Source organism: Clytia hemisphaerica, unplaced genomic scaffold (genome assembly GCF_902728285.1).
Source record: "Clytia hemisphaerica strain Z4C2 unplaced genomic scaffold, Clytia hemisphaerica genome assembly, whole genome shotgun sequence".
NCBI classification, from domain to species: domain Eukaryota; kingdom Metazoa; phylum Cnidaria; class Hydrozoa; order Leptothecata; family Clytiidae; genus Clytia; species Clytia hemisphaerica.
In genome coordinates, this window is record NW_027104297.1 from 2,450,380 (window position 1) to 2,594,558 (window position 144,179).

Consider the following 144,179-nt stretch of genomic DNA (forward strand, 5'->3'; position numbering starts at 1 on the left):
CAACAAATATTTCGGTCGTCTGTTCTTACCACAACCTATTCATCGCAAATAAAGTATCATCGAAAAAACTTACATACTTACGTCTATCTTTTATTGTCTCTTTGAAGCGAGCTTCGTTGCCGCCTGTATTTCAAAATTGGTATGAAAAATCCGACAATATTCCGTCATAATTTAATTTCTTTGAATTATTTAGGTAAAAGGATTGATTAGAGCTTGAACATTACTCCTAATGAACAAAAGATTATTTTCGAATTTTTTCACAAGTTTGCAATATATTTTATCAACTCTAAAATGCAGAATTTCAACTACTTGTATACTTTCGAATCCCTTTTTTCACTCCAATAATTTTTTGTATGACTTGAATAAAATAGCTTGCTAAAGTTGAGAGCCTGTTTCATAAGAATATCGAAATTAGAATGTGACACTCTCTAAAATTATTGGACACTTTTAAGTCAAAACTTAGAAATATTAGTCGCAGTTTTGACAAGCTGACGATGATTTTGCCTCTGTTATCTTTTTTATGATATAGATAAACGACTTGAGAAGAGTAGAACAACAGAGACTTCTGTCGAAGTTTTGGCGTTGTTAGCAAGGTATTCCCAAGTGGTATATCATCAAAATCTATCGTTTCATTTTATGCTTTTAACGAGGCGGCAATGAAGCTAGTAGCCTTTTCTAAAAAAAGACAAAGGAGATGGATGTCCAGTCGTTTATATGTTTATGGTTATCCAGACAATACAACACATGCTTAGTGCAAGAAACTGCTGGTAGCTACCCTGAGTATCAGAGGTTAAGTTTTCAAAGAAAATAGTAACCTCTGAAGACAAATAATAGAAATTTTATCGCGCATGTGTCAATCTAATCACTGTAGAAAAAATCAAAGATGAAGAGCAAATATTACCATATTAATGTCTAGCAGACTGTATCAGTATGCAGTTTACTATTTACGAATTCCCCAGAAACCTCCAAGCGTAGTTGAAATGAGTTTATTTCGAAAGAAATCTTTTACATGATCCCCAAATGTATAACAGTAATTACTAAACTTTTAATTATGGAAATGTCACTTTAATTGAATCGAAATAATAGACAGACTTTATGTTATGATTCTCTATCACTGACTCTTTTTACAAAGCATTGATGACTTTTTGTAAGTTGTGTTTTCAACGACGGGAATAAAAATATCGACTATGACGCTCATCCAAGATCTTGGATGGTCGTCATGGTTACTTTTGTCTTTGCTGATTGCGCGATGAATAGAATCTCGATTCGTCGGCACAGCGTAAATATATGATTTTGAGCTGTGCTTTTCACGGTAGCTGGTAGCCCTTTTTGTAGGGATTTTTAAAATATTGAATTCAGTAGTGTAGCGATCGTACATAATATATTTAGTGGCTCATACCTGCAATTTGATTTATACGTACAAAAATCGCACTATTCTTGATATGTATTATTCAAGATTACGTCATTTTTCATATCGGAGTCAAATTTCGGTGTTTTCGGGTGTTGCCGATGTGGGGGGAATGGACGTAATCTTAATTTATGCATATCAAGAATAGTCAGCATTCTATCCAGAAAGATAGCAAACGCGATAGCAAACTTCTATTTTTATAAATTGCACCAAAGTATTATTATGCAATTCACACTCAAGAAGGTTGCCTATTTGAAAATTGCATGATGTAAGGGTTAGGGTTGTTGAAGAAAATGTGTGGAAAAACGAAATTGATAGGATACTCGAGCAGATGACCAAAACTCATCCATAAATTAACCGGGATGAAAGATTTCAAAAGGGAACTTTTTAGTATGAGGTAGCCTCTCTGAATTGAAAACTATGGGATGTGTAGTTTGTTTTGATTAGCCCCTTTCGAAGACAAAAAGGCCTTATGTAACCCCATTTTGATTTTGGTCAAAAAAGACCTTGACTTTGATAAGTGTTCCTGGTATAACTTACTGGACACATCATCATGAATTATGGAAAAGAGATTGAATTGACGAAATTGCAGTCCACACTGCCGTTTTTTAAGCTAGAAACAACAGAATTTTTACCACCACTGGAAGTCCACCTTGAGGCAGGTGGTGTGGAATTAATGTCCGAGCAATTCTGATATTTTCAGTATAAAGTTCATTTCTCCGTAAAAGAATCTGCCAAGCTTGGTGGATCACTTTGATCTTTTTCTTCCAGGTTTGGGATGAGCTCAAACGAGTTTGATATATTAGTAGGGGGAAACGCCTTATGACCCGTAACATCATTCATGGGACTCAACTGCATGTGATTGGTTCGAAAGTATAGATAGAATTTTGAAACTTTTTTGGGAAGTTTTTATGGCCAAAAAACTGACGTTGTAGGCAAAACTCCTAACCCCCAAAATGGGATTAGATCATTGTAGAATATGATGAGAGCATAAAATCGCAATTCGGGAATAGTGTTTTGTTTTTTTCCTCTAGGTATATAATAAAACATATATTCAATAGGTTTTCGTTGGTTATTGAAATTATTTACCCTCGGTGATTTATATTAATAACCGAACTTTTACCTATTTGAATATCTGCTTGATATCTTTATGTCAGATAAAAACCGAAGAGGGAAAAGTAATTACGTAAGGCTTGAAATCTATATTTTATATCACAAATAAATATTTATAATAAATACAGGTACTTTGTATACAATGTTTAAAGAACACAAAAATTATTAACATCACATAAAAATATATAATTCTCTTTTTTAATAAAATGATCATTTTGTTAGATATGGAATGGTACGACGAATGGCTCTGCATTTTGACGGCCAGCAGAATCCGTAAAATCTCTGACCACTTCTAATTCTCTTTGAAATTTGTGCAATGTTCATTCAAAACAGAGAATTCACCTCGAGCGATGTCAACATTTTCTTTCTGCCAAGACTTTAGTACTCTTAAGAAAGATTATCTGCGTTAATTTCATGTTTTCGTCAAATTCTTTGAACATCAGAAATATTTTGAATCTTTACTGCTTGAATACAGTCCACATACAATCTTAAGTTCCATGGGAGGATCAAGTCGATAGTAAAATTGATAAATTGTGACTTGGACAACCCAATTGAAGGAAATTGTGAAAAAAGACATGTGATTCAATATCATGATTTCGTGATTGCTTTTTCCACAAACAGTGTTTCACTGTCTCGTTCAATACATCAACTTTCATTTCATTCTCTTTTTTAAGTTGTTCATTTCCAGAAATGTCCTTTAATGTTTGGACATTTATTGCAGGAGCATTCCTTCACAATCTCAATAGCACGAGGTACTCGAACCATTTTTTCAACACCATCCACCATCTTTTTACATTTTAAGAAGATAACTTTCTTGAAATGTTCATTAGGGACGCATATGCGACAAGTGTTTTGACTGTTCCCACTGTCGAACATGATCGAATGACAAAGTCCCCGGCAATAATTGTTTCGAACATACATCTTTTCACATCCTTTCTCATGAACGGGCATGTTAAAAGGAATGGTTTTACAATTATCTTGGAATGGCTTGTCCTCATTTAACGGTGCACTTATGACCAACATGATACAACTGAGAAGGAGAAGAAAAATTTCCCCTGATTTTGATCTGTTTTCCATCTTTGTTTAAAATTTATTTGTTTCTTTTCTTGCTAGAAAAGAAGATAGAAAATATGAAATGGTAGAATATTCAACAATTTCTAGAAGTATTTTTGCCAGCTTTAATGCGTCCTCCAGAAATCAGTATCATTCTTAATAAATGTAATTTTTTTCTTGTTGTCTCCAAATAGAATTTTAATTTCAAATAGACACACTCTACTTTTACTTTTACTTCCTCGGTAGTCTGCTTATGTTTAAGATTAACTTTTAGGTGTGTCCGCATTTACTGGGCCGAAGACATAACAACACTCTCCTACTCTAGATCTTTCAACCAAATATAGGCTGAAATAAAATTTCAAACATTCTAAAAAACCATGAATAAGAATAAAAACATATACGGACTTTGCACGAAGGAAAACAACAATAATGCCAAATACATCCTCGAGGCACATACCAAGTAGCCTTTTCTGCTCTTACGGTTGGCCGATCGACATACTAAAAAGCTACACTAAAATTTGTCCCAGGTGCAAGAGTTATTCAAACTCTTGGCAAGTACCGAGTCAACAATTATAGTTTTAAGCGGGGAGCAATGTACAAATCGACTTTCGCATCACCCATGCAACGAGAGTAATGATATCCAATAGCGAAAACACATCAGCCATTTGAGACAGTGTTGTAAAGTAACTTCTGTTTTTCTTTTGCTCTCAATATAATGGTCGAACCTTGTTCTAAAGGCGCGTAAAGTAGACTGCAGGAAGAATCCATTAGTGCCATGGCTTAAATACTGCAAAGTGTACATGATTAATGAAGAGAATTTCCTAATATAACTAACTTTTCTTTATTTTCCTGTGGTTAAAGTGTTTAGTGATACTTGTATACCATTAACGTAAATTAATTGCTTTTTACGATCATTTGAAACATATCTAATGTTAATTATAAAACAAATAGTTTTAGCCAGCCCCCTTTTTAGTTGGTTACGTTGGAAGTGAATCCCTAAACACTTGATAGTCGTCAATCAATTAAATGAACGTGATATCGAGAATGAGACGTCAGTTGTTCAAACTAAATGGTAGTCGGTTATTACTTTAACGTCATGCCGTGATTAAAGCCGTACTTACGACAGACGCCATGATTAGATCGATGATGAGAAAAACTTTAATCAAAGTTTGAACAGACCTGAACAAACTAATACATAATTCACCCCTGTATCACAGACCCGGCTGGTCCACGAAAATCGACCAAAAACATTTGCCATCCGTCTTAATCATAAAGAGACTTCACAAATTCTCGTCTTCTCCGTCAACGGTGTGAATGACACCAAAATTTCGAAGATATAACAAAATCCAAATACAGTTGACGCTCTCTAAGTCGATTTCCATATGTATTTTCATCGAATAAGGGATCGTATTAAATAGGAGAGCATCGTTTATGAGAGTTTCTTGTTGACGGTGACTTTCAATAATATCGAATAATGAAGCGTATCGAATAGTAGAACTTTGAATTAGAATGCTTCAACTTTAAATCAAAGATAGAGCCATTTTCCAGCAATTGAACTCAGATTTACTTGACTATAGAATAGATATCGCGTTCTCGTCTTGATGTGCCTTTTGTCCAGCTCACTCTGTTGTTCTAGACTGAATCCTCTCCATAACTAATCGATAAAGGATCGACCATACAAAATACGATTTAAAAATAACCAACTACGCGTGCCATCCAAGAGATTAAACTACGATTTAACATTCATATCACCAAATTTGATCTATGGAAATAAAAATTCCAATCCTCCCATTTTCATCTTACAAAACATAAATATTTCAACAATGTCAAAGATGGTGGGAAAAACAATGTGATTGAAAACTAGTGGAGTCAAAGCAAATGATTTATTACATCGCGTTCTGATTGATTGTGCGTTTTTAACGATACACAGACAATTCAAACTTTTGGTAAGTGACTCCGCCTCTTACAGACTGCTATAATTATAGCCTTGAAAAAAAACGACAATTCAATCACTTCGAAAAATATTTTTAATTGCTGAAAAAAAGCCAAAATGTTATTAAATTAAATATCGATAGTTTAGATCACTCCCCTTTGGGATTTCACGCGAAAAAATCTAAATCGAGTTATGAAAGTTTACATGTTAGTAAAATTTTCTGCTACTGTTGCAATCCAATGTTATCATTCATAGGCGTAGCGAGATACCCTGCGAAATTTATGGATGAGAGCGGTTTTTACGACACTGTAATTATTGTCTTTGTTTTATCAAAAGATAATAAGTATGTCATAAACGTCTGCACTCCCTCATAAATTTTGCTGGGTATCTCGCTACGCCTATGCTGGACTTTAAAACTTGATTGAGAGAACAACTTGATAAAGAAGTTGACAGGGCACCACCTCCATTGGCTACCATGTTCTCGCCATATAGGGCATATAGTTGGTTCAGTAACTCGTTTTGTACTGACCTCTATCCAATGACAAACGTCAGCTAATAACAAGTTTTTAACCACGATGTAGGTGTCAAAAACCTACCTAATGTGACAAAAAAGAGGCGGGGAAGGGTTTAATTATCGATAATTAAAAGTGTTGGCCAGTTTCCAAGTAAAATGATAATATGACAATTAGTTATTTATATGCTATCTATAAAAATGAACATGTCATTGTGATATTCTCGAAAAATGTGAGAGTGAAAATATTCTTAAGAGACGCTAGTCTGAAAATTCTTCAATCAATTTTTCATAATAATATAGTATTCAGTGTAGCTCAAATTTGCAAGTCAGTCGGAACTAGACGGTGGATGATCCTACTTTTCTTCCCGTTGGTATCTGAGCATAGTGAACACTTGTAGTCCGCTTACACCCCTGTCTCAGTGACCAAATGAGATGAATAGTATTTGGAAAATGATTGTTGAAGAACAATTTCATCTTTGGTAAACAATAGGCTCCCACTTCTTTCAATCTACTTTTCATCTTTTTCCAGGTTCAATTTTTCCTTAGGTTTACATAATCGTCCAGACGTCCCTTTCAGGAGCCTGAAAACTTTCGCATAAGAAACTGCTACTTTCGTAATGATCATGTACATTAAAAAACATCTAAGAATATAACAACACTATTATTAGAAAAACGTTCATTTTGTCCAAGCTAAGCTCTTAATGCAAGGCTATTGCATCACCAGGGAAGCGATACCGCTCACAAGGGGGGGGGGATAAAATGAACGACAAGTTACCAAAAAGTAAACTTCACCTGACAACATCACCTTTATGACTATATGTATCAGATAGTTTCAGCTCATCAACAGTTCCATAATTACAGTGTAAAGGCCAAAAGGTCAAACCAATGCACTGTCATTTATCATCAATTTGAAGAGAAACTCGATAAATCCACAACATCGTAATAAATCTTTCATTGCTGGCAATTTTTACCCACAACTCACCCACCAAAAATTGGTGAATTAAAAATTGCTTTACTTACAAAAATAACTCATCGACAACAACTGGAGATTAGGAGACAGCTTCAGGCTTTTGATGGCCTGGATGAGATGACAGAGTTCTGTGCTTGACTTGACTTTAACTTTACCTTGATTAAACCGCTCAAAATCCCAAATAACTACTTCTGGAGATTAAGATATGCACCGTCGTTAATTTTGAAGTCATTCCCCATCAGGAGAAATTTTCCTCATTTCAAAACCCATCAAATATATCATGGACATTTTATGCCATATTTTTATTTAGTTTTTTTTATTTATAAGTAATGACACGAACATAGAATACAAACACTAAAAGGTTCCAGCCCTTCCGCAAAAAAAACCGCTAGATTATACCGCCAGGAGAGAGGAACCTTATAAAAAGAAAAACGAGAAAACAAACAATAGAAAGGTAAGGAAAAATTAAACAAAAAACAAACTAATTGAGCATTGTGAACAATCAAAACAACGGACCCTCGAATCGATCGGTATCTTGGATAAATTTTACGGTTATACTTAATATATCACGATTTAAGTTTTTACTAAAATTCGAATCCCCAAAGAGAAGTATTTTGGAAAATCTTCTTGGGTTTAATGGTAGCAAGCATATGTCAAGTTGAAAAAGGCTGTCAAACATTACATGTCTATCATCGGAGAAATCAGAACAATGCATCAGAAAATGCTTTGTAGTTTCGATACAGTTATTTCGACGGTTACAAAAAGGATCAACTGTTTCTGCAAAATTGTGTTTGAATTTATGTTCCCGAAGATGACTGAAGTCGGCGCTTAAACGGTTAAGCTAGAACCACACCTCTATTGTTATCAAGTCTGAAAACCGAAATGGCATTGGGTTTTAAGAATCTGACTATCGCGGTTTTGAAAAGAGAGATTGAAGGCAGATTTCGTATGTCCTTGTCCAGGTTATTCCACTCACTAATACAAAAAGGAACAAAGGAAGCACGATATCGTTCGGTTCAACAAAAGGGTGGCACAAAAGGAGTTCTAATCCACCGTCTTCCACCAGCATCCTCATCTTCATCTCCATCAACCTCCTCCCCCTGTCATCACGCAAAAAATAGCGAAAAATAGCCCAAATCACGCATCACGCCTCAAACGTTTGCCCTATCACGCATCACGCCAAAATCTTGATCACGCCATCACGCCAAAAAAAATCTCTAATCACGCCATCACGCAAGAAGAAATTCCCAATCACGCCATCACGCAAACCGCTGGGGGGCCTCCTTATAGAAGAGAATGCCTTATCGGGGAAAACTTCGTCGGGGAAAAGTGACGAAATTTTGGCCAAATGACGAATATTTTTCCCCGACGAAAATTTTCCCCGGCCTTAATGCTTTTACCAACTACCAGCAAGTGACGAATATTTTTCCCCAACGAAAATTTTCCCGCCGACGAAAATTTTCCCCGACGAAGTTTTCCCCGATAAGGTAAGTCTGCGGCTAAGTCGCCTGTCCTCTAGACTTTCAACACCTAGCTCAAGATAAATTTTTTCTCTAGATGTCCCTCTGAAATATCCAGTAATGCCATATTGTCATTTATGCACCAGATTAACGAAAGCGTGGTATAAACACCATCAAAGACCATTCAGTACTTAGTTTGTGGTCGAGATAAACGACCTCATCAGTGACTGTAACATCAAAATTAAAGCAAAAATACCATGAGTTTTGCGGCTGCAGATGCCGTAATTTCTAAATAAAAGTCTCATTTTGTTTGTTGGTAAAAGAACATTGTAGACACCTTCGACGTATGTACTCTCTTGAAATCTTGAACTGCGCCATTATGGTTTCGAAAAAAAACGTTTCATAAACATTGCGGTAAACAAATTCCTAAATTTTCCACAATCTTATTGCAAAATTGCGTAACCATTTTTTAAATTCTCTTAAAATACATCCTCCGGGACGTCTGGTACTCTGTACGGATCTCACAAATAACGTAGAACTGTGGAATGAATTTGAAATTTCCGCAGATATTGATTTGTGTACAGATAAGACGAAGGGTAACGTAAGCATTTGTGCCTAAATAAAAAGGGAGTTGCAGAAACAAATTCCTCCTTACCAGTAGAAATGCACCACACAGACAATTTCGACAATTTAACCCCACTAAATTTCGCGACAAAACAATAACAAACTTTTCAGACAAATCAAGAGCCCTTGAAAATATGGTTACAGTAAGATAAGCCCATTCTTGTAATATATTTTGATATTGCATTTCTTCTCATTTCTCTTTCGTGACTTTTACTTAAATTTGTTTATCAAAATACGCATGCTGTATTCACGGCTTCAAGGAAAGAAAAGACTCAGACGAACTCTAGACTCTAAAACAAAATGAAAACGAATAGGAACGGAAAGTTAACAATTATATGATTTTTTATATTCCGTTGCCCTTTCTAAACGTGAAAGTTGAAGATTATGAGATTGATCACCTAAAGAGATTCCATTGAAAAATGACTATTCTGTTATCTTTGTTCTTTATACATCAAAACACAAGAAAAATTTTGACAATTATTCGTCAACGTCACATCTATCAAAATCAAGAATACTTTTTTCCACTGGGAATAAGATAAATATCGAAAAATATCGAAGAATTTCAGTGAGGATTTCTGGAGATGAAAGGTTGTCATTATATACTTCTGAACCGAATTGGGCTTTTCCAAAAAGATCCATCCCTCTGTGGCTGGAAATAATTCCAAGCAATTTCAGGTCTAAACCTCTCTGGATTTCTGAATTTCAGTAGGATTTAAAAAGCTAACCCCATGGAATTCCAATTATCTCCCTATGGAAAACCACCACATATCAAGCTTTACCCCCTTGGAACGGAAGTGGACCTCCTCAACAGGGGGTATACGGTTTTTTTCTGGAAAAGCCAATTCGTTTTTGTAGTGTTGATAAGAAGGTTGACTACAAAACATCACGTTCTTGTTGCAATCATGCTAAAATTTTCAGGAAGTCTTTAAAGTAATAATACTGAAATGAAAGAGGATATTTAAAAGCACTTACAGGTCGTATTAAGGTCGTGGTGTGGTCCCGTTAGATTTTAATTATTTCCCAATACAAAATTTAATCGGATTATCGAATGACGTGGGATTACTTGCCACTCATCACTCCATTAAAAGTCATTGCAAGATAACCGTTAATTAACAGGATTTTTGGTAAGGAAGTTGTCTAGCAAACAATGTCTAGATATTATGTCTAATTAATGAAGCCTTTCCTTTGGTAATGAGACCTTCGTTTAGGTTGCTCACTGGTAAAGACAAGCCATGTTTTTCTCCAAGGTTTATTTTGCGTATCACCTCTTGAAACCTTAAGTAAAAACCCTACAAAACCCTCACAGCACACTGCTCGATGATTATATGTCAAAACCTATAAATCATCATTAAAATAAAAGAAAGTGAGAACCTGCCGTTTTGTGCATATCTCACACTTGGATGCCAGAGAAAGAAGTAAATCTATCAACCGAGCTTGAAAAATTTACCACTCAAAATCAAAAAAGCCGCCTCCTTTTCTCAACCGTCCTGGAAGAAATTGTAAATGACCAAAATGAACCTAAATCACTCTAGACAATGAGCAATGCCCTTAAATAAAGAATTTAGGTAACGGATATGAAATGTACTTCATCCAAGATTAAAGTTGAACTGTTTTTAAACATGATTAGACCGTAATGAGAATTTTATCAAATTGTTAAAAGACCTTCAAATTCCATCTCAGTCTGAGTCATTCTACACAAATTCATGTAGAATCGCGCGTTAAACATCGAGCACGATTTTTCAGACAATTTCTACATAAGTGACCTTTTTGACAAGTTATGTCATGATTATTTAATAATCATACCACGAGTTCAGGAAACTGTTAAAACTGGTTGTCAAAGATGCTACAAAGTAACTTGATTTATGAATCTTCCGCTGTTCTCGAATGCATCTAACTACACTGGTTAAATTCATATTTTACAAAAGTCAGCATTCATTCCAAAAACTCTGCCGGATCTCTACGTCACCTACCCTGAGTATCAGAGGTTGAGTTTTTAAAGAACACCCGAAGACCAAGTAAATAAATTTTATCGTGCATTTGTCAGTCTAATCACTGTAGAAATAGTCAAAGATGAAGAGCAAGATCTTGGATTGTCGTCATGGTTACTTTTCTCTGCGTTGATTGCCCGCTCAATAGAATCTGGATTGGTCGGCACAGGTCGATATATGATTTCGGCCAATGCTTGTCTAGGTATACGTCACCATTCATAGAGGTCTAGAGACTTAAATAATTTTATCGGTCCTTAGCCTGCTACCGCCCAATTTTGCATTTGGGCGGTAGGTAGCGTAAATAATTCCCAAAATAGATTACTCAAAACTTCTTTTAAAATTGGCTCAACTGGTTTCATCAATCATAGTCAAGATTAATTGAAAATTGCAATATCTTATAACTTGGTTTTTAGTTAAATTAAAGCTAGGCCCAAAACATTATTAGAGTTTCTGTTTTATAACCAACAGCCCTTTATTAGATTAATAGTGCCTAATTTTCCTCATATGACGTTGGTTGACCCAGGCGAAGGAACTTTCACTTGTTAAGCGAATCCCAGTAACAGCCATAAAACGAACTCGAGCCTCCTAGACAGAACTTAAAACGATAATTTAACCCTCTGCAAATCCAAAAATAACACCAATAAGGGCCAGTTACGCAAGAGATGAATATTTGGTTTTGAATCACTGTTTGTCTTTAGAAATAGCAATTTATCTGTGCTGACTCACTTCAAACATTGTCATATTGATATATTGCTACACACCGAAAGTGGTCTACCCCTCCTTTTAATTTCCAACGCAATGAAGTCTACAAAAATAAGTTGATGTCCAGGAAGATGATTAAATAAGGCGTTCCTAGCTCATCACAACGTCAACATTTTCCCAAACAACAATATCACCTCCAGTTACCCTTTAACCTCTAATTATAAAGCTTCCCACAATCAATTTATGGTCAAATATGAAAAACGAATGCTAGAACTCGACGACAAAAGAAAGCTCTATTTTCAGGAACCCTCCAAAATACAGTTCGTAGTCTTTCATATAAATTGTCGTCAAGAGCACCAAGTGATGGTTCCAATTTATATTGAAAATCATGATCTTTTATGATGAAGATTTTTTATTTTTCGAACATTGATTTTCTGCGATATGAAAATACTTATTTTCTTTAAAAAGTCAGGTTTCAATATTCATGGTTTTTACACTCGTCAAGCTAAAAGTAAAAATTCTTTGTGTTTATTACGCAAAATTGGGTGATATTCCTCAATTACTTCAAAAAAGTCTGTCCTATCATTAAGGTTAAGTTGAAAAATTGGCTGGAAAACAAATCTTTCAGTTATTCCAACCCCCTTTTATTCGAAGTAAATTCTTGTCCTTCCTTAAAGCTTCGAATAACTTGGAGTCTACTGTAAGAAACTCGCTTTTGGTAACTCTTTGCAGACAAAGAGTTTTGGCGTCAATCTTTCCTGGCAACAACAAAGGCAACAAAAGCCAAAAACAGCTAAGTTTATAAACTGCTAGCTTTTAGAATCTTCCATAAAAAAACCTTAAAACCACTGTTGAACCATGTTCACCTAACTACAAGCTACAAATTACCAAACACATTCATGCATCATAAAAATCAGAATTCAAATTGAAACTAAATGAACAATAAGTGGAACATTTTGTTTGTTGACCGATCAACTGAATGAAACTTGATCCGGGATGTTTTGTTCGCAAAAAGCAAGTATTTGAGGTGAGAGGACTTCTCAAGGAGAAAGGAGGGAGTCTTTTTATCTTCTCCTCCTCCTTAAAGTTGGCGTCTTCAAAATGTTTTCAAGATCTCTTTTTGTGAGAGTTCACTTTGATTGACGCAATGTTACTTTTCTTCTGATAAACACTACACTCCATATTCAGCTTTTTTTAACCTTCAAGTAAGACCATCAGATCCTCCCCAATGACCTCCTCCGCTGACCACAAAAGAAAAACACAACCGATTTTTTGAGGACTTTTGAAGCTCTTCAAAATTCAAGTTGGCCCGATCTCTCACTTTTTAAGTCCTTTACATACGAATCCGCCCTCTTTCCGCTTTCTGTCTTCTTGTCATCGAGAATGTTATTATCCTCAGTTTGCCAGACTTGTTACAGAAAAGCGCGGGAAAAAATGACGTAAGAAATTGTTAGTTCTTTGAGAGATGCGTGTTGTGGGCGTTTTAAAAAGCTCTACATACCAAAACATATAATCTAAACTTGAATGAGCCTGCTAGTTTTATTTTCTCATGATAATATGTAGCACACGTTGTTTTGAGCATTGAGAAAAATCATTCAGTTACTTTGTTACAAAGTCTTTATACCGCTAAATATTATCCACAGGTCCGGACGCCTAATTCGGTCTTACTAATATACATTTGTGCATTAGTTCTACGAATTGGTCAAAATATATTGGACATTTTGGCTGTATATTTGTTTTTGAAATTTCCAGTTCGGATGAGAGCGACCATTTTAAGCCTTTCCATTTATTTCTTTGGGTTTTCAATTTAGGAAGGGTTTATTTGCTTCCAGTCTTTTTTCCAAGGCTTGCTGGCTGATTTTTTAACTTTTAGATTCTGAGATTCTAATGTCTAATGTTACAGACTTAAAGCTTTACTTTTTAATCCTTAAGAAGCCCTGAAAATTACTCTCAATTTTAAAAATTTGAAGGATAATTCCCCTTTTTTTTTAATATTATGGCCTTTACTATAAGTCAACACCGGCCGCTTTTACCCAGCTAATCTTCCGTTGCGCAAGTTTGAGAAAAAAAGTCAAAATCTGGGCGTTAAATATAGTACTTTGGAATGTAAACTGTTGAAATTTATTAAAAATGAATGTTTTTCGTTCATTGATTTTCTTTCATTCAATTGACTTGCGAGTTAAAGAACTCTTTCCCATTGTTTTCGCTTTTGAAAAACTTATAATCTCACTTCGCATAAAAAATTGATTACTGCAATGACTTAGAAAGATACAATAAATAAACGAATCCTATATGAAATAGGCTCATAAAACGGCGTAAAAAAGACCGATAACCAAATTTAAATATGTTTGCAAACTTTTGAATGAGCTTTCCCCTCCCAACGACTGCTTTGCGTAAACCCCCCCCCAAAAGCCACCCAGGATGGCTAGATGTTGTGCTTTGAATGAAAAGTGTGCTGATGGTAGGAAATACAATAGAATTTCAGCGCTCGACCAATCAGAAGCTTCGCGGGTTTTCGAAAGAAAAAAGCAGCAATATTTTTTGCGATATTCACTTTTTTTTTGCTTGGAAGAGCTTTAGTATCAACAACTCCACCATTGACCATATTTTTGTTGAGCTTGTCATGATGGAGGCAGATAGAAAAGACAATTGAGACTGTCAGCTTTATGCTGGAAAAACTAGTATATTCGATAGTAAAAACGTTATGCGTAGCTAATCTACCATTATGGAAAATGACATAATAACGTAAATCAAGTAGATGATGTTGAAATAAAGATCAACGAAATCAGGATCTTTTATTGCAACGCCGACACGCTAACACCCGAGAAGAAGCGACAACTGGTGCTTGATGTAGAGAAACATCATCCCCACATCATTGCGATATGTGAGGTGAAACCAAAGCACGGTGGACTGCGAGAGCTACACGAACACGAGCTTAAACATTATAAATGTGTCAGTCATACGAACATGACCACTGGCATCGGTCGCGGGATAATTATTCTTGCTCATCCATCGATCAAACATTTGGTCACCGATGTCAACCAATCAATGAACCAAGTCATTTTCAATGAAGTATCCACAATCGAAATTCGTCTATCCGGAAACGATCTCCTGGTCTTCTCCTGTATCTATCGCTCCCCTACGAACAATGACACGTCAGCTGAAAATAACAACAAGTTGAATCATCTAATCAAAGATATCGCATCAAACAACAAATACTCTCATAAATGCTTTGTCGGGGACTTTAACTTCCCAACAATCAATTGGAAAAATTGGACGACGCCACATCTCGAGGAAAGTAACGAAGAAAAATTTCTTGATGCCCTTCGTGACTCCTTTCTCCACCAAAGTGTAGAAGAACCAACCAGATGCCGTGGGACTGACGACCCATCTTTAGTCGATCTCATTCTAACAGGTGAAGCTAACCAAGCTCTATGTTTAGAGTATCTCAGTCCTTTGTGCTTAAGCGATCATAGTTGCTTGACCTTCACTATCAAATGTGATGCTGTATTGAAACCTAAATCAGAAAGATACAAGTACGAGGACGCAGACTTTGAAGCAATGAAACAAGATCTCAACTCTGATGATTGGTACAAGCAACTCCCGGAGATGGCTAATTCTAAGTCAACCGAAGAGCTTTGGCAGCTTTTCCGAAAGAAGATTTTGGATATACGAAACCGTTTTGTACCCATAAAGATCATCGGTGGTCAAAACTGGAAGAAGAAAGGTAAAATACCTATTGGAGTTCAACTTCGGAAAGAAATAGCAGAGAAGAGACGCCTCCATCGGAAATGGATGAAATCATCGCCCGAAGAAAAAGAATACAATCGAGCAAAATACACCCCTGTAAGAAACAGAGTGAGCAAATTGATGAGACAAGCTCACAGGAACTACAAACAAAGAATTTGTGATAACGCAAAGACCAAACCGAAGATCTTCTGGTCACATGTGCGTAACAAGATGAAATCTTCTAGTACAGTTTCATCACTACTTGAATCACCAAATGTCAAAACCTCGTTAAAGTATGAAGATCACGAAAAAGCTAATATACTTCAACGACAGTTCTGCAGTGTATTCACAAAAGAAGCAGTTGGTGAGCTTCCTGCATTTGAAAAGAGAACTGATTCATCCTTTGGAGATATTCATATCTCTGAGGAGATGGTACAGAATCAATTGAAAGAGCTCAACCATAATAAGTCATTCGGTCCAGACGAAATACACCCTAGGATACTAGCGGAATTATCTGACTATCTGTCTCTACTCTTGGCTGTAATCATGAACAAAACTTTATTTAAAGGCTCATTACCACAAGATTGGAAGGTGGCACATGCCACACCTATCTACAAAAACAAGGGACCTCAGAATTTGGCAGTCGATTATCGACCTGTTAGTTTGACATCGGTAGTGTGCAAATTAATGGAATCAATACTGAGGAAACACATCATGAAGCACCTTTCTGATCATAATCTTTTATCGAACAAACAATATGGCTTCATTAACAACCGTTCAACCGTGACACAGCTTTTGTACTATCTGGATAAATGTTATGAGAGCATCTCTAAAGGAAACGTTGTTGATAGTGTCTACTTCGATTTTGCGAAGGCTTTCGACACTGTACCCCACCGTCGACTATGCAAGAAACTATCAGCATATGGCATCAACGGTTCAATCTTAAAATGGATAACGTCATTTCTAACAGGTCGAACTCAATCAGTAAAAGTGAACCAGTCCTTCTCGACTACAGACCCTGTAGTGAGTGGTATTCCACAGGGTAGTGTACTGGGACCAATACTGTTCGTGCTATACATCAATTATCTTCCTGAAAAGGTCATCTCATTAATCCTACTGTTTGCTGATGATACCAAAATCTTCAAAGAAGTCAATTGCATCGAAGACTCTGTTTCCCTTCAGAATGATATAGACACACTTTGTAGAATGGTCGAAAGACTGGCTATTACTATTCCATCCTGAAAAGTGTCACGTTCTGACGCTAGGAAAGTTTGGAAACATCAAACATGCTCATCCATATTCCCTAGATGGACGCCAATTGGAACACGTCTTTGAAGAAAAAGATCTTGGAATCCTCATTGACTCAGAACTTACATTTGAAGAACACATTGCAAAACAAGTCAAAAAAGCAAACGCGATACTTGGCATAATCAATCGAGGATTTGTAAATATGAGTACAAGTACATTTAAAACATTGTATTGTGCGTTTGTTCGCCCGCATCTGGAGTACGCTCAGTCAGTATGGTCTCCGTTTCTACGTAAACACGTAAATCTGATTGAAGGAGTACAAAGACGGGCAACAAAACTTGTTCAAAAATGTCGTAATATGTCTTATGAAGAACGATTGCGTGAATTAGATCTTCCTACGCTCGAGTTTAGAAGACACTTTTGTGACATGGTCCAACTTTACAAGCACATCAACTATTACGAAAAAGATACCATCTCAAACAAGATAGCCCGTCGAACGCGACCAAACAGAAGGCACAACTTTGAGATGATTCCAAACTTTGGAAGCGATGGACTCCGTGGTGCCGGTGGTGTACAAACGAATTCCTTCTTTTATCGAACTATACCAACCTGGAATAAATTGCCAAAAGATGTCGCTGAGGTAAAGACAGTCAAAGTTTTCAAAGAAAGACTCAACACTGCATGGAGTAAACACCCGAAAAGATTCAACACAAGACAATTGTAAAATACGTATAATCACGATCAGTTCCAGAGGCCCTCGTGCGCCTAGAACTTTGTTACATTATAATAATAATAATAATAATAATAAAATACGGAACAAAAAGAAAATAACACAAATAATAGCTCATAGCTAAAAACATAATAAAATATCAACAACTTTTGCTACAAATCTTTAGAAATCCATCGAGAAATCCGACGAAAAAAGCGTTCATCGGACCAAAATGAAGCCAGCGTCAGTTTCGCAGCGTCAGCGTCAGCGTCAGCGTCAACGCGAATCAGATTCAAATCGAAAGTGGTTATAAAAAGTGTTCTAGCCAACTTGGATCGAACGGTATGGCTCCCATTTATAGATATGATGCAACCTACACCTATTAGTGACCTTTTACAAAAAAAAAATGAAGTTCATAGCTCCTTCCAATTTTTCAGTTAGTCGAGGAACGTGTCCCTAACTGACTTTAACCAAAAAGTGAAAAAGTGGAATTCGGGCTTTCTGGCCAACTTGGATCGAACGGTATGGCTCCCATTTATAGATATGATGCAACCTACACCTATTAGTGAGCTTTTACAAAAAAAATGAAGTTCATAGCTCCTTCCAATTTTTCAGTTAGTCGAGGAACGTGTCCCTAACTGACTTTAACCAAAAAGTGAAAAAGTGGAATTCGGGCTTTCTGGTCAACTTGGATCGAACGGTATGGCTCCCATTTATAGATATGATGCAACCTACACCTATTAGTGACCTTTTACAAAAAAAATGAAGTTCATAGCTCCTTCCAATTTTTCAGTTAGTCGAGGAACGTGTCCCTAACTGACTTTAACCAAAAAGTGAAAAAGTCGAACAGTAGTAAGACTTGCTCCACAAAGCAGTCCATCGAAATATCTTAGAGTAAAATTAAAAGTGAAAGTGTTTTGTCACAGCGGCAAAATCAAAAATGGCGGACATCGAAGAAGAGGTTTGTTGATTTTTGTCTCTTTATTTTTGATATTTTACATTTAAGATGCCAAAAGAATCATGAATTTTTGTGAAGGTATTATTCATGATATAAGGAGTTTGCACTGCATCATATTTTGATTGGATATAATTATAGTTTAGCTCTGAAAAGCATCTCTAGCTAGTATAAAAGCTATTAAAAAGAAAAATTAAATTTAGAGCATCTTTATTTTAAATATCCAACAACATATTTGCATTGAAAAAATCTGCTGTAGCGTAGCCATATAATTTGTACCATTATGACCCTGCCTTTACCTAAAAAGTTCAGGAAGCACTGAACTTTTTACGATCTGACATTCCAGTCCCCAAACACTGAATCAGATAGATGTTTTGGTATGGCGAACGCGACAGTCTTTTGAATAACTACACCCTTCTTTAGAGACAGGAATAATACTAAAGTTTGAATCACTGATTGAAAAAGGATTATTCATCTGTGACCAATAGACCTTTTTTCAAAGAGGACGTCCTGTTGAATAATTATGTAGTCCAGCCATAAAAACAATGATAGAGCCATGCATACTTACTTGTTATACTTGTGTAGTTGTTTGAGCATCCTGATTTAGGTAAGGTTCTTGGTGAACCACGCCTCTGTGTGATCAATCTGTCGCGAGAAAAAGAATCTCAGCAGATATTTTTCATGTCAATTATTGAATTAGAATTAGCTCTCCTGCACCCAGTATATCCCATGGATCTGGGGTTCATCTGGGATAGACTTAAGGTGTGTGTCCAGGGCTCTTTTGAATTTATCGATAGAAATGTTTTTGAGGTTTCTGATGCTCTTTGGCATAGCATTAAAAAGTTTTGCACCTTGCACTGCAAGTGTGCTGTCTCTAAATTTTGACGTTTTGTTCTTTGGAATTGACAGTGTACACATCCGGCCCAGCCGGGGGTTTTCAGTGGTTTTGATACCATTTACAGTAGGTACAATCTTTTCCATTACCTTCCAGACATTATTCTGTAGCGTTCTCTTCGCCTTTGAAGTGAGTAAATTTTTGTCTGTTTTAGACACTCCCAATAATTGTTTGGGGTGCCATTTATCTTTCGTAAGAAGGAATTTTGAATATCTTCAAGTCTCTGAATAGAACGGAGCAATATTCTAATATTGGTATCACCAATGATTTTTATAGTAGGATCATACAATTTAAAGATCGTGAAGAAAAAGTTCTCAGGATCCAAGATGTTAAATTTTTAGTCTTTTCAATTACTGCAGTAATCTCATGGTTGATTGAAATTCTATTGACATTTTTGCTTACGTTAATTTGTAATTTCCCGCGAACTTGTAATTTCACTCCTAGCTTTTGTAATTTCCCTCCTAGATTTTGTAATTTCCCGCAAAAGTGAAATTTCCATTGTTTGGAAACTCATCACTTTTTTCGAAGTTCTTACTAACTTCAAAGGGTTAAGTAAATGGAATACTATCCTATTAAAACTTGATTTGCGTTTCTATGACTTTTTTGAGACCTCTTTTTAAAGTTTCAGATTGATTTCCAGTGTTGAATTGACGTCTTTCAGAATTGTTAGAATTTCAATCCAAACCATGAGATTAACCAGGAATCCCATGCTTGTTTTTCGTGAAATTCTGGATCAATTACCCTCGGTCAAATTTTGAAATGTTTTAAATTTCCCTCGTTGCACTCAGGAAATTTCAAAAAATTTCAAAATTGACCTTGGGAAATTTATCCCAAATTTCCCTCGCAACCATGAGATTACTAGTACTAATTTGCTTCTGAAATGTGCAATTACTGTCCATCAGGATTCCAAGGTCTTTCACAACATCTTTGTTTTCAATCTCAACACCAGGCGGTGATGTATAGCTTGTTTGAGTCTTGATCTCATGGTTCTTTCCATAGCGCAAGAGTTCAAATTTTATATCATTCAGCTTCATATTGTTGTCATCCGTCCATTTATATATTCTATCAAGATCTTTTTGAAGTAGGACAGCATCTTCTAGAGTTTTGACTTCCTTTGTGGCGCGAGTGTCATCAGCGAAGGATTTGAGAAAGCTGTGCACCACTTCCTTGTCAATATCCCCAATCAATATGAGGAAAATCAAAGGTCCCAAAACACTACCTTGAGGGACACCTGAAATGACCTGTTGTGATTCAGAAGTGACACCATTCACTAGCAATGATTGTTTTCTCTCTGTTAGGAAGGACTTTAGCTACTGTAATAATTTTCCATCTATTCCTAGTTTCTTTATTTTTCGTAGGACAATTGAATGGTCTACTTTGTCAAAAGCCTTTGAAAAATCTAGGTACACAACATCCGCATTAGCATCTTCGTCCAATATATTTAGTATCAGGTCATATTGTTCCAAAAGCTGACTCAAACATGAACGCCCGCTTCTGAATCCATGTTGACTGGGATACTGTATCATGCATATTGTAATAATTATGCATGGTTTTATCATTGTTTTTCTGCTGGACTACATAATTATTCAACAGGGTGGCCTCTTTGAAAAAAGGTCTATACAGCCAAGAAAAACAGTTTCAACCTTTCTATCAATTTCAGCTAATAAAAAGGGTGTCGGAATTAGAGAAGGGACATTAGACCAACTTACGGTAATTACTCCACATACATTTACTTTCCCTCAGCCAATAAGAACATGATAAATTATCTTGTTTTTAGGTAACTTTTTTTTTCTATTTCTATTTGGTTGAGTCACAGAAGGCTTCAAAACCCATTTTCGCAACTATAGACACTTTCAATTAGCACCTCGTCAGCACCTTGAACTGACTACCCGATTCCCCTCACATGGCATGGGTTGACCCGGCCTACAAAGGCTTATAACAGCTAAATACCTATAGTGCTGGTCGACAAAGATAAACAAACATCTGTAAACTGTAAAACTGACTGTAAAAAATTGTACGAGAAGATAGCTTTTCTTTATCAAAAGAATCTGATCTACGGAAAAAATATTTTGTCCGTGCGTTAAAAAGATATGATCAATTATGTACAAAAATTGTCTGTTTTCTCCTTGAATCTTGAATTCTGTTTCTTGAGTATACTGCAATTGCTGTACATGAAAAATTTAATAGTGACGTTTATTCCGCAATTGCAGTAAGAAATTACTACCGCAATTGAGGGATTTCCCTGACTGGCTGTGAGTGGGAATTGAACCTCAGTTGCCTGTGCAGCAAGCAAGGTCAATGACCACCACAGCGCCTGTGGAGAGGACCCTGCTGACGCACCGGACTTAACCAACACCAGACACGCGGAAGTCCGGTGTAAAATGAGAATTGTCGGATGTCCAGTGTCAGAGAATAATATTTTTTCCACCGGACTATCAAAACATCCGACATGACCAGTCTGGTGCGTCCGGTGTTTCTTAATAAGGATACTTTTTGCCACCGGACAAGTACACCAGACAGTCCGGTACGTTTGCAGGGTCCTGTGGAGTAATTAGTTGTTCAAAAGATTTTTGCGTTCGCCAAAACAACTATGCCGTGAAGTTGGGTAACTTGCATCAGTGGAGAGAAACTTGCATAGCCATCAAATGACTGACCAAACAAAGCTGCAAAATTTCAAAACAAATGAACTACGCAGCGCTCTACTCTACCATTTTAGAATCTCATATTTGCTGTGCGAGTAATTTTGGCAAGTTACTCGCCGACAAAATTGCAAGTAAATAAAGCAACGTGGTTGGATAATAAAAAATCATTCGAGATCATAAATTTTAAGATGACGGGAATTCAGACGTTTTTCCATGGCTGCTTGACGTGTAACCTCGAATTTGATAATGATATTATAATTAAACACAGTTATGCATGACATCACTTATGATTAGGAGATATACATTTTAAATCACAGGTTTGTTTTGATTTAACTTTGTATTTTAATGACCAGGCCAGGTCATTCATTTGAAGGCTATGCAAGTTTCCCTCCACTGATGCAAGTTACCCGACTCCACATATAAAAAAAAGATAAGAAAAAATTAGAATGTGGTTGCAAAAAAAGGCTTTTTTCGCGCATTTGTTTGCGTAAAAATTAAACAGTGCACAAATTAGTAATCACTCTAAAGAAGTCCCCTAATTATCTCTAAGAAAGGAGTCCTCTATTTATGTTATATATGTAAACTGATATAATGTTAGGTTAGAAACACTTTTGTTTTGAAAAGCCAAAACAATCGGCCTGATGTTTACCAGTTGGTCTACACCCTTCTTTAGAGATAGAAATGATATGAAGGTCAGAATGACTGATAGAGTCATTTCCTCTCTGATTGCTAAGCAAAGGAAAATACTTTCAATCAGCGATTCCAACCTTTCTATTATCTCCAAAGAATTAATTTTTGGCACCCGGAAAAAACTCTAAACAATCTGGTGTGTCAGCACAATGATGTCATTCTAACAATTTTATTTATCCAATGTAATCGAATCCATGAAAAATGAGACTCTTGGTATTGGAGGGGTTCAATGGTCGTTTGACTGTGTTGTCAGCTTAAAAGTTAAACTATGTCCCATTATTCTGAATTAGTACCGGGTGCCTCAGAAAAAACTTTGGACGTTTGGCGAGCCACTGAGGCTGAACAAAGTCTCGTTTAGACTCAAAACCACTTTTATTAGAAAGAGGACATGCTAACTTAAATTTTGCGGTATAACTTTTTAAGTTTGGTCAAGTAGTTGTCAAGTTATAAAATGGTAAAAATGGTTTTAAGTTCAAAAAAGACTTTGCTTGGCCTCAGTGGCTCGCCAAACGTCCAAAGATTTTTCTGAGGCACCCGGTATGTCAGTCATTAAGTACAACATTACTTTGAATAAATTTTCAGCTTAAAGGCTAAATTCATTATTATGCTAGGCTGAAAGAAGGGGAATTTTGAAAATATTTATTTCAACCTTGATTCCTGATAATCAATGTATATACATGATGAAATTTTAGAATGCTGATTGCCTCATATGTCATAATGTTATTTTAGGACGGTTCAGAAGTTTTTGAAATAGATGATTTCACAGTTGCATCTGAGTGGGAGCGGTAAGTCCAAACCATCTAACTAGATATGATTACCTAGAAAGTTTAATACTATAAATATAGTGATAGAGTGACTATGGTTTGTATTAACCGAGAAAACTTTCGATTTAGATCCCCTTATGTCTGCACCAATTTTAATTTGTTACATTTTATAAGTACATTGTCAGCACCATATTTCATTCTATGTTTTTCTAAAGATAAATTTCATAAAGAATTTTCAATTTATACAAAGGTTTATAAAGCGAATCGAAGAAGTCATTGGACCAAATGGATGGAATCTCGATTCAAAGGTTTGTAAATATAATCAAATTAGGCTTTTATGAAATGAGTGTTTGACTTTTGCTTTCTTTTCTATAAAAGATTTTGTTTGATAACAGTGACAAGACTTTTATAGTCTTCATTGAATGGTTTTATTGATGATTGAAAAAGTGATAACTTATCATGAAATGCACTTTAAAACCAATAGAACTCATTTATATCAAGGGAAAAGCATGCACTTTATGACTTGACTGTTATTTCCCAAGTTTAACAATAATGCTGTTTTCACCAATTACTGCTGTTAAGACATTACAAATAATAGAAAGAATTGAAAAACTTTTGGTTTATGTTTTAAAATTTGAAATTTAGGACGATGTGGCTGATACGAAACGTCCTGCAACAGTAAGTAATGCATCTTTAATGCATTTTTATCTGATTTGTTTACAAAGAAACCAGCATAAATCTAATGAGCTCTAAGTCAATACTTACAATTGGTAACATATTGATACTCAAAAGTTACTGAATAATTTTGTGTTCAGGAATGGATATCGAACTCACAGCAATTGAAATTCCATGGTGTGGATTTCGTTATTGTTCACCACAAAAAAGCCATGGCCAAAGATAACAACCAAAAGAACCTTGTCAAACATCAACAAAAAGGTACTTCAGTTTTTAGCTTATATTTAATTTCAATGTTTATACAATTTTAAAGCAAGATTCTTAAAGCCACTACCAGAAGAAACAATTTTAGAACTAACGTTACCCTAGGTGCAAAGCCAAAAATTTGGCAAGATTTGCTAAAACAGCACAAGAATGAAATATATTTGAGTTAGAGCACAAGATCTCTGATATTAAGTTCCTAAAACATTTGAATAAGCTGTATTTACCGTAAATATCCATAACTATCCAAAAGTTCCCTCAACAATCAAATCAATCCGTCCGGTTAAATCTCAAAATGATGATGATCACCCAATCAGTGGCATAGAAAAAGATCCGATTGTCGAAGGAACTTTTGGATTTCACTTCGCTACCTTTATTCAAAAGGGGCCTAAGTCCATTTTGGTTGTTTTGAGAAAATTGCGATTAAAGTTTTTCCTTTATTCTGAAACCATTTTTGATGGTAAAGCTTTGAAGCAAATGTTTTCTGAAAGCCATAGCTATTATTGTTTTTCAATAAAAAATAATTAAACATCACTTTTATCAGAGCTTCAGTATCAGTATGAAGTTTTGAGCCTTTTAACTTTAAAAACTACTTGTTATGTACATCAAAAGAGAGCAAATGAGCCAGAGATTGAGAAAAACTAAAGATCTCAAATTTCATAAAAATGGACATAGGCCCCTTTTGAACTGGGGGGTACCTGGACTTAGGCCCCTTTTGAATTAAGGTAGTGACTTCTTCCCAGGCAAGTGGAATTATAATTTTCATTCTTTTTTTTTACAGAAAACGAAGAATTACCGAAAGCCATATTAGAAAGTGTTGAATTTGAAATGGATTTTTGTCCAAGGAGCTATCCTTTATCAAGATGGTACTTTTTTTTTCATTTAAGAAACGCTACTTTTAAAAAGCGTTGTTCCATACATATTCGTCCAAACTCGTTATTTTGCTTTTGGTTGAATTTAAATATCTTTTGTTTTGAATTAAACTGCGGGTATTTTTGGGAAGATTTTAAGTTATATAGTTTATTTTTGTTAATTTTCTTCTATCAAAGCATGAAAATATAAGTTCCTATGTAATATTGAGATAAATTTTTAATTTTTTTAGGTATGGGTTGAAGGAATTTGTGATTCTTTCATCTTTGAACGACACCACAGATACAGAATCCAAAATCAATGTTCTTCTCAGCTCAATCAGTATCGCTTTGTCCAATTGCAAATGGTATGAGCTTGATGTAAAAATTAAAATAAATTCCTTGATATTCACGAGGGTAAACATGTGGATAGAAAAATTCCCCGGTGAAAAACCGTCGTTTGTTTAAAAAGACAAGAGATCCATTTTCGACTTCTCATTCGAAAGTTAATGAATTTATGAACATTTTCTACGGATAGTCGATCATTAATTACATGTTTTTTTAATTTCTTCTTCAGTCAAATTCCGATGTTCATCCAAGTGGGAAACATTGATCGTCGACTATATTTCGGTGCCTGCTTGGGAAATGGTTACCGAACGTCATATGAGATGATCCATCTGAAATACACACCACATCAATGCAACCATGTTCAAGGAATGATCAATGTTTTCCAAGAAAAACTGGTTAGTACAATTTTCAAATTGATCCATCTGATTGCAGTTTTCATTTCATGAGACTTTGCGGGAGCTAAGAATACTATCAAAAGTACCGACTTGTATTATATCACAATTAATTAATCAAATGTTTATTAAATTTCGATCAAAAGCCAATGAAATACAGACATGCTTAGAAAGTGCCGTGTTAAACTCATGGGATGGTAATATAAAGAGAATGAGGACATCCATGATTTTTCAAAAGTTTTAGAGAGTAGCAAAACTCTATAGAGCACTTTGAACCTTCAAGGGCTATAAAAAAAGCAATGAATCTTTCCATTCTATTCCGCAGGGAGTACCGTTATCATCAAATGTCACAATCAGCATTCGATTCGCTTTCTCGATACGCGATTGGTCAGAAGACAAGTCATGTGACCTGGTGGACGAAAACGTGGATGGAGACGAACCGATCTTCGATCGAATGCCGTTCGGTGCTCTGGAAGATCCTGTCAGGTATGTATTGTGTAAACATAAGAAGATTTATTGTCGACCATCCGATATTATTATTATTATTATTTGATGTATATTTTCGTAATGATAATCGATAATGCACTATGTATAAAAGTTTTCCTTCTATTTATAATAGATAAGGTACGCTTTTTAAAAAATATGTATATATAATAATTTTTCTTAATGAGGTCAGAGCAAGCAAAAAAAAAAGAAAAACTATGCGAAATAAAAGCTTCAAATCACCCCTGCTTGCCGAAGAATTTTTCTTTCCTCGTAGGGTAGAAAAATTTGTCGCTTTTCAGGATGTTCTGGAAACGGAAGAAATTTCGGATTGTATGACCTAGGACATGATTACAGTATCGACCTTTTCGCTGCGAAGTATTTGTTTCATGCTAGATACATTTAACTCGTCACTGGTTTTCGTGATTTCGGCAAAACTTTTCTTTGAATGTGTTTTCGTTTTGTTATCTATAGGTTTCGCATTCATTGTCTCTTCGATTTTAGTTGTCAGTTTAGTTTCCAGCGCGAAAAATTGAGCTTGAATTGTATCGGCAACATGGTTCCTATCTTTAACGTATCCCTGACATCTAGCTTGTAATTCTTTAACTGCAACATTCAACTTCCTTTCATTCTCGTTTTTCACCTTGATAATATTTTCGCACGCTTCAATTTCTTTACGGCTGTGTGTGCAGCTTTTGATGTTCTCTGATTGGTCCAAGATTTTTCGGTGTAGCTCTTGATCGATGGAACAGCAATTTATACATTGGTATTTTCGATAGCCTTTATTCAGGAACATATGTATTTGGTAAGATGGTAGTCTTATGCATGCATAATGCAGTGTTCGTTGACATTTATGACATTCTAATCTCGTTTTGTCGTCATTTTATGCAGTTTTGTTCTGTACATCGATTTGCAACATTTTCGATTTCATCTCTTGTTGAAATTTTGCTAGGCGATACCGTTTTTTGTTGAAATTTGGTCGTTTTTTTCATGTTTTTGTATTTTATTAAAAATTCTCCATTTTTAAAAAAAACGAAGAACGCGACTGATCTGTTCTGACGTCCAATTTATTTGATATTTAACCCCGTTTATTGATGTCATCATGTAAAGAACATAATTCTTAAACCTACTATTCCGTTTGTACGAAAAGATTCAAACCTTTAAAGAAAAGTTTAACATATTTCACATGTCTTGTTATTTTTTAATGTTGGAAAAATGTCAGTCTTTGGCATGATATTTACACATTTTATATTTTGATACAGGGAATTACAAGTGGCAGCAATATGGCCGTGTGTTTCTTCAGAGATGCTTGTCGATGATGAAACATCCACGTAAGTCCTTTCCTTTCGGCTGAGGTAGAGCTTTGATTACACTAGAAAGCCTTGTACTGTTTTTTAGCTTAAACTATGGAAGTTTGAAAAGTTAAGTTTTTCTCTCAAAGATAGACATCTCTGAGTGGAATTCTTCTTGTCGGGAAATAAGGTTTAACATTCCAACCATGGTATTAATGGAAGCCCCTATTCCTCAGCAACAGAAAGGGTCAAGGGTTATGGTCAAAAGCTTAAGAAATTGTATAAACGTCAATTTAGGTCTCCAGTTTGTGAAAGACTTAAACACCACTATTTAGAGTTTCAAGGCGAAAAGTTTTTGTTGCCAGAAATGTCAATCAACACACGACAATGAATGACAATGATTTTAGAAAATACAGCTCTAAGGACAAAAATAATCTATTGACTCCACTTAAAGAATGAAAATACAGATTGAGATATGCATCAATTAGTGGTGTGAAATTGTCGGATATGAGTATAATTAAAAATAATAATTGTGCTAAGTGCCTTGTAATTTTACAAGACGAAGAAATCGAGTAGTAAAAGTTTTGGTTAAAATTCTTTTAATTATTTTCCAATCATACTGGGTTGCATGTTATGTCTAGCCATTCAATATGATTAATACAAATCATGTGAGCAGTTCTCGATAAATTACGTTCGGAAATGATTACTAACTAGACTAATGGTTGGTGTTAGTGAGTTGATCAAATGTTCATCATGACACAGCAAATATACCATAGACCGGTGTGATGCAAGTTGCAAACCAACAAACGATGAAACACCAGCCCCATTTCATATCACCATCTTGTGAACCTTCGTGTCCTGTGTAAATTGATAAAGCCAAAACCATAAACAAAGGACCTAAGAATAAACAGATTTTTGACTCTTTGGAACTATAAGTTTGGCGCAACATTCCAGCGATTCCGTTCGCTGCACCGAAACCTTCTAACAAGGTTGCCAAGCATGCTAAAATTCGTACAGCTTGTAACCAAGTTGGTGTCACACTCCAGTATGGATTATCAGTATCACCAATACGGTAGCACTGACCGTCCATTAAACAATATCTCCATATTCCATACGTTTTGATAGTGACCGAGGTCTGGTTGGTGAAGATTTGTGTTGTTGGAGTCACTTTTTTGACCCATACATCACCAGACATTGCAGCAATGTAAAGAATGGTGCAAAATACACACCCAACTGTCACAAGAGTTCGATTTACGTCTAGCGCCATAGTAAAAGTTTTATTCTATCTGATGTCGACTTACATGTGATTTGTACTAAAGATAGTTTAAGTGATTTTTGCGAAGCTCTTTTGCAGCTAACAAGAAGATTTTCAGGCAAAGTTAATGATTTATTGAAAAGGTTTTCAGCTTATAGATCCTTGTTTTCCAATGATTTAAGGCATTGATCCTTCAAATTTCAAGTCTTCTGCTGGTTCAGAGCACTCACTCAATCCTTGAGCGGTTGCTCATCCAAAGCTTGGAGTAAATACTTGCAACAGCTCTCTCAGTTCCAGTACAGACCTCAATAAAATATCAATTCTTAAACGGTCTGCTCATCCAAAGCTTGGAGTAAATACTTGCAACAGGATAAACCTTTTCTCGGAGACTATTAGTTGAACTCAAATTTTCTTCTTATATTACGGTCTTTGTTCGATACGCTAGACCACAATAAAAGTTTTTTAGACCTTTCTCTGTTTTTACTTTCACCACAATAAAAAGCACAGTGATAGTCTGTAATTCGTTTAAAATAATAGAGAACAATAGTTTTGATATTACTTTTTAAACCGTTTTCTTTCTATTTTTCTGATGCGACTAGAATAGGATTACGGAGATGTATTAGTGAAAAAAGAAGATGTTTCAGTTGAGACTTGTTCATTGAGTTATATTCAAAAGTGTGAACGGAAAATTCCTGGCACTTTCTCCCATCAACCCCTTGAAATGAACTTTTAAATGATCAATATTGCTCAAGGGAAATGACGTCGCAGATTGGAATATTAAGAAACTGAAAACATCATCAACAAATCAAAAAATAATACTTCCTTCTGCGTATTTTAGGGTGCGTTTACCTATCATTGATAGATAGATATATAGATAGATAGATATGCCCTCCGATGCATCGGAATGGGTCCTACCCACGATGGAGTAGGAATCACAGCGCAAGCAGACATTGCAACCCTACAGATGCGAGCTGCCGAGCCATGGTGTATACCACGACACTCGAACTACACGGGAGAACGGATGTCCTCGCAGGTGTAGAACCTCCTAAGTGTCTCAGCACACCACAATGTCTGGAATATCTACCCATACTCTTACATCAGAGTTGTGGTACCCAATTCCCCTCACATGGCATGGGTTGACCCGGGCGAAGGAGCATTCACTTGCCAAGTGAATCGTAGTACCACGGTGGGTATCGAACTCGGGCCTCCTGGACAGAAGTCAAGCACGATAACCACTACGCCCGCTTACCTATCATTGATAGCCCCTCAAATTGTTTAAAATGGAAGGATTTTTTATTGAGTTACGGTACGCAAAGTCTGTGGGTTCAATCGGGTTTTATCAATAAATTGAAAATGATATTCTCACTTCTTCATGTTCAGTGATAAGATACGAGAAGTATTAAAGGATAAATGTAGAAAAGGGAGAAAAAGTGGCCCATTACCCTCATATTTTCAGCTTTCCATTTAAGGGGATCATTTTGTGTTATGAAACTAATTTCTTTGTTGAAAGATTATGAAGATTACATTTTACTCGTTGTTTACACCTTTGAGACGTTTTCAATCATTTTTCGAGTTTTTGTTGTTGTTGTTGAAAAATCCTGTTTTGAAGAAGACTTCATTTAACTGCTTAAGTTCCCATGAAATGATACCCAAACCTGCAAGAAAAGAACTGAAATTTCGAACTGCCTTAATCGAAATTGTCTACAACTTTTAAGTAGAAATGAAATTATTCTACAATACTTACTTGTATTCAGATAGTTTATTTGAAAGAGATTTTATCCTAAATTTGGGGTGGAGGCTATTAACATTTAGGAAAATTTGAGTTACAATTTTTTACTCTTCTTCCTTAAGAAAAGAGTACATATTATGCATTTCGGAAAATTGATTTTACCAAATATTGCATCTATTACTTAAGAGATTTTGTACAAGAAAGATCCCATCGATGGATGTAAAATTCTTTTTTTGTGGGCATTACTCGCGCACCATTCATTGCCAATTGCACTTCAAAGAATCAGATGTAACCTGTTTGATGTACCCTAGATATCTTCAACACACTATAATGTAGATTTTTAAGCAAAGATTACAAATTATAAAGATTAATTTAGCTGGTCTGTCAAAGTCCATTGTCAAAAAATAGAGTTTCCTACTGTTTGTCGAAACAATTAATTTTCATTTACTGTTCAACTGTTCGGTTATGGCATCATAGGTGCTTCGATATTGATTTCACTTTCCCTTCTCCATTCTCTTTTCTTTCTCATGATGACGTAAAGAACTACCAAACCGTACATCATACTAAAAGTCACTGAACTCCATCCCAGTATAAACGTCCAACCCCATATGAAATTTTTATGCTCAGGTTTCTCGAAACCTGTAAAAATGGCGATTGCAATCAACATTAGACAAGGTCCTGCAACCATTACATATTTCGATTCTCTTAGAGTCTTTGTATTTTTAAAAATGGCGCTTATTGCGTTTAACAGTCCAAATGCTTCAATACCAGTTGCTGTACAGGCAAAAATTCGGACCGCTTGTAGCCAGTTTGGTATTTTCAGCCATTTCGTGAACCTCCAAGCTTCCACAATCTCTAAACATTTCCCATTCCGAAAGCAAAATTTCCATATGCCATAGTAATCGACTATGTAATCTTGGTCATTATTCAAGCTAACATTTTTGTTTTTGGTGTCGTCAAGGTGACCTGGTGGAGGATTGTGCTTGATCCATTGTTCGCCAGTGGTTGTTATGACAAACAAAATGGTGGAAATGCCACAGCCAATCAGAACTAAATATTTGTCTTGCATCTTTCTTTTTTCTGTAATAAACTAGAAGCAAAAGTAACTTAAAATAAAGGCAGTATGTGAAATAGATCTTCCATACTTAAAAATACTTAAATTATGATACATATCATAGAAAGAACTTCTATTTTTTAATAAGAGAATATAAGTGGATACAATTATTTACTTCCCATAAACTCTTTTACCAATAAATGCTATAGTTTACGGCTTTAAAGTACCCACTTTTATGCCTTAAAAAGCAGGTTTTACAAATAGTTATTTAAAATATGTTAGAAAAGTTAGGAATAGCCGCCTCAGTACCAGTTTCCAATTAGATGTCAGTTTATTCATAGAGCCCATATCATTAAGTCCTCGACCGACGTCAATATCTAACTTATCATATCATTTTCCTGTCTTTAGAATTTTGTCAAATAGCGGATAGTGAGTTATGCAGGAGAAAGCTTTGATACGCTGTACATGGATATCATTATATCCCATTTTTTCAAAAAGCTTCTATTGACTTCACTCCTTGTCGCACAGTATGGTGCCATAAGTCTTACATTGACTTTTGAAAGATGAAAGCTGTTTCCCATTGATTGGCTATTAATGGATTATGGGTGATTATTGTTCGAAAATAGATGCTCCTTGTAATTGATATCTACTTTTCGATAACCGATGGAGTGTTGGATTAAACGATGGACTAGCACTTCTCCCTCGTTGTTGAATTGCCAAAATTTAAACTTAGCAAAGTTTTTCACCGGCTTCATTCTTCCTAGAATAATTTCCCCAATCTTGTTCTTTTTTACCACCAACGGGTGTTCAGACTATATTATGTCATTTGCAATTTAGGGTCGAGGGAATGGTTTTTAGAAAGTCACTAGCCATGATTGTGTCTTTTTGCATCACCGTCTATCTTACTGTATCAATCCATATATTGATATGAAGCACTGGAAAACTATTCATCTTTTACTCAGTTTAGAGAATTAGGTAAAAGATTTATCTATTGATTAAAGTATTATGACACTTGACACCATTCAGATGTTTTCGGATTCCTATTGTTCATTCGGGAATCTCAGTGAAGTCGTTCTCGCTTCGTATTAAGAAAGAATTTCTAATACTTAGTTTATACGTTTTACGTGAAGATCTTCTTTTCAAAATCAATTTCACTAAACTGATAATGAGTAGAAGCGCCAAAAGAGCCACCGTTGAAAGTGCACTTATAACCAACGATCGTCCCCATTTAAAGTTTTCCCATTTGAAAAGGTGAATGCAATATAAAGAAAATAGAACCAGTGATGCCACGTAAAATATGACGTAACATGTCGTAAATACGTAAAACAAGCGTAACCCAACACCGCCAAAATTGACGATCCGACGAAAGATGACGATAATGCCGTAACCGAGAGATATACTACCCATGACTGCTAGAAATTGCGTTAAGAAAAGCCAATCGGTATTTTTATGAGTGATATCATTTAACTTGAAGTGTAAAACATTTCCAGTTTCAAGACAATAATGTTGATTCCAGCAAACCTCCCAAATACCGAATTGTTGAATAAGCTCGTGGTGTGAGGGTATCCATAGTTCGCTTAACCAACGGTCTATGACAAGACAATAGATATTCAACACCAATATTCCCAGTGTTATAATGAACAGTAATATGCTCGAATATTGCATTTTCTTTTTCGACCGGTTTCTTGAAAGAGATTTTGTGTCTTTACCGACCAATCTATATTGCCTTTTCAGATATCGTTAACCAATACAAAATCAAATTTTTCTCTCCTCTCTCTTTTCTTTTTCGCTGTATGTAGATTTTCAATAATTTTTGCTCCCGAAAAAAATATCGTTTTTTTGATGTTGCTTCTGTGCTGAAATTCTGTTTTTAGCTCTCCTCTTTACAAAGAACAGTCGCTGGTCTTTTTCTATATATCTTTCCCTTTTCCAGTTTAATTTCTAAATTATTTATACCACGTTGAATTGAAAAACCAGAAAAAGGTCTCATTTTGTCCTGTTTTTATAACCAATTTTTCAATCCTGTTTCTTTCTATCTATTTAAAATCACTTTTTTTTATTAACCCTGGGTGATTTTCATTATACAACTTAGCGAATTGCAGAATATTGGTGGACATATTAGTTATTGTCTGACAACGTCTAGTTATCCTACTTAATTTTGAAAACAATAAACTAATTCCCTGGTGGTGAAGGGCCTCAACCCTTAACGGCCAAACGTAGCCATGAGCATCCGTTGCTTCGACAATGTCTCCAATCATCTACATGCCCTTTTCGGTCTGTTCATTCGATGAAAAAACGTTTGATGCATGTTCAGCCCAACTTTATCTTCTGCATAATAGGCTAGGGCCTGTCAAGGTCAAAAAATTTTCCATTTTTAATTCCAGGCAATTAGACGCACTACACGCACCGGTATGGAAATTGAAAGCTCGTGGACGTGAATTCGCTCGGACTGCACTTTCCAAATCATTGAAATCTGCATTGACCCTTTCCCAACAACGATGCAATTCTACCAAACAAATCATCCGCAGCCTTTCTTTCACTGACTGTCAACAAGGTCGCAATCAAGGTTAGTATGAAACACCACTGTACTGGCGTTCATAAAACGGTATTACAGGACTTGATGATTAGGAAAATTTTCCACGTGGGATGGTCTGCGATATTTTTTTTTCTTGCTATAAATTACCTTGAGTTGTAAGACAAAAACTTTGTCTCGATTATTTTTTGACGAAACTAATGAGTGTGATTTTGACCTTTGTCAAAATGTTCATTAGGCTTAGCTTTCGGAATGGTAAGCTATACAAAAGTGTTAGCAGATGCCAACGAACAAGTAAAAATGGTTTGAGCGTAACCAAGATTTTCCACCGTTTCGACGGGTCGTCAAACATTTATTTTTGTTTTGAAAGTTGATAATTTAATCTTTTAGGTGGACTATCAGGTAACGTGACACACGCGTTGGATCGTCTCACGACCAACAACACTCTCAACACATCAAACCTCGTTCAACAACAACAACAACAATCTGCATCACCGACATCCACTCCAACACATCCAACATTCAACAAACCACATTCGACAAACAAACGGTTGATTGCTAAAACGAATTTTATTGATGCACCGTTGTCGTCAGAATTACTCGACCTCCTCTTAGTAGTAAGTTTAGATTTTGTTTTGAAAATAAAAGCAGGATGAAGAATTGATAACAAAATAGCCTAGGATGTTATTTAATGATTTTCCTTCAGAGGCATATCTGCCTCTCCGAAAAGATCTACAATGAAGTTGCTTAGAAAAAAGCCGTTATGTTAAGTCCTGAAGCCCGTCCATCAGCGAGGTAATGTATCTTCACTTTTGAAGGTGGTGTAGTGGCTGAAACGATTTGGAACAACTTTGCATTTCTGACCTACAAAATTGAGGACAGTAGAAGCGCTGACTTACTGTCGTCCTCATTCAGTCAGGATCTAGCGAAATTAAACCATGACCGTACGTGCCATAGAAAACTCAGCATACATACATAAACAGGATAGGGGTGCAACAAACGACCAATTTATACCATTTTTACTGAAGAAGAAGATCTTATTGGAATGATACGTTGTAAATAATAGCTGATCAGATCAGAGTTTTAAAAGATCTTCCACTATATCCATTTTCAGTACTTATTCCCAGATGCTGGATTGGCAAAAGAAGAAGCAATCGAACTTCAAGAACGACTGGATGCAGAGCAACGCTCCTTAGAACAAGAAAATATTTGCAACAAGGTTTGTTAGTTTTCCCAGGTTGCACATGTTTTGATATAGAAAATATATAAAATTTCCGTCCGAGAGTTAACCCAAACTTGAGGTAACCTGTTTTAATTTTATTAAAAGGGTTTAGAAATCCAATTATTGTATTAATCTCTAGACATTCAAATTTTAAATTTAAATACCAGAGCATAATTCCGAATTCCCAAAAGATTTAGTCCATGTAAAAAGAATTAAATAAATATAAAATAGATGTTCTAGCTTTTGATGTTTTTTAAACATTATTAAAACCAAATGAGAATCCGACAGAACAATCGAGTTCAGACAGTTTGTAAACGCTGTACATACATACAGAAATATATGTATCTAACTTTTCTGAGAAAGACTTGGTGAAGAAAGTTAGTGCCTGAAATTCAATATTTTTATATTTTAGGATCAGTTTCGACATATCAAATCGGCACCTGCCAATAGTCTTACATACAAACTTGCTCTGTGTGTTGCATGTGTCAATGATGAGTTTGAAGGTTGGAAGATTTTGCTTTTCAAATTAATTCAGAATAATCTTTACTATTTCTGAGAACCCATTCCAACGAACCCATGTAAGATCCAACGCAGTCTAGACAAAATTTGGCGTCAATCTTACTCACACTGACCGGTTTTTGAGCTTTAATAGATGTATTTCCTTGTATGTTCGAGTAATGGACATGTTTTACCAAACTTTTTGCTCAGAATCTCTTAACTCTATCCGCTGGTAACATTTTTTGAAAATCGATGATTTCTCGAGCACTTTTTTTGCAATCGGTTTTACCTCTTACGTCAGTCTGTACCACGTCATAAAAAGTTTCAGACTTGCGCATCTCCACTCAAAAGACATTCCTCTTTCGAATGAGGCCAAAAACATTCCATCCAGAAATCGTTGTCACGAGTCCTTTGGAATAGCCCCTCAATATAAGCTACTGAAAATCACTATCCTAGCAACGATTTCACAATGTTGATTTGAAACTCTGCCGAAGAGGTCTTTGAAAATTTTGACGAACATATTCAAAGAATAGCGCAATGAACTGCTTCTTATTTGATTGAATAACTGTTTTAAAGTCTGGATATTTCTTCAACCTTCGTACTTTTCTTTTACGTAGGATTGCAAGCTGTCGCCCATTTATGGCATGAGTTTGTGTTGGAGATGAGATATCGCTTTGAGAACAACATCAAGATACCTTGGTAAGGCTTTATATTCAACTCAGCCTCTTAATGCAAGGGATCGCGGTATCTGCTTTTCTTTGGATGAGAGCCATTTTTATTTTTAGTTTATTTTTTAAGGCTGATATACCTTTTAGAGGCTAAATAAGTTAATTTCGGAACAGATCATCCATTCTGCGTATGCCACGCTCTGGTGTATGGCGAATGTGATGATCCGACGTGGTTGCTCAGCCAAAACATTTGAAACCTCATTGACTTTTACTTGAAAACGAAAGCGGAAATAACTGGACTTTTTTATATTTATAATTGACGTTTGTTTTGCTTTAGAAAATCACAGTGCTCAAAAGCTCATTTAATACCGGGTGACCCACGAAAAAGTTCGGACAGTTTTCGGCGGCTCGAGGCCGAACAAATGTCTTAAAGTGCTTGAAATTTTAATATGTAGAAAGTAGATATTCTAACTTAAAGTTTGAGCTATTACTTTTTAAATTTGACCCACAAGTTCCCTACTTATGATCTTTTAAAGTCAAAATTCACTTTTCGGAAAGAGCGAAATTATGTCAAAAAAGAGGCATCAAATTGTTTTATTATCAATCAATCAAGCAAGGTCGCTAAATCGTTAGAAAAGAGCATGTTAGATATTTTAATTCAATTTTAAAACTTTTTTTAGATTCTTTACTTTCACAAAATTTATTAACAAGTTATCGTTCAGAAAAGAAAAACCACCATACACTTTCTAGCATATTCCAGGCAAACCTACACTCACTGTTCTTTCATAAAGACGCGACATTTTCATAAAGAAGGCAAGTTTTGCCTATTTGCAAAATATTTTTGATAAAAATATTTACAATAAATTTATATAAATCTACTTCGTTGTTAATTTATTATTTTACAAACTTTAATTACCTACAACACTAATTAACATCAGCACACTCGAAAAACACAATGTTAAAGATAAGGAAAACAATTATAATTTGATACATCATTTTTGACGTGTTTTTGCACTTTCCGATATTTGAATTTTGACTTTAAAAGCTCATAAATGAAGAACCACTGAACCAAATTTAAAAAGTAATAGCTCAAAGTTTAAGTTAGAGCATCCTCTATCTTTTTAAAAAAAGATTGAGTTTATATTACTTTTATTTCAGACCCTAGCCAACGGAAACCGTCCGAACTTTTTCGTGGGTCACCCGGTATTCATCCAAATTCTGCATGAAAAAGATCAAACAGGTCTACCAACCTTGGAAGATTCCCTTACGGAGCAATGCCTTTACAGTGATTACGTCTGATTGTGGAATAATCAGAATCAGATTGGAGATTGAAAATAGCTCTGTTCTTTGGTATCAATACAATCATTGATGAGCTCGGCTTAACCAGTCTGCTACACATAAATCGAATAACTACAGTGATATTTTGTTTAAAAATATATATTTGAAAATAATAAGAAAAAATTACAGTCGACTTAACACTTAACACTAAACAATAAAAAAAAACCTATTTAAAATACCTCTAAAAAATACCTAGCAATAAAAATACCTATTTGAAATACCTATAAAAAATACTCATATTTGAAAAAAATTACAAAGATAACTGCATGTCTCCCATACAATAATTCCACATTCCTTGGATGACAGAGATGAGATCGATGCTTGCAACAGGGAGATCCCAAATGCTCCTTTGGAAAGTTGAGAGGTACAAATCAAAACACAATACAAATGAAATGATGAAGAAAACGAAAAACAATTTTTTCTTGAAGCCCCATCCTTTGTCTTCGTTTTCTTCTTCATTAAATTCGAAGTCGCTTTCTTGTGCTGGTGGCTCTGTCCTAAAATGATAAATAAATGTTAATTTGGAAAGTTCACATTACGATTAGTATAACTCTATGGTCTTGGAAATTCTTCTTAAAATCCCCTTTTAGATATTTGATTTTCAGATCTTACTTTGCAATATCTCGGGGGGGGGGTTACTAGGGCAAAATGGGTTACTGGGATGCGCCGCTGGTCAGGGTACCTTTTTTAACGCCCACGAGTCCCAGGTAGGCTCGCAAAAACACCAAAGTGGAAAGATCAGTCCCTCGTAGGGTGCCTTTTTCGGAAAATTTGGCAAAAAAGTAGAAAATTTAAGAAAATTTTGGAATTTTAGTCCCATTCAGGGTCACCTTTTTCGCAAATTGCGGCAAAATTTTTAACAAAACGAGTCCCACGTAGGGTCCAATTTTCGAACTGCAGCGGAGCAACCCCGTTGGTCGGCAAGGGTAGTACCCCCCTGTATGCAGTCTAGCTGCCAGACAACTAATAAATTCAAAAATAGTGAAAATAAGCAAAGAATTATAAACAACTGCAAATATAAAATTAATACAAACATTGTCAAATTAACAACTTACGTATAATCTGTTTGTGTAACAGTCACAATGATCTCGTTGTCATTCTCCTTAGCTCTCATAACATCCTCACTGGCTTTCTGTCCGACAAAACTATGATCTGAGGATTCCTCGTTTTTATTCAACACTCGTTGCGAAGAAGGTGGTTCAAGTGAATTTTTTTCTGTTAATTGTTGTGCTTTGTTCTTCTTCTTTCTTTTCTTCTTGGATTTTGTGCTTCCAGCAATGTCATTTTCGGTTTGCTGTTGAGCTATCTCTTCTTTTAATGAAATCACGTATTTTTGTGTCGCTACAAGCTTGTTTTTAACTTTGGAGAGTTCGTCATCTTTTGTTTGAGCCTGAAAATAAGAGAGGGAGATTTTGAATAAATCGTGATCAATTTGTGTCTATATTCCACGTTGTCCGTATACTTTCCAACCAAGAAAACTGAACTGACGTTTACCTGCACAGTATTTACTATTTATTGCTTGGAATTCTGGGCCTTATTTATTATCATAATTCATTTCGTGATGGCATTGTCTTATCTCAACTCGTCCACGTCGTTTGCCAAACGAATTAGGGCCTTAATTCACCACAGCTAAATGTTCCTTACCTCTGTTTTGTTAAATTTTTGCTGATTCAGCAAAGATTTGTTTATTGCTTCCTGTCGTTTCAGCTTGTCTTTGGCTTTAATTAATTCCTCGTTCTTATTGCGAACAGACTCTTCACTTATATTCATCGCTTTGTTCAATTTGACAACTTCTTCAGTACGAGCACGAAGTTGTATTTCCCGCTGCTCAACCTTTGCTACCATTTTGCTCTCATTTTTGGCTAGTTTTTCAAACGCTTTCACTTTTTCTTTAAGCGCTTCTCGAGTATCCTGATATTCTTTCGATGTTTTTTCCAACTCATTTTTCAAAACAGTTGCTTTGGAAGAATATTTTTCTTCTAGCTCGGTGACTTTGTCCAATGCAGATACCCTCTCTGCGTTACTGCAATCGAGCTGGTCTTGTAATTTGTTGATAACTTCATCGACACTTTCTATTTGAGTTTTAAACGCATTTTCTGCGTAAAATTTCCTTTTCTCCAGCTCGCTGATTTCTATTATTCTTTTATCTAAAACCTCTTTGAGTCGAGCTGTATCATCTATTTGTTTCTCCAAGATAGATTCTGCTTTTAGCTTCTCCTTCGACAGTTCCTCGATAACCTGTAGTTTGGCTTTGATTTCTTCATGTTGAAATTCTTTTTCATTCTCAACAATTCTCTTAAGTTGTTCGTTCAAGGTTTTCAACTCTTCGAGCTCGCGTTCAAATTCTTCTATGATTTGACATTTTTCCAGGAGAATTGTGCGATGGTTATCTCGTTCCTTAGTTAAGCATGATTCAAGATCTTCAATCTTTCGCTCGGCCGAGTCTCTTTCAGCCAAAAGAGCATTTTTTTCAGTCATCAACTGCTCAATGAGCTTTTGTTGTTCGCTGAATTTGTTGGAAAGCTCTTGAACTTTTTCGTCACTGACTTTTTGAGTGTGTTTATGTTTTCCATACTCTTTCACATATTTGACTTGCATATCGATAACCTGGCTCCTGGTTTTGTCAAGACTCACACGTTCTTTGCGGCACAAAGTTCTTTGTTTTTCGACATCTTCCTTGCTACGTGTCAGTTGTTGCAAAAGCTCATCAATCTTCCTCTGACTTTCGTCTTTCTTACTATTCTCTTTCTGAGTTTCGCTTTTCACAGCGGTCTGCTCTTCATCAGATCGAGAAATAAATGGAACCTTCTTTTCTTCCTAAAAAGTCAATCAGTAAATTCTATTAGTTTTGAAAGTAGTTTTGCATACCACTACCACGCACATATACACATAATTTTGTTTCAGTTATGCATATTATTGTATGGTGGGCCTTAAGAACGTTACAACGATGCATTTTAAAATCGTCAAAAATTCATTTTTGGCAATAGTTCACGAACAAAACAAACAAAAATTAACTTCCCAAAAATGTAGCATCGATCCTATTTAAAAGAAACTTCAGAAGATTTTACAGCTGTGAAAGAGAAATATCCTTAAGTTATTTTGAATAGTCTAGTTTCAGGGGGGGGGGGGTCGGTACTAAAATCTCAGACATCATGACATTTAGTGACGTGGTGGTACTGCAAATAATACAATATAAAAGAAAGTCCGAAAATGTTCATTTTGACTGCAAAAAAGCTCCAAAATAATTTTAGTACCATGTGTACTAAAATACCAAAAAGGGTGGTCCCTTAAAGAAATTTTTGGAAAATCTTAGTATTTTGTTCTAAAATCAGCCAAAATGGAGCATTTTTTTAACAATTTTGGAAAAAATTTGATTTTTTTTTTCAGGAATTTTCGAAAAAATCTTCAGAAATCTTTCAGAATTTTTTCAATTTTTTAAATATTTTTTAAAAATATTTTTATGTACAGTTCAGCACAGTTTAGTAATAAAATTATATTATTTTGCAGATTGATGCACTAAATTCGACTAGGTTTGTAACAATGACCCCATTTTGGTAAATTTAAAGCCGTAAAAGGGCGAAAAATGGGTGGTATCTATGTTAAATTGCTCAAAATAATTTTAGTACATGTGTACTAAAATAACATTTTCGAAAAATAGGTGGGGGTATGTCAAAAATTATCGAAAATCCTTTTAGTACTCATGTATGTCTTACATTTTAGTACTGACCCCCCCTGCTAGTTTTAGTCTATAATTATCACTACTTCCAACCTGTCCTCGGCAAACCTTTGTTGCTATAAAAGCCGTGGTTGATTCCTAAACGCGCTGTATTTCAATTGGCAGTGTGATATCCGTTCCAGTTTAATTTAATATATCTATGGGATAATGTTTTTAGCCAGTCATTCAATTCTCGCTCTAGTTCGATTCTTTATAACTCGAATATTTCTTTAATTCGAATATTTCTATAATGTGAACTGAAGATCAAATTAGAGAGAGAGTCAATTTTAGTTAGGCTTCTCGCCCTCACAAAACGTTATAAAACGAAAGTATGAAAAACATTAAGCACCTTCTCCTCAATATTAGGACACTCATCCTTTTGCTCAAAAATTGCCTCTCGAATGTCGCCTTGGATGTTAACCTCGATGTCGCGACTGCACTTTGCTTTGGAAGAACTTGGTACAAAAATTGTAGAGCTAATGAATCTGTTGTGGTGAATATTTGTAGTCTCCATGTCTATCACCGTCGTCTTGTGTTTATCGTTCGTGCAGTTTTTAATAACTGGAGAAATCTCGTCTAACTTTTCACTTTGGTTATTTTGTTCGCTCCCACACAAATCTTTACCACCAGCCTTGATATTGATTTTAATATCACGGTCGTGAGAAGACTTTTTACTCCAACACGTGCTCGGTATGAAAACGGAAGCTCCAATCAAGCGCCGTGAACTCGTTTCGTTCTGCAGTAGAAACTTGGTCGCGTTTAAGTTGATTACATTTGATCGACGTTTAGGGACGTTACTTTCGATAATGTTTTTGTTGCTGATGGAAGTTTTTTGAGTCATCTTGTGACTTTCGACCTCCATTTTGCGATAATATGTGAAAATTGCAAATATGCGTCCAATCTCCTTCGATTCTGGTTCAAAATGCTTCTCAGTGTGTTTGAAAATCTTTAATAACTGAACTGAAAACTTTTGACGTCAAATATATTTTTCAAAAAAACTGAAAAACTTTTCAGTTTTGTTTCGCACTGCGCATGCGTAAAGACTACATTTTTTTCTTTTGCAGCAACCTCGTCTTTTCTCCAAATTTTTCTGATTTGGTTCGATACTATACATTTGAGAAAAGCTCCGTAAAATTAAGATTTTGATGGCTAGCAACAACTTAACTGAAAAAAAGGACTGTCAAACTTCAGTTTAATTAGTTTACATTGACCTCTTAAAATCTTTACTTTATGTTCTCTATTCCATAGTTTGGCACAATGTCCACCCCATCTGAATTACACGCTCATTCACCAAAAGCTTCAGGTTGGTTTGTCACTGTTTTGTGGTAAAAAGTTCTTAATCTTTAGCTTAAACACCAAGTACCAAATGATTTCGGTAATTTTAGGGGATAGGGGATATATATTATTTACTTTATCCCCGTAACAGTATAGTATATTTCAAACACAATTTTAGAATAGAATCTGAAGTCTTGGTCTAAAACAAATTAAACGAACAAAATGGTAGTTGCAATTATTTGATCTAGAACAAGATTTTTTCAAAGTCAGTTTCCCTTGGGCTGCCTTATACACTTAGAACTTGTTTAAAAGATTTGGTAACCTTTTCATTGGTGATGTGCTTGAAATAGCCTGGTTCATAGGTAGAATAACCATCTTTTGAGAATAGGGCCTTATTTTTTCATACATTTCTTTCTAGATGTTGAACTGCTGTATCGACAAAAGTCAGCAACGTGAACAACACATTCAAGGCGATGGGGAAGGAGGAGGAGGGGCCAGTCGTGAAAGTGAAACCTCATTTGCTTCATGCCATTCTGTCAGTTACAAAGAATTCCACCAACCAAAACAAGAAACACCACCCAAATCTAACAGTGCGTTCACATTTGACCTCTATAGAATGATAGATATAATCTTTTCTATCACCCTTTTGTCGACTAAGTGATCTTGATGCATCTTATCTTCACTTTCTCGTGACTATTTTCCCCTGTCTTCGACTGCAATTATGGTCAAAATATATTGACATTTTAGTGTATTTTAGCGTTTTTCAGAATTTAAAGTTCGGGTAAGGATTGCTATTTTAGCACTTCCACTTTCTTTCATTGAATATTTCGATTTTAGAGGGGTTCGGTGGCTTTTAGGCTATATTCCAAGCCTTATTCAAGCAAATTTGAGCTTATAAATCCTGAGATCCTGAGGTCCTCCTAAGTCTTAAGTCTCGTGTTAAAACTCAGAGTTAAAACTCTACTTTCCAACTGTAATTTAAGACGCTTAAAAATCATTTATGGTGTTTAAATTTCGCCGGGAAATCCCATTTGTCTCTAATATTTTGTCCATAATTGTGGTTGATGACGTCGTCATAATCGGTTTTACCATCATTGAACCTGGAAGTCTTCTTTACCAGTTGCTAAGGATTGTTGTAGCTATTCTCAGTCGCCAAGAAGCGAAGGAACGTAAATTTGAACTATCAAGTGTGAAAATGTCATGGTACTTTCTTTGTTCACATTTTACTGTCATTGATGATTCGATTCTAAATTTTTAGCGAAAGATTCTAGCTGGAACTCTCTCCTATCGAATCTCGAGCCAACTGCTTCTATTTCGAACAAAGACGACGCTGTTAGTTCCGATGACGTCATCGAAAACACGTCGCAAAATTTCGTCACCGATGATGAATCAGAAGATGAATTCTTCGAAGCACAAGAGGAAATGACGTCCGAATCAATGGAAGTTGAAGAGGATGCAACGCCTCAAACGCCAAAGAGCGAAGAAAATAAAACGCCCGAGGGTGTTTCGAAGGAAACAGATATGAAACTTTTGTGCTGTGGAAAACCGTTGTGTATCCCAATCACACAGGTAGGCTGATTTTAAGCGCTGCTTTCAACTTGTAATGGCGGTCAATGTGTAAAAATTGTAAAAGAGCTGTCGAATTATAATTCCCGACCGACTTTACCGTAACTCTTGGATCACATACAAGTCTAAGATAGATTGACTCGTCCCAGATTGTTCAACCTGGTAACTATGTTAACTTATTACTGTCATTCAACAAGAAATCTTCTGAATTTGTAAATTAAAACTTTCGAAGACCTACGAAGACCTTTAAAACTTTTAGTTACGGTTTTCAAACGGCCGAAAGTAACAGAAAAGTAAGAAGTTTTGAAGGTCTTTGGCCGTTAGAGTAGGTCTTTGTCCATCCATTGAAAAAATCCGCAGCGCCGCTAATGCTTTGTTTCCTTGTGCTGCCTGTGTGAGAGTGTAAAGTGTTCTTAATTTTCGTTCAAATAACGTTTAAGGAAGCACCGCCATTGACGGAGGACATGCTGCTCGAACAACAAGATATTCTAACGCAACTTGGAACTTCCGAAGAAGGAACACGCATGCGTATACAAATGCAATGCGCCTCACTCTTATCTGACATGGAATCTTTCAAGGTAATTTAAAAAATTTAGTTCAATCTGGAATGTTTAAATATTTGTGAATTTTGCCTTTTGTGTTTTGCATTTATTCGAAGTCGGTACTAGGTCATTCCATTCCAGAATTTCACTCAATCTATAGTCTTACCACTATCAATAGTAGTTTGATGAATTATCAAGGGATTTCTAAAATTTCATCAAAAATCAAGGGGGTTGACCTTCCACCTTCCAGAGTGAGGAGTGACTGTACAATCTCTTTCTGGAATAACCCACTTGAACAACGATGTCCGCGTGCCCTTGAATACTCTTTCTATCTTTATAGGCTGCGAATCCTGGTTGCATTTTGGCAGATTTTGTTCGTTGGTATTCACCCAATGACTGGTTACCAGGTCCCCAAACTGAAGATGAACGAACAGAGTTGAACAAAGTGATCAAATCCAAACAGAAATCAGGTACAGGTTGTACATTATCGTAAACGGTTACACATTTGATTTTGGAGAAAATCTAGCAATGGTATATGCTCTATCGTACTCGGGGTCCCAAATGGAGATATTTTTATGTGCTGTGATATTTAACCACCCCTCTAATATATTATGTCCCAATGTTTTCTTCATTCTTTTACACGCGCCTAAGACATATATTCTTGCTAGATGATCCAAACCAATGCACAGCAAGCTGGGCAAGAAGAGAAAGCTTTTTGTAGGTGGGTAATAGCAACCGGTTCAAATAAATAAACGCGCGGGAAAACAAACCAATCATAGGAGTTCTCTTGCTGCAACATGAGGATTTAGTGCGAAAACGGAGCGATCTGAGGAAACACGAGAATTTGTGTCATGTAGTCATGCACGAACCACTAAAAAACACTGAACTTTCAAAAAGCCATACAGGGACATATTTAGTAGATCGTGCGTAAATTTTACGAAACTTTGAAAAAGTGGGTGTGGAAATACTTCTCACTACTTGTTATTAAGAAATCTTTTCGATGTTTTATTTCACAGAAAATCAAGAGACGTCTGAAGGATGGGAATTCGAACTTGATGATGAAATGGATAATTTACTGACCAGCGAAACACAGTCGGTGAGTGTTGAATGATAAGAATATATGCACGGGGACGTACGGGATAACGTTACATCGGTATTGGCCTTTTTTAGATCGGAACATTGGTGTTAGGGAAAAAATGAATGGGTAATCGGTATTTCAAGACCATCTCGGTATCGGTAAAAGACCCTTTTTTATGTCGGTATTTCGGTATTTTCGGTCAACTATCGGTATCAAAGATCATGTGAAATCAAGAAATCATGTTTTCATCATTGAAATTTTTAAGAGATACAAGGGAAAGGGAGTCTAGATAATCTACATTCGAATGTTGATACAAAATATTGAAATATTAAATGAGAAAGGGGAGTCAATAAAGGCTGTTTTCCCTGTTTAGGGGCCGACTACTCGAATAAAGGGAAAAATCGATCGGTATCGGCATTTAAGCGGAAAATTTATCGCTAAATCAGTAATTGGGTTTAAAAGCGATCGATGTATCGGTATTACAAAGTCCAGTACGCCCCCACTGCACAATAATATGTATTCGAAATCAAGAATTGATTGGAATCATTGAATATGGATTTTAAGTTCATCGAAAATTTTCATAGAAAAAAAGTTTGCCTTACACTTTCGAAGGTTATTTTGAATAATCGAACATCATGTTTCATTTTCTTTCCTTAGTGGGCGCAAGAAGGTCGCTTAAGTTTACGCATGCGTGTACCAGGCAACACGTGGCAAGAGGTTTGGAACCAAGCGAAGATAGTTCCTGCTCGGAGACAGAAGAGACTTTTTGATGACACCAAAGAAGCAGAAAAGGTGATGAAACTTTTGATAAAAAATCACAATTTCTTGATCCTAGTATAGTAGAAGAAAGTTTACATCTAGTGCACGTAATGAACAATCTACAGTGCTACCAAATTGAAAAGGATATCTAGTTCGAAGTTCGAATGATTGAGATTATTCCTTTAACACGTTTCCTACCGTCTACGAGTATACTCGTATTAGAGGGGTCCAAATTACCGGCAGTACTTCAAAGGGCCATCACTTTTGAAACAGAAAATTGCTTGCTTTTTATTGCATTTTTGTGATATCTACGTAAATTCTGCGTCGATTGGTCAATTTGAAGCAAAACTCAGACCATTAGAGCCTCTCAAAGTTAAACTGTTGATGAAATTCCAAGAGGTCAATTTTAGATTTCTGAAAAGTGTTCGGTAGATTGTGTTTAGTAATAGACTCAAATCAGTACAGCGAAGTTTTTTTGTTACTACTGTTAGGGTTTATGTAGTTTGATTTTATTTTCTTTTACATCTTCATTTTCATTTTCTTTCGCTAGATTTTGCATTTTTTCGACAATTTAAGTCCAAGTGAAGTTATGTTACACCTAATGCCGATCATTCTTCAAGCAAGCATCGAAAGAATTCAAGAAGAAGAAGGTTTGTTTTCACTATCTTCAATATTTTCACGTTAGTACCATACTGTATGTACTGAAACTATCACGTCAGTACCATACTGTATGTATGCACTGAAACTCTCACGTTAGTACCATACTGTATGTATGCACTGAAACTCTCACGTTAGTACCATACTGTATGTATGCACTGAAACTCTCACGTTAGTACCATACTGTATGTATTCACAGAAACTCTCACTAATACAGTAACTGCTTACACTCAAAATCATAGATTATACCCTGACATTTGGATTTGTTTCATAATTCTTTCATTCAAAGTTTTGAATATTGTCTCAAAGTCGATTCTATACATGATCATCCCCTACAAACGCACAACCTATGTTTTCTTTGACTGCTCCTCTGATTTTATATGCTTTGAACAATAGCTTTTACTCTGGATGACATGATTTGATATCACCTACATTTAATTTCTTATGCCAAAAAATTCTGAACCTCTCCAAGACGCCTTGTTTTTAGACTTATTCGATCCATCAGTAACGAAGGGCTCTTTTTCCTGCTTTATTTTAAATTTGGTTAGATGCCACGAAGTAAGTGACACAGCCTTAACCATGTGTGTTGTGGTTGACAGACTCAAAGATCTGTTCTCGTCCTTATCGAGGGAGATGCTAACCTTCTCTCGGCTCATACAACACACTCAAAAAGAGGCACTTGCTTGAAAGATACTACAACATATTTGATTTTTCTTTACTTGTGGTTTATCAAAATAGACTAATTTGTGGAGCAATCTCTTCCTACTCGATTTAGCTCTAAAATCGCAACTATCGCAGTCATTACTCTTCTGCCCAAACTCATCATGGCCCTTTTTGTTTTCTGATCGTGATAAAAATAATTAGAGGAAATTAAAACTATTACGAGCTTTCAAATGTCTTTAATTTCAAATATCTTTATCTTTTATCTTCTATTTTTCTCATTATCATTGAAATGGTTACCGATTGGTTCTATAATTCAAACTTTGACGTAAACCAATCCATTCGGTGTACTTACTATACACGTTTTTTTAAGAACATTCAAAATTTTTGAAGCCATTGGATGTTCTTAACTTTTTGAGTTTTAAGCCTGAAAATGTTCTTAACATGTTCTCTTTTTACCATTTTTTTAGTTAAGTGAATTTTTTAGTATTTTTGACCTTTTTCTTAACCTTTCAAAGCCGCTAACTTTTTTGAAAAAGGCCAAAAAGTTCATCATTTTTTTCTGGAAATTTATTTTTTCAAAGGTAATTTCTAGACCAGGACAAACGATTAAGGTATCAACTTTGTTATCATTGGAAAGCTCTTTCCCTCAGCTACAAAAAATAGCAGATTTTTGTTGTCTGAATCTCAAGTGGTCAGGAGTTATGACCAAAATACTGTGTATCGGTAAAATGACCTTTTCAAAACGTATATATACGTGTTTCGCCTCCTAAGGGTTAAGAAAAGAGTGTCAAAGCCTGAAAATGTTTCTAACTTGTTCTAAACATTTTGACCATCGAAGCCTTATGTTCTTATATAGTTTGTATACAAAAAATATGTATACCACCTAAAAACCATTGAAAAACTTCTTTTTTTTTGCTCCCAGGTGATTCAAATGACCAAGTAAGTGGTCTTTTGGAAGATGCAATCAAATCCACTTCTCGGCTTCAATCAGCTTCCTTGGAAAATTTCAAAGATATTGAGGTGAGACCCTCCTTTATCCACATCGAATGTTACTTAAATCCTGTGAAACGGAAACTGTCTTTCGTAAATATCCTACATATCTCTCTGCCACTGTTTGATGTTTGATTTAACTCTACCCTACGGTATACTTATAGTTTAATTCGAATTTTCGATACGATCTTAGCTCCTCCAAGCTGTAGTCAGCTCTCTCTTGTTTTCACATGAGGTGAACCACCGGATTCTTAATTTCAGTTCGGAATATAACTTTTCGGGCTGCTTTATAACAAAACTCAAATAAATTTACCTAACTAAAACTCTTGTAATTCTAAATTGGAAAGCTCTGCTTTTTTGTTAAACACCTCATGTGAAAATGAAAGAATTTCATTTCTCATTTCTCATCAAAGAATGCGGTGAAAAAGATTTACGAAGCTGAATTGCTATTGCTACGAATGAGATCCCTACGGAAGAAATTATACAACAACAACACGACAAATCCTCAACAGCACACGAAGAACGAAGATTGGCAACCTGACGAAGAACTGGAGAGCTTCATCAACCAGTTACTGTCAAATCCTGAAGTGCCCATCAAAGGAGGACCAGTTGGTCGTATTGGGAAATCAGTCAAACATCTTCTGCATCACCAGAAGGTTTGTCTTTACCTCACACTACGTTGGTTGCCTCATCCAACCCTTGCCTCTCTCCTTAGGATGAAATGCTACAATTAGAATTTGATTCATACATTCCACTCTAAGTCAGTATAAAATTTCTCAATTTTTTTAATTTCAGGTCCGCTTTTTCCGTCTTTTACCGTTCTCTACATTTCTTTTTCTATAAGTATAACGCTTAAGCATTTGCAGGCTCCATTTTTGGTACCTAAACAATGGCCTTTTTTTAAAGAACAATAGAATGCTTAGAATAATGAGAGCCTGGTATAGAGGTAGACACTTGCTTGTAAAAAAAAGTACAAGCTTTACAAAGCGTGTTGATTGTATCTATCATTCATGATTTCAATTGATCACCGTCTTTCTTTAAGGGTGTGGACCTCGTAAATTCTCAACGAAACCAAAACCAACGCCAACAGGTAACTCATTTGGTCCTTAGCCATCGTGTCAGTGGCCTCGTTTAAATGCAAGGCTAGTTTGATTTTAGGCTATTTTCTGCGCACCAGTAAATAGGGAAACGTTTTTTGTTTTTTTTATAGAAATTACCTCAAAAATATTCCTAAAATTAGAAGGGTTAGACTAGGACAGGCGTTCATCTGCTGTGATTGGGTTTTGTTATTTTCGGAGAGTATATCAGAAAGATTTTGAAAAGATCAATTTTATATCAAGGTGTTTTATGGATTTCTAATTTCTCATTTTTTCAGGAGCAAACACTGCACCGTCTACCTCCACCGAACTCAAACCAAATCACTGGTCTACCAAAACCCATTGGTCGAGAGTATATTTTACGGACCAGTGTGGCAAGACCCAGTAAATTTTCGCGTGCCAGTCCACAAAGACTTTTTGTTGTTATCATGCCTGAGGAATTTCGAATGGCAGGAAGCTTCACTCAAGATACGACTTTTATTTGAAAAACATCACTCAGTGGATAAGGGATATCCCTCCTTCGTGTACTGTAAACGGCCGGTTAAAAAACCCGAGGCAGAACAGTGATCGAACAACCACTTGTCTTACTTTCTTGGCTTTGTTTGGACAGTTTGGACGTTTCTAGTTTGTTTTTTTTTCAATTATAATAATGGCTGCAGACAGCTGTTCAATGATGGCTAACGGTAAAATTGGATAAAAAAGATTTCCCACTTGGATGGCCAAGATGAATGGTGGATTCCACCGGATTACAGAGAAAGAGGTGTAACAAATAATTAATTTCAGTTCCTTGTTTTTCATGAACAATATGTTTTAGTTGCTGTCATGAAGTGTGGGCTTAGTTTTTCGAGATTATCACGCTTTATCCCAAGCAATTATGTTTTTCCTGTGAATTTGAATAAAGACAAGGGAACTATTATATCACTCTCAGGCAAAACTATAAATTTTGTAATTTTAGAAATGAAAAATATTTATTTTACAAAGAAAACAACAAAAATGAACAAAATGATACGTAGACATATTTTCTAATACTTATGACAGAACCCGAAACCAGTGAAGCATTTCTCATCACTATGATGTCCTGATGCATGTTATTTATTGAGTATCAACATTCCTATACTTTTACCGTTTTATGTGGGAAAGGTACTAGGTGAGGTGACGGGTATGTCAGAGCCAAAATTTGAAAATCGACCCTTTTAGAGACTAAATTTCGACGTTTTTGCAACCCTTTGAGAGACCAGTTTTCCAATTTTTGCTCAAATTACCGTATAGTTTAGGACCCTTTGAGGGAGACGATTTTTGATAGTTCGTCTTTTGGGACCCTTCCAGAGAATCTAATTACTTATCGTTTTTCCGAGGGTTTAAAAAAGGGACCCTTACGGCTCGCACATACTCGACGCCCATTTTGCCCAAGTATTCCCTTCTTCCCGGAGTTTCTCTCCCTTATTCTAATGATACTGTCATAAAGAAAACATATTGGAAATAGACATCATCACGCATATGGGAAAAAGAAAAACGTGAGTGTTAAACGTAAATATGCTACAAAGACGTTGGTACTAAGCCAGATAAATGTCTCAATTGATTGTTTTCTTATCTGATTAATTAAACATGAAAATGTCATTAGAAATAAAAACACAAAACTTAACGTCCACTTGTCAGAAGCAGCCGCCGGCGGAATTTTTCGATATATCTGTTCTTTTTTTCCAGGAGAGAAAATTTAACAAATAAATCTAGGAACCTTGTCCTTTCGGAACACCTGCTTAGAATCCAGGAGTCGGCTACAAAATATCTGTTCTCAAAATCCAGGATCATGTTCCAGAAAAACCAGCTCAAATTTTCCAGCACCCCCTTGGTCGAAAATCCAGGAGCAAGTAATCAAATAACACATCAAATTTTCCAGGAGCCTCAAAATACCGATTTTGTAAAGAATTGCCTGAAAAATTCGCCAAATTAGATAATTTTGCCATTCACCAAATTTGATTAACCTTCGGTAAAGTCTTTATTTTTCCTAAATGTGCTATGTTTTTACCCTTTTTCAGCTAAAATATTAAACAAAGTCATTCGCCCAAATTAATTCTCGCCAAATTTAGAAATATTCTTGAATCGCCAAAATAAATTCCGCTAAAATTTCTTTTCTCAAGGTAATACAGATTCAAGACTCGCGAATCTATCAAATCATGGACATATCAAATTGAAGGTTCCTGTCCTAGGCTAATTACTTTTTGCTGTATTCGGATTAAATTACGCGAGCCAAAAAAGTCGTGAAAGCTTTTGGTTTTAATTTCGCGAGTCAAGATTTTAGCGAATAAGCCTGAAACTTAAAATGGCCATTTTTTGTCACGTACGGACACTTTCATGGATTTTCTGCCGAATATTATCCAAATTTAGCGGAAGTGCGAAAAAAGGTTAACTTAAACAGTTTTTTTAAGTACGAAGAGCACTCGAAATACCGTAGAAAATATTCTTCAAATACCGTCACCGACAATATTTAGGTTTTATTTTAGGCCTATTTCGCATTATAATTCCTTTGAGAGTCCCTAGAAACCAGAATGCATTGCATTTATCTAAATCCGATATCGTCTATTGTTGATGAAATAAGGAGCAAGGAATACCCTGCTGAAAATTTCATTTTTCAACTGTTATTATTATCTCATTTTATCAGAAGAACGTTCTAATTTCGATGTGCAATTAACATAGAGGAGGTGAAGTTTAGTGACTGAGGAGGGGCAACAATGGTTTGTGCCAACGGGAGCATGGTACTCTTAGGTTCCAAATAAACGGGCCCCCCCGCTTGTTAATTTTTCGAAAATTTTCCAACCCCCCCGAACCTTATTAGGACCCCCCCCGTTTATTAATCTCTGAGAATATTTTCAGCTGTCAAAGTGAAGGCCCCTTATTTTGCTCTAAATAGCCTGATTATAGCCTATTTTTACCTTATTTTTGGGTTTCAAAAGTACAATTTCCAACCCCCCCCGCAATTAGGTCCCCCCCCGTTTATTGAAATCTAGAAAATTTTCCAACCCCCCCGTTTATTTGGAACCTAAGAGTAGAGAGATTTGACTGAACATTCAAAATTGGATAAAAACAGAGAACTGCCTTCTCAAAGGCACAACACCTAAAAACTTCAAAGAAACCGAATACTTTTTTGAGAAGACCCCACTCACAGGGGTGGAGGGAATAAAGACAGAAAAGTACACATTGAGTTTTATTTCTTTTTTCTTTTTCTTGAATTATTATTTGGGCGAGGTCGGGGTTTGGACAAACCAAGCCCACGAACCCAGCAACCCAACGACTGGTCCGAGTTGTCATTGGTCTCATGCTCCCTAACCTCATATAGGAATTCGCGATAAGTACGTTCTGTAATAAAAAAAAGAGTATGATTAATCTAAGTTTAGATCTCCAAAACCAGGCATGTTCATATTTAGACCAATTCATTTTAGCACACATTCATGCTATGTTAATACAAGTTATAAACCGTTTAGTGCAGGGGCTTATGTATCAAAAAAGCTTCTCGTGTGCACAGGTTTGTTACAAGCAAACTAACTTTTGATCTGATGCACTGACCCCTCAAGGATTAAGAAAATCTTGGGCTACAAAATTTTAACACCCCTGTTGCCATGGGAAATGACGTCATTGGTTACCTTAGCAACAAAAAATAAAAGTCGTCAAATTCAAAAAATATTTTGTTCCATTCGAAAGAACATGAAAAACTGGTAAAGAAAAAGGTCACAACCTAAATGCATATACATTTTTTTTTATAAGCATAGCGCTTAAAAGCATATGAAAGCTCAGATTTGCAGAATTCCTAAGCATAACATGAGCATATTTGTCAGCCTAAAATATTTTTCAAGTGGTCATTTCTGTTTAAAAAAGGTTTGATAGAGGTCAAGTAAAAAATAAGTCATTCCACGGCTAGCTACATTCCACTGCTCCCAAGCTCCCAAAATCTGAACAAATTTCTACAAAATTTCATCAAAAACTTGGCTCGGGGGTGAATAATAAGCATGATTCTTAAGCATATAATAAGCATAAACTATGCCTGGATACTTTGAGAACTTAAGCATACACGAGCCTGACCAAGGGGCATACACTTGCTTATAAAAAAAAACATGTATCTCGAGATGTTAAGAAAATAAGACAAAATGACGTCATAAATAATGACGTCATCGAAATATGAAAAAGGGTCCAAATTCAATTTTTTTGGCTCATTCGAGAGAAAACCTTCCAGGGAACAAAAATTATTACTACGAAAAAGCTTGAAAATCATTTGAAGAAGCCAAAATTGATATTTTTGACTTTTGCCTGTGAAAGGTTGGAGCTTAGGGGCACGCCCAGCCAGCAGATAACAGGCAAAAATTAAAAATATCAATATCAATTTTGGCTAATAGCCTCTTTTAAAATGATTTTGGAATGGTCCCTTAGCTTACGTAATTTTGAAAAACGAAATGTCCTGGAACTTCCCTATTTTCCTGTCATATTGGAGTATAAGTTTCACTTACCGATGCATTGCTCCACGGAATGGGTCCTTGTTTTCTTTGCTTTCAACTCTGAAAAATAAAAACAAATTAAATTATCCTTTCTGTAGAGATGCAAATGTTTCAAATAATATTGCAAAAAGATTTGCAGAAGAAATTGTAAAATTTAGTTGATTGCAAATCTTGCAAAAATCTTCTTTTGACTTGCACAGCCGTAAATAAAAATACTCACCGGCTAATTGAGCCTTTAGGCTTGAAATCTCTGCTTCCTGAGCCTCGATCGTCTCTTGGTCGGTGAGTTCGGCAGACATTTTTAATTTATTAGGAGATAAATCTAGACGAGAAAGATAACAATTTCAACATTGAGTGGTTTACAACAAACTTTCCCTTGATCTATCCGCCAAATATATTAACATGATTGCAATTCTCACGAAAGTTAATTCGGCGAAAAATTCTGAAAAGCTGATTCGCGAAAGTTCCTTCCCCTATAGCAATTGGATATATAAATAAACTACAGTTGACGCTCTCTAAAACTGTAAAGTGAACAGCAGGAAAGGGGAGGCCCGGAGAACCCGAGTTACAAAAACCCAAGTTACGACGAATGTGAGGTCACAAGTCTCAAATCATGACGCCATTCGTCGTAACTCGGGTTTTTGTAACTCGTGTTTTCCGGGTCTCAGGAAAAGGAATTGACAACTGTAATATCTCATTCGCTACAACAATAAAGCTCTCCAATAGACTACAATAGACTTTATAAAACATTCTTCTCTCCAATCTTCTGTGACATCTGATCTTTCTACCTGGAAAATCAGATTAAATAGTAAAACCAATATCAAATACATTAAACTTAACTTTCAATCTTTCTTACTGTATCCTTACTGGTAATGAAAACTATGTGATACGCTAAGAGTAATGAAGGTTTGACAAGATTCCAGCCATTTTCATTTGGATAATAACTTTTTACGAGCTTTACTTGTGCGCGTTCTGTTTCATGACCTTTATAACGTATCTGATAAAAATCGTCAACGATTATTCCAAATGAAAATGGACGGACTTTAAGACAAAACAGGAAGAATTCAATCAAAAAAATTACAAACCATCCCTTACATTGAAATAGGTTATGTGAAGTCTTGAATTTTCGATCCATTTGAGGTTACTTGAAGGGTAACAACAACCTGAAATTAAAAAAAAAACCAAGAAGGAAAAAGGCACACAGAACCCAACAGCGTTACACTTGAGGCTGCGAAAGTGCTGGAAACATAGAACAGACCCCCTGCTTAAAATTTTCTTCCATTTGCTGCTCTGGTTGTACCTTAAGTGGATTAATTTGCGTGAAGATTAGAGTTTTCCTCAAAATTCGCGAAATATAATCCTCGCGAAAAACTAATCATAGCTTTTGTCGAAACCCTTAGGAAAGAAAATAAAAGAAATTAGTTCAAAAAGGGGCCGATTCGCGAAATGTTATCCTCGCGTAAATATTTTCTGTGCTCGTGAAAATAGGTCCTTATTTTTGAAAGAAATTGGCTCGCGAAAATCAATACAAAATTGGTGAAAACTTACATTCAATTTTCTCCATATCCGAGCCTGGAATATGCTTAGTGTTATGCTTATAAAAGCATAAAAAGAGTCTGGTCCACCCAACCACCCTTTCACATTGTGTTAAATTTCAAATGTATAGCAAGAACATGTGAAAAATCAAGGCGTAAAAGTAGTTTATATTTAAAAAAAATTTTCCGAAAAAAGCAAACGATCGATTGACGAATTACACGTTACAAAAAATTTATTTATTTAAGATCAAACATAAAGTCTCCTTTTTGTGTGATTTTGGAGCACATTCAGAAAGCTTAAAGATTAGACAATTAATAGTAAGTAGCGTTTATTACGTTTCGAAATATTTAACACAATGTGACAACCAGACTGACGCCAATCCCAAAAGTGCACGAGCGACAAGCTCAAAATGCATCATAAAATCATGCAATGCACGAGCGACAAGCTCAAAGTGCATATATAAATCATGCAATACACGAGCGACAAGCTCAAAGTGCATATATAAATCATGCAATGCACGAGCGACAAGCTCAAAATGCATATCTAAATCATGCAATGCACGAGCGACAAGCTCAAAATGCATATATAAATCATGCAATACACGAGCGACAAGCTCAAAGTGCATATATAAATCATGCAATACACGAGCGACAAGCTCAAAGTGCATATCTAAATCATGCAATGCACGAGCGACAAGCTCAAAATGCATATCTAAATCATGCAATGCACGAGCGACAAGCTCAAAATGCATATATAAATCATGCAATGCACGAGCGACAAGCTCAAAATGCATATATAAGTCATGCAATGCACGAGCGACAAGCTCAAAGTGCATATATAAATCATGCAGTGCACGAGCGACAAGCTCAAGCGTACGAGCATCAAGCTCAAGTACACGAGCTACAACCTCAAGTGCAGGTATCAAGTTATGTTAAATTACGTTAAGCCGTTGCTGTGGAACCAAATACTGAGTAAAGTTTTGTCTTATAAGGATGTTAAAAGCGAGATTTGTATTGCACTGTTAAGGTAACGGGGTTCTCGTATTATCTGTAAAGTATTAACTTGATTGGGTTTGGACCAGGCATTACCTATTAAATGACAATCTTAAAGGCCTTAATAGAAAATTGGAATGAATAAATCAAGTTTAAACATGTCAATTAAAAAAAAAAAAAAAAAAAAGTTATGTAATTAATTACACCAAAAAAACTTAACTTTTTAATCTAGCCTTAGTTAAAACGCAACAAAAATATGTTCTGTATGTTGTTAGATTTTGGAGTAACAATAGATAAATGTTCCACTAAACTGTCACACCATACATTAATTCGATACAATTTTCATTCACAAACTTTGAAGCAACCCATGCGATACTTTCATGTTTTTAAAATCAAGCCATTGACAGTCGCAGCCATCTAGTCTTCAAAACCAAACCAAAGAATACACCAAACGAATTCAAAAACGTGAAATATGCCAAGCATTCCAAACAGGTTCTACCGTGTCGATTATATAACCAGTTCTAGCGCAACTTTTATTGTTATAATGTCTGATATATAAAGCTAAAGAGGAACCTTACAGGTCCTTTCAACATGCTAGTGTGCACTTGATTAAAATTTATCATAGTTTGCTGATTCGACCAAAATTGTTAAAGTAATTAAACTAATTAAATCCAATGTCAATACTTCAGGTCTCTTTATGTTTTACAGTGCTCATTAAGTGTTTTTTTGAGTGTTATCGCGAAAAGATCGTTTGTGTTTTACTTATGTCGGTGCGCTGTTTTTTTATCTCCATTAAATCAATGATTCAGCCAATTTTTTTTATTATTTTATACTGAAAAGAAATTGAAAAAGTAAACATTACCTTTGCGGAAATAAATATTTCTTAGACTGTATTGTATTATATGCCCTGTGGTTTGATTTTAAGTATAGGGAACGACGAAAGATTTTTGTCCAGATTGCCTCCCTGATTTACGATTTTCTTTCAAAAATGTAAAAATTGAAAAGCAAATTGCTCGATGTAGTTTTCTAAATTGTTATCCAACGAATATTTGAAAAAAACTTGCATTCCCTAAACAAATCAAATCAGAGGGAATCTATGCAGAAACTGGCATTGCTCACTCAGCTACAGAAAATACAAAAGTGGGTACTTTTAATGGCATAAAATTTTGCGGATTTTGCAGAATTAAGTTGGAAAAGCCTTATCCCCAAAATACTTTAAAACAAAACATAAAAAATGTCAAATAAACTACTTTTTAAATGTTTACTGGCATAAAAGAAGCGCTATTAATGTGTATTTCAACAGCCAACATGCATTATTTGGCTGTAAAAGGTATAAAATATCGTGAAATATTGTCTCCCAATAGTGCCATCCGTGAAATTAAAAAAACAAATTCTTTCTATAAGGGTTGGAAAATTCACAATCGTGAGGTACCTAGTACCCACATGCTTTATCATCAATTTGAACAAGTATAAGTTGCAAGTAGAAGCTGTTCGGTATAAAGTTTTAATTGGTAATAGAACTCCTACTTTTACTAAATCTGGTTTCAAAATGAAATATAGTGCTATTTATAGCACCTGGTTGAAAATAAAGTAAAAAGTACATAAATGGATAAAAAATAGATGAGGGAAAATACTGATTAAAATGCTTAACACGGTTTAAAAAATGAGGAATAAACCAACTTCACTTTAAAGGGATAAGACAGACTCTTTAAACAAGGCTCAAGGCTTAGGTATTTAGTAGATCTGACAAAAAACAAAGTTTAACACACTCAAAGTAGGTCCAAACCCTTCAAGACCCTTATTAACAAACTAAACAAAACTTTTAGACAAATTTCTTTTGGTTCTTCTTGAAACAGCAATCAAGAGCTTAACGATCTTTTACAGTTGTGACATTCAAACATTTCGTCATTGACATTAATATTATCAATATTTTTAAGGCACTCATAATGATATCTTTCATTACAAAAAAAACATTTTATCATTTTATCAGTAGCTAGGGATTGACAATCACAAAAGACAGGGATTTTCTCTTTCGATTCTGCCTTAAATACAGAGTCTACATCATCAATATTATTTCTAGGAAACCTCTGTAAGTCATATGAATCAAGACAAGATTCCATATGTTCTCTGAATTTATTTTGGATGTAACACTCGTTGTCTGGTAGTACCCCATTAGCAATATCAACTGCATAAGCTATGCAAAAATAACCACAGTCATTAGTTCCGTGTTGCTTCAAAACTTTAGGAAAATAAACATTGAGATAGCCATCTTCAACAAAAAACTTGTAAATTTGACACAACTGCTTTTGTAATTTTATATCAGCTTTTGAGTAGATGCTATCATAAACATAGACCTTCCCATTTCGACCAGTCGACAACACCCAATGGTTATTTCTGACATGGTGAATTTGAACACTTTCATCATAAATGTTGACTGGCATCAGGTTGTTCTTATCATTTTTAGAAATTTTAGCACCTTTAATAGGATCTTGAAGACCCTTAAGGGCTGGGTAACTTCTTTCTAACAATGTCATTACCTCTTTCAAGAAGTTATCATTTAGCCAATTAGTTTGACTCGAGGTGTAATTGAATTTATTCAAAATTGAAACAGCTTTAACTTTTGCTTTCTTATTTGTGACTCCCCAAGCGATTTGAAGTACACAAAAGTCCGATCGGCTAAAGCGGGTAAAAGACCGATCTCATAGCGGGCGAAGTGAAATTTCAAGCGGCCTAACATTTTAGAAGATCGGCCATGGAGCGGCCAATGGAATTTTTCCAAGAACGGCCTCAAGGCCTCTATTAGAGGCTTTTTCTTGATCGAGAGACCGGCCAAGCGGCCAGCGGCCTATTTAGCGGCCAGCGTCCTATTTAGCGGCTTTCTTTAGGGATCTTCTCAAAGATATAATCGATTTTCGTTTATGAAGTTTGACTAATGACTCGACTATTTATTCTCCTATATTCAATTATTTTCAATCTCCCATATTCGATTATTTAATCCTTGTTGTATTCGATTAATTAATCCTTTTTCACTTATCTTAGGGATCTTCTCAAAAATATAACCGAATTTCGGTAAAATGGTTTCGGTTAAATTCGGCTGTTTAACCGAATCGCTTCGGTTAAAAGTTTAACTAATTTGGTAAAAGTAATTATTGAATTTGGCTTTAGCTTGTGGAATTCGGTTAAAGTTTTACCGAATTTCGGCTATAAAGAATTTTACACCGTCTAGAATAATAATAGAGAATTCCACTGACTGAGACGGGGATATTAACAAAAGGATCGTTTGTGGTGAGACAGGGTTGTCTTGAAAATTGTTCTTTTAACTACTTACATATTCTGAATTTGTTTATCTAGTATTTTTGAATAGCGAAATTATACTTTGCTCTCTTACATTTCTTTTCAAATCATAACAACGAACGAAGCAGAGTGCAGACTTTTACTAAATGTTTGTTTACATTGAGCTCCCTCTGCGTGCTTTCCTTCCTGTTATCACGTGAACTTTTACCAAAAATAGTGATGAAATACACTCCTTCTGAGTGTGTCTCTTTCTTTTCACGTGATTTTCACTTTTTCTCTCTCGTTTCTCTTCTCTCTCTTCTAAAAGTTGCATCAAACATTCGAAACGTCACAGATCAGGAGCTTGTGACAAATCAGGAGCTTATAAGAAAGCAAAGCCTGTAAGATGCCCTTTTCGAAGCTTTCCCCCTTCTCTACTGGGGAAGCAATCATTTCATTTTATTTTACAACATTTGATGGCTTCTTAGGTCCTTCTTTATTTCGAGCGCCCTCCCTTTTATCTTTTATTTTGTTTTGCCCTTTTTGATTTCTGAAAAAATCCTTCTTTGTTCCAAATGTACTTGAAAATGTAAGTAAATTAAAAAACAAAGCTAAGGGCCGCTCATGGCCGCTAATGGCCGCTATGTCCGATAAGGGCCGCTGTTAGCGGCTTAAAACTTACTATGTGGCCGCTTTTAATAAGCGGCCTCGCATCGGCCTTCTTCAATATCCAAGCGGCCCAAAAGGTAAAAAGACCGGTCAAGTAGAGGCCAAAGAAGATCGGTCTTTTTACCGATCGGACTTTTATGTACTTCAAGTCGCTTGGGGAGTCACATTTGAAGAGCTTGCTGGGTTTTGCTTCTTCGCAGGTTTAGTCAAGTCAATGGTTTCAGTGGAGGACTTGTTGCCTGTGCTTGTTCCAATGCAAGCTTCGTCGGCCCTCTTACGTTTTTTTATTTTCAATTTTTCATTCTGGGGAGTTTTGTCCTTTTCATCTTTTATTTTAGGAATTTTTTCAGGCCTATCAAGATATGCAACAACAGAAGCTTGTCTTTTCTTAGTTGAACACTTAGATACAGAATTCTCTTTCACTTCATTATCCATTTTAGAAACATCTGCAAATAGAGGGGTTGTTAGTCCAACTCGTCTACTGTAGCGGAAAGGGCGATCAAAGCATGAATAATTCAACCAAGCTGTTTCTTCAGAGTTTTTGAATTTGACAAGATACAGGAATTCATGACTTTTCAGGTCTACTTTTCTTTCAACTATGCTTTCCACTTCTTGAAATTCTAGCGGAAGCAATGATTTGGAAACTTTTTTGACGATTTTTTTATTTTTTTCATCATTTAAGCCATTTCTACGATCAGTCAGATTTTTTTTAAAATGGGGCAAAATCGTAAAGTATGTTTTAGAATCATCTTCTGGCTTCATAGCAATCTCTTCAAGGATGCGAGATGCTTTTAATTCTTTTGTCATTGTAAGAGATTCAGGAAAAACAAAGATAAAAGTGCCCATTCCTGTTTCCTTTAAAGGAATAAGTCTGCATCGAACAGATTCATCTTCACTGGAAGCACTAGGAATGGAAGATCCATTTCGAGTGATGGATGCTACTTTGCAAACAACTATTTCATCTGCCAAATTAGCAAGCACAAAACGAAAGGCTATAATATTGTGTGTTTTATCGATAGTACCTCTGCCCGGAAGAAAATTGCTAGCAATATGACGACGAGATCGATCACGTGACACATGCTCACGAGGTGTTAGAATCTTCAGAGCAGCTCTTAAATGAATTTTTTCTATTTTATCTCCCTGCTTTCGGGTTAAGTACCACTTGGCAGAATCGGGCTGCTTACTGGTACTAGAATATTCAGAGCCTGGAGTTTTATCAAGAAGGTGAGTTTCAGTATCATTTGCCTTCTCTTTCTTTTGCTGTTCCTCTTCTAGAGTGTCGAGGAGTACAGAACCATTCTCGTCTTTTTGGGCAACAAAGAATTCTGATATTTTCTTTTCCTTTTCAGTTGTTTTGTCAGACAGATATTCTGATGGTTTCATTTCTTTCAAAACCCTAACACTGTAATGATCACTAACAAAACCCTCAAATTGATTTTCCTTTGGAACTTTTTCATCACAATAAAGGAAAGAAAACTTTTTACACTTTTCATTTGATTCTAGAAAGGCAATTCCTTTTGAACACAATTGCCTGTACATTTCAATCCCTGCTTTTTCGCCCTCTTTGTGCGCTGAGATTAAGGAATCTCGAAATTCGTCAAACGTGGCAGGATATTTGTAAGACCCCAAGACAACTTTTGACAATTTTTCTTGGAGTCTCCTACGATTAGTTGTATTTTGTTTTGAAGCTCCCGCAGCCTTTAACCTATCTTCAGTAATATGATTGCTTTGTACTTTTGAAAGCTTATCAACAAGATCTGATAACACAGGCTGGGCATCCAAGGATTGAAGTGCATTGGTTTTACCCTGTATATCACTAATCAGGCGTTCAGTTGTTTTTGTGCCAGATTTGAATGGAGACAAAACTGATGGACCTAGGTCCTTGAAATGAGCAAACATAGTAAGCATGTAGTATGTTGCTGCAGCAAAAAGAATTTCTGCGGTTTGATTACAACCATAAGTCAGAAACATCCCCCGTTTACTTGGATCAATTGCAGCAGAGCGCACTGCGTGCACCCTTTTGCCCTTCACTTGTAGAATCTTTTTCCATATTCGAAGGACTGTAATACCCTTACTTATACTGAATTGCATCTCAATTGGATTTGAGCTAGGCTCTAAGTAAGGTTGGAATAATGCAGCTACAGAACGTATATACAATTCAGTTCCTTTTGAACCAGGTACATGTTCATGTAGTTGATCAGCAACAGATAGTTTGAAAATTTTTAGTGCAGCATCGACATTTTGGTCAAAGTAAGCAGAAAACAAAAGATCATTATTGGAAAATCCTAATTTATGACCAGATCCGTCACAAATTTCTTTCAACTCTTTTAAATGGTCAATAGAAGCTCTACCTGAAGAATTGGTAGATGGAAAGAAATCTAAGTCCAATGTTGGATATTTCAAACATTTTAAAAAGAGTCTAAGACAATGATCGTAATCCAAAAACGAAATCGAAGGTAAAGGACCAAAATAGGGTGCAGCAAATCTAGTTGCCCCAATGCCAAGAGTCAAATACTTTATCTTTAAGTCCAACAACTTTGAGTTAGGAGACATAAGAGCAACTGACGCTGCAAGTTGAAAACCTGCAGAGTCAGTTGCATGACCAATCAATTGGACAGGACGATCTTTAAGATTTCCTGTGTCTTGGTCAAAAAAACAATTTGACCTAACAATGTCCCATAATTTTAACAAATGTTTTCCTTGATAACCTTTATTAGGAGTAGGCCAAACAAGGTAGACAAGAGGTTTGCTGTAAACCCCAGATAAGGCAGATAGATTATGTACGGCACAATCTTTTGCCAAACGATTAGAGGCTATTGCATTTTTAACATAAGCCTCTAAAGCTGAAAATTCATCTTGAAAAGATTCATTTGAAACAATGTTTTCAAGAAGAACTTTACTTTCACTCCATTTGGTATAATCAGGGTCAAAACCTTCCCCTACAAGTTCAATTTTGTTGTCCTTATTCAAGACTGGTGTAATGAATCTCAGAATACGAGCTTCATCTGTTGAGTCAATCACTGGACCTCCTTCATAAAGTAGTTCAGCACTATCGAAAAAATCATTAAAGCCAATTTTCAAAGCATTTTCTTTAACATGCCCCTTTGCACATGTTTTCCCAGGAAGTCCAAAAATGCTTTGAAAAAGGCTATACTGATTTTGGCCGACATGGTTTATCAAATTTGAGCCAAGATCTTTCACTATGTCAGAAAATTTGTGATTATTTTTGGATTTTAACTTCCCAATCAAATTTTTGCAAACATGATACTGAATTGAAAATTTTGCATCATGTTGTTGAAAAAGACTAACCATATCTACAGCTAATTTGGTTATATCATTATCGTCACAGGCCTGAAACAAAATATCCTCCCATGACTTTTTTTCAAAATTTGTTCTTTTGTTCATGGCTTTAATTGTTTCTTTCAATTCTTTATTTTCTGCTTTAACATCAGTTAAGTGTTCCTTCATTTCAGTTTTGGTTGCATAACCTGTTCGAAATCCTGGTCTACCAATTCTTGTCTCTGAAACCAAGAGGGCTGCCCCTTCGTTTTTTGTCTTCAACTGACCCAGGTACTGTTTATGGGATGCACAATTTCTGCAAGTGTAAGGATGCTCCCCAAAAGGATCTGAAAATTGGAGACAGGGGGGATTAAGACTTTTTAAAGATCCATCTGTCTCAATTGGGGTTGTTGTTTTCCCAGGTATAAAAACAAGTCTTGAGGATTCACTTGATTCGTCACATAGCTTTCTCCATTCATCATGGTGTTTCAGCTTCCAATTCTTGAAAACTGGACAGTTTTCATGTCCTTTTAAGTTCACACAATTTTTCCAGAACTTTTTCTCACCAAACAGTGTTAGAGTACTTTTTGTGTGAATTGTATTGTTATCCCTGTATTTGTCAACAATGTCTTTGTCCCAAATATGAAAGCAGGGTTGTTTAGAAATCTTCCCATTTAATGTTTCTTTGTAAAACTTTTTCAAAGTTGGGTCATCTTTCATAGAACTTATTTCGAGACTGGAAGTTTCATTTTGTTTAACTAACCAGTTTAAAGCAGTTTTATGATGGTTTGTAATACTATGCTCATAAATCTGACGAAAGCCAGAAAGTTTACCCATACCTTTCATTGTGACTCGTTTCCCAGAAATTTTCAAAATCTCATAATAAATTTCACAAATCTCACATTTAAATTAAGGTTTAAAGTTTTGGACTTTGGATCATTTAAATGAGTAAATTGAGGAAATCTATCACCTTCTGTTAAATATTCAAGCGTTGAGGCAGCAACATTTCCAACTGGCACAGGGACAAAAGAAGAACACAAAAATGCTTTTAGTTTTGGAAGAAAGATGTTGGATGATGTCTCTGTTGCCCTTCGGATGCATTCTTTCATTTCTCTACTTTGGTTATGAATAACTTTGAAGGTTTCTACCAATAGAGTCTCAAGCGAATCATGCTTAGTAGGTAAGTTAACAGTTGTAACAGTTTTGTAATTTTGAAAATGGCGTGAAAAAATCAAATTTTCATAAAAAGGCAACTCTTTATTTTCCTGACGAAACGGGAAAGATTTTGCAGTGTAAGAAATAACCTCCTTTGATGCATCACAAATATTTTCAGTTGCTGTAAAATAGCCAAACAAATTTTTAGAATTTGCTTTAACTGTTTGCCTTGTTTTTGGAGGAATACACCGATTAGTGGGAGAACTAGTTCTGTACTTGTCCACAGAAATGGTTTCAAAATCGCCCTCTATATCAGAAATGTCATTTTCGTTTACACCTGTGCTTTTTTCAATAATACTTTTGTCATTTTTTTGACTTGATTGTTCTTGGTTAATAAAATCAGTACTAGACAACATAACTGACTGATGGCCTATTGCACTATTTTTAGTATTGTCAGCATTAAATGACTCCAAAGATTTGGAGTGTGTAATAACTGACACACGATGTAGATCGAAAGTAGCAACACTCGGGTTGTCATCATTCAAATTTTGTTCCTCATATGAAGTTTTTAAATTGGTAGATTCCTTGTTCATTAGGCCGATGACAGCTGCCTTGTCTTTAAAGTCAAACTGGTCTAAAACAAGGCAGCGTTTACCCCTACATTTTTTCTTGACAAATCTGGGATTGAAGTTCAGGGCTTTCAATAAATCCTTTAGAGCGTCAAAGAAAAGGGATTTATCAACAAAATCTAACCTGGCATAGTCCTTATAAGAATCTATTAAATCATCTACACGAATCCCTTTGTCTTGTCTTGCAACAAGACAACTTTTAAACCAATCGCCTAAATTTTCAAACGTTGAATTCATTGCCTAAAATATAGATAAGTGAGTGGGTTAGTGAAAATTCTATTAAAATGAATTCTAGCAGTGGTGGATGTGAGGGGCTTAAAAAATTGTTGGTTTGCCGTCACCTGACCCTAGATTTCTGAAGTGGGTCGGTCGGCCGGATTTTTTTTTATTTTGGCCATCACATAGAACTTTTACCACACAGAGTTGAGTACAAAAGGCACATGGCCGCATAATGCTACCACGGAACCAATTGTATTCAACTCTGTGTGAAGTAGTATGGGATCTAAAATTATGAAGTAGTTCAGACCAGTGCGATTTGTGTTGGTTCTATTTTAGATGGGCGATCACATGGAACTTTTACCACACAGAGTTGAGTACAAAAGGCACATGGCCGCATAATGCTACCACGGAACCAATTGTATTCAACTCTGTGTGAAGTAGTATGGGATCTAAAATTATAAAGTAGTTCAGACCAGTGCAATTTGTGTTGGTTCTATTTTAGATGGGCGATCACATAGAACTTTTACCACACAGAGTTGAGTACAAAAGGCACATGGCCGCATAATGCTACCACGGAACCAATTGTATTCAACTCTGTGTGAAGTAGTATGGGATCTAAAATTATGAAGTAGTTCAGACCAGTGCGATTTGTGTTGGTTCTATTTTAGATGGGCGATCACATAGAACTTTTACCACACAGAGTTGAGTACAAAAGGCACATGGCCGCATAATGCTACCACGGAACCAATTGTATTCAACTCTGTGTGAAGTAGTATGGGATCTAAAATTATGAAGTAGTTCAGACCAGTGCGATTTGTGTTGGTTCTATTTTAGATGGGCGATCACATAGAACTTTTACCACACAGAGTTGAGTACAAAAGGCACATGGCCGCATAATGCTACCACGGAACCAATTGTATTCAACTCTGTGTGAAGTAGTATGGGATCTAAAATTATGAAGTAGTTCAGACCAGTGCGATTTGTGTTGGTTCTATTTTAGATGGGCGATCACATAGAACTTTTACCACACAGAGTTGAGTACAAAAGGCACATGGCCGCATAATGCTACCACGGAACCAATTGTATTCAACTCTGTGTGAAGTAGTATGGGATCTAAAATTATGAAGTAGTTCAGACCAGTGCAATCTGTCTTGGTTCTATTTTAGATGGGCGATCACATAGAACTTTTACCACACAGAGTTGAGTACAAAAGGCACATGGCCGCATAATGCTACCACGGAACCAATTGTATTCAACTCTGTGTGAAGTAGTATGGGATCTAAAATTATGAAGTAGTTCAGACCAGTGCGATTTGTGTTGGTTCTATTTTAGATGGGCGATCACATAGAACTTTTATCACACAGAGTTGAGTACAAAAGGCACATGGCCGCATAATGCTACCACGGAACCAATTGTATTAAACTCTGTGTGAAGTAGTATGGGATCTAAAATTATGAAGTAGTTCAGACCAGTGCAATCTGCCTTGGTTCTATTTTAGATGGGCGATCACATAGAACTTTTACCACACAGAGTTGAGTACAAAAGGCACATGGCCGCATAATGCTACCACGGAACCAATTGTATTCAACTCTGTGTGAAGTAGTATGGGATCTAAAATTATGAAGTAGTTCAGACCAGTGCGATTTGTGTTGGTTCTATTTTAGATTGGCGATCACATAGAACTTTTACCACACAGAGTTGAGTACAAAAGGCACATGGCCGCATAATGCTACCACGGAACCAATTGTATTCAACTCTGTGTGAAGTAGTATGGGATCTAAAATTATGAAGTAGTTCAGACCAGTGCAATTTGTGTTGGTTCTATTTTAGATGGGCGATCACATAGAACTTTTACCACACAGAGTTGAGTACAAAAGGCACATGGCCGCATAATGCTACCACGGAACCAATTGTATTCAACTCTGTGTGAAGTAGTATGGGATCTAAAATTATGAAGTAGTTCAGACCAGTGCGATTTGTGTTGGTTCTATTTTAGATGGGCGATCACATAGAACTTTTATCACACAGAGTTGAGTACAAAAGGCACATGGCCGCATAATGCTACCACGGAACCAATTGTATTAAACTCTGTGTGAAGTAGTATGGGATCTAAAATTATGAAGTAGTTCAGACCAGTGCAATCTGCCTTGGTTCTATTTTAGATGGGCGATCACATAGAACTTTTACCACACAGAGTTGAGTACAAAAGGCACATGGCCGCATAATGCTACCACGGAACCAATTGTATTCAACTCTGTGTGAAGTAGTATGGGATCTAAAATTATGAAGTAGTTCAGACCAGTGCGATTTGTGTTGGTTCTATTTTAGATGGGCGATCACATAGAACTTTTACCACACAGAGTTGAGTACAAAAGGCACATGGCCGCATAATGCTACCACGGAACCAATTGTATTCAACTCTGTGTGAAGTAGTATGGGATCTAAAATTATGAAGTAGTTCAGACCAGTGCGATTTGTGTTGGTTCTATTTTAGATTGGCGATCACATAGAACTTTTATCACACAGAGTTGAGTACAAAAGGCACATGGCCGCATAATGCTACCACGGAACCAATTGTATTCAACTCTGTGTGAAGTAGTATGGGATCTAAAATTATAAGTAGTTCAGACCAGTGCAATCTGCCTTGGTTCTATTTTAGATGGGCGATCACATAGAACTTTTACCAAACAGAGTTGAGTACAAAAGGCACATGGCCGCATAATGCTACCACGGAACCAAGTGTATTCAACTCTGTGTGAAGTAGTATGGGATCTAAAATTATGAAGTAGTTCAGACCAGTGCGATTTGTGTTGGTTCTATTTAGATGGGCGATCACATAGAACTTTTACCACACAGAGTTGAGTACAAAAGGCACATGGCCGCATAATGCTACCACGGAACCAATTGTATTCAACTCTGTGTGAAGTAGTATGGGATCTAAAATTATGAAGTAGTTCAGACCAGTGCGATTTGTGTTGGTTCTATTTTAGATGGGCGATCACATAGAACTTTTACCACACAGAGTTGAGTACAAAAGGCACATGGCCGCATAATGCTACCACGGAACCAATTGTATTCAACTCTGTGTGAAGTAGTATGGGATCTAAAATTATGAAGTAGTTCAGACCAGTGCAATCTGCCTTGGTTCTATTTTAGATGGGCGATCACATAGAACTTTTACCAAACAGAGTTGAGTACAAAAGGCACATGGCCGCATAATGCTACCACGGAACCAATTGTATTCAACTCTGTGTGAAGTAGTATGGGATCTAAAATTATGAAGTAGTTCAGACCAGTGCGATTTGTGTTGGTTCTATTTTAGATGGGCGATCACATAGAACTTTTACCACACAGAGTTGAGTACAAAAGGCACATGGCCGCATAATGCTACCACGGAACCAATTGTATTCAACTCTGTGTGAAGTAGTATGGGATCTAAAATTATGAAGTAGTTCAGACCAGTGCAATCTGCCTTGGTTCTATTTTAGATGGGCGATCACATAGAACTTTTACCACACAGAGTTGAGTACAAAAGGCACATGGCCGCATAATGCTACCACGGAACCAATTGTATTCAACTCTGTGTGAAGTAGTATGGGATCTAAAATTATGAAGTAGTTCAGACCAGTGCGATTTGTGTTGGTTCTATTTTAGATTGGCGATCACATAGAACTTTTATCACACAGAGTTGAGTACAAAAGGCACATGGCCGCATAATGCTACCACGGAACCAATTGTATTCAATTCTGTGTGAAGTAGTATGGGATCTAAAATTATGAAGTAGTTCAGACCGGTGCAATTTGAGTATTTTGTAATTCCTTTAATACTGGCTTACTATTGTTTTGACTGAAAGCTATATTCTGAATGCTCACAACAAAATAAAGAGTATATTAACCCTCCCAACTTGATGACAATATGAACTTGCTCAATGCTGTAAAAGAAAAGTTAATTTCTAACTAATAGTAGTTAGTTGATTGTGATTGAAACACATTGATTGATTTGATTGATCATTCAAGCAAACTATCAATGATGGAGTCAGAAGCTTTTGTCCTTTGATTTTCATCACACACTTCTTGACCATTTTGGAAGTTTTGTCTTCAAAAAAATCAAAATATTTCTCAAAAAAGTAAAAAAAAAATTTCAAATCAAAAAAATTAATATTTGAAAAAAGTCAAAATATTACAACAAACAATCGTGAGATTGGGTAAAATCAACAGTTACCACACTTAGAAATTCAGGAAAAGTTTGATTTGTATAGTTCACAAATGGTATTCGGCTTTAAAAATCTGGGATGTGTCCGTAAATATTTTTCTTCCTCAGAAGATCACACATAAATCAGGGGTCAAACTTAACTGAAAAAGTTGAAAATTAAATAGCCAATCAATAAAATCATTCAAATTTGAAGGCAATTGAATCAAGGCGTTGTCGACAAATGACTTTCCTTTTTTAAAACGGCCTGAGGCTGTTAGGGTTCAGACCCCTCCCCCCCTTGTCTTAGCAGCCAAAAAAATTCTTCAAAAGTAAAAAACTTTCACTGGTCCATGGCCGCCATGTTCTTGCAATTCGTAATCCTCAAAGTTCTTCTTTTCGCACGGAATAGACATGTGGTTTTGAGTCGTGACCTTTCAATTTTGAAACTCCAAGCCCCGCTGCAAGTCAGGTTGGGATGGGTGGAGCAAGGAGTCAACTGAGTCGGAGGAAAAAATTGATGACTTTAGTCATGTGATTAGTCATTTTTCTCGTTTCTCGTTGAAGCATTAATTGGTGATCGGGAATAAGGTGAATGTCGTGTGGTTTCTTTGGTCTTAGCCTTTCTTCACATGTTTCTACTTTTTGGACTGATGAAATTTGTAAGTGAGACTTTCCCTTTTTTTTAAACTTTTTTAACGGGATTGCAGTGACCCCCCTCCCACCCCTTACGGCCAAAAACCATTAAAAAGAAAGGAAAACCGTTTGTCGACAGCCCCCACCACCACCACAAAAATGGACAAATCGAAAAACAAGACTTAAAACAAATGCCAGGGAAAAAATCAAAGTTACAGTCTCAAGACAAGCAGTCAAGATTGTCAAGAACCCAGATAAAGTCCCATTCCTAATCAGCTGAACCAATATTTATAAACTAATCATTATTTTACACCTTACCAATAATGCTTTCTATAGCCAAACATCTTCATCTTATGTTTTAACTTTCTGAACTTTGGTAGCCTTCAAACCTATAATTTATATCTTTGAGGAGAGATTGACGAGTAGGCTAAGGCATTAGTGTCAAATCCAGGAGGGAGGGATCCAAGTTTCGAACCACTTCTCCACTTCTCCTCGTCTCTTCCCCTCATCCCCCATGGTCCATGTTCCGCTAAGGTTTGTTCATTAGATAGTCAAGTTGTCAGGCTGTGGACACCATTAAAAAAATTGAAAGTCTGTCTTAAAGTCTTAGATTACTGGGCTATCCACGTAGAATATCGACTCTATATGTTTCCTGCCTTTTCAAGACTTTTTAGCAAAGGCTAGTCATCAGAGTCATAACCTTAATACTTTTATTTTACTCCCATATCCTAGAAACAGCACGAAAGGGAAGGATCAAGTTGTAAGAAAAGATAGTACCTGATAATCTGATGTTCAATCCTTTGAAACTTTCCACATGAGCTTGTTCATTTTTAATTAATTTTTAAAACAAGAAAAAATCCACAAAGTCTTTCAGCAGCTCTTCTCTCTTCACGTGGACTTGAAAAGAAGGAAAGTTACGGCACCCGTAGAGTTTATGATGTAAAAAGGATTACGTAATGGCGAAAAATGGCGGATTATTGCTTGAAACTTTTTGTTGGCGCGCAGCCGAAAAAACCAGTCGGGTTCAACTGCCCCGTATGTTTCGAGGGTGAAAATTAATTATACTTATACCAAGGAAAGGACCATTATATAGCTATATAATGGTCCTTGCTTATACCCGACAAATTGAGAAATTTTCTCAATGTTGTTGAATGTTGTTGAAGTTTTCTGAAGTTTTTCCAGATAATTTTTTCCAGGAGACCTAAAATTAATAATTTTTTTTTTCCAGGAGACTCAATTTTTTTTTCTTTCTAGGAGACGCACAATTTTTTTTCCAGCCAGAGTATCTTAAGAACAGCTATTTTTTTCCAGGAGCAACCAATTTTTATTAAGAACAGCTATTTTTTTCCAGGAGCAACAAATTTTTATCAGAACAGATATATATTTTCCAGGAATCCAATTTTTTTTCGGAACAGCTGATTTAATCCAGGAGTACCCTTGCATAGAACAGACGGGTTTTTCCAGGAGAAACCGGCCTTTGGAACAGCTATTTTGTATTTCCTAGCCGGTGGCTGCTCTTGACTTGTGAAAGACAAGTATTTGTTTGCTTGATAAATACAAAGCCATGTGTTCGGTTGATGAGTTTGTGTGTTTATAGCTTGCCATAGTTGGAGGGATTTATTTACTACTAGCCACTTTATATTAGTAGGTTCGGTTGAGGCAGAATCAGACGTGCTATGAGCATCATACAAGGGCAGGGAAGCAACTTCCGTGAGGCACGGAGGATTCCAATTTCGAATAAGCATGTCTTCCAATTGCGGTTATGTTGTCTTGCGGAAGTGCCCTGATATATAACATGAAAACCAACTCGCTTCTTTCGATTTTTTATTCTCCAAATATTTCCAAGTATGATTTGCTAGAAAACGACCAGCTTTCGAAAGATTTACTCTGCTTAATGTTCTAGGCTTGAAATTGTCACCAAAGTGTGAAGATGTTGGCGGAAATCTCAGCAGTCGCAGTCTTCTCAAGACAACTCTTCAAACCAGGAAGTAAATTCCTCTTGCAACAGATTTTGTCAACTTCTACAAGAGCAGGTAAATATTTACTTTTCATTTTTAACAAAGGCTCAATTCAAAACTCTTGAATTTGTTGATTGCAGGTCTATCCAACAAGGTTTCCATAGCTGATTAATCTCAATTTCTTTTTTGTTTTGACTGCGTTTGGATTTTTTCTCCAGAATCATGTCCCATCATAAAATCCCTTTCGTCATGCAGGCTAGCTCTAAAGCTCTAAAACAGCATATAGTAACTTAAAGACCAGAATATTATGATTCTTCAATTCTTCGTCCCGTGCCCGCCATTAATGCATTATGCAATCGAACTTTTTACTGACCGAACTAATCAAACTGCTATTGCTTCAAAAATTGTGAGTGTTCGATTAGGTTCGATTAATTTTTTTAATCGAACTTTAATCGTTCAATGGAGTTCGATTAGTTTGATTGTTCGATTGGTTCGACAAGTTCGATTGATCGGGTCTGGATTATGATGGGAAAGATCCGAACCTGCGAACAGCGCCAAAAAAAAAACCCGACAATTTTACCGACTTTCCGAATCGGGTTTTCTTGTAAATAAACAGTTGGTCAGACGACCCGAACGCAATATATTTTTGATTGCCGCCTTTTCTATTTTTCCTTTTTTTTGCAAAAGTTCTAGGAATGAAAATAAAGGTATAATGATCATTGAATACTATCCACTGATGATCTGCGGCACTATCAGTTAGCCACACTAGCGTCCCGCCAAAATACGTACCAAAGATTAATGCTGCGAAAGCGCTATATCGTTTACTTGACTCTCAAGCAAAAAAATGCACCGCAAAACTTCTAAAGGGATTCATGAAAAAATAACCCGGCGCTTTTTAATGAAATTAACATTTTCAAAAACTTTGAGAAATTGCCTAAAATTTGAGCCATAGATGAAAAAATTTGAGCCAAGCCAACCTTGAAAACTAATTTGAAGATCAACTTACCAAGAAAAAGATCTACGGGGGAGGCGGAACCCACCTAGATCCGCGCACTACCGGATAGGCTATCTCCCGGAAATTTTGCCGGACCTCAAACAATGACCCATTTACATGTGCGTAATTGTTTTTACTTTAGCGTATAAACAAGGCCTTAAAAATCGAAGCGCTGTCTCGGGAATTGAAAGACAAATTTTGGTTGGTTGATTTTGGCTGCTGCACGTTTTATTTTGTTTCCAACTTTCAAGTTTTAATTAATATTGTCTTGCGAACTTGATTCAGGTAACTCTCATCCTTGTTGTTGAAATGTATCCTGTAGATGACTGATGTTTTTTTTCTGAAAGCTAGATTTCCTAGTGTGACTAACTGACTATCGTAGAACGAAGCTAGAATAGACCTTTTTTTAAAGAGGCAGCTATGTTGAATAATTATATACTCCAGCATAAAAACAATGATACAGCCAGGCATAATTTTTAAAATATGCATGATACAGTAATTATGCATGGCTGAATCATTGTTTTTATGCTGGAGTACATAATTATTCAACATGGCTGCCTCTTTAAAAAAAGGTCTATCGCTTTGCATACTCTTCGCTTGAGAAAAAGATGACAGATTGAAGTTTTTCACACGCGCGGGAGCTCGCAGGCGTTCTGCGAGCGTTCTCGGCTCAATCCTTGGACTGCGCTAAAAATGGTAGACCTAGCTGAGATAGATCATTTCGATGGAAGTTGTTGGAATGTTTACAAGGGGGGGTTTCAGGGGGTACCCGATTCCGCAATTCCGCCAAACCGTCTTAAATTGAACGAAAATTTCGTCACCGAAAATTCCTTTGAAATTCAATATACCAATTCTGAAATTCCGCAATTTTTTTTGCTAAATTCCGTTTTTCCTCACTAAAATTGTCTAATTTTCCGTCTCCGTCAGAGAACCCAATTTCCGTAATTCCGTCTAAATTTTTGCCAAATTCCGCCACTCCGTCCTAAAAAAGGGCCGATTCCGCTCCTCCGCCAAACGTAAACCCCCCCTTACAAGGCTCTTGACCGAAAAAACTAAGAAGCTTTTATTTTCTGATCATCGTTTTAATCTGCGATGAAGTGTTATAAAATTCTTTATAGAAAGTCTCCTATGAAGAGGCTCCAAAAAAATTTAGAAAAAAGTCATTAAAAAGTATGTCATTTTTATCTTAACAATTTCGTAAACTACGTCCACAACCAGCCACAACCACGGAGCTCTGACTTTTAGTTTTATCTTTTGTTCTCACTCATTTGGTTTCCGTAATAAAAAGAAAGTTGTTATTGTAAACTTTGAACATGCTTAAAATCGAGGTACTTCCGCCACAACTGCCTGTACCAATCAAAGCAGCAAAATTTCAAAACAAATTTGTTGTCAAAGAGATTTAACAGTTAGTGAAAATACAGGCCAGATATCAACAGTCCCATGTTTCAACCAATCGTCCCAAGTTAGAATAATTGACGGTACGCAGCTCTACTCAAAGCTCTATTTTACCATTGTAGAATCTCATATATATTTGCCGCACAAGTATTTTTGGCGAGTTACTCGCCTATAAAATTGCGGGGTGATGAAAAATTATGCGAGATCTTAAAAATTTCATGATACAGTAGCGGGAATTCAGATGTTTCTTGATGGCTGCTGGATGTGTAATCTCAAATTCAAAAAAGTTATATTAAACATAATTATCCATATGACATCATTATAATTAGGAGATATAAATTTTGTAAATTAGGTTGTTTTGATTTAAATTTGTATTTTAATGACCAGTCATGTTTGACTCCACTGATGCAAGTTACCTGGCAAGTTATTGGTTTTTTCCTATCTCTCTGAAGAAAGGAGGAATTTGATGCAAGAGTTGTTAACAATGTGGGCATAAAAATCCTTGAATAGAAGAAGAGCTTATGATCATAAATCTCTAGTAAAAAATTGGAGATTTGATATTTCACAGAAAAGTGCTACCAAGGGGTATTTCGTATTTCGGGTCCCATATCTCTGAAAGACTTTACCGATTGCCTTGAAATTTGACGACCTTCTTAACCAAAGGTTGAACTACCACTGGTGTAAAAATGAACGTTACAGCAAAAGTAGAAAAAATGGTTAATTTTTGCAATCGCAAATTTAACTGCTAAAAGTCGCAAATTTTTCAACCAAAAATATATTCAAATCGCTTTTGATGGGCATAAATCTAAGTGTACGAGTAAAGAAAACTCTTCAACAGTTTGGAAAAGATTGTTTAAAAATTCATCTTATCAACTCTCCATACACAATAGCAGCAGAGATTTTTGCTAGATCAGTTTTACCAAACTGAATTTTCTTTGAAAGCAAAAAAAGAAAAATTAAACCCGTCTGTTGACCCCATACTTTGTTAGCACATCAAAGGGAAACTACCAATGAAAACTTTCTCTGATTGTAAATTACTTTAATTGGATTAAATTTCGCAAGGTCAAATTTCACGAGCGAAAAGAATTGTGAAATTTTCTGGGTTTAATTTTGCGAGTCAGAGTTTTGAAAAATTTGGGGTGGATTTAATTTCGCCAATTAGCCTGAAAACAGTTGAAAAATTGACATTTTTGCCACAAATAGAGACTTTTGACTAGTTTCTCCACCAAAAATGTGATTTAAAAAATGTTGTGGCGGATTTAATTTCGCGAAAAATGGCAAAAATTTGCAAAATAGCGAAATTTAATCTTGCAAAAGTTAATCTGTTTTTAAATTACTTTAATCGTAGAAATTTTAGCGAGACTAATTTTAGCGTTTTAGGGAATTTTCCCTATTTTCTCTAAAATAAATCTTGCTTAAACATGCCGAATCGACAGATCGCTAAAATTTATTCGCACGACATTTCTTGTTATATTGCCTTGATACATTTTTATCAATAGGAAGGGTTTCAGTGCAAAGAAATGCTAGAAAACGAATTCAGTCAATAATGTAATACGAGTATTCGCTAAATTTTTACACGCATAATTTTTTGAAATTGTGATACGCTAAAATAAATCCAAAAAAATCAAGATTTTCCTGACTCGCTAATATACGCTAAAATTAGTCTCGCTAAAATTTCTACAATTAAAGTAGTTGACTTTACAACTTTACAACTTTTGTACACCCTAGGCTGCTGATATGCCATCGAAATCTCAAGTAAATCTCGAGGGGGCTTAAAATGATTGACCAAGAGAGCTCTCACTTGAAATAATTTGACAATAAAATATTTTCATAAATAGCAAACTCACTAAAATGATGCTAAAGAGAACAAAATAACATTTTGAATTTACACATACTTCAGCATACTTTGCAGTGTGGTTTGAACCTGAGTTATTCCCTCTGTTAATTATTTAAGTCCCACACCTATGGCTTATGTGCTATAAGAAAAGAGGCAAAGAGAAAAGATTTGTCTTTAAGTCAATTGAAATGATATGTTGGACGGTGAAAAAGAATGCGGCTATTATATTTTGATTTTTCCCAAGTCAATTGAAATGATTACTACTTAGATTATTAAAACACAAAATAGAGAAAACTCAACGTTACAGCATGATTTTAGCTCATTTGCTCATTCCTTGTGTTGAATGAATATTATTGTAACCCTGACTTTAGAAGAGTAGTGTAGTAGGAGAGGCCAAGTGTGATCCTGTTAGCAATTTTTGTCTGGGTAATAAGAAATACAAGACAGGGTAAATTTTGCTTTTGGATGGAAATCATCTATGTCATGATCTCTGCTTTAGTTAAAAGATTTTGAAATACTCGTCCATTAAAATCATGCATATATAAATGTCTTTCTACCATGTTCTTGTTTATACCAATTGATCTAATTATTTCCTAATTAACACAACATCATCTCGTAGATCACTTCCATTCTATGTAGATGTGTTTGTGTTTGATTATCTTCTTCACATCATAGTGTTAAGAATGTCTGAAGTAAAAAAGTTGTTGGGTACTCTGAAGACTGAAAAAGGTCCTCGACATGGATGAAATATTGTTTATCAGTTTGTTTGTTTTTAAGCTTAAGAAAACACTATTTGAACAGAACAATGTTTGTTTTAATAGGTTACGATGATGTAATGTTTTTAAAAAGTCAAGTCCCATCATGATTAACAGATATCTGTCTTTAGACTAACCGTTTCACAGAAACATGAGATTTCGAAATTTTATAGTTGCTAAGACAATTATTTGTTTATCAGATAGACTCACAGCCTTGTAAAAGAAGTTTTGTCACATTTTTTATTTGTAGGATTTTGGATTGAAAGTTAATCAGCCTGAAATTATTTAATAGAACATTGTTTTTGGTATTAGGCAAGTTATCTTGAACTTATAGTGAAGATGGGTGCTGGACTTTGTGGTGGCTCGAAGGTCCAAGTGGCAGGTTTGTTAAATGTTTTTATTGATAAGATCATAGAAAGATTTATCAGTGTTTCGAGATTATCTCTTTTTTTTTTTTTCTATTTATTAGTCTTCTTAGTGAGAGATTTTCATTCAATCTATTAATTATATACAATCAAAGTAATAGAAATAATTTAGAGAGAACAGCTTTGTTTAAAAGTAATCACAGTGAAATGTAATGTCACAGGTTTTATAATGTACATATTCGTCTATTATCTTTTTCTTTGACTCCAGCTTCGACAAGTATGGCAGCTGGACCAAAATTGCGACCCATCGTTTTATCAGGACCAAGTGGTTGTGGTAAATCTACCATCATTAAAAAGTTGATGGAAAATTATCCGGGACAATTTGGATTCAGCGTTTCACGTATGTTACAATATTTAACTTCTGTGACAGTATATAACTTTTACAATAAGAATGAATTTAATATCAGCTCGCGTCACATAATCTGAGCTCTGAAGCCCTAAAGCCATGAAGTACACAAGACTTCACTTCCGAATTTTCTCTCTACACTGATCGATAAAGACGAAGCCGTCTGGTTGGATAGAGTATTGCTTCTCATTCAAGAATTATAATGAAAAGCTTAGCTCTAGTTTAGACGGCCCACTTTTTGCCCTGCCTATTCTAATTGTGAATTAAAGAGGGCATAAAGTGGGCTGTCTAAAGTGATGCATAGCCCTCTTTTGACGTCAATGCAAAGTCTTCTTTCAAACCTTTCCAAGCAAAGATTTTAACAACCAACTTTGTGCCCTCTTTCTGCCTACTCTAACAATTAGAATAGGCAGGGCAGAAAGTCGGCTTTCTGGGTTTAGAAACACTAACTGGCAGCACTCTATGTAGATATTTTGCTTGCTGTCACTCAACCTGATATGTATGGAATGTTATACAAAGTGATGACATTCACCGGAAGCATTTGTCAAGCACCTTTTAATCCATTCTCTTCATTTTTGACCCACAGATACAACACGAAATCCAAGACCTGGAGAAGTGGATGGGAAAGGTAAGATATTGCTTTGTTTACACGTGTACACCATTATTGACGCTTTCATGGAATTGAATGTGTAAATTCTTTTAATCGTGGCGATAATCTTATTTATAGATATTTGTTTTGTAAATTACTTGAACATACAAAGTAATCGAAAAATACACTCTACAACAGTCTAAAACGGGTGAACTGTAAACTGAGATATGATGTTTGCATTATTAAATAATGAAAAAAAAGTAATGACCATATTGTAAACTTTTCACGTTCACGTTTTTTTTTATAAAATCAAGCTATATAAGAACATAAGGCTTCCATGGCCAAAATGAACAAGTTAAGAACATTTTAAGGATTTGCGTACTTAAAACACCCTATTTCTTAGAAGATTGGACAAAAATGCTCACAAAATGGTGTAAAAAGAACATGTTTAAGAACATTTTTAGGCTTAAACTCAAAAAGGTAAGAGCATATCTGAAGGCTTCAAAAATATAGGATGTTCTTATAAAAAAACGTGTCTTTGAATCTTGTTTATAGACTACCACTACTCAAACAAAGAAGAAATGTTGAAAGCGATCGAAAATGGAGAATTTTTGGAAAGTGCAGAATTCTCTGGAAATGTGTATGGAACAAGGTATAAAATAATTATTTTTCATTTTGATTGCTCTTCATCTGACATCTCTATGTCGCGAAAATGATTAAACGTATTTCTATAAGTAAAATGCTTGTTTGTATTTTTCTTCCTCAATAACCCTTAGACTACGAGGAATGCGCCCAAAATAGAAACTCCTTAAACCCTATTTAGCTCGGTCAAACTATTAAGTTCAAGACTTTTTGCCCTATCGATGATGTAAGTTAAAGGTACGAGTAAACCTGTTAAATGGGTTAAGAACAAGCATAAAAGTAGCTTTTCAAGGGTGCCAAAATGAGTACCCTCAGATACCTCAGAATAACCCTCAGATATAATTATGTCGTTGATTCGGTTTTCAGTAAGAAAGCAGTTCAAGACGTTTTAGATTCTGGAAAAATTTGCATCATGGACATCGATTCACAGGGAGTTAAGAACGTCAAGAAAGTGAATTTCGATTGTGTTTTGGTTTTTATCCAACCTCCTTCCATCGAAGAATTGGTAAGTGTTGGCTGTTAGAATCTCATCTTCTGCATCTACTTCAAACTGTGGGCTAACATAGCGTCAGCCCCCCTGTTGCTAGTAGGGGGGTTACACCCTCCAAAAAGCCAAAAAGGGTGGGAGCTAAAGATGTTTCAAATATTTGGGGGACCTAATGTACCTGGGGAGAGCTGAAATCTCGTCATTCAACATGGGGACTTCATCTTAATGGTTGGCTTCAATTACTCAAATTACTCGTGAAGCTGGAAAATTTGTTTTTATATTAAATGAACAAAAGGTTTTATCTTAACCTTCGAACTGCAACACAATTTACATTGAACAACACTATTTTTTGGGTGGAACAAATTTTAAAAAGGTTGAGGGTCGAAAGCCATGGGGGCTACCAAAAATGTCATGAATATTTTGGGGGACTTAAACCCAGGGGGGCCTAATTTTCGTCTGGGACCTAAACCCAGGCTGACGCTATGGGCTAAATATCATAAAGTTAGTTGTAGCAGTATGGTCAATAGCAGTTAAATCTCACCCCTAGCATTTGGTATATTTTTGTGTATTCCCCACATAACTAGACTGTACTATATTGAAACGCAATTTTTAACCAATCTTCACCAGGATACATTGTATCACGTGCTTCAGTCAAAATAATAGAATCACAAAATAGAAAATTTGTGAAGTGAAATATCGAAAAAAATCACAATTATAACAATTGCTAATAAAAAATTGTAAGTTAGTTCTTTATCATTCGATAGTCCCTGATTCCAATTTTTCATTCGATCGATGTTCACAATGTACTTTCGTTGACAGGAGAGACGTTTGCGAGGTCGAGGAACAGAAAGTGAAGAAGCCATACAAAAACGACTGAATACCAGCAAGAAAGAATTTGAATACGGTAGGTCCTCCACGATCAAAGTAGACATAGATTGAGAAGATAGCAATGGAAAGTCTTGACATTAGATTTATTGAAGGTTTCAACTGCCGGTAGAGGACTTAATTATCTGTTTAGTGATAATTGAATGTGTTTAATTCTTTTTGGGTAGCTCCTGCTGGAGAGTTACATACTCCAAAATGCCCCATGTCATCCAAAGATATTTTTGAATGGTCTTTAAGCTCGGGGACCAAGAAAATGTTGCTACAATTTTTAACAATTGCAAAGTTTTCAAGGTAATTTTGAAAGTCGATTTAATTATACTCACTCATAATTTTGCCGGTCGATTCCACTTTCTCTTAAAATATTTCTTGGTACAACAATTAGTGTAGCAACTAGCATGTCTATCATCACCTTTTTTCAGCTGAACTTCCCGATTCGTACCACCACAAGGTCATCAACGACGATTTAGAAAAAGCATATATCGATCTAAGGGATATCATATCAAAGGTATTTTCATATTTATTCAAATGGCTTACATATCAATCTTAAGGTTTGGTAAGTTCTATTTGTGGGGTTGGTCTCCTTGTCGTTTGTAGTATGAAACGTGGCCAATCTCAACGTCAAAGATGGGGCATCCGTCGAACTATTAGTTTTATGAACGGTGTTTTGTATTCCAATTAACGACGATAAATAACTGTAGCTCTCCATTCACATTACGTTAAAAAAATTAGACCGAAATACCTCGAGCCAAAATATCGACTCTTCTTCTAAAAAGATTTTTTCTTTATTAGAAATTATTTTCCTGGTAGTAGGGGGCCAAGCCTGGGGTTCCGTGACATCTTTTATACGACCTAGCCATTTTTAGTCTATTCAAAAGAACAGTATATCACAAGATATTTTTGAGAGGGAGGACGCGGATTAGGCTTGGGAAAACTTTTTATGACCAAAATAGTGACGCCATAGGCAAAACTGCAAGGGAAATAAGGGGTAGAGAAATATGACTAATCTTTTCCTTTATGTTTTTCAGGACATTCGGAAGTTAGAATGAAGATGAATTTTACTGTAGGTTAGTTTTTATTTAACATCAAATCTGGTATATTTTTTATTAGGATGGAGGTACTGTAGATAAACAGTGATCGATCTTTTTTCACTTTTTTGTATTTTTTAGTTCTTTGCTTCTAAAGTAAGTGCACCCCACTTTGATTTAAAATTTTTATTATGGTTGTCAATAGCATTTAGTATTTATATTTTGGTCCCATCAATTAGTTTTATTATTATGATATAGATAGTTCAGTAAAAAGAAAATATTATCTCAAAAACATGATCGTATTTTGCTTTTTGTCCGTCCAATATATCATTCTGATGAACCACCGTGTTTATAAAATACTAAGCATGAGAAACTTCTACAACCTGACAATATATGACTACCTACTCTAATTCGAAAAACGAAACGCATTTTGCGGGGATTAAATTTCGCGGATTTTGCGAAAAGGTGTTGAAAAGGTCTTATCCGCGAAAAAATTTTTCAATTAAATTCCGAAAAATGTCAAAAGACCACTTTAACATGTTTACCGCCATCAAAGAAGCGCTATTAATGCGTATTTTACAAAACACAAATCTTAAAATTTCGCGGATGAGTCCAACCCACAGATCTGTAAAGCCCGAGGGGCTAGATTTGCGGCTTTTATCGAAAAGTGAAGCCTAGGTTTGGAAGGATTTCCTACCAATGTCACGTGACTAAATTATGCAATTTCACCGGTTTGAGAGATGTGAAATAGCGTTTGCCGCCTACTCTTTTTGATCTCGCGCTCCGAAAACAATTAAAATGCTAGATCCTATCCATCGACACGAAATTTAAAGAGTCAAATTTTTGCTTCACTTTTTTTTCCTGGAGAAAGCTTAAAGTTGCCTATCTAGCCCTTCGGGCTTTACAGATATCTGTGGTTCAACCGCGAAAATTAATCCCATGAAATCTTTGTGTTACTTTAATGGGATAAACTTTCGCGGGGATTAAATTTCGAGGATTTTAGTAGAGGGCATTTTGTAAAATCGCTCGAATGTTTTGGTCAAAGCACTTGTTATACATTTTGGGAAAGCTAAGGGGTAAGGGAATCGAAATTACGATGTTTCCAATTTTTTTCGGACAGTTCGGTGTGATTTTCGGACAAATATGACGGTCTCAGGCAAAAATCAAAGGGTTAAAAATTAATGAGAATTTTAGCTCGAGAAAACGGAGACCTGTTGTATATTTTTGGAAAGCTCTCAAAAAATTAGGATTAGAGATATATTGCAAGTATAGGTGATTTCAGTACCTAACTTGAGATATTGAGCTTCAAAAAGCGCAAAAACTGGACAAAATAGCTGTTTCTGGCTGAAAACACGGTTTTCAAGGGTTTCAAACTTCAACCTTAAAAAATCCACCGTGCCACCATAGTAGGGGGAAATTTGTTCGTTTTTTTGAGGTCGCTCGATTTTTTTAGTCAAAGCACTTGTTATACATTTTTGGAAAGCTAAGGGGTAGGGGAATCAAAATAAATTGGGTGCCAATTTTGTTTCGGACACTTTGGTGTGATTTTCGGACAAATACGACGGCCTCGGGCAAAAATCATAGGGTGAAAAATTAATGAAAATTTCAGCTTGAGAAAACGGAGACCTGTTGTATATTTTTGGAAAGCTCTCAAAAAATTAAGATTAGTGATATATTGCGAGTATAGGTGATTTCAGTACCTAACTCGAGATATCGAGCTTCCGAAAGCGCAAAAAACTGGACAAAACAGCTGTTTCTGGCTGAAAAACACTGAAAAACACTGTTTTTAAGGATAAATATCTCGAGTTAGGTAAAGAAATCACCTATACTCGCAATATATCACTAATCTTAATTTTTTGAGAGCTTTCCAAAAATATACAACAGGTCTCCGTTTTCTCAAGCTGAAATTTTCATTAATTTTTCACCCTATGATTTTTGCCCGAGACCGTCGTGTTTGTCCGAAAATCACACCAAAGTGTCCGAAACAAAATTGGCACCCAAGTTATTTTGATTCCCCTACCCCTTAGCTTTCCAAAAATGTATAACAAGTGCTTTGACTAAAAAAATCGAGCGATTTTACAAATTTCCCCCTACTACCACGTGCCAACAAAAGATTTTCATACCACATTGGAGCTATTGTATTCGTTTGGTATTCTAGCATTTGTTTTCAAACTTTTGGCCAGCAAAAGTACGAATAGAAAAAGTTAGAGAACTTTTTAGAAATAAGAGTATTAATCATTTTCCAAAATCAGAGTCTTTCGAGCAGTTCAATTCTTTGCGGACAGTTAAAAGAACTTTAAAAAGACGTTAATGATATTTTGCATCACCTTCTTCTATAAAAAGTGCTAAGTTTTATAATGGGTAATTAACCTTTTTGTTTCAAAGTTTTTTCAAATTGTCCGCAAAGAATTGAACTGTTTTACATTTTTCGGAAAATTTTTCTAAATTAATGTATCAAAAGTTATTGCTGTTTTTCTATGAAAAATTGGGATGGAAAATTGGTCAAAAAGCACTATTTTCAAGATTTTGCAGCAAATAAGCTTTTAGAAAAGTTTTCCGAAAAAATAGTTTTAGTTCGTACATCATCTACCGCAAAAAAATTTTCAAAATGTTTTTCTTCGCCGAAACTAAGCTCTTCAAAGTTGAAATACTCTTCGTCGCGAAACTCTTCATTTTCTTCTTCATCAATTTTTTTCAATTAAAAATTCACTATGGTCAGAGCCCTTAAGTCACAGGAAATAAATTTTGGGTGGCTTACCTGAAAACCGAAAACCGTCTAACTACTCTCGGAGGCCTAATAAACGAACATGTATGTTTATTAATTTTGACAAAGATTTTCCTCAATTTCAAGTGCCTACTATTGTTTCCGAGGCTAAATACCCTTCTTTGAATACATGTTTGTTCTTTTATAAGCATAACGTTTATAAGCATATGCAGGCTCAGTTTTTGGTGCCTAAACAATGGCAGGACAATGGCTCTATTGTTTAAGAACAATAGAATGCTAAGCATAATGCGAGCCTGATATAGTGACAGACACTTGCTTATAAAAAAAAACATGTATGAAGGTTTTATCTATTCGTCAAATGAAAGCAGAATACCCATTATTTAGCCCCTAACCTAACCTGAAAAGACCTTTCAATCAGATTTTTATGCCTCCATTGTCAACCTTGTATGTTTATTCGTTACTCTTGTCTCCCGAATAGAAAAGGGGGGGGGGTCTGAATAAGCAGGGGGTAGAAAAATTGTCTAAATTCTAATAAGCGGGGGGGGATACTCACAAATTCTCAAACCCGAAAGAAAAAAATCAAAGAGGAGCAGCTGCAAATCGAAAAAAAATTGCAAAAATCCTTCCAAGATTCAAAAAAGTTTGCGGAAAATAAAGCTATTGAATCAATCAAAAAGAATTCTAAATATTTCTTTGCATACGCCAAGAAGAAATCAAAAGTGAGAACTAAAATTGGACCACTAATAGACAAAAAGGGGAACCTTACAATGAAGAATAAAGAAATGGCTGACATCCTTTCAAATCAATATGCTAAAGTCTTCAGTGAACCCATGTCACCTGACGATCAAGCTTTCAACACACAAACCACTGAAATATCAGAAATGGTAGTCACTGAAAATGACATAATGAAAGCCATTGACGAATTATCACCATCCTCAGCTGCTGGTACAAATGGTTTCCCAGCAATAGTCCTGAAACAATGTAAAGAAGAATTAGCCATCCCATTGTGCCATCTATGGAAAAACAGTCTGGAAAAAGGAATTGTTCCAAACAAATTGAAAAAATCAACTATAACCCCAATCTACAAAGGAGAAAACAAATCACTGGCTGCAAACTACCGACCAGTCGCTTTAACATCACACGTTATAAAGATCTTTGAGAAAGTCATCAGAAAACACATTGTCAAACACATGGACGAAAATAGCCTTTACATGATCTTATATTAAACTTACTCGACAAAGAGACCAATGTAGATGTTGTTTACTTAGACTTTTCTAAAGCTTTCGATAAAGTGGATCATTCAATTGTTCTGTCAAAATTCAAAAGGCTAGGAATAACTGGTAAAATCTATAATTGGATAGAGTCCTTTTTGAGAGACAGGCAACAAACTGTAGTGGTTAATGGTGTGAAATCAAACAACCAAGAAGTTACCTCAGGTGTTCCACAAGGAAGTGTACTTGGACCCCTGATTTTCCTGATACTCATTGGAGACATAGATGAGAATGTTATCCAATCTATCGTCAAGTCCTTTGCAGATGACACTTGCACAACCAAGTCAATAAAGAATGCTGAAGATGTAAAAATATTGCAACAAGACCTTCAGATTTTATATCAATAGACAATCGCAAACAATATGAAATTGAATGATGCAAAATTTGAATTGCTACGTTATGGCTCAAATACAGAAATCAAAAATGAATCTCACTATACCTCACCATCAGGAGATAAAATTGAAGGAAAGGAATATGTTAAAGACCTGGGAGTTCTTATGTCCAATGATTGTCTATTTAAACATCAAATTGAATCAATAAGAGAAAAAGCCAAAATCATTTCTTGGATATTACGTACCTTCACTTCCCGCTCTACACATACCATGATCACTCTCTATAAATCACTTGTGATCCCCATACTGGAATATTGCTCAGCGTTATGGAGCCCCAGTACTATTAGTCTTATTCAAAGACTTGAAGAGATCCAGAAATCATTTTTAAAAACAAAATAAAAGGAACACACACCAAAAATTATTGGGAAAGTCTAAAGAAGCTTAGAATATACTCACTTCAAAGAAGGAGAGAACGCTACAGGATCATATACACCTGGAAAATATTGGAAAATCTTGTGCCAAATATCAATGATTGCTTCAAATCTAAAGACCATCCAAGATTAGGACGAATGTGTTTTAGCAAATACGCCGGTCCAAACAATTCAAAATTACGCGACAGTACCCTGACTATACAAGGAGCAAAACTTTTCAATGCAATGCCAAAGAGCACTAGAAACTTGAAAAATTTAACTGTTGACAAATTCAAAAATGCACTTGACAAACACTTGCAAAAAATTCCCGATGAACCCCAAATCCGTGGTTATACAGGGTGCAGGAGAGTTGACTCAAACTCAATTTTAGACATGAAATCTCTCTGCTGATCCATTTCTTCCTTCAGGAATTATGGATTGAATGAAGATTGTGGTGTGGATCAAAAGATTCTTGCCAGAGCGGTACGCTCAAACACATCCAAAAGTATCCAAAAGTAAGTAATAAGAGGGGGGGGGGGTAATTTGAAGACAGAATTTTTTCTAACTGGTATCAATTTCAACAACAAGTTTAAGGTCTATCTACACTGTAATAAAATATTGAATTATTCGAATTTAATTAGCGGGGGGGGGGGGGGGGGTGGATTTTTTTGTCTCTTAACAATTAGCGGGGGGGGACGTCTATTCGGGAGACAAGAGTACTGTACATTTATTAGAAACTCGAGAGTAAGTTCCTCCGAAAATATCTTTGTTTGCTCAAAGGAGTGATGGTCAAGTGGTCAAAGGCGTCAGCGTCTCAAACCAGGGACTCGCGGTTCGAATCCCTGCTCCTTCCGATGTTCCGTTTAGTTCATAGATATCCGAGCCGGCTGGCCGTGGACCCCGTGAAAACAATCGAAAGACTGTCTAAAAGTCCTAGATTACTGGGCTATCCACGTAAAATATCTACTCTTCCGCTATTTGCCAAATTTAAACAGGGCTTTAAAACAAGTTTTTCGCTTAGGTTTTAGAGTGGGCGCAACCTGAATAAAACTTTTAAAATCACTAACTTAAAGCGTAAAAAGTCGTCAGAAAGATTGGTGAGTAGTTAACCTAGCCTGGATATCCAGCCCGTAAACTCTTTTTACTAAACTCCTAGATCGTCTGCATTCTGATCTGAGGATGATTATGCGGATATTCTGATTGGTTGGGTCCAAGCGAATCAGAGATCTGAATGGTGGCCTACCAATAATGGTAGGGAAGAAGTGGGAAGATCAAAACATGGGAATTTTTAGATGTTCTGGTTGTTTTCTTTTCATACTTGCTTAGATATCTTGTTTTAATTTTCTTAATGACATGGTTGCACCAAGTAAAGAACTAAAGGTATATCTTTATTTTGCTTCAATTCTTCTTTTCTGTTTGCCAATTTTGTAGTGCTATTTTGGGTTGGAAGTTTTGTTTCAATAATTTTTTTTCTCCAAAATTCACTTTGCACTTTCTGTCTAACAGACTTTCCACCACACTGTCTATATTTTATGGTCAAGCAAGGCTGCCATTCTAAATTGATTTATCACTGCTGGGGTACCATCTTGAAATTATGCATGTCGTTATGTGCATATATTTATTTGCAGCCATGGGATTCATGCAGGAGAATCTGTCAATAGGGGTTCACCTGATTTCTAGGTGAACCAAGCTCTATAATTTTAGAACTTTGTCTGGCTGAGGTAAAAGTTATTTTTTCTAAAATTTTGAGATTGGATATCCAGGCTATAGTTAACCCCGTCTTTCTGTCCACCGACTTCTACTTTCGCGAAAATATAAACATGTTAAATCGAACGCTCGTAATTCATAGGACTTGATTTTATATATATTCTAATAAATATACTTTTTCAGAAAAAAAATGTCATTTATAATTTTGAGTTTTACAAGTAAAAAGGCGAGACCAATTTAATTTGTTGTTCTACGGGCAGATCGTTAGAAAAATATGGGTCGGTCGGTCGGTCGGTCGGTAAAATAAGAATTTTTCATTTATCAGGGTTGGTAAGGTACTGAAAATATTTTCCAAAAAATATCTGGATCAAAAGTTCACTTTTTTATCTTCGATGAAGATCATAATAAAATCTTAGTGTATGGAATGCTTGATTTTCTAAATTTTCAATTTCTTGAATTTAATTTCAACTTTATTCAAATTTAATTCTTACAAATAACTAGTGTGTGAAATATATTTTAGTGGAAGTTCAATATGATTATTTTTTTGATTTTAGCAAAATAAGGTCGGTCAGGCCCGTAGAACAACAAATTAAATTGGTCTCGCCTAACGAGTATGCATATAAAATCTATCACTGAATACCAAAAATATCTTGATTCAAGAAAAGGAAAAAAACACAAAATATCTCGAGCTCAAACATTAACGGTATTCAAAATAACTTGCAAAATATACTTGTATCTTATAAAATGTCTTTTTTGTTCTGTCTATGCACTACTTACAAAAACCGTCATCAAATATATATTATATTACATTTGAAGAACAAAACAAAAATTATAGCCTGTTAGACGAAAACCGCTTTTTTATCGCAGTTTGGGTTTGGTTTGTGGGAACGTAATGGCTAATGTTATTATGCATAAAGCACGAGAAACAGACAATCAAACCTTATTATGGACTTTGAAACCTGAGCAGCTCATGTCTATCCATGAACTGCAGCAACGTGATAATCTGAATTAAATGATTCACAGCAGGTTGGAAATTTGCCGTGTTCGTGTTTTAAAATATGGACAGGTATAAGGAGAAACAGTACACGTTGATGACTATGGTCTCTGGATGGAGCATAGAATAGATAGAATCATCTAGATAGAATCATCTGCAAATTTATTGTCAATAACCCTCCGCTATATTGGATAGCCATGATGAGAACTTTTGCATAAAGTATACATACATTGTCTTTTATTCGAGACACGTCAATTTGAGAGCAGGCGATAACTCGCGGTGGCGAGAGACGGCAGATGGAGCAGTTCATCATCAAGGCAATATGCCGTCATGTGCATCAACAAGGCAACATGCTGTCATCTTCATCAACAAGGCAAGATACCACCATATTCATCGTATTCATCAAAATCACCGTCATCTTCATTGTCCAGCTGTACGAATGAGAAGAAAAAATTGGATGTTATTGTATAGTCGAACGTGCGCACCGCATGCACTGGGTTCAGCCTCAGTATTTTTCAAACAATTCTGAAGCCCAAATGTAGTAAAAGTGACAAACTTGTTTACAAGCTCGCAAACCTAAAATTTTGAAATATAATGCAAATCCAAACTGATCTCCAGGCTGCTTGGAGAACTTTAGACGAAAAACGTTTAAAACATTTGCAGGTATTCAACCCAAGCCGAACAATTTTTTTGTGTCAAGGCTGCTCCAAAGCTACGAGATATAAACACAGCCACAAGAAAAGTATTCTCAGATTTTTTTCAATGGAAGCTGAGAATAACCAACACTATTGTACAAATCTAATAAAGTGTTTACTTACGTCTTCGAGTTCATCTTCGGTGAAATATCTTTCGATAAACCTCCTCAAGAAGACCATACCAATGATGATGAAAGGGAACGCTGGTGCTGCTGGACTCAACTTACAAATGATCAGGAGAAGTAAACAAAACACTTGAATCATGGTGTACCATAACAAACTTCGGTATGTCACCTACACAAATGACATAAAAAGAAATGACATTGGTTGACGAGCCAGGAAATGATTTTCAAAGTTAATTTTTGCTTATTGAAAACTAGTTTGACCCTTTCTGATTGAATTCATTTTGAAGTCATTTTTAAGCCATCAAAAATAATTTCGGCTTGGTGTTAACTCCTTGACGTCCCACCAGCGAAATTTTGTTCTCTCAGGAACGATTTTTTCGGCTGCCAGTAGTTTTGATTGAAGACCTACTGTAATTCAAAAATCTGGCATGCTGAAAAGATAGAGCTTTGAAAGAGCTTTCCGACGGTATCAAATATTAAGGGCTCTGACCATAGTGAATTTTTCATAATTGCCGTGTTTAAAAATGTGTTTTCTGACTGATGTAACCAACAAAACTATAGCATGTTATACATTTTCTATTATTTTTTTTTTTTTATTTATTTATTCTTTATTTAAAGTTGGGTAAAAACCTGCTAGAAAATACAAAAGTAAATTCTAATTAAGTCCAACTGTCGTAAAAATATTATATAAAAGCTATTAAAATAAAATCCTAAGAAAAAGAAAACGAAAAACTATTTACAATTTTTGCATGTGCATTTGGAAAGTATATCGCTTTCGTTTAGAGCTTTAAGAAAAGTGTTAAGATCATCGTTTGATTTAACGGAAGATGGTAGTTTATTCCAAGAAGATACAGCTCTAAAGTCAAACGTATTGACTCCAAAAGCACTGTTATATTTTTTATATGATGGCAAGATTAGAGTATGACCGGAACGAAGTGTATAACGAGATTGCAAGGTTGTGAATATACCATGCATAATACGCGGCCCAAGGCCATGCGTAGATTTAAAAACTTCAGTTATGAGGAGTTTAAGATTTCGTGCATGAATATCTACAGAGTTGCAATCAGTTAATAAGGTACCATAGTTCGAGATTGATTTATTTTTCAGAGCACAAAGTGCTCTGTGATGGCATTTCTCAATCAGGCTATTTCCCCCCTTTCCACAGAACATCCAAACAAGTGGGCAATAATTAAAGGGTGAAAGAATATAAGAGTTAACGAGAAGTTTTGCTTTGTCTTCCGATAAGAAATTTCTTACCCTTCTTAATGCCCGGAGTTTTTGGTTTGATTTTTTACATAACTCGGTGATATGAGGAATGAATGACAGTCTGCTGTCAATTTTTATGCCCAAAAGCTTAACAACATCAACACTTTTGATGTTATTTTTTTCTATCGGAAGAGAAAGATTTGTGTTGAAGGTGCCGGGATATATAAGTTGAAATTTTGAGGGATAGACAAACTATTCCTGAATCTGAAAATTCAAAAATTGCATTGAAAAAGTTTGATGAAGAAGAAAATGAAGACTTTTGCGAGGAAGAGTATTTCAACTTTGAAGAGCTTAGTTTCGGCGAAGAAAAAACATTTTGAAAATTTTTTCGCAGTAAATGGTGTATCTTTTACCGAACAATAAAAATTTTTGCGGAAAATTTTTGTAAATGCTTCTTTGTCTCGAAATCTTCAAAATAGTGGTTTTTCATCAATTTTTCATCTGGACTTTGCTTAAATAAACAGTCATAACTTTGACACATCTTTTTAGAAAAATTTTCCGCAAAATTTAAAATAGTTCAATTCTTTGCGGACAGTTTGAAAAAAGTTCGAAACAAAAAGGTTAATTACCCATTAAAACTTAGCACTTTTTATAAAAGAAGGTGATGCAACATATTATTAACGTCTTTTTAAAGTTCATAACGTCATTTTTGCAATCAAGTTCTTAATTACTCTTAAGGGATTTGATTAAAAAGCAATTTATAAAGGCAATTCTTTGTTAAAAGTGTTAAAGAATCTAAAACATAACTTTTATGTTTCAGATACTAAAATCAATTTTCTGACTATGGTCAGAGCCCTTTAGCTATCACCAAAGCCGAGATAATTCGATTCAAAGCGAAGTTTAAGCATTGAAAATGAGAACGTCAAGGAGCTAAATATTTCGGGAAACCCAATATTTTGGCTTGAGTTTGGCAAACTCCTATTCTTTAAAATTTTGAAACCCTCCGATTTTCAAAATTGTTGGCACATTAATAGTAAAGGTTGTATAAGATGACGTAATGGTTCAATACTTACGTTCCGGATATACTTTCTATTGGGGTGATATTTGGAAGGGACGAAGATCAACTTCAATTGTTCGATGAATTGGATGCCAGAAAGTGAGGTGAAACCAAGATAAAAGAAAACTCCATAACAAACAGCCAATGGGATCTCTTCTATCAAAGGGTATGCCACAACACATATACCTTTAAAGAAAAAGAATTGCTTTAAAGATGTACATTTTTTCCCTTTAGAACCCCCTTCCAAAACATTTGAAAAAATCAGCAATTTTCCCTCCATATTTTAATAAGTTCAAAGGGCCCTGAGGAAGGTTTCCTAAATTCGTTGTCTAGCAGAAAAAATTGTGAAGAAAGGGAGGGTAAAGCAAATTTCAAAAATCATTAGGACATATCTAATCTAAAAACGATCGACAAAATTTCCTTGCAGGAATCTCAAAGAATGGGCTGTTCCATAAAAAAAACATACATGGGGTTGGCCGAACTTTTTCAAGTCAAAATAAAATCATTGAAAATGTGTGTTAATGGGATAAATTTTCGCGGGGATTAATTTTCGCGGATTTCGCGGATTTGGGTGCCCTCCGCGAAAATAAGTCCCATTGGATATTTGAAAAAGGACCATCCGCGAAAAATTGGAATTTTTTTTTGTAATCCGCGAAATTTCTATTTTTATCGTTTTTTATTTTTTTTCTACATGAGCACGCAACCCTCGAAAAAGGTCAAATCCTCGATATGCTAGACTAGTAAACTAGTCGGTTATTACTTATAACCTTATAATAAAACTGTCAATCAAATAATGTAAACACTAATTAAATATTCAGCGCGCGTGAGAGAAAAGGAAAATAACCGACTAGAAGCTACTTACAACGCTTTTTTTCTTCACTTAAAATCGTAAGGAGAGACATACAGATTTCTGTATGTCTGACCCGTGCGGGATTGCATTTATTTTTCTTTTCGTTTATTGCGTTTTTAGAAATGCTCATTTATTTCTATGTTCCCATGTTCAATGTTACTATGAAATATCATTTAGTCAAAAAAGTTGGATGGATTCTCAAAAACCTAAAAAAAAGTTTTTTGAGGGAAGTAGCTTCTAGTCGTTGAAATTTAGAAAAGAGACGCAACTTTACCCCTTCGATTCTTTTTATTTGGAGCTTGATTTTGTGTATACGAGTCTGTTTTCAACGACTAGTTTACTAGTCTATCGATATGCTTGTTAGCAAAAAATCGTTTTCCTCAAAATTTGCTTCACAAATTTACAAACTTGGAAGAGGTATTGGAAAAATTTTTATCTAAAGTGATCGCTTATTGTTAAAAGCTTTTCAATGCAAGAGGGTAATCCAACTGGATTAAATTAAACATTTAAAAGGATATTTAAGATTTTTTCCCAAATAGGCTGTGAAAATTTAGCTCCGCACCATAGAAGTTCAAATTCAATTTTTGATAGTTGTTATACATATCTCCTCGCCCTATTCCAAAACACCCTCTTATTACTTGAAAAAAAAATTCTTAATTTTCCTGGAAAATTTTTATTTCAATGTTTTGACCCTTTTCAAAAATTTTAATTTGTACCCCAATCCGCGAAATTAAATCCCCGCGAAAAATCAGGAAATCCCTCATCCGCGAAAATTAATCCCCGCGAAATCTTAAAATTTCGCAGATGAGCTCAACCGCGAAATTTAATCCCCGCGAAAATTTATCCCATTAAAGTACCCTTCGAAAAATTCTTTTTATACCTTTAAGCGAGGTAGGACGAACTAAAATCAGTTTTTTACCACCCTGGAACTTATAGAATAACTTTTTACCCCTTTGGAAAAATTAAAAAACATCCCCTGGAAATTTTTCTCCGATTACTTTAATGGGATGAATTTTCGCGGGGATTAAATTTCGCGGTTGGGCCTATCCGCGCGAAATTCAAAAATTTCGCGGTTACTTGATTTCGCGGGTGGCACTATTGAATGTCAATATTTTCACGAATTTTGACTTTCACTGTCAAATCAAACATGTTGGTTGTTAAAATACACATTATTTGCGCCTCTTTGATTCAGGTAACCATTCAAAAAGTATTTTTTTGACATATTTTGACTTTTGTTAAGAAATATTTCGAGGATCAGGCCCTTCCAAATTTCCATTGTGACTTAATTTCGCGGATTTTCGCGGATGACACCCAAATCCGCGAAATCCGCGAAATTTAATCCCCGCGAAAGTTTATCCCATTAAAACACCCTCTGGAAATGTTCGTCCACCTCACTTTATGGATATAAAATGGATAGCCCCAATGTACAGCTAGAGAATAACTTTGAAGACAGAGATGTTTTGATTTCAACTCACCAATCAAGATATGAATGCAGATGTTCGTCAACCGTTGCTCGTGTATTCGCAGCAAATATGGCCGCTCACCAGGGGCATGGGAACGACTCATCACGGCTAAAGCGTTCTGATGTTGGACAGCACGCACTGTAGCAGCACACATCCACGGTAAACCCGTGATGGAACACAGTCCACAAATGAGGCCCATAACAGCCAGGTCCATATTATAACCTCCTCCTTTCTTTAATTTATTCTTCCGTTTGTTCAACACAACACCTGTTAATTCAGTCTCCATAAAAAGTAAAATACTAACACAAAGCGCCGGCAAAAATGCGGCAATAATCCAATAACCGTTCAAGCCGAACGGAGAAACGTAAAAATTCTGTCGATCGTCTCTGGTCGGTTGTATTCCTTTCTTGAATTTTAATTTAGGTACGTGTGACACATCATGTGCTATAATATTGAGTACGACCATGAACACCATGGCAAAGGGGACACCAAAATCACTCAACACTCTACGCGCTTTACTGGAAAGAAAATGACTGACCCTCAACATGCGTAGATAGTACGCGATATAAAATGTTCCCAGTAACAGCAAAGTGGAGATTAAAGCGACATTAGGGTCCCTGTACGAGCATGGTGAAGATGTTGGGTCGACAGGCGAAGTGATGTTGGTTATATTACTGTTCAGTGTGAAGTTGGAGGTTAAGGTGACTCCACCCTTCAGCTTATCGTAATCCATAAGTGGATTCTCTTTGAAAGTCTGTGAAAAGAAGAGTGAAAATAAAAGTGTGAATCAATGATCAGAAAGAAATACTTTAATCGTAGAAATTTTAGCGAGAGTAATTTTAGCGTATATTAGCGAGTCAAGAAAATCTTGATTTTTTTTGGATTTATTTTAGCGAATCACGATTTCAAAAAATTTCGCGTGGATAAATTTTAGCGAATACTTGTCTGAGAAAATTTCGCGTGGATTAATTTTAGCGAATCGCCATTTCCAAATAACTTTTTGAGATGTATTTTGGTGAAAGTTCGAGATATAACGGAGGTTCTAGATAAGCGTGTGTTTTTAAGCCTACATTTTCTTACAGAACTCTAGGGACCGACAAAAATAAATATCTTTATTAGTTTTCGCAAAAATCGTAAAAAAAAAGAAGAAAAAAACTGGATTTATTTTAGCGAATTGCGTTTTTGAAAATTTTTTAGCGATCTGTCGATTCAGCGTGTTTTAGCGAGATTAATTTTAGCGAAAATAGGGAAAACTCGCTAAAACGCTAAAATTAGTCTCGCTAAAATTTCTACGATTAAAGTATTATACTATAGGCACCTTAGGTCAGACGCAAAACTTTTCTAATATAAGATACAGCTACTCCTGGAGGGGACAGGCAGAGTTTACCAACAGACGGTATGTGCGCAGGTCGAGGAAGGTTTGTGTTTACAGCAATTTTCAAAGGTTTCAAATGAAAAATAAATGATTGGTTTATTTCGGCCTGTGGCCATTTGTAGAAACCAAAAGAAAGGCTTAATAAACAGTCAACTTACTTTAATCAAGAAATAGATGGCTTCGTAGACGAAGAGCAGTGAGATGAGAACAGAGAAGACTTCTTCAGTGAACCTCGTGAAATGCTCCACTAAGAAACACCCTTCAAACATCACCACCGCCCAACATATTATCATCACCCACACGCCAATCCATAAACGCCATTTCAAAAAATCAATACCAAATAAATAACTAAGCTGAAAGAAAGTAACGAATGATGAAAATGAGCATTCCTAATCACCAAATTAATATTCCACTTTTGTCTTCACTATCGACTATTTTTCTGATATAAACACAGCCTTTTTAGGAAATTCACGCGTGGAAGATTACGTTGTTGGTAGATCCAATTATACTTTTTCTGCAGAAATTAGTAATGGGATCGTATCAAAAGCATCACGTGGCATTTACATACTTACATTAAAAGTAGCTTCCTCGAAGACCAATATAGGACCAGTTGTCCCCACAATCATCAAGGGTTGTCCAGAAAATAATCCAAAGAAAATACCACTGAATGAAGTGGCTAACAATGTCTCAATGACGCCGAGATTTCCTTTCGTTTTTTTCTCCAGCAAAGCACCGAATGTGATGGTGGGTGCGAATGTGGCGAAGAAGACAAAAATGATTGACACCAGACATCTCACATTGAAACCGTCTAAAATATCTGATTTAAAGAATTTCATTTTCTTTGGTATTTCACGTTTTAGTCCACCGAAGAATTTGCCAGTACGTTCCAATGGATTGTCTTCGTCTGGATCTTCCCATTGCGCTGGAAGGAGAAAGTAATGATAAAACATCTCGCAGAAAGTAGTCCCAATGCTTTTAACATGAATAACACTAGAACCTTTCTACTACCGGGTGACCCACGAAAAAGTTCAGGCGTTTCTCGACGTCTTGAGGCCGAACAAATGTCCCAAAGTGCTTGGCATTTAGATATTTAGAAAGTAGATATCCTAACTTAAAATTTGAGCTATCACTTTTTAAATTTGACCAATTTGTTCTCTACTTATGAGCTTTTAAAGTCAAAATTCACTTTTCGGAAAGTGTAAAAAACACGTAAAAAAGGGTATCAAATTTGGTATTTTTAGACGTTTTTGATATACAGTTTTTGAAAAAAATCTGAAAAATCTACAAAAGCGCCAATTTTTATAAAAACTAGTCTGCTGTTAAACAAAAATAACTTTTAAAGGTGTTTTTATTAATTATTAATGTCATAAAACTCGTTAAATAAGTCAATTTGTAAGTGGTTTTCTAATTGATTGCATAAATTTAATACCTCTTTTTTACGTGTTTTTTACACTTTCCGAAAAGTGAATTTTGACTTTAAAAGCTCATAAGTAGAGAACAAGTTGGTTACATTTAAAAAGTGATAGCTCAAATTTTAAGTTAGGGTATCTACTTTCTAAATATCAAAACTCCAAGCACTTTGGGACATTTGTTCGGCCTCAAGATGTCGAGAAACGTCTGAACTTTTTCGTGGGTCACCCGGTACATTCGCTTACTCTCAAATAAAAATGATTATCATGAAAGGTGATTGGAAGAGCCGCTTGATAATTATACTGGAGGAACATTTTAGGGTTGAGAAGTCTTAAGAATCTTGAGAATTTGTGGGTTAATTTGACCTTACATATACAATAAGGTCCCCACAAATGGTAAGCACAACTCAACTGAGCGAAAGTAAAACGAAAACGAATTCTTACCTTGCTGCTTGAGCAATTTGATCCTTTCTCTACGTTTCTCAGAAATTTCAGCTTGAAGTAACGGTAAAAGTAAATGTCTATCCCAATCACCAGGCGCTAAAACTATACTATCGTCCAAGAATGAATTTATAGCTGCTAAAATATCGTCTCTATTCTTAGCAGAATAAGCTAGATCGTGGAATATTTTATCTGACATGAGCGTGGCTACTGAACGTCCTATCTCAAAATAATCATGATTTGATGGCGGGCCCATGATGACGAATAAAAAGCGGACCGGAATGGAGACTTCTGTTAGATTTCCAAGCAAACATCCCTTAGCAAGACGGACGAAGGCGACGGCCGTTCGATCGAGGTCTTCTATAGCTGCGACCAACACTGAAGTGGCTTCTGCACCCTCCGGAATACGCTCTTTGACGTCCGATTCCGTTTTGGGATCACTCGGTCCGAACGGTTCTTCCGTGATGGGCGCAAATTTAACTGTCGATTTTTTCTACGATTAAAGGAAATGATATTAAGAAGTGATAGGTATGCTTAAACTTCTTTATGACTCACAATTCAACTGAAATAAATACCCGTAAAACACACTCTAAGAAAATTTCCAATTTTAAAATGCTTCCGCAGAGATGCAACAATACATCTCGTTCTGCATCTCAAAGTTTAAGCTAGATAGCTATGTAAAATAGTTCCTTGCCTATGAACCCAAATGACGAAAAAACACAAACCTTATTAAATTCGTCGCCGTCATGATTTGACCAATCGTCGGCAATATCGACCGTCGTATGTCCGTTACAATTCGACATCAAAGGATCGTCCACTTTCTCCATTTCGATTTCATCACCGATGGCGCCGTTACTACCTCCTCCATTCGCGTCGCTGGCAAATCCACTGTCTCTCGTCCCTTGCGACGTCAAACTGACCGTGGACGGCTTGCGACGTAATAAACCTGCTCAAAAAGAAATGATCGTAAGATTATATAAAGTGATGTAACCGTGAATGCCACCGCAATTCAATTCATAGTTTTTTATCTCAGACCCCAACGGGAACACTACAAATTAGTTTTCAAATATTTTGATGAATTTTACTAAATTCTAAGGCAGAAGTACTGTGAAGACGGGCATATGGACTTTCAGTTGTTAACCTGGTTTGTTTTGATGGTGATGGCAATGTTTTGAGAGGAGAATTCCTTTCACTTTCTCACGCATCGTGCTGTGGATTTGATCAGTTATCACCAGGTTCTCCACAATCGATTCGAAGATAGTCGGCAAATCATAATTGTCCAAATTCAATAGTACGGTTCCTAGTGTGGAGAAACAGAGATAGAAAATAGATTAAAGCGGCACAAACTGTTTTTAAATCATCGGATGGATATTTTTTGCATATGATCAAATATTTTGGGACAAGCTGGTGTTTCTACAAGCTCTTATTTGATTTGGTTGGTCGTTGACCTGTAGTAAAAACAATTTTGTTACTTTTTCTAAAAAAACGCGTCATTTTCATTATTTCAAATGACTATTCTTTGAAGTATAAAAACTCCAGCTCATCTCAATATCTTAAATTGCTTTTTGAGCGGTGAAGAGTTTGGCCAAGCTACCCCACTATAGAAGAGTGAGCAATATTCTTATTGACTCCCCTCTACCCTAGTTCTTACCAGTTTCCAAGCCTTTTCGTAATTCCAGTAAACTTTGAAAGGAGAGTGAAGCAACGTGAGGTTTTCCCCATCGCTCGTTCTTCTCAACATCTTCTTCAAATTTGATCCATCGGGCGCGCTCCTTCCATTGCAACCCATTGTTCTCTGTGGTCGTTAACTCTTCTAATTCGACGAAGCCCTGAAATGATGTGTTAAAGTTAAGGTCTGTTTCAATAAAAAGTGGTAGTCCGAAAACTTGCTTTTGGAGAGAGATTCTTTTTGCAAAAAGATTTATAATAAAATAATTTTGTACTGTTATTTGATTATGAAGAATCTCATGATCGGAAATTAATTCTCATGATGGTGTTCTGTTGAGTCTTACATTGAAAATTACATTCCCAACGCAGGGCCGGCGGAAGCGGCGAGACTTTAGCCTCCCCACTTTTGAACATATGAGATTTCTTCATCAAATTCCTAGTGAATTTATCTCATTTTGGGCCTTCAGCCTCCCCACTTTTACGGTTGTTCCAGCGGGCCCGCAAAGAGGTATTATTATCTTCAGTCATATTTTTCTACCTTAAAAAGAAAGTTTCAAAATTTTCGGACTGCCACTTTTTGGGAGACTTTGAAAGGGAAAAGGAGTTCCCCACTTTCTTAGTGAAGTGAGAGTGAGCATACAGATTGAGTTCATTAAAAATATCGCGACAAAACGTCAAAATTGTGAAATACACATAGCTTGGCTGTTTTTTGATGTGGTTTTATTATGGCGCTGGTAAGATATCTAAAATGGTTGGAATTTGTGACTTATTTATTGGTCGATGGTGATGAATTTCAGTTAGGATGGAATATTGGATGGGCGTGGCTTAAAGGGTGGTTTCAGGGTGGGCATGGCTTAAAGGGTGGGTTTAGGGTGGGATTTTGATGGTGAAAAACATACCGAATCTTTGGTACTGGCATTGATAGGAGATAGTTGCTGCTAAATAAGAAAAACAGCATATAGTATAGTATCTATGTTTGTTGTAATGCTTGTGTAATATGTGTGTTCGTGCGTGCTTTGTTTGGTGTATGTTGTGAGTGATATGTTGTGTGCTTTGTCGTGTGACCATTCATTCACCAGGCCATTATTAGTAGTGCAATATTTATAATATGTTGGGTATTATTTTTTGTTAAAAGTTTATTTTCAACGTCCTCGCAATCAACGAATGTACAATACAATTCTACCAGTTAGTTTAATCACATCTATCTACACATGCAGCTATTTCCTTTAAACATTTTTATGGTATCATTATTTCAGTTTTATCCAGTGCGTGCGTGGTGTAGAATTTGTTATTTGAACAGCCAAGAAGGTCCCCAGGATTAATTTGTCAAACTAAAGAGACATTTTTCACCTACTTTTGACAAATTATTATAGTTCTTTTATATCAGCATCGGGCTATTCCATTTTATATCCACACAGAGAGTAGAAGTGCAGTACACCTTTCCCACAGAGGCTTGGTAGATTTTCTTACACGGGTGTTCGAACCATGAAATTGTTCAGAGATAGATAAGTCATGTCTCATATTACCTACCTTACCTCACCTTACCCGTATAGAGTTTTGGGTTAAACTTCCAAAAAGGCGCTTTCACGGCCGTTTTTTAAAATTCCCCAAAAAATGTTCTCAATCAAGAAATTTCATAACCCCCTCTCTGCATGAATATCATTTGGAATAACCCTATGTCGATTAATCGTGCAAGGACGTGCTATATTCGTAACAAGTATGGCAAGATAAAAAAAAAATACCTGCGCTTTTGGACCAGTTTCTTGGTGACCACGTGGTACATCATCGTCCATGGTGATTTGCATGTGTGGTTTTTGTGGACGAAAGCTGCAAACGGAAACAGTGTCCATATCACTGAGATGTGTCAACATGCCCGAACGATGATGTCGGTGCGGTCGCAAATTGGCGGAATCGAACGCTCGACTGTGATGTTGTAGGTGACCGAAACGATGCGCTAGTGGAGAGAAAGAGAGCTTAAGAAATATAACTCACTCACTCCTCAGAAAACAAGTGATACTTTGATGGACCTACCTGGATTATGCATTTAAACACGTTTATAATTGATATCTACGTGACGTGACCATTAAACAATCATTCAGAATTAGTCGTTCGTTTCTTATAAAAAAAACGTTTAGAAACCAAAATTTCATGCTCTTGAAATGGTCTTTCATATTCAAGACTTTGTGAACAAAAAAACATCTCCAAAAAATTGAGTAATTTGGCTAAGAACATTGATGTGTGTTTATTAATAGTGATTCTTATTGATAAAGATGCTTTTTTTGAGCTGAAAAATTCGTTTTTTACAAAAGTCTGCTTGAGCCATCTTTTATTGGCCCAGCAGCGCAGCGTAGTGGGCCTTTCATCTGCACAGTGCCCGTTTGTTAGTTACGCAAAGCAATTAGGCGGTGTTCCGCGAGAGTACATATATTTTCCAGGCTAAACTTAGCGTTGTAATGTAGAGGGATCGACAGGAATCGTCATAGCGCTATAATGTAGAGGGATCGACAGGGATCGTCATAGTCAATGTTGTCTGTCGGCTAGCATACAATTATCAATCATTTAGCAAAGCCGAACAAAGCCATCGGTTGATATATGGCTGAAGACTGTATCTTATTATTGTCTGTATTTCGTATAGTCTACCACCTACATAGACTATCTTCAACTCAACGTGGAGTGTTCAGCGTGATCTCTTTTTCTCTCAAAGACTGAGAAGTAAAGAGTTCAAGAAGTAAAGAAGATAAATCAAGATTTTACTGTCACTGACTGCTGCTGCCATTCATAAAGGTAAATCTCTATTGTGTGCTCCAGTAGTATCATAAGAATGCAACAAGACACTCTGCGGAATACAAAAAATCTGCAAGGTTAATTCTCAAATTAAGGGCTGGGTAGCAGGAGGGGGAAAGAATCAGGCAATTCCACTTATACAAAAAGTGCAGCGCCGGTCACTATTGGGTCGTTTGGCGTCTGCTTTTATTTTGAAAACAGCTATTCTATCGATTACGTCGGTCGGTCGATACTCGAAACCAATGATCTCAGTCGAAAACGGAACCAATGATCGAACCAATCGAACCAGATCGAACGCAATCAAACGGTTAAAATTGATTGGCCTTTTGCAACAAGACACTCCGCGAAATACAAAAACTCTGCAAGGTTAATTCTCAAATTGATAACGAATCAAATATTCCAGACGTCCGCGCTCGATAGGATCGATCATTGGAATGGCTCGATCATCGGAATGGCTCGATGACGGATCGATATGTGATCGATGGATTACTTAACGATCCGGATGGAAGATTCAGCCATTAAAAAGTCTTGAGTATCGATCCTTCGTTGATTCATTATCGAGCTAGTATTTCAATCGAGTATATCGATTAGTCATCGATCGTTCATCGATATGTCATCGATCGTTCATCGATATGTCATAGATCGTTCATCGATATGTCATCGATCGTTAATCATTTTTTATCGATCGTAAATCGAGTATGAGTCGATAGGGTCGGTAAGATCGATAAAAGATCGACGATAGTATAAATAATCGATAACTAATCATAAGCTTAAAAAAATCTTGAGTATCGATCCTCTATCGATCTCCTATCGGATCATTAAGTAATCCATCGATCACATATCGATCCGTCATCGAGCCGTTCCGATGATCGATCCTATCGAGCGCAGACGTCTGGAATATTACCTGGAATTCGGCCGTTGGATTTGCGTCGTTCGGCAATCGAATTTCAATTCTGTTCTATTGAGATTGTCTGGTCAAAATGGAGAAAAAAATTTTACTTGGGGTAGCAAAAACTTGAAATTCACTAATTTCAGTTCTAACCAAAATTGATTCTTGTCGTCAATCATTAAAAAAAGGTAATAGAAAGGGAAGATTTGCCTGGCCATTCGCCAAAATAAGTTATCAAAATTGAAAATATATTCATTCACATTTTTGCTGACTTCAGTTGTTTGCCAAAATAAGTTCTCGCCAAAAAATGTTCCCTTAAAGGTATTACTCCAGGTCATGCCTAATGATTGTACTTTTTGTTAATAAGAATCATATTTGTTTTTCTTTTTGCACAGTTTTGGACCATCTATCATCCATATAAATCAAGACTGTTATCGTACATCATATCCAGACTGATTGGTTCCCAATGATTGATTGATACCCAATCTTAAGGTGAGTTTGAATTTGATTTTCTTCAGGATTTATCATTAAAAGCCTTGGTAACCTAATGACTTAAGTGAAAAATCAAGTTGTGTAGTGGTAAAGAGAAGGCCATTGTTGGTTATAGTCTAGAGAAGGATTTCTTCTTTTGATTCGTAATTTTTGTCCTTTTTGAAACTTTTAAATACTAATTTCAGTTTCTAACCAAAATTGATTCTTGCGTCAATCATTAAAAAAAGGTAATAGAAAGGGAAGATTTGCCTGGCCATTCGCCAAAATAAGTTATCAAAATTGAAAATATATTCATTCACATTTTTGCTGACTTCAGTTGTTTGCCAAAATAAGTTCTCGCCAAAAAATGTTCCCTTAAAGGTATTACTCCAGGTCATGCCTAATGATTGTACTTTTTGTTAATAAGAATCATATTTGTTTTTCTTTTTGCACAGTTTTGGACCATCTATCATCCATATAAATCAAGACTGTTATCGTACATCATATCCAGACTGATTGGTTCCCAATGATTGATTGATACCCAATCTTAAGGTGAGTTTGAATTTGATTTTCTTCAGGATTTATCATTAAAAGCCTTGGTAACCTAATGACTTAAGTGAAAAATCAAGTTGTGTAGTGGTAAAGAGAAGGCCATTGTTGGTTATAGTCTAGAGAAGGATTTCTTCTTTTGATTCGTAATTTTTTGTCCTTTTTGAAACTTTTAAAGGGATAACGAGATAAAATATGAAAATTGGCTAAAAGATTCTTTCCTTGGTCCTTAGTAAGCCCTCCAAATATTTTTGAGAAATAACATTCCAGAGACAAGATATGACAATTAGAAATTTCAGTTTTTCGTACCTCACACGTACCTCACGTTGAAATTCTATTGTTTTCCAGCAGAAATTAAAAATTACAAACCTAAATATTTCCGACTTTGAAAAACAAGTAGCCTGTAAAATTTGGAGGTTTTGCTAAGGACTATGGAAGGAATCTTTGGGCTGAATTTTTATTTTTTATCTGGTTATCCCTTTAAGGTAGCTGCCCTGGAAATGAGATTTTCACTTGTATTTGTAAAACATCATGATCAGATTTCATCTTGGGTTCTTTATGTTGTGCGAAAAAATTGTGACCTATAAATGCTTGCATGCCTCAATTTTCAACAAAAAGCAAGTGTCTTCCTAACGGGTGGACATAATTATGAAAGTCTTCCAGAACTTGGAACAAGCTTACGCTGCACTTGAGCTTTACGATTTATGAACATGGTAGTATACTCCAGTTGAACGCGACTGTTTGGGTAATTTCGTTTTTGTTTTTATTTTTCAGGGTTCATCAAGTCCACATCATTCAGTGTATAGCTACTCTGGTCAATCTGGATTTCTTGTGTTTCATTGGCTAACCCGGAATTTATGATTTTTTTTGACATTTCATTGTTTACCACTTACTTGCTCAGCTTTTTTAACTTGTTAAAAAACAATAGGCTATTAAAATAAATATACATTATATTTGAAACTGACATATTTATTTATCATTTATCATTTTTTTTACATTCCCCTTTTCAAAACATGATATCAATCGAAGCATACCGTAGTTCAATCGGCGGTTATTCGAAGCTCCGAGGGGGATAAGAATTTAAGTACTTCAAATAACCGGGAGTTCGAAAATAGCTAAAAAATTCGTTTTAATCAATCTACTGTAGTCATAAGATAAAACAAAAGCGGAAATTATAGAAATATCAATTTTGCGGACTATTTTTCAAATGAACCATGTAGCAAGTATCCTTGTATTTTGTCTTTATTACAGAATTTTTTAGCTGGGCCTTCACGCCCTTGGGCGCCTTGTCTACTTTCATACAAAAAATCAGAAAAAAACAATGGTCCAATATCTCACAAAAAACCCTTTTATGGCCGTTTTTTTAGCTGAAATATACCCCAAAATTTTTTTCTCCAAAATCGGGTTCCGTCACATTCGAGGATTTATAGTTATGCATCTTTATGCAAAAAATCGTAGAAAATGAAAGAGCCCATTAATCTAATACCTAAATAATTGATAATGTGCTTATAAAAAATATCGAATTTGGCTAGTTTTTCTGTAAAAACACGCCAAGCAATCCAAATTTCCTGTCTAAACACACATATTCTTCAAAAGTAAGCCCTCATGAGCAGAAAAAAAACATCTATCTCATAAAAAAATTGAGTAATTTGACTAAGAACATTGATGTATGCTTATTAATAGTGATTCTTTTAGATAAACATGCGTTTTTGAGCTAACAAAATTTTTTTTGCAAAAATCTGCTTGAGCCATCTTATACCTATGATGGTACCCTACTTTCGTGCAAAAAATCAGAAAAAATTAATGATCTAATTTTTCACAAAGTCCAAAAAACCAGTTTTTTAGCCGTTTTTTGGCCCAAATTTGCCCCCCAAATTTTTTTTTCGAAAATCGGGCTCCGTCACATTTTGGGCATTGCCATTTTGCATCATTGTGCAAAAAATCAGAAAAAACTAATGAGCCAATCTCGAGAAAAGCTGGTAACTAACGGACGGACGGACGGACAAAGGTTAATTTATAGGACCTCCACCGGGGTAGGTCCAAAAGGTTTCAGTAGTGAATACATCTTGGGAATAGGTCCTAGTGGAATGAGATTCAAAAACGTCAAAACTATAAAAGGAAGAGGCGAATATTAGTACAATATGCCACCAACGTTGATTTGCTTTTTCTTTTCTTTTTCGTTCAAGCATTTTCTGAACATAATATACTAGAGAAATTAAGTACAATTTGGTATTGAAAAATATAAAATATACTATATACCGGAGCCTATCCCGGCATGGATCTTTTGGAAATTCTACTAGAACTCTGGATTATGTATATATATAAGAAAAAGAAAAAATTAAATTTCATCTTGAGGGAGTCGTATTCTACTTCTCGATCCACGGATGCAACTCACTGTAGATCTAACGAGCGAGAAGCATCATCCACCGGTTAGTGATGGAATCAGTCGGTACCGTACGACTTCGTCGACTCTTTTCAACTCGTCATTGATCGTTGGGATAGTGCGTAGGAAGTACGTCAGCTTATGTTGGTAGCTGCTGACGTAGGCTGAGTAGGCTGCTTGTGGATAGGTTGCTGCGATTTTAGCAAGAAGATTGATCTCCTAGGTCCATTCGTCGATCTTTTGGTTGATGTACTGACTTTTGTTTTCATCCGTACCAATCACCGCCCCGAGGTGCCGTTCACCATCGGATGTTATTTTGATCTCGGTGCCAGCAAACTTTTCCTGTGCTTGTTCGAGTTGGTTGGGTTTAACAATCAGCCAAAATTTTGTTGGCTGTGGATAATAACCGTAGGATGGACCGATCTCGAGGAGATGATCCCACCAGCTCTTCAGTGCGTCCAAGGACCCAGCTGCTGTGATATCGTCGGCGAAGGCAACCATTCGGGGTTGTGGTTGTTGCCTATACCAATGAGGAGGATGTTAAGCATCGGTGTAGATAGCCATACCGAGAGGATCTCCTTCGGTGGTTCCTTCTTGGGATTTGATTTCTAGACCTCCAACGTTGATTTGCTTACGAGTTCGAGCCTGAACTGTTGCAGGTTTATTACACGGTTTTTGCCATCAACGTAATATTGATGTCATCTTGTTAATCAGTTTCCTCCAAAATGAGATACTTGTTTAATACATCGCTCTACGCCCTATTATTATTTTGCCAAACAAAAAGAAGTGAAAATGTCTCATTTCAGCAAAGCGGCGGATTAAAAGACATGAATGAAAAGCATACTTACACGTGATGTCGTCTCGGTCTTTTTCACCAAACGTGTCGATCTCATCCACGATTTCTCGCAATGCTTTCCTCTCTTCTTCCAAAGCGTGCATACCTGAACGAATGCGTGATTCCAACGTGTCTTGCGCGTTCAACCCTTTGTTCTTCAAATGACGCGCGTGATGATGGCGTTGATGATGATTTCTATGATGTCTGTGTTTGCGTGACTTGTCACCACCAGCCTCTTTTCGTTTAAGTTCATCAGTCTCATCTAGTGATAAACTTTTGGAACGTTTCAACTTGTTGGTGGCTTCTTTGTCCATTGCACCTGTGTCCACTCTGAACAAAACAACGAAAAAAAATTTCAATAGAAACTCATAAACATTACATTTCTCTGACCTAATTGAGAGGCAATTTTGTTCTGAAGCGATTTTTTGTTTTTCGAAGAATAAAGCTGCAAGTTTGATAATCGGTAGCTTAAAATGATCCTGATTAGATAGATATGCCATCCGATGCATCGGAATGGGTCCTACCCACGATGGAGTGTAGGAATCACAGCGCAAGCAGACATTGCAACCCTGCAGATGCGAGCTGTCGAGTCATGGTGTATACCACGACACTCGAACTACACGGGAGAACGGATGTCCTCGCAGGTGTAGAACCTCCTGAGTGTCTCAGCACACCACAATGTCTGGAATATCTACCCATACTCTTGTATCAGAGTTATGGTACCCAATTCCCCTCACATGGCATGGGTTGACCCGGGCAAAGGAGCATTCACTTGCCAAGTGAATCGTAGTGTCACGGTCGGTATCGAACTCGAGCCTCCTGGACAGAAGTCAATTACGATAACCATTATACTACTACGCCTTTGATCCTGATTGGTTAACTATATTCATGAACAAGGATCACATGACTGTAACTTCAAAAAAATCCCAATATCAGTATACTTTTGAATTGGCAATTTGACTTTCTCTTATCCTCAATGGGCTTTTCCTTGGAGATACTTTCTTTACAGGACGTCGTGGATGAGGTTATACTTACTGTTTCTCCGAAATTTCTTGCAAAGGCATCATGGCCAGAATAGCAGTAGCGTTATTGAAAGTAGCCGAACGCGGCCGTTTGTTTTTCTTGTCATCTTTAAGTTTGAGTTGGGATTGATTTTCTTTGGAAGCTTTCGCATCTTGCTTTTCTTTGCGTGACGAATGTTTGTGTTTATGGGGCTTGTGAGATTTCTTGCTCCCTGGAGCGAAAATACCAGCAGGTGCGGCCAAGCTAGCTTCTTTACGATGTCCTATGGGTAGAGAAATCAAGGATAAATATTACAGGCGTTTTGCTTTGTTTTTTGATAGGCTGGCGAATCAAAAATTAGCTCTGGAAAATTTAAGATACTAGGCCGGCGAGTTCTTAACCAGCCGTGTATTGATCAGTGTGATCATGTACTCAACGAGACGACGAACCCAATTTTTAGACCGGCAAATTGTAATTTTTCCCGTGCCTTGGATTAGCAAAAACCGCTGTTCGAGGGGACTCAAGAACTATTCATTTATCTCTCAAAAGAAAAACGTTGATGTATTTTTAGTTATGATGTGTCTCACTCAAAAAAATATCTTAAAATATTGCAAATTTCGACCATAGAATATAGGAGATTAATTGGAAGGTGTGTTTTTTGCATTAAAATAATATGAAAATTCGAAAACTTTTGAAAGTTTGAAAGAGCTACCAAATGAATGGAAAACTGGCAACGTTTTAAATACAATTATAATAAGTTTTTTAAATCAGTTTTTATTTGACGTCAGTTAGTCAACAAGCATTTTGTGCAGTTCTTCAAAAATGGTTGAAATTTAGCAAAATCAAAAACATGAACGAAAAAACCGACAAAAAGCAAGAAAAACAACCATTTGAAGAAGCTAAACAAAACCAAACATGCACTCCCACCTCCTGCTCAGATGACGATGACCAAAACCGTCTAAAATGCCGAAAATGCCACCGCATGGTACACTACGAGTGCACACAATTACCGCTTTATCAGCTGCAAATTTTTGCCAACACTTATAACGAACAATATCTATGTCAGAATTGCGTGCGGATAACACGATCTCTAATGAGTAAAATAGGTGAGAACTCGTTTCATATGATGCAGAGGGAGATTGAGAAGAAAGGACGACGTCATTAAAAAGCTCAAAAACCAGCTAGCCAAGAACCGCAGCCCTAAGAAACGATATCGAAAACATCTTAACCAATAAGATGGCTGACTTTGAAATAAAAACCAAGCAGATTATAAAAGAAGAAATAAAGCAAACGACGAATTACATAGAGAAAACATCAGAAAAAACATACGCTGAAATAACTAAGAAACACAAGGATAATTTCAAATCAGCAGTGAGAGAACACCAACAAGAAAACAAGAATGAAGAAAGAGACATCGAATCAAGAAAACGAAATATTATTATACATGGAATGGTGGAATTAGAGGTAGACAACAAAGAGGAACAACAGGAACAGGACAAAATAGATATTGAAGGTATACTAGGTAACATTGGCGTTCAAGATATCAAACCGTCCCACCATCATCGCATTGGACAAAACCAAAAAGGGCTACATTGGCGTCCAATCAAGTTGATCTTAAAAAGTATAGAGGAAAAAGAACGGATAATGCAAAATCTGCATAAGCTGAAACGATTCAATGAAATTGGTGGCTTTAGCATCACAGACGACTTCACCATCAACGAAAGAAAAATCATTAAAGTATGTGCCAAAAGGCGAAAAAAATGAATTCAAAAAATGACGATTTCGTTTGGCATGTAAGAGGAAGCCCTAGAACAAACCTTCGCCTAGTTCGAAAATCTAGGACAAAGACCAAAACAACGTCTTCTCTTCTGTCCATATCTTCTGACGACTGGACGACAGATGAAGAATTAGACAATTTATAAATCTAAAATTATTTCGTAGAGGTCGATAGACCTGTGAAATATAATTCTATGAATAATAATAATAATGTTTCCATTTACAAATATTAATACAGTGAACTTTTGAAGGTGAATTCTGTAAAATACAATCAGCGCTAAAGTTATACCAAAAGTGTTCTTAAAAATACACCAATCCAAGTCGACTTTATTTATAAACATTGGAAAAAGTGTGAATTTGTCTTCTAACATATTTCATAGTGTTCAGGTGGGGTTTGAAAACGATAATATACGCCCTTGCTATGTAACAGAAATTGACGAACAAAAAGTTGTTTAAAAGTATGACTATAAGTTGGACCATTTCTTTGCTCTCTGGATTCTTCTGAAAGAATTGTATGGGATACATGACTCCGAAAGAAAGCGAGATCGCGAACGATCCATAACTTAACGACATAACATCTTTGAAATTATCCGGTAGATGTCTGGAACGAAAAGCTTGTACAAAACACATCGACTGTAAAATCAAAGCAACTCCGATCGTGACATTCATGTGGAAAGTTGTGTTACACGTCGAATGTTTCTCAAACGTCAGTTTGGATTTCATCACGGAGACACGAGCAGAATCGTGCATAAGAAGGACGATCAACAACATTCCGGAAACTAAAACAATACACGCGATGTAGAGATATCGTTGTATACCATCCACCAAAGCTTCCCGTTTGGTGACAGCTATCGCTGGACCATGAAACGCTTTGAAAAGCCTGTTGTAACGCACCAAGATGACAGCGATGCTGCATATGTAAAACATGGTAAAGACCATGGGCCGTAACATACAAGTGATGTGATTTGGATGAATTATGTACAAAGTATACAAGGCTATTGAGAGAACTGAGGCGCATACTAAATGAATGATTGTGAGATTGAAATCGATGCTCGTAACAACCGGTGTCCTTCTCTTCCGCAGAAATATAGCAAGGATAATTAAGTTTACCAATACGGTGGTCACAACTCCACTCAAAGATAGTTTCATACTTAAATGGTTCAATGAAAGATGCGATTGCTGATAAAGTGCCACACACCTCGCTCCATCTTCTGAGCCTTTCGTCTCAAAAGGACATTGCGAACAGCTGTAGTTACCTTGGCTTTGTTTGAACGTGTTACCGTGGCATATTTTGCACGCATGTGCAAATGAAATATTCCATGTATCATCTAGGTGATCTGTACGTCCGAAATAGTATTCTTCACCAACGGCACAATAAACAGGTTTGCAGGTTGTCTTCCAGCACTTTGGTTTCAAGCGCGTTATTGGAAAATTAGGATGTACTCTATCCCAACCATCAAATAAAACAGTCGGCCTGTTATTGACATAAATCGAAACCCCAATACGATTCCAACCACTTAATAAAAATCTTCGAAATCTCTTCAGATCTCGCCAAAAGTAGTAATGCCTTTTTAAATATAAGCTATGGATGAATTCAAAGCCTTCAAACAAGTATTGGACGTATTCGACGCTGTAATCAACTTTGTTGACAAGATCTGGATACCTTTGGTTAAGATAAAGACTACTGTTTGTGGTATCTCCCCCCGGAATTCGCCCATCGCCCATTGTGTACAGTGTTGAGTTTGGTGGTATCGATGGTCGCACACCGTTTGGATAATTCATAAGTAACCAGTATTGATGTGCTTTTGTTTTCATTGTGGAATTGCTGCTCAACAGATTGATAAAAACTCTCTGGTGTTTCATATCACCAACTAGAATATTCAATTTTGACATTGGGTTTCTCATGATTCTGTTGATCACAGCCAGAATGTGAGTACTATCTTTGTAGTGAACAACTTCAATATTCAAACACAATTTTTTGCCGACAAGCATTTGTTCTATGTCCAAAAACAGCTGCTTGAATAGGGAATTCTCATCATCAATGCGAATCAAGTTAGCTTCTCGCCATTGACACATATCCAAAACTCTGTCCAATAGAATCAACAAGTGATCCAGAAAGTTCACAAATCGAAGTTGAGAGATGTGAGGATTGATATCGTATCGCACTTTCTCTCTCATGTTAACAATTATGATGTTGGAGGGGCTGAGAATCTCAGCAAGCAACAAATCCATTTCCGCCGGTAAAAACGTCATACAGAACAAAACAGTGGGTTGGTTCTTCCAATTACGCAGAGTACGGTTTTTATATTTCGGTGGCTCTGTATCTAGGGATATTTCCTTCAGATAAAAGCATCTCCAAAGTAGAGTACGTCAACCTATCGAAATCAGTACACAAGTCAAGCTCCGTATAATTGAAAGAGTTCCTGGTAGTTCTTTGATACGGAAAGTGTTGAAAATGTTTGTCTAGATACATCATCTGTGCAACTTTTTGATGAAACTCTGCTTGGTGGTTGAAAGAGGTTCGATTGTGATATTGTAAACACGAAGAGAAAAAACCAAACACTCTGTACTTTTGTCCAATATGGGTTGAACACAGAATAATCGGAATCGACAATATCAGTAGACTGGTATAATGTAGTAGATTCATTTTGAGAATATCTTAAGGATACCCTAACTAAGGATATTCTATAAATCTCTTCTGCTTTCTACTTGAATCGGCAAAAAATTTCATCTGTTTAATTTCTCAGGTTAAAATACTTTTCATCTCGAAACGTTTCGCGAAAACAAAGCTTTCAATGGATTGGACAATTTTGAAACAACATGATTCTTTTCAAGACAAGAATTAACGAAATTAAATTATTTTCTTTTTCGATTTTTTCACAGCTTGGTGAGAAAATACTAATCGATCACGTTATTAAATTTGGATTGAAAATTGTAATTTGAAATCGATATTTAAAGTGATTTCCCCGCCCCCTTATACATCATATGTATCCCATTGGTCGACGCCATGCGTCCTGATAATATTTGTGAAATAGTTGGGTACTCGGACGGGTAATCACAATTTTGCAGTTTTTGATTGGCTCAACAAATAAGAAAAAAGAAAGAAAAAAATAATTTCAGAAAAGGAATCTGATTTTAGCAAAACTGTTTTCCTTAGCCTGGCTTTACTAGCAAAGTTCTAGGTTCCAAACCTGTAGAACTACACGTTTCTTTGTAAGAATAAGCTATATAAGAACATAAGGCTTCGCTGGCCAAAATGTTAAGAACAAGTAAAGAACATTTTAAGGCTTTGTGGACTCAAAAACACCCTATTTCTCAGGAAAACGGTCAAAAATATTCACAAAACGGTCAAAATAAGAGCATGCTAAGAACATTTTTAGGCTTAAAACTTAAGCTTAAACTTAATTAAGAACATCCAAAGGCTTCAGAAAATTTGGATGTTGTTATAAAAAAAACGTGTAGTAGAGGAAAGGAAAGTAAGAAAAAAGAATGCAACAGTAGAAAATCGAGAGTGCAGAGCAAAAAAAAGCTAGTAGAATAAAGTATGGCTGTCATGTTTTTATGCCCGACACAAGCACGTTATAGTTCGTGGCAACATTGATGTTTTGAAACCATTATAATTATATAACATACGTCATAAAGCATTTTCGTGACAACACACGCTTATAGGTTGGGTTCAAATATGAGTTTTTCGTGTTCCTGTACAAAGAACCGAATATAGTTCTCACGAAACGAAAAGAAACTATAAATAGTTTGCTGTGATTTGATTGATTGATAAGTCGTGTTTGAATAGATTATCACTTCGCAATCGAAGCCTTACGTTTGTTCTTTTAAAAAGAAATTGTAGTGGCAAGATGAGTGTTTGAGATTATCTTCTTTAAATATGATGTTCTTAAAATTAGCTCCAAGGGTTAAAACATAAGACACACAACACTGGTGAAAAAAAAGAGCAATAAAGATCTCTTTAAGGGAAAACCACAAATACCGCCACAAATACCTCAAAAGTTAGAAGAATAAATTTGGTGACTCAATTCGAAGCGGAACAAACGATATTTGGTTAAACGAACGGAAGCAGTTGATTTTAGAAGAATGTAAACAGTGTCAGGACAGTAACGAACCTAATTACAATGAACAAACCGTTGCATGCACGGAAAGGAAATGAGGAAAGGATGTTGGTAAAGTGGTGTTTAGGAAATTCTTTCCGCAACCGCTTGTAATAAGGGAGAATTTTACAACCGCAATTTTTCTCTCTCGCTCTCTCAAAGAAAACACTTGACTCCAAAGGGCGGATTTTAACAAAAAAAAGACAGGTTAGTTTCCGAGTAAATAAGGAGAGCGGTGAACATGACAATTACTGCAGGGCTGTTCAATGTTCACCCCCTTCTCCCACGCCGAACCCTAAAGAAAACCCAGAAAATTCAGGGGGTCAGTACTGTTTCTGGAATATCCAGGGCGTCTCTTAAAAATTAGTAAAACTCCAAGGGTAGGTTAAACGGTGGGTAATTTTTTTTTCTGAAATAGCCGAAAGTCGTTGGCAATTAACGTACAGTGGTTGCTGAAAATGCAATCAAGCAACAGAGCTAAAACATACAGATTCGGAACTTGAGTTTTTATTTGGCTTTAGTACAAAATGTCAACAAAAAAACTTATGCCTTAAGTCAACAGAGATCGTATAACAGTTAAAGGTTTTCGGTTTCAGTGGGCTAGAATAAACATCATTAGTACACCACTACCCAAGGTATTTTTAGGCCATGCAAAACCACACACTCAAACGATAGAGACAAAAATGAAAGAAAAAAATTCGAGAATTGAAAGCATAAACAAGGCAATTAAGATGAGAATAATTTCCCTCAATTTCTAACTTTAATTCACCGCGTACAGCGTTGCCGAGACGATAAGGAGAGATGAAATGTTTGAAATTTTTTTTTGTGTTGATAGATGTTGGAGATTTCTGTCATGCAGACAACCTTCTTGAGTGCTTCTCGCGTTGATTGATCACTTCGTATCATGTTGTCTTTAGCGAAGTGGATCATTTTATTGCTGTGTCGTCAGAAACTCATAGAAAGTACTAGAAAGAAACTAGACTTGGTTGATTATGGCTTTAACCTTCTCATGAATCAAAACACTCCCCTTCAACTCATAATTTATTAAGCTTGAGTAAACCCCAAAGGTCAGCCACCACTTAAAAATTGGAATGGGTATTCATATCGAACTGCAGACAGTAAACTTTCGAACGCATCATTATGTAATTGTCCATAACACGTTATTTTTAAGTCTTCTATAAAGAAAAAGTTGCGTCAGGGAGTACTTAATTCCATCCCCCTTTAATAAGAAAATGTTTTGACAGCAACAAGACAGTAATCTCTTCAAAATGAATGATTAAAAGCCTGCTAAAAAAGTTTTATACTATTCGAAAATGTTTATATCAACAACCTGCACAGTTTTTTTTCAAACTACATAATACAAAACATCTCTAGTGTATTGGAATGTTAATCATCAGGTCAGGAAGGATTCGAGTCTTTCAGAAATATCAAAAGATACCTCCCTGCCTAAATTAGCAAATTTATTACGTCAAAGTAAGCCTGACTAAGAAAGCAACCCTTTTTGAAGAGCGAAAATAAAGAGGGCAATACAACTTACGTTGAAAATCTCGTTCTCCGAAACTTCGATTCTGTCGATCTTTTTCGATGAACGGTTGGCAAATGATAGGTAGTGCGAACTCCGTATCGAACGTCAAAATTTTATCACATTGCTTCGTTCGATCGTCAACAGTCGTATCCTGTCGATAAAAAGAAAAGAAAAAGTTCTTAATGAACATAAACTGGATTCGTCAAATCCGGAAACAGAAGGTACTCTCTGTGGTTGGGAATAAGGCAATTTCAGCAGCGCACCCCCATTCAATGGTCGTTATCCGGTTATTTTATATACCCAGAGATGTGTGTTACCATAATGAAGGTACAAGTCAAAAACTTTTTAAAGTTAGATCTGAAAAGAAAACATTTTTATTTAATAAAGTCTTCGATATGCAATTCTCATTAAGAGAGAAAAAGGAAATGCAGACCTGTTCGTTTGGATGAGAACCAAACCAAAGTCCTTCTCCGTCTTCTTCTTCGGGACCTTGTAATTCCAACGGGAAAGTGTTCATCTCGGAAGATTTCCTCGGAGATTCGGCAACCACACCTTTGTCATCCTTGTTTACTTCGTAATCGAAGACTTGCAGGTCGGCGATAGAAGGTAAGATGTCGTCAGGCATCTGGTTATCTTTCCGTCGTGGAGAAAGTCGGGCGATATAATCAGATGAAAAAACATCATCTGCTTGGTCGTTATCTTGTAATGCAGAGATGGAGCAAAGATTATAATCATCTGCCGGCTGATCATCATAGTCAGGAAGTCGACCAATGCTTCCTATAGGACCAAAAGAATCTCTGTTCTCCCCAGCTTCGCCATTACCATAAATATCTGATATTGAGCAAATGTTTCTATCAATTTCTTCATTAACACTTTTGAGGTTCGGAATGTCTTCACTGCTTCGACGGACAGGTCCTGGTTCCGACCAAGGGTTACCAAGGACACTGGTGAAGTCATCTTCGCCCGGTGATGGTTGTTGATCATTGGAGATCTGGTAATCATCAAAATCACCTTCGTAAACGTGATTTTTATCGGGATGAACTTCCACAACCTTCTCATCATCGTCATGATGATGGAACAACAGTTTTGGTATTTGCATCCTAGCAAATTGTCTACTTTAAAAACAATGTCTGTCTTACGATGTAACAGCACGACCCACAAACTCTTACAATCTGCACCAATTGGCAACAAAAAACGACGACAACACGTCTAAGTTGGATAACGTTCTTTGTCAGGGTGATTTTTACACCAGTGAAGCATTGACGTCAAATGTTGTTAAAAAAAGGTACAAAATTTCTTGTTTTGTGTGTAGTGTGTGTCACTTAAAGTTCTCAAATAACTTTTCTCTTTTCTTGTGTATAATAATATCTAAAAAGAGAGAGATGAAAGAGAAAATCTAGAAAGGAGTCACTCGCGCAAATCAACGCGTCAAATGAATGAAATTTGACAACAAAAAATGTTTATGTTAGTGTTGTGTGTAAGCCACATCAATTGCTTGACAATCATCGTTAAGAGAAAAGGGAAACCCTCCAACATTTATGTATGTTGGCAAACCTTCTCTTACCCTTTCTCATATTCGTCTCTTAAAATCAACAAACCAAACGGAAATTCAAATAAAACCAAATCGCTACCGTTGTCTACGAAGAGAGAAAAAAACTTCGTAGTTTATCAGAAAAGAATTGATGCACTCTATACACATTAAACGTCGTAATTGAGGTCTATTAACTTCTGAGTGATCAGCCATACAAATGCAATTAGCCGGCACTGGGATAAAAAGAACACACTTCAATTCAAATGATTTCAACTCAACGCAAACACGATCAAAAAGAAACAATTAAATTTAACATAATGAGCTCAATAAAAACCCAAACAAGATAAGCTCTAAATCATCACAAACGTCTAACATCTCCAAAATAGATTAACATAACTTTTATAAATCTCAAGCTAATAATGTCGATGAAAAATAGGTCTAAATTAGACAGAATTAGACACTACTACTTTTATCAAATTAACCGTACTTATCAAAGCTTCAATTGGACATTATTGACGAAACACAAACCTGCAATCATAATAAAATTCATTTTGCAATTTGTATTAGGCAATTCACTTTTCATCAGAAATTCATTCATGTGCTTTCACTAGTAAAGTAAAGATACTGTGCGAAATATTTGGTAAATTTCGACATCATTTTGTGGAAGTCATAAAATAAACAGACAAGAGAAATACTAAGTAAGATAATGAATTGCTCAAAACCACACTTATTTCACAAAAAATTACAAATTTTATATGACTGCTTCTCTAGTGTTTGCTTTAAAATGAAATAAAACTTTTTTCAGTGATGAAAGATAGGTGTTAGATTTGGTTGGTAAATTAATAACTAGGTGCTAGTCAGCAAATATTGTAATAATTATCACAAACAAAATGGTAGCAAAAAAGATAAACAAATCTTTCATGTGACCAATTCATGAAAATTATATTTATACCTACAAAGTACAAATTGTGTTAAAATTTTGGTATAAAGCAATATAACATTAAATATAAGATAAATAACTTTCACAATTTCTAGAATTTGAATTAAGAACGATCAAAATACGTAACCCAAGAATCTTTTCAAGCAGCTTAATTCATTAACTGTTATTCAATACAAATTTAAATAATTTTTTTCCTCAGGCTTTCCTGGTCTATTTTCTAATATAATAAGCAAAAACATGATCACTTGTTTGTCTAATGCTCACTTTCATTATAACTGCTTAATTTTGCTGAAATTTGGCTATAAGCTTGCATCATCAATACCTAATCTGCGCCAAAATTTCCAATCAATCAGTAGTCAGGTAGAATTGAATTGAATTGAATTGAATTGAATTGAATTGCAACACAGCAGGATAACCCCTTACAAAAAAAAATAGATTTCTCTAATACAATGGGGAACCTAGAAGAAACTGAAAAATTATTACAGAACTAAAGAACAAATGAATAAACGATTATCATAATATTAATAGTGACACAAAATAATGAATATAAGAAATATTTTTACTTTTATTTTATGAAAATTTCTTTGAGTAGTTTTATCTATAAAGTTCTTCCTGTTACACGACCCACCCCCTCCCACCCTGGGAAAACACACTAAGCTCATGCACACACAATTACGCACACACACACACAACAATTATTCGTTTTCAGCTTTGTATTTGTCTAAATAGAATTTTGTAGCTAAAGATTTTAGTTCATCAGTATCAAGGTTGTGAAAATCAGTGTCAGGATGATTTATTAGTAACTCATTCCATTGTTTTGACGAAAGACGAGAGAAAGAGTTGAGTCCAAAATTTGTGGTTTTGACCGTTGAAAGTTTTAGTAGTTTAATAGCTTTGCCCCTGGTGCCAGTTTTGTGATCAATTTCATCAAAATTAAGTGTTGATAGGACATCAGATGGAAGATTACCCTGGAGGTATTTTTGAATAAATAAGATATTCATTACTTTCACCTGATCAAAGATTTTGAGTAATTTAAGTTCAGCAAACAGGGGAGTGGCAGAAGTTCTTGGTTCACTAAAGGTCATGAGTCTTAGTGCAGTGTTTTGAAGAGTAAGAATTCTATGTGTGACAGTATTGTCACACAGTCCCCAGAGTTGACTAGCATAGCGAACATGAGAAGCAAAAATTGCATGATAAATGTTTAGAAGGATGTGAATTGGAACATAGTGACGAAGTTTGGATATTGCCCCATTTGCCCTTCTCAATGTAGCAGCAACGAAAGAAGTATGAACCTTCCAGTTTAGATGAGGCAAGGTGAACACCCAAATACTTCACACTCTTACTTGGTGATAGAATTTTCCCGCAAAGCTTAATTCTTGGAATACAGTCCATCTGTCTCCAAGGGGAACGAAAAATAACAAACTCAGTTTTGCTAGCATTCAAAGAAATTTTGTTGGCATTAAGCCAGCTGACTAAAACTCTGAGATCAGCATTAACCCTCCCACAAAGACTCCATACAGTTTTTGAAAAATTTAGTAAATGAGTATCATCAGCAAAATGATATGTTTCAGAGGTTCTTATACAGCGGTGAAGATCGTTTATATACAACAAGAACAGCAGAGGACCCAAGACTGAACCCTGAGGAACTCCATGATTAATAGATTTTAAAAGGGAATTTGAGCCTGAAAGAGAAACATACTGGGAGCGGTTAGTGAGGTAAGATCGGAACCAGTCATTAACAATGCCTCTGACTCCGTAGTGATCGAGTTTTTCAAGTAAGATTTCGTGATCAACTGTGTCGAAAGCCTTTTGTAGATCGACAAATACACCACAGGCAAACCCACCATTGTCAAGATAGTTTCGGATACGTTCGACAATATTAATGAGTGTATGCTCAGTAGAGTGAGCCTTACGAAAACAGAATTGTCGAGAGTAGATTTGATTATGGTTTTCAAGAAAATCAGAAAGACGTGAGTACATCACTTTCTCAAAAATTTTTTCAATGTTAGATAAAAGTGAAATTGGCCTATAATTAGAGACTTCAAGGGGAGAACCTTTGTGTTTGAAGACAGGCACAACTTTGGATATTTTGAGAGTAGAGGGAAAAATACCACTGAGAAAGGAGTAGTTTATCAGCGCCGATATTGGCACAGAAATATCAAGTCTTAAAAGTTTAAGGATTTTTATAGGAATACTATGAGGACCACTTGCTTTATTTATTGAGAAAGAGCCAATCACCTTCGCAATTTCTTGATTAGTGGTTGGTGCTAAGAGGATGGAATGCAGATTTGGATCTTTCATGAAACTGCTGAAGTGATTGTAAGAAGGCGGCATTTTTTCACGAATAGAATCAGCTATAGTAGTGAAAAAATCATTGAAGGAATTGGCTACTTTCTCAGGATCTGATGTCAAAGAGTCACCTGTGATGATTGAAATGGGTGATTCTGAGTTAGCCCTTGTTGAGATTATATCGCGAACACCAGACCAGACTTTTCTAGAGTTTTTAGAATGGAAATCAAAATATCTGATGTAGTGGTTTTTTTTACTACGTCTAGTCAAAGTGACTATCATATTTCGATACCTACGATATAATTCATAGAGTCGATCTTAGGACTCCTTAGTTTTAGCCTTAGCGTGTTTTGTTTGGTAGTGGTCACGTTTTTTGATTGACTTCAAAATTCCTGGCGTTATCCATGGTTTTGTTTTTGATCTAACTTGACGTTTGGTAAGTTTGACTGTGGGTAGATGTCTCTCTACAAGTACTTTCATTCTGTCATTAAAAATATTGAAGCAGGAGTCTGGATTATGACCAAATCTCAAAAAAAGGGTGTCCCAATCAACTTCAAGAAAATCCAGAATAAATTCTTCTCGGTTGAAACGAGACCAGTCTTGCTGAAAAAAAGTATTATCTTCACCGGGAAACTTACCTTCAAATGATGGAAAGAGACAAAACTGGGGGAGATGATCTGATATGGAAAAGCATATGTTGCCAGATACAGTTCCATTATCAGATGGGCTAGAAATAATGTTATCAATGAGAGTCCTTGAGTCCTCAGTTATTCTTGTTGGCAAAAGGATCTGTGGAAGTATAAGATTAGAATCGAGGATATCCATGAAGGACATTATTTCTGAATCATCCTCGCATTTTAAAAGATTAAGATTGAAGTCTCCAAGAAGGAGGAGTTGCTTTTTCTCAGAAGAAATTTTACTAAGCAGAGGTTTTAGAAAATCTTGATTGAAGCCAACCATTTTTGGATGGCGATATATAGTACCAACAATGATATTGGTACTGTTTGGTAGGATAATTTCAGCAAAGCATGATTCAAGACTACATGAAGAATAGCAAACTTGGTCTAGGTCTGTCCTAGGTTTGTAAGAGAAAGAGTGTGAAATATATAAGGCTACTCCACCTTTAGAAGATTCAGTTGGTGTAAAAAACTTTTCGTAACCTGGTATAGCAAAGTCCTCTTTTTTTCGAGAGGACTTTCTGTTTCGGTGTCAACAAGGCTTTTGGTTTCTGAAATCCCTATGACACTAAATTTAGAATTGAGGAGGGCAAGCAAATCTTCAAGGTCGTCATAATGTTTTGAAAGTGAAGCAATGTTCAGGTGAAAGGCAGAAAATTTAGATGGAGTGTTCGCTGCAAGCGATTTGAATTCATCGCAGTCAACATAACTACAGCTATGAGCTTGAAACTGAAATTCAAGCTCATCATCAATTTCGTCACTAAGGCTAGTGACGACCTTGTTGAGATCAGATATTAAGGATCGAAGTTTATCACTCATGTCACCAGGAGCATCACCATTAGAATTATTAATGTTTAATTCAACAGGAAAAGGAAGGGAGTAATTGATGCAATTCGGACAAAACCAGGTCCCAGAAAGGGAAAGGACTTCAAATTGTTTTAACGTGAGACCAGAGCATTTTCTTTGGTGGATCCAATGGTCACAAATATCACATTGGATTGAGTTACATTTTTCACTGACATTCTTAGTACAAACTGAGCAAGGGAATATTTCAGGCATAGATTCTAAAAAACAGACACACTCGGGACACACAGCACAGGTCAGGCAGAGAATAAAAGGGATGGAAGAAACTTATACAAACAAAACTGACACAAATAGGTATAAAATAAAATAATCTAGATTTTTAAAGAAGAAAAAAGAACAAACCTCTGACAGGAAAGCAAAAAAACACGGAATTTGAAAAAGCACCACACTGTCTTTGAATGAGAAAAACAACACGAGTGTATAGACCATAGCTAGCACACCATCTTGAAAAATCGTATTGGACAAAAGTGCTTAGCAACTGATTTGTTATGAAAAAAATTGTAAACTAATATGGCGGAGAAGTAAGAAAATTGTTCGAAGACCCGAAGACATGCAAAAAATGTGAAATAAGCTACTCAGTAGTTTCAATTAGGTCATAAACCGCCAAAACTGGGACAAAAATGGTGTAGAGACAAAATTTTATACACAGGTCCAGGAACATGCCAGGAATCACCAAAAAAAGCCCCACCCCCAGGAAGATGGGAAAACCCTCAAATCTATAATGGCGGACATGACACTTTTTTTCTACAAATTAATCATAGGGGGGATCCTTGATAACTGATTCTTAATGATTTTCAAATGTCAAAAATAACTAGACAGGGAGATTCCTCTCGATGAGTAGATAAAGAAAATGGGGTTACTTTTGAAATTTGGACCACGTGGTCTCGAGATATGACCTCTAAAGTTAAAAATATGACGATTTTGATGACGTCAGCATTTTTACTGAGAGCAATAAATTGAAACAGCGACAAGCTCATCATGTAGCTCTGATCATGGGCTTCAGAAAAATATATGGTTTTTAATATGTTTAGATCAGCCATTGGCAAGATATAATGATTTTAAAATCGTTTAAAACGCTTATTTTTGCTGAGTCAGCACTTTTTTTCTTTTTCTGCCTTCTACTTTTGGCACAAAATATCAGCTTCGATCAATTGGAACTCTTAGTCATTGAAAGAGCGTGCAACTGCGCGTTTGTAACACAGATATCTTATATAAAAAACACTAGATAAGAGTTTTTCCTACCCTTGGCAATAGGGTGCTAAACCAAACATAGAAAGTTTTCCAAATCCCATATTTCGATTGAACCAATAAAAAATTAAACTTTTCCATGTTTCACTTTTTTGGACCAATTCTTCAAAATATTTAAGATTTATTAAAGTTCTTCTTTTATTCAATGATTTTTACAGCACTTTGTTGACAATCTAACTCTTGCATCAAATTCCCGCTTTCTTCAGTAAATTGAAGATGAGAAAAAACCTAAGCCTTAGGATCACAGATTGTAACAAATATATTAGTGTGGTCGTGTTACTCGTATTTACTTCATAAATAGCATCTTCTGCGTGAATTATCTTGAGGTAATGAAATCGGCTATACCTGTTTAAAAGTCTTCTATATAGTTTTTTGAGAGCTTTTGAATGGTATACTTGATAATGTCTGAAAATGAGTTTGAAATTTTCAAAAAATTTCGCCCTTAGGGTTTTGCCTGGGGAAAAAAGAAATGTCCCAAAAAAGGGATGTTCCACCAGTGGGATTTTAGGGGATTTTTTCCTGAGGCATAACCATCCTATAGAGAAGGTCTGGAGAAAGCTTCAGCTAGATCTTATTTTTTTCCCGTAATTATGCTAAACGCAGGAGGGGGCACGCAGTTACTACAAGACATGATGTGTAGTAAGTGCTTTTTCAACACATTTTTTCAGGACCACCACCCTTTGCAGTTACTACACCTTGGTAGTAAATGTTTTCAGAAAAGATTTCCAGGTAACACCCCTGTTTTTGAGTGATACCATCAAAAATATGCTCAAAATTACCCTAAATTGCGATTATTTTTCAACCTAAAGCCATTTTTGTGCTAGATTTTCTTTTAATTTACTTGGTTAACAGCTGTTGAGAACATTTTAATGATAATTAGGTAAAGCATAATTTCAAAGTTGAGTCTGAGAAAAATTTTAAATTTTTTTTCGTCCATTTATAACAAAAATATTTTTTTTAACAAAGAATAATTTTAAAAGTTCTTTAAAAAGAATTAATAAGCACTTACTACAACAAAAGTGCTAGTGTTTGGCACCACCCCCAAACAGCAGTTACTACACTGTGTAGTAACTGTTTTCATAACTTCTGAATACAGTACCACCACGGTAGTAAGTGTCATACTGTCTTGTAGTAACTGCGTGCCCCCCCCTGCTAAACGACCCCACTATATAAAGGGTGGGATTTTACAGCCATCTGGCATTGTGGTAATCTCATAATGGTGGAAATTTGATAATCAGCTGCAAAGGAGAGCCGGGAAGCAATCAGTACCGTCAACTGCTCTAACTTGGGACTATCTGACAAAACATGGGACGGCAATTCGGCCATCATTTCACCTAACCTCCAAAGTCATTTGATTTGAGTTAATGAATGGCGATATTATGAATAGTGAATTAAAAAATACACAATTTCTCTTTCACGTATGTTGGGTTTTTTAACATAATAAGGCTTATGTTAAAAACGAAAGCGATTACGGCAAAAATTCATCAAAAATAGTGATTTTCGTAATACCTCAAATATTGATACTTGACTGTATACTGTATTCATAAACTGAATCTGAAAGATCTTCTATGTGGAGTTTTTTTTTACAAACTTCAAAAAACTGATTTTTGTCCTGGTTTTGCGGGACTTTAGCTTTAGTGCTTGCGTGCAGCATAGGGTACAAAGTCCAAATATGCGTTTCCCGTAACAGTATAGACCTAATTCTTCATACAAAAATTACGGGAAATGCAAGTTTTTCACCAGCGCGGGAGTACAAATTGATGTTTGTAAGGCGGGAATCACAAATATCTTCTTTTCGTGTCCTCGTTGGGTCTAAAAAGTGAGTCAGTTGGTCGGTCGGTCGGTCGGTCGGTCGGTCGTAAAAATTTTTAAATTTCCAAGTTTCCATCCATTTTTGGAGTGCATTCTTGGAGGAAGCTGCCAGCCAGCCAGCAGCCAAATCAACCGCGTGTAATGGGTGGTTAAAATCATGACCTTTTAATTCACTGTGACCTCTGACCCCAAAATGGCGCATGTATCTAATGATAAAAAAGTCAAAATGCTGCGAATGCGCTAGAAATCGCTCGCAAAAAATTGGCAATAATAAAATTTTTGAACAAAGGAAAGGTCATTGACAGAAAAAATCTTTAAGAGAATGCAGTCCGCTTGCTTGCGCTCACTTCGCTAAAACCATAAGGGTCAATCTACACGGCGTTGAGCAATTCTAAAGCAAAAATAGGATAGTCCTCCAGTTGCTAGTGAAGATAGGGCTTACATGAAAACATGAAAAAGAAGAAAACAGAGGCAAGTTCATTTTCCAAGAAAATATGGTTGGTCATGATAATGCATGCAAACTTTTTTATGGACTTTGGTGTAATCTTTGGATGTTTTAAATTAGTTTTAGATTCACATTCTGCTACTTTTATGGCAACCAATTTATATTTATGCTGCCTTTTTCGCTTAATTGGTCATTAAGCCAAGAGAGGTCTACCCCTCTCTTGGAGAACGAATGGTTTAATCAGTGTAGCTGGAGCCTCGATATTCCAGGATTAGAAAAAGCTATACCTGTTATCTTTTTTCTTTAAAGAATCAACAAGCCATCAACATCGATAAATTGCACACTATATTTCCTCAGAAACTTTTAAAATCATCTGCCATTATGACTTTCTTGAAGCCGTTCTGAAATGAACCAATCAGGTTATGTATCGGAATTCCTATGGGAGTTCTTTTCCGAAATTTGTAAAATAGCTAAGTCGGCCAAAAAACTTTTCCCGGGGGTTTGAGTAAAAACAGAACTGATATCATTTGTTTTTTATTTAACCAGATATTTAAATTTGGGCTCATAAATACTTAAATAAATAAGTTAATAATATTCAATATACTATTTGTATCTCTTAGAAAATAAACACTTACAGAACGACATTGTTTATCATTTGGAATATCCCCGTATTTGGACCATTCTATTGTGGGCGCAAAATAGGGCGGAAACTAAGTAGCACCCTCAGTGCAAAATTGCCATCTCATCTTTATTCGCCCGCGCGAGAATGCGAGCTAATCATTTTTTTCTCCCGCGCTCAAGGGGAAAAGGAAAGTGATCGATATTCTTTAAAGGAAAAATGTCAGAAACAAACCCAAAGACCAAAAGATGTATTTTGTTGTTGAGAATCGATCCTGTGAAGATGAAAAAACTTTTGCTTTACATTTCTTTCGGAACGCTGAAAAACTCTAATTTCGATCTTCCTTTAAGGTAGAGAGGTTGCAAGATTTGGGTTAGCGAGGCAAAAATTGCTAAAAAGCTGGTAAAATGGTAATCCTCAAAAATCGAAGTTCCAGCCTCACTGTTAATGACCAATTTTCGACGTTAAATCTGGAATGCTGATATGAAGCGATCAAAATCTGATGTTTTAAGCGGTTGGTTCGAAACGCAGGAGACAGGATGCAGGAGACAGGACACAGGACGCAGGTCATACAAACTACAGACCGGAAAATTGTAACACACTCGTAACATATAATGTATAAAATGTTTCTAAAAACATTATACGCAATGGAAAATTATATATTATACAAAATACGCTATTTAAAATATTTTTAAATGACAAGCCATCAATCCTAAATATTGACAAAATGACATTTAAATTATGTAAATGATGACGCTAGCACAAAATACAAGGTGTGTACATCAGTTTACAACAAAATGTTTTTTCATGCTCAATAGGATGATGATGGTGCAAGTAGATATAGATTTATATATTTTGAAAACATTAAATGCTCCAAGAGAGCTGTTTTAGAGATATGAAATTAGTGACGTCATTTTCATCAAAAATACGAGATAGGGAATGAAAATATTGATATATTAATAAAATACAAACCTTTGACGCTATTTTAGTCAATTTTTGTTATCATACCCAAGGTGATGCAGGAGATATAATGAGATATGATATAGCGATTGTGAAATAGCTATTTTCCTGTTGGGGCATGAGATAAATATTTTTAACACATGTATTTTGTGTATAACATATATGTCACATGTCAATGACATTGAAAAGATAACTGCTACTATACATGCATGATTTATGTGTAATATATAATACAAGTATTACAGGTCCGTGTTATACACGGCACAAAATGGAAAAGCACGTGGCAAGCATGTGGATAGATTTTGACCTTTAAAAAGGTCCCAGATCAATAAAGTACCTTCAGAATGATATTTCTAACAATTACAAGTGTTTTTCAAACATTTTCTTTGTCTTTTACAGCAATTAAAGCTGACCTGTCAGCACTGACCTGCGTCCTGTGTCCTGCCTCCTGGGTCCTATGTCCTGCGTTTCGAACCAACCGTGTTTTAAGCATGAATCTTCATTGTATATATATTTTTTACAACCCTTAGAAATTTATGAAAAGGACCGTTGATGAGAACCACTTATCTATCTAGGGTAGTGAAAAACCACCCTTATTCCTAGCTACTCTCAGTGTAGCTGGAACCTCGATATTCCAGGATTAGAAAAAGTTATACCTGTTATCTTTTTTCTTTAAATAATCAACAAGCCATCAACATTGATAAAATTACACACATTTCATGGAAAATTCTAGTTGTCATCAACGATCCTGTTGTTTTTTTTCCACAGAAATTCTAAGTCTCGAATTGCGCGGATATTAAATTTACAGACCAGAATAAACTCGTGACGTATTAACATGATGTAATGTTATGAAATGCGCGGGAAATAATATAAAGTTTCTACTTCAACACATGTTCTGTTTCCTTCTATGGAGAGAGTATGGCGCGCCAAAAGGCTTTTTAATACTAACTTTTTTTTATAATATCAACTTTCTTTTATAATACTAAATTTTTTTTATAATACCAACTTTCACTTTTATAATACCAACTTTCATTTTTATAGTATCAACTTTTTTTTATAATACCAACTTTTTATTATAATACAAACTTTCATTTTTATAATATCAGATTTTTTTTTTAAATAGCAACTTTTTTTTATAATACCAACTTTTTTTATAATATCAACTTTTTTTTATAACACTAACTTTCATTTTTATAATATCAATTTTTTTGGTCTCGCTTAGTCAATTTTCTTTTTTCACCATGTAGACGGGCCTTTACAGTTCTTCACTGGAAAATCTACATGAGGCACATGGTCATCATGGATGTCCTGCCCTTGACTTGGCTGTTGGCTGCTTGGGTAAAGGTCCAAAGACTGCTGGTAGTTCAGCGTTAGACTCTCGTCTAACATTTCGATGGCTGGCTGGCGTATTGGCGGCCGCCCACGAGCTTCATCGAGCCTAGTGTAATCTAGACTAGAGTCTACTTTTGGCTTAACTTTGCATTTTGTTGATTTCAATGACGCTGAATCTTTAAATTTTTTCAAAACTTTGGACCAATAATAAGTCGTCATCAGCGTGCAGTGGCCCTGATTACCCATTACGCTTCGCGACTGTGAAATGGCATCATCCAGTCTATCAAAAAACCTTAAGTGGTCTCCAGGCTAGGTGTAATCGCGCTAAGACTCTTTCTACACTTGATCGATTATACACGCATAGTAAGCGAGACAAAAATTGGTGTTATGAAAACTAAAAAAAAAGTTGGTACTATAAAAAAAAAGTTGGTATTATAATAAAAAAAGTTGGTAATATAAAAAAAAGTTGGTATTATAAAAAAAAAGTTGGTATTATAAAAGAAAAATTGATATTATAAAAAAAAGTTGGTATTATAAAAAAAAGTTGGTATTATAAATAAAAGTTAGTATTATAAAAAAAAGTTAGTATTAAAAAGCCTTTTGGCGCGCCATAAGAGAGCACCGAGAGAGTAAAAATCTGAAATAAAAACTCTGTGAAGAAAAAAAATATGAGAAAAAAAGGTGCAAAAGGTTCGAGAAAAATTAGCGGGAGGGAGAAATTTTTATCCTTGGTTAATGCTTTAACCACATCTAGTAGCTCCAGTAGCTCCGACTGTGACAACAACTCAACTGAGTCTGACGAAGAAGAATCTACTCCGTCCAGGTCTGCTGCTGGTAATGGTAAGCTTATTTTTTGTAATTTTAAAATATATTTTGCTGTTTTATATTGGTGGGAAAATATTATCATATTGATTTCCATGGATTTAGACCACATTCCTTTATTTTCTAGATCTCAGGTTCCGATAATATGCAAAATGAACAGATTTTTCAAGGATTGCTCCACAACTCAGTTTATAGAAAAAACCACAAGCGGTTATTTAACCTAAGATGTATGTTAGCCTGTATCAAACAAGCGAAACGATTTAAATACTTTTTTAAATTAGCATCAGCCATATGAGAGTCTCTAACCATAAGGAACCGAGCTTTGCATTATCTTTTTAGTCAGCGAGTTTGGTACGGGCTACTTTTGGTGTCCACTTTCTTTTGGGTGGCTTGACTTTTTTATTGAAAGGGAGGGTAGATGAGGGAAATTCAGCATTATCCAGTGATAAAATTTTTTAGAGCTTTTTTTTCAAAAATGGATGACGAGGATTTTATAAAAATGGTGATTGAAGTAGATGAAAATATTAATATATTTCTGACGGCCAGTGACTATCGTACATGATGACACTTTTACAATATCTTTAAATTTGACCAGACTGTACACCTAATGACAATGACTTCTACGTGACATTAAAAGTATGACAGTAACATTGACAGAGCCGGTGAGTTGACTATTTGTTATTTGGATCTTAATTTACACTTTAATCTCAATTTCAAGTTTCCTTTATTTTTTCTTTTCAAATTAAGTGACTGAAATAAAATATTATCGTAACAAGATTTAAAAAATTTTAAAGCCAAAAATTTTCAACATTTTAAAGCCAAAATTTAAAAAAAGTATATATCGTTGAGTTCTTTTAGGATTTAACTTCAATCTTTCCTTTACAGACATTGATGAACAAGACCTGATCGTTTTTTCATCGTCATCTCCAGCATCATCCCCTGTACCTCCAGTATTGTTGGCTCAATCAGGAGGATCACCAACATCATCCGATTCGATATCTTTGGCATCAGATACAACAGAGGGTTCTCAAACATTAGATCCAGAGGAGCCGTCTTTGATTGCTGAAAATGGGGATGTCATCGATCCTGAAGAAGAGAATGAAAACATTCCTCAAAATATGCAAGGTATTAGAATGAATATAGGTTTTATCTACGATTCTACGTTTAGTATTTCTTCCACTGTATTTCTGATGAATTTGAATCAAATTGCGGTAAATAAATCTTAAATGATTTTTATCATTATTCCATTTAAGGAAGAGCAAGAGTTTTCAGAGATGACAAGGAAGCTGAGAGGGCAATTGAAAACCTCGAGATCGAAACAAACACAAAGTTTGTGTCCCGTGCAGAAGAGCTATCTTATAGAAAGGAAGGTAAGATAGTTTGTAACTCGATGCTACGACTTCTTATTCAAGCGGTTATGCATGCATTTTGTAAATTTGAACCCTTTATATATTTGACTTTTTATAGATTTTGATCTGGAGGGACACAAAATTTTATTTGAAGATGTCAAAAATAAAAATCACCCGCAAGAAATCCCATTTACTGGCGTTCCATTCATCATCCTGGCGAGGAAAAGACTTGCTTGCACTCATGGTCCTGATAGAGGAATTTATTCTAAAAAGAAATACAAAGAAAATAAACTTGAGCAGGTAAAAACATTCGCAGGATTATTTCATGATTAATTCTGAAAAATTAATGAGTTCTTGCGTATTACATAATTTGTTTTATTATAATTTTTGCTTGGCCTGAAATTGTTCTTATATTTTTATCAATCCAAACATTCAAGCTCTTGTTCTGAGGGTCTAAATCTATTATAAATGAAAAAGCGTGTATTACATGTTAATTTTCTTATGTTTTCAGATGAAGAATGACCATTACACTGGAGCCAGCAGATTCCTTGCACAAAACACGAAGAAAATGAACTGTCCTGCTGAAATAGTGTTACGCGATATTGTGAAGTTTCCATCTTTTAAGGCAAGTTTAGATTCCTTTTTTGCAGTAGTGAAAAAAAACACCAACTCTATGCTATAGTCTGTAATTTTGTCCGTCTTACCTAATCTCGTTAATTAGATGTTTCCATGTTTCTTTTTTCAAACAGGCAAAGAAGAACACTGAAGGTTGTAAACGCACAATCAGGGAAAAAATCAAGAAGGAATGGGCAGAGGCGCGCAACGAGATGGAAACAGAAAGGTTGATTTATGGGTCGTTTCCTGATGTATCTGAGCATTCAGGTCATACCGTTGACGAGGTATGTACATTGTCAAAATTGTTAAATTTTTATCATACTCGTTTATTTTTAATCATCGAGGTCGAATTTCAACTAGACAAACTTATATATTTGGTTTCTTCTTTATTTCTTTATTCAATTCAGTTCGGAGGATTATCCCAACAAGTGGACAGACAGATCATCAGTCATATCAAAGAACTTGTGCGGGATGGAACACACGACACAAATGAAATGGTCAGAAACATCGACAGATTCGTCAAGAATGTCTTATTTAAAGGGAAAACTCCACCACCAAAAACCAACAGACGGTATTATCCAAAACCAAAAGACGTTGCAAATCACATTTTGAATGAAGAGAACCGACTAAAATTTTCGAAAATTGATCAGGAAAATCTCGACCAGCTCATCCACAAGTGGAAAGAGGAGTATCCTGAAGATCATTTTCACTATAGGCCTTTCATAAAAGGATCAAAACCTGGCGTTAAAGAACAATTGTGGTTTAATGAAAATGGTGTGAGGATTGTAAGTTTATGAATAATTTCATCTATTTGAGAGGGAGGAGGGCCAGCACTAAGTTTCCACAGAAACAATGAATGACCTTACCTTTCATCTTTCAATATTTTTCAATAACAAGGGCTATATCCTTTCAGGATAACGATTCGGATTTGGAAGACAATAAAACAGAGAATGGAAGCCAGCTTTTGATCGTGCACCAGACAAAAAGCCAACAAAGACTACTAAGAAGGTATGGGAACAAAATGTCGCTGCTAGACGCAACCCATAAAACCACAAAGTATGCAGTGCCTTTGTTCTTTGTGGTGGTGAAGACTAATGTAGACTATCAGGTGGTAGCGTCATTTGCGACACAAGATGAGAGATATGAAACCATCTTAGAGGCCCTCTCAATAATCAAACGATGGACACCAGAGTGGGATCCGAAAACCTTTATGATCGATAATTGTGAGGCTGAGATCAAATCTATAGAGACCATGTTTCCAGGTATTTCATAGATAGATATTTAAACAGTATTTAATTCGCGGTTTTCTAACATCGCAACTTTCTTTATTCTGGTTCCATCTGGTTCAACGATTCGATTTTTGCTTATTCCTACATACAATGAAGATGTCATTCATCTCTGAATCTAATCTCTTTCATAGATTGTTGGATCCTAATCTGCGATTTTCACAGAGAGCAAGCCTGGACAAGATGGTTGAGGAAAGGAGATAATGGTATGAAGCTACTTCAAGACGAAGTGTTGGCGATGTTACGGAAGATAGCAAATGCTTCCACAGTGAAATCTTTTGAAGACTCTGTGAAGGAATTGAAGAATAGCAATATTTGGAAAGAACATCAACACTTTAGAAATTGGATTGGTGTGACTTGGCTTCCGTTACACGAGGTAAAAATCACTTTCCTCACCACTAAATATTCCTTAAAAGCTGCTTATGATTCCTTAATTATTAAAGGTTATAAATCATTGGTTCTGTTTCTGTATTTTTCTTAATAGAAGTGGGTAGCTGCCTTTCGACTCAATTTGATTGAAGTAGCTGTAAACACAAACAATGGTACTGAAACTCAAAACAAAACATTCAAACATAAGTACCTCAAGGCATACAGAGACAAGTCACTGAGTGGGATGATGACTGTGCTGGTTGAACAATTTCTACCACAAAAGTATAGAGGGTAAATAATATCTACTTTTTCAAAATAATACTTTCTTGTAAATGATGGGTATTTTGTTTATAGAACACTAAAAATGTAGTGTCAGTTAAAAAAAAATTAAAAAAGTCAAATCTTCTCGTTTAGATATCTCAATAAGAACAAAGAATGCAGCAGTACATACAAAGTCTACAACAGCGCCTTACCAAAATGGCTTCATGAACGACCAAAACAATTTATCAAACACTGTGTCAAGAAGATCCAGGCAGCATCAGATCTTCATCATGAAGACATTTCAAAGGAAGGCAAAATATTCCACGTAAAAAGTGAGAATGGCAGTACGAAATACGAGGTCCACTTTGGAGATGATGAGAATCTTCCCTCGTGCACGTGTATGAGCTGGAGACGGTCCTCATTACCTTGCAAGCATATGATGTCAGTCCTCAAGAATGTTGAAGAAATTTCTTGGGAATCTTTCATTGATGTCTACAGGAACTCTGTTTTCTTCAATCTAGATTTTGAAGCAATTGGACTGAAAGCTGAGGTATGTTGCAAAATATTAATGTTTAATCGTTACTAAGGTTGATACTTGATGATCAGGTTGTCAAAATAAAAAATCTTAAAAAAATGTTTGTTTTAGTTATTTCAATTCATTCACATTAAAGGTACCCACAAAAGATGAAAGTGAACCTGAGAGTGCAATACCTGATGATTTTGAGAATGAAATTCCAATGATAGCCGACAGCAACAATAATACAAAGGAGGTAAAATCACAGTCCAAAAGCATATTGACAGAGCAGGAAAAAATGCGAGACATCATAAAAGAAATAAACACTTTGTCATACCTGGTTAAAAATAAAGACGTTCTTGAAGTCAACACCAGTGTTCTAGAACAGGTCTACCGTGAGATGAAGGTTGCAGCATCACAAGATCATGGATTACTCCTGGAAAAAGAAAAAGAGAAAAAAGTGATTGGACAACCAAAAAAGAAAACTAGGTATAGAAATTTACAATCTGTCCCTGATGCCAAAGACTTTGCTTTTATAATATGCTAACTTTGAGTTAGGGATCTATTGGATTTCATTGGTCAATTTGGTTAATTGACTTTTTGTAAAAATAGTATTTTAAATCATTTAGATATGATACACTGCCCAAAAGGAAAAGGAAACAACCAAATCGTGTTGGTATTGCCGCAGAAAATATGGCCGCAGCAAAGGTTTTAAGGATTGAGGAGAATCGTAGTTTACAATCTAAATCTGAAGTCAATGTAGAGGAAGAAATCGTGATAGACGACGATGAAGATATTTATGATATTGGTATGACAGAAAGGTGTGATTTTATTTCCAAAAATACAATGGTATGGGGTGTGATATTTATTTCTTTTACATACTTTAATTTATCATTGCTTCTCCATGAATATTCTTTCAAATTATTTATTGTTTCAGAGACGAAATCGAATTCCAAGGTGACAAGTTGAAGGCAACAGATGATATTTATGTCAGTGGTATGAAAGAAAGGTGTGATTTTTTTCAAAAATATTCTTTAAAATTATACAGTTTGTGATACCTTATTTTTTATATACTTCTTTTTTTATTATTGATATTCCATAAACCTTTTGTTGAATTGTTTATTGTTTTAGAGACGAAATGAAATTCCAAGGAGACAATTTGAAGACAACAGTTGAACTTTCAGACAAATCAAAATCAGATAGGCAACAAGCAACATCGTGCAACCCTCCCAAGATGAAGAAAATGACAAACAAAAAAATCCCATCAAATATAACAGATGAAATCAAAGTCGCAGACATTAATAAAAAGCTTTTAAAGGTATATATGTAAAATGATTCAAAATAGGCATAGATATCAAGACCCCTGCTGATTCTAGTTATTTTACAGGTTTTTTTTTTCTGGGGGCTTGCTAAAAAATGATATTATGGAGTCGCAAAATTTTGAGCTTTAAACAAAATTAATTTTAGTATTGGGCCACATGAATTGACGTTTTTATCCATCATGACGTTGGAAGAAACGTGGAATACTAAACAAACGAGATCCTTATCAAAACACCTGAAAGAAGGATGGCTCCAGGGTGAAGTCATTGCAGCCTATCTATTCATGCTGTGTCAAGGACGGACAGATGTGACATACTGTGAGGCTGCTATAGCATTGGCTCTATCAAAGGATAGAACTGTCTCGGTAAACTATTAGAAGAATTTTTTCCTCAAACGCAAAAAATAATGGGAAGTGTCTTATTTAAATTATTTCCAATTGATTCTAAGATCACTATTGTTTGTGTGCACCAATAGAATTTGCCCATGTGAAATGTTGATTTATTTGTCTCTATAAATTTGTAATATCTCAAATGTTCTTCATTACAGAAACTTTGGAATGGAACAACACTTTCAGAAGTCAAACTTGTATTTTGTCCATGCAATCCAGAGGACAATCATTGGATACTCCTTGTCCTATGCATTGACAAGGAGGAAATGTGGATTCTAGACCCGTTAACGTCTGAAATTGATGTAAAACATAATAGCAACCACAGATTCTGTGAAAAAGTTGGGATGATGCTATTTTCACAAAAATTTCGTAAAAGAAATGTTGTTGTGAAAAAAAAAGCACATTCCTTACAGAAAGATTTGAAAAACTGTGGTGTTTTTGCAAGTTTTTATGCAAGACAACTATGCACAGGTGAAAATAAAGCACTACAGTGCTGCAAATAATTTTTAAGCTAATATGTGTGTATTTTTACGTGAAATTTTGATGGTTTCATTATTAGTACTTTCTGATTGAGTAATCACCGGCCAACTTGAAATTCCTTATTTGCAGCACTGCACTAAACCCCCAATCTTCTCCTCCTCTCTGATCGCGGTAATCAAAGTCAATCAGTGATTCCGACCTTTTTCAGCGTCTATTGTTCCTATCTCTAATTCCCTCTAAAGAAGGGTGTCGAAATTAGAAGAGGGATATTGACATTAGACCAACTATACTTGGACATGAACTAACGTTGGTCTATTGGGCTAGTTTAGACAAAATTTTCCAAAGTCGCTTCTTCAAAATAAGCTTCTTTATGTACTTTGCTTTTATTTTTAGGAAGGTCCATTGAAGAACATTTTAACACCATAACCATGCGCAAGGAAATATATCGTATGTTGGTTGGGTTTTGCTTACTCAACAAAAAAAAGAACTTCCAAAAGTTTTATGACACTTGCCCTGTAAGTTTCTCAGTTCTTTCAGGTATAACTATAGCGAAAAAACAACTTTATGCTATGCTCTCTGTTATTGGCTTTTATAACGCCAACCCTTATTGACATTATTTTTAGGCTCAAGGCATAATGAATGTTAAAAATCAGTTTCTTTTTTTTTTCAGGTTTGCATCTCTCGTAAGACAGAGTCGGATCAGTCAACAGACTGGATTAATTGTGATCGTTGTCCGCAATGGTACCACTGTCAATGTATGGGCTTAGCTTTAAAGAGGCAAACAACAAACCAATCTATCATTGTCCTGGCCAGCTACTTACAAAATAAGGGAAAAATATAATAGGAAAAAATTCTAATATCAATATAGCTAATATTGTGATGGATATTGTGAAACATGTTTGATAATGATAATTTTGGACTTTATATTCATATATTTTATTCAAGTTAAACAAACCACATTAATCATTATGTAAATATTTGAGAAGCAGAAACATATATCATTCACTCACATTATATTTTCATTTGGGTCCTTTTGGAGTTTCTGGAGCAATAAACTTTTCTAGACTACTATATATAGAGTTCCAGACAGAGATCACTTCCACTTGTTGTTGGTTTTTGTTTTGAATGAGATTTCGAAAACGAAAGTGAAATTTTTATCAACACTCCTACATACAGAGTATTTTTGAAACGGGGCGGGGGAGAGAGCCGTCAGACGAGTCTGTAAATTCTCATAAAATTAGTAGAACTTCTCGAAAAAAAAACAACAGGATCGCTGATGACAACTAGAATTTTCCACATTTCATCAGAAACTTTTAAAAATATCTGCCATTATGATATTCTTGAAGCCGTTCCGAAATTAACCAATCGGGTTAGGTATCGGAATTCCTATGGGAGTTCTTTTCCGAGATTTGTAAAATAGCTAAGTCGGTAAAATCGTAATCCTCAAAAATCGAAGTTCCAGCCTCACTGACTCTGAACAGTAATTAAAAATGACATGATGACAGCATTTGATATTTTTTAATTATCGACCGCGGAGCGGTGTATTCAGAGACGTTTTGTATGGTGAAAAATCTCGCATATTTGCGCGCGGTAATCCGTTCTCTAAAGTCACGGAAAGCTGACGAAATCAACAATCTCGTTTCTCTATCTTTGAAGTCTCTGAATAACACTCGCTCGGAAAAAGTAATTATCTTCCTTAGATTTCTGTATTTGCAAAGTATTACGGAGATAAAACAGTTTTAAAGGAAAAAGTACAATATACTCCATAGTTTTTCGACCCGACTGTTACAAACAGCATGAAAACAGTGTTTTTTAGGGCTCAAATTCGTGACATTTTCAGATCGTGAATCACTTCGATTTATATAATTCTTAAAAAACTTGGAAAACCGTCTGGTTAAAACTAACTGTAGTCAAACCATACTTTCTATAAGATTTAAGGATTTTTCGATGTACTGTTCATAATGGTAAATGGTGTACAAATTCATAAATTTCATAAGATTTGACCGCGGTCGCCTCAGTGTGTTACACTGTGACCTAGTATATTCAATAATTAACTCCTTTCCATTTCTCGGTTCCGTATCACTTAACAATAGACCTTTTCGCCTTTCCGTCCGCCATCTTGAATTGTATGCAAAAATACAGGAACGAAAATGCCGTGGTTGGATTTAGTTGGAATGTATGCAAAACATATGCAAGTTTACACAAAGATTAAAAAGACAACAAAGTATCTTATAAATAAATATTATAATCATTAGAACAATAAAAGATGGAATTTCTTAATCCAAAAGGAAATATTTACAGAACAACAAAAGGACATGTTCATTAAAAAAGGCAAGTCCTGTGACATGTCAAAAAGTTGGAAAAATTGTTTTTTGTTAATAAATCAATAAATATTGTCTCAAAGTCTATGAAATTTGCTGGATAATTAGGTAACATGGTAACAAAGCCCCTGAAAGGACAAAATTTCACTTTTTGTTGTTAGTTTACCAAGAATGGATAATAATGTAACTTTTTAATTCACCTTGACCTGGAAAAAGACTTTTTGAAGAATGCATGAAAATTGATTTAAATTTTCAAAGCTTAGTATGTTAACTATCACCTGTTGTTATTCGGACAGGTTTTGTTGAATGGTAACAAAGATATGGGATAATGAAGTAACATAGTCAGAAAATCATAATCTTTCAATAACTTCAATATTATAGAACATAGAAAGTCAAAACTTGAACATTATATAATAAACAAGGAATTATAAGATATTGAAATCCCTAAATGACGCTAACATTTTCATTAATTGGGGCTTTTTGGATAATTTGTAACAAAACTGTCACCTATCTAGAAATTTAGGTTTGCTATCATTTAAAGCATAGACAAATATTAAACATATATAAGTGCTTTCAAATTTTTGATTTTTATTAATGGGACATGGTCTGGATAACATGATAACATAGATAAAAGAAAACAGAACTTCCACTCAAACACTATGGTGAGAAACGATACGAAATATATACTAGTAATATAAAATTATGAATAACATTACAGAATTATAAATTGTATTATAAATTCTGAAAGCCCATTCTTAAATTAGTACTATTTGGATAACAAAGTAACAAGCAGCTAGTGATAAAAGTGAAAATTTAACGAAGTTTTATCATATCGCGTTCCTCTTGCTAATCTCCACATTTTTCACCCATCACGTTACAAAATTATCCAAAAAGTGCCTATTATATCAATTTTTTGTACCTTTTCTTTAGCGAAACTTAAGGTTTCTACTTATAAAAACTTCTCTCTGAAGGAAACCTATGAGCTTTTAAAAGTATTATAGATATGGTGAGACATGTGAAGAGGTATGAATGACAGTTAATTATGCAAGCTTTTTCAAGGTAGCTTTTGAAAATGTTACATTATTATCCAATTCTTACCAAACAGTACTCCTTACTCTGCTAATTAATTTAAAAACATTAGGTACAATAAAAACATCAGGTTTTAACTCAAATGAAATGTTTTTTGGACCTACCCCGGTGGGGTGGAGGTCCTATAAATTAACCCGTGTTCGTTAGTTAGTTAGTTCGTTAGTTACCAACTTTTCTCGAGATTGGCTCATTCAATTTTTCTGATTTTTTGCACAAAGGTGCATTACTATAAACCCTCGAATGTGACGGAGCCCGATTTTCGAAGAAAAAAAATTTTCCGGCCGGTAGAACCGGAAATGTCCCGAAAAAAGCGGTTTTTTGAGATTTTCTCGAGATTTTATCATTAGTTTTTTGCGATTTTTTGCACATAGATGCACATTAGTACTGCCGAAAAGGTGTCGAAAACCGTTTGTCGAAAAAAAATTTTTTCCGGTCTGTAGAACCGGAAATGTGCCGGAAATCGTCGTTTTTTCACATTTCCGTCACATTTTTTCAACTTATTTAATTGTTTCTTACAGAAAAATGTTCTTTATGATGATGCCCAAAACTTAGCATCGTTTGATTTCCAAAAAAATCATCCTTTGAATCCGGAACTCCTTAAAAATCGCCGGAACAGCCGAAAACCGGCGTAAAACGGTTTTCCTTCATTTTTTCAACTTATACTCGACAGATTTTCATGATTTTTTGCACAATGATGTAAAATGGCAATGCCCAAAATGTGACAGAGCCCAATTTTCGAAAAAGAAATTTTTCCGGCCGCTAGAACCGGAAATGTCCCGAAAAAAGCGGTTTTTTGAGATTTTCTCGAGATTTTATCATTAGTTTTTTGCGATTTTTTGCACATAGATGCACATTAGTACTGCCGAAAAGTTGTCGAAAACCGTTTGCCGAAAAAAAATTTTTGTGCCGGAAATCGTCGTTTTTTTCACATTTCCATCACATTTTTTCAACTTATTTAATTGTTTCTTTACAGAAAAATGTTCTTTATGATGATGCCCAAAACTTAGCATCGTTTGATTTCCAAAAAAATCATCCTTTGAATCCGAAACTCCTTAAAAATCGCCGGAACAGCCGAAAACCGGCGTAAAACGGTTTTCCTTCATTTTTTCAAATAATACTCGACAGATTTTCATGATTTTTTGCACAATGATGTAAAATGGCAATGCCCAAAATGTGACAGAGCCCAATTTTCGAAAAAGAAATTTTTCCGGCCGCTAGAACCGGAAATGTCCCGAAAAAAGCGGTTTTTTGAGATTTTCTCGAGATTTTCTCATTAGTTTTTTGCGATTTTTTGCACATAGATGCACATAAGTACTGCCGAAAAGGTGTCGAAAACCGAAAATCTGTGATGAAATAATGAAAACTGAAAACTAAATGTTTTTTTTACTTTAGTTTTAATTTTCTCTGAATGATTGATTAAAGTGTCGATATTATTTTTCTTTCGCCGTTAAACATCGATGCGTTTCTTAATTGCTTTCTCCGTTCCAATAGATATATAAATAGAAATTTAAAATTATACATTACTTCCATTAAATTCTAATTATTCGTTTTATAAATAGGTAGGTCCATTAAAGTATTATTTGTTGATATCAATATCTGGATATTATGAAACAGCATATTGTGACCTTTAAGCTGTGTTACATCATTATCCAGTGGGTATTTCAACAAACTTTTCGTGTCAAAATTATATCTATTATACCCTAAATAAGTTCTATAACTCAAGATATCTATAGGTTAAGCTGCTTAGTAGATCTAGAAATCATTATCCAGCTTAACTGAAAAAGTGGGTGTTACATCATTATCCAGCACTGTAAAAAGTTCAAACTAACATATCTTTTGTTCTTTTAAAGGGGAAAAAATTCTGTTACCAAATTATCCAAGAAGAACATTTCACCTTAACTATCAGAATAATCTGACCTTTGATAAGAAATGGTAAACCACTAAAATGGATAATCTTGTAACATAGACATCAAATGTCACAGAAACCTCAAAAACTTGCCTTTTTTAATGAACATGTCCAAAAGCCTTTTAGGAATTTGTTCTTAAAGACATTGCATATTCTGTTTTCATGCCATAAAAAAATTCCACGAAGACGGAGTACACACATCAAACTTCCAAAACACGCAAACTGAAAGCAGTAATTATGACGTCACACTTTATCAATGTTTTGATTTGATCATTTGGCGGCTCTATTCCCAGGAGAATAATTTACCGTCCAGCCGAATAAGGATTGTTTTTTACCTTCGCGGGTGATTTTTCAAATGTTATGGTCTTTTGAAGTGCTTGTTCTAAGAGATGAGTGAATATAATTGTTTTTAGTTTTCAAGAGAAGCAAATTTAATCTTTCTTCTATAAGATTACACTTTAATATAATGCCAATTATGCATGTATAAGTTTTTAATTCATACTTTCTTTTTGCATATGTTTGCATACTTTCTAAGGGAATTTCACCACGGCAATTCGGCCACCATAATTTTTGCATACAATTCAATATGGCGGATGGAAAGGCGAAAAAGTCTATGCCTTCAACTTGGGGCGCAAATGAATCCATTTCTTGGGAAGTTGATCTTCAAATTAGTTTTCAAGGTTGGTTTGGCTCAAATTTTTTCATCTATGGCTCAAATTTTAGGGATTTCTCAAAGTTTTTGAAAATGTTATAATTTCATTTTAAAAAGCGCCGGGTTATTTCTTCATGAATCCCTTTAGAAGTTTTGCGCCGCATTTTTTTGGTTGAGAGTCAAGTAACAATATAGCGCTTTCGCGCAGCATAGACCTTTTCGCCTTTGCGTCCGCCATCTTGAATTGTATGCAAAAATACAGGAACGAAAATGCCGTGGTTGGATTTAGTTGGAATGTATGCAAAACATATGCAAGTTTACACAAAGATTAAAAAGACAACAAAGCATCTTATAAATAAATATCATAATCATTAGAACAATAAAAGATGGAATTTCTTAATCCAAAAGGAAATATTTACAGAACAACAAAAGCCTTTTAGGAATTTGTTCTTAAAGACATTGCATATTCTGTTTTCATGCCATTAAAAAATTCCACGAAGACAGAGTAGACACATCAAACTTTCAAAACACGCAAACTGAAAGCAGTAATTATGACGTCACACTTTATCAATGTTTTGATTTGATCATTTGGCGGCTCTATTCCCAGGAGAATAATTTGCCGTCAGCCGAATAAGGATTATTTTTTACCTTCGCGGGTGATTTTTCAGTTTGAGTTTCTGTCTAATGTTATGGTTTTTTGAAGTGCTTGTTCTAAGAGATGAGTGAATATAATTGTTTTTAGTTTTCAAGAGAAGCAAATTTAATCTTTCTTCTACAAGATTACACTTTAATATAATGCAAATTATGCATGTAAGTTTTTATTTAATACTTTCTTTTTGCATATGTTTTGCATACTTTCTAAGGGAATTTCACCACGGCAATTCGGCCACCATAATTTTTGCATACAATTCAATATGGCGGATGGAAAGGCGAAAAGGTCTATTAATCTTTGATACGCATTTTGGCAGGACGCTAGTGTGACTAACTGTTTAACGCGAAGAATAGACATTGTTTTTCATTTAGTGAACCAAAGATTGTATACAACTGGCTTTCGTAGCGTAGGTAGAACACAATTAATGCCAAACAATCACGATCGCTTCATTATTTCTTATTCGGCATTTCAAAAAAGGGTTCTCCCTTTGATGTAAGGGGAACTATTTATTGGTTACCTTCACCTACTTCAAATACTGCAAGCAATATTCAAAATTGAACTTCTGTATATCTAATATAAATTTTGCAAACAGATGTACAATAAAAATAAAAAAGTTTGCCAAAAGTTTGCAAATTGAATTTTGTTGATTACCTAACATTT

The 144,179-nt window shown here is 35.6% G+C and overlaps 7 protein-coding genes, 1 long non-coding RNA gene and 1 other non-coding gene across 15 annotated transcripts; 3 read left to right on the top strand and 6 right to left on the bottom strand.

Annotated features, from left to right (window-relative positions):
* Window positions 1–3,199: 3,199 nt before the first annotated feature.
* LOC136817265 (cerberus-like) lies at window positions 3,200–3,598 on the bottom strand. Its single transcript, XM_067073597.1, has one exon. It carries the CDS (start codon window positions 3,596–3,598, stop codon window positions 3,200–3,202), a length of 399 nt encoding a protein of 132 aa, XP_066929698.1.
* A 14,759-nt stretch (window positions 3,599–18,357) lies between these two features.
* Window positions 18,358–51,341, top strand: LOC136817200 (rab3 GTPase-activating protein catalytic subunit-like). 2 transcript variants are annotated; one of them, XM_067073539.1, is made up of 27 exons: window positions 18,358–18,412; window positions 23,363–23,418; window positions 23,648–23,705; window positions 24,043–24,075; window positions 24,213–24,333; window positions 25,115–25,199; window positions 25,436–25,549; window positions 25,759–25,924; window positions 26,247–26,407; window positions 27,667–27,735; window positions 34,119–34,300; window positions 34,658–34,884; window positions 35,382–35,486; window positions 35,902–35,992; window positions 36,605–36,686; window positions 42,957–43,011; window positions 43,402–43,573; window positions 44,242–44,552; window positions 44,990–45,127; window positions 45,432–45,561; window positions 46,108–46,187; window positions 46,827–46,961; window positions 47,479–47,578; window positions 49,171–49,268; window positions 49,652–49,894; window positions 50,281–50,328; window positions 50,614–51,341. In XM_067073539.1, exons 1-27 carry the CDS (start codon window positions 18,392–18,394, stop codon window positions 50,818–50,820), a joined length of 3,288 nt encoding a protein of 1,095 aa, XP_066929640.1. In that variant the 5' UTR covers window positions 18,358–18,391; the 3' UTR covers window positions 50,821–51,341. The 2 variants fall into 2 exon arrangements, with proteins under 2 accessions (XP_066929640.1, XP_066929641.1); XM_067073540.1 differs by having other exon boundaries at window positions 50,281–50,319; window positions 50,611–51,341.
* Window positions 38,189–39,469, bottom strand: LOC136817202 (uncharacterized). Its single transcript, XM_067073543.1, has 2 exons — window positions 39,049–39,469; window positions 38,189–38,490 (listed from the first exon to the last, which is right to left on the bottom strand). Exons 1-2 carry the CDS (start codon window positions 39,105–39,107, stop codon window positions 38,244–38,246), a joined length of 306 nt encoding a protein of 101 aa, XP_066929644.1. The 5' UTR covers window positions 39,108–39,469; the 3' UTR covers window positions 38,189–38,243.
* LOC136817406 (U6atac minor spliceosomal RNA) lies at window positions 48,120–48,248 on the bottom strand. The gene has a single exon (XR_010848081.1). It is a non-coding gene; the product is annotated as a U6atac minor spliceosomal RNA (small nuclear RNA).
* A 2,189-nt stretch (window positions 51,342–53,530) lies between the features above and the next one.
* Window positions 53,531–72,368, bottom strand: LOC136817193 (uncharacterized). 2 transcript variants are annotated; one of them, XM_067073530.1, is made up of 5 exons: window positions 72,173–72,368; window positions 55,915–55,982; window positions 55,040–55,141; window positions 54,832–54,879; window positions 53,531–53,689 (listed from the first exon to the last, which is right to left on the bottom strand). In XM_067073530.1, exons 2-5 carry the CDS (start codon window positions 55,952–55,954, stop codon window positions 53,538–53,540), a joined length of 342 nt encoding a protein of 113 aa, XP_066929631.1. In that variant the 5' UTR covers window positions 55,955–55,982; window positions 72,173–72,368; the 3' UTR covers window positions 53,531–53,537. The 2 variants fall into 2 exon arrangements, with proteins under 2 accessions (XP_066929631.1, XP_066929630.1); XM_067073529.1 differs by lacking the exon at window positions 72,173–72,368 and adding an exon at window positions 56,368–57,517.
* Window positions 72,369–73,227: 859 nt separating this feature from the next.
* On the top strand, window positions 73,228–83,027 carry LOC136817194 (guanylate kinase-like). 3 transcript variants are annotated; one of them, XM_067073531.1, is made up of 9 exons: window positions 73,250–73,428; window positions 78,669–78,716; window positions 78,968–79,099; window positions 79,692–79,733; window positions 80,250–80,346; window positions 80,703–80,841; window positions 81,643–81,727; window positions 82,128–82,213; window positions 82,734–82,871. In XM_067073531.1, the coding sequence occupies exons 1-9, from the start codon at window positions 73,326–73,328 to the stop codon at window positions 82,752–82,754; spliced, it is 753 nt and encodes a 250-aa protein (XP_066929632.1). In that variant the 5' UTR covers window positions 73,250–73,325; the 3' UTR covers window positions 82,755–82,871. The 3 variants fall into 3 exon arrangements, with proteins under 3 accessions (XP_066929633.1, XP_066929632.1, XP_066929634.1); XM_067073533.1 differs by having other exon boundaries at window positions 73,344–73,428; window positions 78,647–78,716; window positions 82,734–82,876; XM_067073532.1 differs by lacking the exon at window positions 78,669–78,716 and having other exon boundaries at window positions 73,228–73,428; window positions 82,734–83,027.
* Window positions 83,028–89,807: 6,780 nt separating this feature from the next.
* LOC136817195 (anion exchange protein 3-like) lies at window positions 89,808–118,148 on the bottom strand. Of its 3 annotated transcripts, none has more exons than XM_067073535.1 (16): window positions 117,212–118,148; window positions 116,791–116,929; window positions 109,408–109,657; window positions 108,386–108,702; window positions 102,204–102,415; window positions 101,361–101,396; window positions 100,445–100,622; window positions 99,935–100,093; window positions 99,519–99,739; window positions 98,797–99,286; window positions 97,516–97,865; window positions 97,102–97,296; window positions 95,581–96,322; window positions 93,272–93,441; window positions 90,991–91,161; window positions 90,446–90,603 (listed from the first exon to the last, which is right to left on the bottom strand). In XM_067073535.1, exons 1-16 carry the CDS (start codon window positions 117,875–117,877, stop codon window positions 90,538–90,540), a joined length of 4,362 nt encoding a protein of 1,453 aa, XP_066929636.1. In that variant the 5' UTR covers window positions 117,878–118,148; the 3' UTR covers window positions 90,446–90,537. The 3 variants fall into 3 exon arrangements, with proteins under 3 accessions (XP_066929637.1, XP_066929636.1, XP_066929635.1); XM_067073534.1 differs by having other exon boundaries at window positions 101,361–101,399; XM_067073536.1 differs by lacking the exon at window positions 101,361–101,396 and having other exon boundaries at window positions 89,808–90,603.
* A 13,029-nt stretch (window positions 118,149–131,177) lies between these two features.
* On the bottom strand, window positions 131,178–137,996 carry LOC136817203 (uncharacterized). Its single transcript, XR_010848047.1, has 4 exons — window positions 137,910–137,996; window positions 135,049–135,147; window positions 131,841–131,931; window positions 131,178–131,403 (listed from the first exon to the last, which is right to left on the bottom strand). It is a non-coding gene; the product is annotated as an uncharacterized lncRNA (long non-coding RNA).
* Window positions 132,013–134,783, top strand: LOC136817235 (uncharacterized). Its single transcript, XM_067073571.1, has 8 exons — window positions 132,013–132,024; window positions 132,178–132,291; window positions 132,416–132,565; window positions 132,689–133,066; window positions 133,195–133,543; window positions 133,702–133,943; window positions 134,052–134,227; window positions 134,351–134,783. The coding sequence occupies exons 1-8, from the start codon at window positions 132,013–132,015 to the stop codon at window positions 134,781–134,783; spliced, it is 1,854 nt and encodes a 617-aa protein (XP_066929672.1).
* Window positions 137,997–144,179: the final 6,183 nt, after the last annotated feature.

Excerpts from the sequence above, each read along its gene's own strand:
- LOC136817195 (XM_067073534.1), bottom strand. The coding sequence starts at position 117,877 with ATGCAAATACCAAAACTGTTGTTCCATCATCATGACGATGATGAGAAG. Across the intron at positions 100,623-101,360 it reads ATGCCAGTACCAAAGATTCG|GGCTTCGTCGAATTAGAAGA; the intron begins GTATGTTTTTCA and ends ACATCATTTCAG. Across the intron at positions 99,287-99,518 it reads ACGGCGACGAATTTAATAAG|AAAAAATCGACAGTTAAATT; the intron begins GTTTGTGTTTTT and ends CTTTAATCGTAG.
- LOC136817265 (XM_067073597.1), bottom strand. The coding sequence starts at position 3,598 with ATGGAAAACAGATCAAAATCAGGGGAAATTTTTCTTCTCCTTCTCAGT.
- LOC136817200 (XM_067073539.1), top strand. The coding sequence starts at position 18,392 with ATGGCGGACATCGAAGAAGAG. Across the intron at positions 18,413-23,362 it reads TGGCGGACATCGAAGAAGAG|GACGGTTCAGAAGTTTTTGA; the intron begins GTTTGTTGATTT and ends ATGTTATTTTAG. Across the intron at positions 34,301-34,657 it reads TCAACAAGGTCGCAATCAAG|GTGGACTATCAGGTAACGTG; the intron begins GTTAGTATGAAA and ends TTAATCTTTTAG.
- LOC136817202 (XM_067073543.1), bottom strand. The coding sequence starts at position 39,107 with ATGAGAGCTAAGGAGAATGACAACGAGATCATTGTGACTGTTACACAA. Across the intron at positions 38,491-39,048 it reads GTTACACAAACAGATTATAC|GACAGAGCCACCAGCACAAG; the intron begins GTAAGTTGTTAA and ends TTATCATTTTAG.
- LOC136817194 (XM_067073531.1), top strand. The coding sequence starts at position 73,326 with ATGTTGGCGGAAATCTCAGCAGTCGCAGTCTTCTCAAGACAACTCTTC. Across the intron at positions 79,100-79,691 it reads ATTTGGATTCAGCGTTTCAC|ATACAACACGAAATCCAAGA; the intron begins GTATGTTACAAT and ends TTTGACCCACAG. Across the intron at positions 80,347-80,702 it reads GGAAATGTGTATGGAACAAG|TAAGAAAGCAGTTCAAGACG; the intron begins GTATAAAATAAT and ends TTCGGTTTTCAG.
- LOC136817235 (XM_067073571.1), top strand. Across the intron at positions 132,292-132,415 it reads TGAAGTTTCCATCTTTTAAG|GCAAAGAAGAACACTGAAGG; the intron begins GCAAGTTTAGAT and ends TTTTTCAAACAG. Across the intron at positions 133,544-133,701 it reads TATAGAGACCATGTTTCCAG|ATTGTTGGATCCTAATCTGC; the intron begins GTATTTCATAGA and ends TCTCTTTCATAG.
- LOC136817193 (XM_067073530.1), bottom strand. The coding sequence starts at position 55,954 with ATGGATCGAAAATTCAAGACTTCACATAACCTATTTCAAT. Across the intron at positions 55,142-55,914 it reads TTCACATAACCTATTTCAAT|ATTTATCTCCTAATAAATTA; the intron begins GTAAGGGATGGT and ends TTTCTCGTCTAG. Across the intron at positions 54,880-55,039 it reads CCTAAAGGCTCAATTAGCCG|AGTTGAAAGCAAAGAAAACA; the intron begins GTGAGTATTTTT and ends TTTATTTTTCAG.